The sequence below is a fragment of the Schistocerca piceifrons genome, chromosome 4 (assembly GCF_021461385.2).
Source record: "Schistocerca piceifrons isolate TAMUIC-IGC-003096 chromosome 4, iqSchPice1.1, whole genome shotgun sequence".
Taxonomy (NCBI): Eukaryota; Metazoa; Arthropoda; class Insecta; order Orthoptera; family Acrididae; genus Schistocerca; species Schistocerca piceifrons.
In genome coordinates, this window is record NC_060141.1 from 422,999,931 (window position 1) to 423,125,285 (window position 125,355).

Genomic DNA, 125,355 nt, shown 5'->3' on the forward strand with positions numbered 1-125,355 from the left:
CAATTAATTTATATAAAAGTTCAAAATTTCCAGGTGGTGATAGGTTAACATTTTTTAGCAATAACCAAGCTGAATTTGGTAATTTTTATAGCTGCAGTCTAACAGTCTTTTCTTTACATTAACTTGAGTTAAGTCAGGTAGGTCAGTAAAATTTATATTTTCCTTTACGTAAATCGCTGTCCAATTCTGATTGCTATAATTCTACAATAGCAGGTAGACAAATTGAATTTAATTATTTTTGCATGTTGAATAAATTTTCTCTTTTATTAAGTGTTTGAATATTTGCTCATTTTTATGATACAGTATTTTACAATGAAAAACTCGTTTTTATATTCAGATGAGAAAATACAGTGTTTTATAATTACACTAATAATTAATATTTAGATCTCATTACCATGTAATGGAATGATTTGCAATCATACGATGTTCACTTCCCTTAGCAACTCATTATACATTAGCCTATCAAATCCAAAACGACTCAAATCTATTGTCTTGAATCCACCTTCAAACATCATTTCCATAACAGCACGTCCAACAGCAGGTGCTTGCTGTATACCTGTAGCAAAAGTTGAGAAACACAGTCAAATGAGGATTATGTTTGGATAAGAGTATTCAGTGGTACAAAAAAATTTTCATTGATTTTACAAATTAAAATTAGCCCAAATAACTGAAATCATGTTAGATGTAAATTATGGTTCTGCATATATTTCTCTGTAATAATCAGATAAGACGTAACTGGTTACTGCATTTATAACCACAAATTTAATTAGATAATTTCAGATGGCACAGGTCTAGAACACTGTGAAGTGCCCAGTAGAGGATACTTCTCATTGAACTTGTTGTTAGGGTATTTTCTTGTTCCATTGAAGTATTATGACTTCTTAAACACTTCTGTGCATGCTGTAATAGTCTAATGTTGTCTTTATGATGCCTGTGGGAGCGATGGTAGGGGTCGTAGTATATTACCAGATTTGTGACATTCTTCCATGGGTCAAACAAACCTGTGATCATTTGTGCTGACCTTTTTGTATACATTCAGTATACCCTGTTATTTGTATTTGCTACAGGTACCACATGCTTGAGTAATATTCTAAACCAGGTAGCATGAGTGTTTTGTATGCAATCTCTTCTGGAGACTGATTGCATTTGCTTAGTATTTTACAAATGAACCACAGTCTGCCATCTGAGTTACCCATAAGTGAACCTGTGTGTTCATTTTATTTCACATACTTACAAATTTTTATACCCAGGTGCTTGCATGAGTTCACAAATTCCAACAGCAGCTCACTGATATTTTAGTATGCGATAGTATGTTTTTCGTTTTATGAAGTACACAATTTTATATTTCAAAAACACTTAAATCAACTTGCCAATCTTTACACCACTTTCAAATCTTATCAAGATTTGTCTGAATATTTGTGCTGCTTTTTTAGACAGTCTTCATTATAGACAGCTCCATCATCTGTGAAAAATCTGAGATTACTGTTAATATTGTCTCCAATATATAAACTGAACAGCAAGGGTCCCAATACACTTTTCCAGGGCACACCTGGAGTTATTCCTACATGTCAATGATTCTTCTTCCAACACAATATGCTGTGTCCCCACCAAGAAATTCTCCTTCCAATCACAAATCCCACTTGATAACAATATTATCATACTTTCACTACTAAGCATAAGTGCAGTATGGAGTCAAATGCCTTCAGGACGTTGAGAAACAATGCACCTATGCCTTGATCCATGGCTTTCAGAATATCATTGGAAAAGTGCGAGTTGGGCTCCACATGGTCAATATTTTTGGAATCTCTTCTGATTGGCATAAAGGAGGTCATTCTGTTTGAGATACCTTATTGCATTTGATCTCAGATTTATTCCAAGATTCTAAAACAAATGCGTTTCACAGATACTGGACATTAGTTTTGTGATCACTTCTGCTGCCCTTATAAATGGGTGTGGCCTGTGTTTTCTTCCATCCAATAAGTTTTTTGACCAGAGACCCACTGGCATATTATAGTTAACAGGAGGGCTAACATAATCTGGAAATTCACCATAGAATCTGATAAGGATTCCATCAGACCACAGAGCTAAGTTCGATTTTCATGGTTTTTATGCCACTGACACCAATATCTTTTTCACTCTTCTTTGGAGTGGTACAGGAATTGAACTGTAACGATGCCCATGTTTATTTCCTTCCTAAAACAACATTTGAATACAGATTAAGTATTTCTGCTTTTGCTTTGCTGGTCTTAATTTCAGTTCCTGGACAAAATGCTGCCCAAAAGGCTCTTTAGGTTGTCCTATCTTCTGGGTTGGGTTGTTTGGGGGAAGAGACCGAACAGCGAGGTCATCAGTCTCATCGGATTAGGGAAGGATGGGGAAAGAATTCGGCCGTGCCCTTTCAAAGGAACCATCCCGGCATTTTCCTGGATCGATTTAGGGAAATCACGGAAAACCTAAATCAGGACGCGGGATTGAAACATCGTCCTCCCTATCATCTGGGGTTTAACTATTGAACCCCTCCTGATTCCCCTCAATGAGGAGAGCACTGTTGGTGGAATGGTGGTGTAAGTATACTATGTACTAATGGCAGTATCTGCACACTCTTGGGCGAATCTGGAGGAAAGGGTTAGTGGTGTGCTCCAGTGTGTATGGCAGTGGTGTTCAAATATAAACTATCCATAGCAGCACAAAAAAATTCCTAAATGTTACTCAAAGGGCAATTATCTTAGATTGGAAACCCTACAATTACAGACAGCTGTTGTATGATCCTTTAACGGTACTACCAGTTCCACAATGTTATAATTGCATCTAAATAAAGAAGAATAGCACGTGGGGGAATTAAAAATATAAAAGTATTTATAGAAATAACAAGAATCTAGGGAGGAGATAGTGTAATGTGATATACAAAATATGTAACTGATAAAAGCAAATGAAAAATAGTAGTCTACTTACTTATTTTCAGGTTATTTATGGGAAAAAGTTGTATGTACTGAATGCCTCATCAATCTTACTCAGATTGTAACAACTTTGTCAAGATAGTGATGAAAGTGAAAATTTAAAACTGGTGGAATGAAGAAGACAGCCACAAAGGAAATTCAGCTAAAACAACAATAATTTTGTTAAACATGGAAAAGGGACTTGAAATGAATGGCAATGTTAAATAGTGGTCACAATCAACAGACATGACATAGTGAAAATAAGAACAAAAAGAAGCCACAAAATAAATTAGAATGAGTAAAAGAATGATGAAGGAACACAAAGTAAATAAAACAAGTCTTATTGGAATGGATCTCATGCATTCCTTAAAGCATTTTTTAATGGTTCTGTCAACAGTTGCAGTTATTTATGAGACGACTAGTTTTGAGCCTTTACAGGTTCATTTTCAAGCCTGACCCACTGAGGCTATAGTAACAATACATACATACATAGTTGTCAGTGAACAGTGAAAACAAATGTGGTATTAGAACAAAAAGTTCAAAAGTAACAGAAATTAATTATTTGAATACAAACGTACCAGCACTGATAGTGATTTTAATAACGAACACTGAGTGACAACACATGCTCTATAAATTTTTGAAGGATGAATACCACAATCCACGCATGCCTGTTACCGAGTCAAAATCAAACTGGAAGTCAATATACCCAACAGCACCGGGAAACTTTTGATGGTGCCATATTTTAATTTGATGCGTCTACTGGCCGTGGACGCACACTTGAACATGAAATGCTTGTTTTCTGTTCAAATATTTGACAAGTACACATCACACTAGCATTTGTATGTTGTCATTCTCAGTACTGAGGTCAGCTTCAATAAAGGTGCTTAGACTCCTGCCCATGAAAAGCGCAACATGCCCATTGGCCGCAGACATGCGCTTGTATGTGAGGCGCAACACTAGTGCCATAGAAAGTTTCCTGGTGCTGATGGCTACGTTAACCCTCAGTTTGATTTTCACTTGGTAATGGGCATGTGTCGATTGTGGCATCCAGCCTGCAAACATTTATAGAGCGTGTGTTGCCACTCAAAGTTTATTATTAAGATCAGGCTCTGTCAGTGAAGGTATTTTTATATTCAAATAATTAATTTCTGTTACATTTCAACTTTTTATTGTAATACCACTTTTGTACTCACTGTTCACTGACAACGATGTACTGTTTTTGTAGCCTCAGTGGGCCAGGCTTGAAAATGAACCTGTAAGGGTTAGAAACTATTCACCTAACAAATAACTGCAACTGTTGACAGAACCATTACTAAATGCTTTAAGGAATTTAAATAAAATTGATGTTCCCTGTCAACGAAATGCTGAAACTGAATGATCTGATGCATTTCAGTAAGAACTGACACAGACGGCTGCTAGCACAATACTGAGTTCGTGAGCGAGTGACAGGTAAACAGCAGGTGGAGCTAACTCAGAAGAGACAGACGGTACACAAGACTGTACATAATCTGAATAAGAATTTTAGTAGGTGCCCTTACAAAGTATAACACAGACGACAATCAAATGGCACCACAGACCACTACTCCTAGCTGTTGGGCCATATGCATGTGACAATCAGGTTGGTATCCTACTGGTGGGCGACGCTTCTCCACACACATCCATGGCGTGGAATCTTATTGACTGGAGTATAATTGTCTCTAGTCATGAATCCTGCTTCAAACTGAGCTCCAGCAACCAGTGAAGACGTGTCTGGAGATGCTCCTGACAGTGGTGGGAAGCTAACATAACTGTTGCCCACCATATGGCCTGACAACCAGGACTGAAGATCTGGATTGCCATTTCTTTTCATATCAAGACCCCTTTGGTTGTCATCTGCTGCATCCTTACAGCATAGCAGTACGTTGACAATATTCTATGCCCCATTTTGTTGCCATTCATGACAAATCATTCTGGACTTACTTACATTCCTGCAAGATAATGCATGTCCAGACACTGTGAGAGTTTCTACTGCTTTTCTTCATCCTTGGCAAACCCTATCTTTGCCAGCAAGGTCACCAGATCTCTCCCAAATTGAGAATGTTTGGAGCATTAGGGGCAGGGCCCACCAACCATCCCAAGAGGTTGATGTTCTGACATGCCAATTGGACAGAATTTGGCATGATGTCCCTCAGGAGGATGTCCAACAAATCTATCAATCAAGGCCAATCCGAATAACCATTTACATAATGGCCAGAGGTTGCCCAACGCATCTGAACCTCTTTCTCTTGAATAAATCATCCATATTTTCTGAAATTGTAATCATTTGTTTGTATATACATCTACATCATATCTACCGAGTTTTTCCCCATTTGGATAATTCCTTCATGGTGCATCTTCTTCTTCTTTCTTTCTTTGTTTCCTTCCTTCCTTTTTGAGTGTATTAAGCTATCCATACAAAAAGCAGTGAATATTATGCACAAATGTCTGTGTGAGCCAATACCACCAATTATAAGTAACTGTTGGATGCTCTTAGGGCACACAACAACACTGTCTTCAATGCTATAGTTGGCTTGGCAACCAGTGCATGGACACATCAGCTCTGATTCAAGAACTGCAGATCCACCCTTAGATGAGTACAGAGGGGTGTACTTCTCATGCTAACTGGGGCCTTCAGTACAACACCTGTCAAAGCTATACTGGTAACGCTGGGGATCTGCCGCATCAGTAGTACAGGGTAGCAGGCTACTGGCTGCATTGACACAGACTCTACCAACTGCAAGTGATTACAGGGGTAAATATCAATAACAAAATCCAATTCTGGACCTGAAGAACAGATGAATGGTGGAACGATTGGAACATAGGACCACTGGTATGTATATATGACTTTTTCCCATAAGTTAAAGACAAACTATGAGCATGCCCAGATGACCCAACTACCTATACAGAACAGGGAGACAGGTGACAGCTCTCGATCATTGCAGAGAAACTGGGGTGCCTGAACACATAGGGTTTCACTGTAATTTTCATCAACTAGACAGGATTTAAACTTGGGAAGGAATAGGTCAAACAAAACTTCCCTAAAAATTATACTTAAGGGAAGTTGTACTTCATAATGTCACCATAACTCTGTCTGATGATACAGAATAAAAATACTGTCTATTGCTGTATTGATGTAATGTCCGCCAGCATATGGAAGGTAGAGTATATATCCTGAAACATAATACAAGGTTTGCAAGACTTTACCATGTACCTGTTCTGGTTGTATTTTATAATACTGTATGTTGGAATAATATCTACTGCTTTATTGACGTAATGTGTTCTGGTATATGAACAGTAGAGACAGGTAATGTAAAAATATATTTCTAGGTTTGTAACATTCTCATTACCTGTTCTGTTCGTGAAATGGAATGTAGTTATTGTCAAAAGTTCCAGTCTATTTAATCACTGGATGTAAGATTGTTTATATGAAATTGCACTGGTAGTGCTCTGTATCATGGCATTTTCGTGTAACAAATTTGATAAAATGAACTCGGATCTCATACCCTAAGGGTCTGCGCAACTCATATATTTTAAAGTATTTAACATATTTCTGCATGTCAGGTTGTTTACATACATTTTTGACACTGGTACTACTCCATCCCACGGCATTTTCATACAACAGATTTTGATAAATGAACTTAAATCTCTTACCTTAAATATCTGTGCAGCTTATGTTTTAAGTATTTAAATTTAGGTAACAAGTTCCATTATGTTGTATTATACATGGTTGTGTTTGATATATTGTCTAATGGCTACCAACAGACTTTAGGTAACTGATGTCTTTTATTTAATTTATAGCGGAAAAGCAGTGTTGTAACTTCACATGTTAGATGGGCCATACTGTATTGCCACCTGGTGACAACAGCTATGACTTAAGGCCTAAACAATCTGCAGCAGTTAGTTTGCCTGTTTCTGTCAGTGGACGACTTCAACTGGTTCCTGTGCCATGCAGTATGGTGTGCTATATTGCTTATGGTTATTAACTCAGAAACTGTAAGATCATCATACACATGGGATTCTGCATTGTTCATCTACACAGTGTGAGAGTTCTCAGAACTCTATACAACATCTAATATTTTGGAAGTTTTGTGGTTATGGATAGGTAATGTACATATATCACAATGGTGTAAATGTTCCATAAGTTATTTTATTTTGTGTGTGTGTGTGTGTGTGTGTGTGTGTGTGTGTGTGTGTGTGTGTGTTGAACACAAACATGCAAAAAGATACTTAAGGAGGGTAGGGCGTCAAACTGCGCCAGCTTGGAGCAGGAGAGGTGCTACAGGACATTTTAATTTCCATTGTCTATACATTTACAAATACATTCATAAAACTTTGTCAGCATGACCTGGAAGGATTCAGCATTCACACTCATAACAGTGGAAGTTCAAAAACATAGCAAAATAAACTTTTTTTACAGGTGAAATTTCATCATTTTTGTCACTTACTATTGGCTGCATTTGTTGCTATAGGTACACTCTGCTACATAAGTAAGAGAGATTCTTCGATGAATTTTGTACAGCGTACAAGCCATACTTACAGGTGTATGGAACTCTGAATTTATTTAATTTATGAAAAAATGAATGAGCTGTTACGTTTTAAACTTCATGTTTAGGAAAAACTCAAATTTTATAGTTAATTATCTCATTTTTTTACCACAGTTTTTAATAGATTTGGAACATTCGATGAGTGTGAATCCTGAATCCTTCCTGGTCATTCTGACAAAGTTTTGTGAATTTATTTGTGAAAGTATACACAGTGGAAATTAAAATATCCTGTGGTGCCTTTACTGCTAAAAGTCAGCAAGTTTGTCATCCTACCCCCTTAACAGCGTTGATATTACTGTACAGGTTATATACTCTACTTCATTGTAAACCATTACTCCCGATCTGAAGGTGGCCACCTAATTTCAAGTTACTGGGCATTGTTCACTAGTGCACTGAACAATTTTCACTAATGGCTTCAAACACAATTAAACCTGTTGCTCTGTTTCTTTCTGTATTTTAAGGTGTCCTCTTATTTTTTGTCTTCTAATTAATTATGCAACTAAAAACCTACAAGCAAGTTCACTTAACATTTCCTCTTCTTATTCTTATTCTTCTTTTTCTTCACACAAACAGCATCTCATCCTCACTTACTGAATTACCACATTCATGAAAATCTTGCTGGTTATTTTATGAACTTCCTCTTGAAGCAATCTCTAGAGTTGGAAGATTCTTGCAGTATGCATGAAATTTATTAAATGAAGCATTTCCTTCTCTTTTCATTTGAAACTGACCTCTGACTCTTGTACAGTTGTTCCTGATGGACACTAGCTGATGACTTTAGTTTATTTCCTTTCCTCTTCTTCTTCACAAAATTTATGTCTCTTTAAATGTCATTGTAAAATGCATGCCTCTTTCATACCTTTTAACCAATTTACCTCATAGCTATCAATAGTTTGCTTGTCGTTTGAAATTGCCTCTACTTATTTTTTATTTTTTGTACTTTTCATTACAGTGACTTCAAAATTCAGTGCCTTCCATTTTGCAGATTTTACAATCCTGAACCAATCCTCTGGGGAATAGATGCACTGCCCCACATGCTTTGTAGTCTACAAATTGCTAAGGATTATTGTTAGGCCAGATCTGAGCTGCCTCTACTAACCTCCTCTTTATAAAATCATTCCTAATAACAATCACACTCACACCAGCTACAAAATTATGCTTACATACAGCCAAGAAATCCGCTACATGATATCTGTCCGCTGTCCTAGAAGCTCTGGCATGAAAACCTTGCCCTACAGGATAGCCTGACATTAAACTACCATGTCTTGCTGCTATATTATGTACAGTTTTGTTCAGTATAAACACTGTACAATGCAGACTGGACACTCAACTATGACACTCATCATTGCTCTGAAAGATCACATTACTGTCTCAGAGCACCAGGGAACTACTGAATCCTGAATATCGCACTACTAACTTTGTTCACCATTGCTCTGAATAATTATTGGTATTTTGAATTCAACTGTCATAAAACCAGGAATTTTTTTTTGGTCCACTTTTGCTCTGAGCCCCTCATATATGAATTGTGTGAGAAAAGTAATGAAATTGGTTTTTTTAATCTACCAAAGTTTTAATTTTTTTCGAACAACAATATTGCTCCTCCAAAGTAGTTCCGTTCGGCAGCTATACAATGGCAGAGTTATTGTTCCCAGTCTCATTGTTCAATTCTGGGAAAAGGAAAAAGTCACAAACGCTCAGATCAGGTGAGTGGAGGGGCTGTGGAAACATACAAATGCCTTTTGAGGGCAAAAATTCCATAACGGAAATGGCTGTGTGAAAGGGGCATTGTCATGATGCAGCATCCACTTGTCTGCAATGTCCAGTCTCACTCAATTCACCATTTGCCTAAACATTTCAGGGAAAACTATGTAAAATACTTGGTTGACAGTTTGTTCTGGGGGAATAAATTCTTTATGCATGATACCACTAGTGTCAAAAAAGCAAATCAGCACTGTTTTGATCTTTTATTTGCTCAAACCAAGTGTTTTAGGTTGAGGAGATGTCCCAGTGTGCCACTCCTCACTTTGCCACTTTGTACCATTATTGTCTTCGAAAACCCAAGATTCATCACCTGCAATCATAGAACTGAACCATTTGTGATAATTGGCAGTCTTCTCAAGAAGATCATTGCACATGTTTCTTTGATTGTCCTTGTGAGGTTTTTCAGCACCATCTTGGCACAAATCTTTCACTTCTGCAAAACTTTGATCAAACCTTCACATACAGCAAAAATGTCCACGTTTAATCAGTCACCCATCATCCTTATTGTTAAACATCAGTCTGATCTCACAAGCGCATGCACACGTTCAACGTTTTCATCAGTTTTCAAACTTAATGGTCTCCCTGAGTGAGATTTATCTTCTTCATGTTCTCAGCCTTCCAGAAACGATTTGTGCCTGCAAAAACCTTGTGCTCTTGATAAGGAATGTCCGCCATAGGTCAGTTTCAATTTTTCAAAGACCACACTCCTGGATTCCCTGAGCTTAACACAAAACTTGATGCCATAATGTTGTTCTAAATTCCGTTGTTCCTTTTTTTTTTTTTTTTTTTTAAATACACAACGAAAAAACAACTTCACTGATGGCACTCTCAAAAATCACGTGATGGCTGTACGAGCTGAAACTTGGACTGAGCATCCTTAAGAGATGAACACACCAGACTACACAAGTAAAACAGCACAGTGTTGCCAGATCGCTTGTAGTGTTGTCAGTCTTATTACTTTTCTCACACACCTTGTATATGTTCCATTCAGCCATTCAGGAGTTTCTGTCAATCTAATACTTAAAAATAATTAATTGGATAGATTAAAAAAATATACTCACCAAGCAGCAGCAGGACGACACACACATAAAAGGACATTATACTTATGCAAGCTTTCAGAGACAGTAGTTCCTTCTTCTGACAGAAGGAGTGTAGGTGAAGGAAGACAGTTGAAGGAAAATGACTGGAGAGGTTTAGGAAAAGGAGTACAGTTCAGAAAAATCAACCAGAACTGCAGGTCAGGGGAGACTTACCAGATGGGCTAAAATTGATTGTTGGGGATGACACTGGATGAGATTTGAAAACCTGAGAACTTACACAGCAGAAGATAGGGTAATATGCAAGACAGAGATTACTGCAACAACTTTCTGCATGAGTTAATAAGAGTGAATTGGCTCTAAGCATTATGGGACTTAACATCTGAGGTCATCAGTCCCCTAGACTTAAAACTACTTAAACCTAACTAACCTAAGGACATCACACATATCCATGCCCAAGGCTGGATTCGAACCTGCGACTGTAGCAGCAGCGCGGTTCCGGACTAAACCGCCTAGAACCGCTCGGCCACAGCAGCCGGCTAATAAGAGTGAAAAGCTAAGTGCATTGCACATAACAGATGTGGGAGGTGGACTGTGAAAAACAGACAGGTCAGAAAATGAAAGATGTATAAAACTAAACTGGAGGGAAGAAAGGAGTAGTTACTGTGAAGAAACACTGAGATAGAAGAAATTAATATAAATTATGGCCAAGAGAGTGACAAGAACTAAGGACATCTTATAGCACTAGCTCCCAACTGCAGAGTTCTGAGAAACTGGTGTCGGGGGGGGGGGGGAGGGGGGGGGGGAGGGGGGGGGGGGGAGAATCCAGATGGCACGTGTGATGAAACAGGCACCGATATCGTGACTGTCATGTTGTAGCGCATGCTCTACAACAGGATATTGTGTGTTGCTGGTATACACCCCTGCCCGTGCCCATTCATCCTAACTAATAACTTGATGGTAAGTCATGCCAATGTAAAAAGCAGAACAGTTTCCACATATCAGCTGGTACATGTGTCCTTTTACAGGTGGCTACCCCTTTGATAGTATATGTTTTGCCAGTTACACGGCTGGTATAGGTAGTGGTAGGAGGGTGCACAGGTCAAGTCTTGCAGTGGAGATGGTCACAGCACTAGGAGCCATAGGGTAGGGAGATGGATGCACAAGGAGCATGGGGTCCGACAGGGATATTGCAGAAATTTGGATGGCAACAGAAAGCTATTGTAGGTGTGGCGGGTAAAATCTCAGACAGAATGAATTTTCCTCCAGGGCACAATTTTAAGAAGTCATGGCCTTGTTGAAGTAGCTGATTAATACATTCAAGACCAGGGTAATATTGAATCACAAGTGGTGTACTCTGAAGTTGTTTTTTGGAGGGATCAGCAGTACCAGAATTGGATGTGATGGTCCGGGAAATCTGCTTTTGAAGTAGGCCAGTGGGGTAATTACATCCAGTGAAGGCTGAGGTGAGAATAGTGGTGTACTGCTGTGAAGAGTCTGCATCCAAACAAATACATTTGCCTTGAATCAAGACATTATGCGAGAGAATGTTTGACATGGAAAGAATGGCAACTATCAAAATGTACTTACTGTTGTTTGTTAGTAGGCTTGATGTGGACAGAAGTGTGTAGTTGGCCTTCGACGAGGATGAGATTAACATCAAGGAAAGTGGCATGGGATTCGGAATAGGACCACGTGAAATTAAATTGAGAGAAGGTGTTTAGAGATTCCAGGGATTTTCACAGGTAAGCTTCACCATGAGTACATATGGCAAAGTTATCATCAATGTACCTAACCAAACTAAAGACTGAAGGTTTATGGATCCCAGGAAAAACCCCTCCAAGGAACCCACGAAAAGGTTGGTGTAGGGAGGAGTCATCGTGGTTCCCGTGACCGGGCCACTGATCTGTCTGTATGTCTGCCCTCAAAAGTGAAGTAGTTGTTGATAAGTATAGAGTTGATTAAGGTTAGTAAGATGGATGTTATAGGTTTGGAACCAGTTGGACACTGATTGAGGAAACAGGCCATGTTATGTGGGGAATGTTGGTATAGAGGAATGTGACATCAATGGTGAAAAGCAAGGTGGGAGTGGGACGGGCAGGGATTTCAGATGATCTAGGAAATGGTTTATGTCTTTAATAAAAGAGGGATGTCTTTGTACTGTGGGTTGCAGGTGATGGTCAACTAAGGCAGGTATATGTTTGGAATGTACTTCATAGGACAGCCAGGATGATTGGGTTTGCGGATCTTAGGAAGAAGGTAAAAGGTGTGGGTGCATGGTTTGGGTGGGGTAAGAAGTTCTATGGATTGAGATTTTAGTCCTTACAACGGGCTTAAGGTTTTAAGGAGGGACTGCAGGTCACGTTGAATTAGAGAGATGGAATCTTGATGACAAATGCTGTATATAGAGGTGTCAGACAGCTGATGTAGACCTTCACTTCCTACCAACATGCATCAGAGCCGTTATGGGAAGACTTTTTTTAATCCGCTTTGCATCTCTTTACCACTCTTTTATTCATTCTATTTTATTCTATGTCTTTTGTTTGTGGTACTTTTCACTATGTCCAGTCTTTTGATTGTGAGTACTATTTAATATTGCTATTCATCTTTAAATCTCTTTTCCTGACTTTACAACTTTATTGTTCTTTTAGGGCTAAACTTCTTTTATGGAAATTATTCAGCTTGCATTAAATTTTGACTTTTGTAACTATTTCGATGAATTCATTGTAACCTGACTGGGAATGATGGGATGTCCAATACGCACAACTTTTTTCCCGTAAATGATCTCAAAATAAGTAAGTTGACTATCTTCAAATGTTCTTCTGTGTTTACATATTTTTGTACATCACATTCTGCTATCTTCTCATTTTTAATACCCCCATGTATTCATTATTTATATGTACCTAAAGATGCAACTCTTAACACTGTGAAATCAGTAGTACTATTAAAGGTTCATACAACTGTTGGCTGTTTATTTTTCAAGAATGCATACCTTGAGCTGTGGAAATGTATAGTTTAAAACTTGCTGTAATCGTAGAGTTTCCAGTCCAGTAACATCTACGTAGTTTTTTGGGCTGCTACAGATAGGTTCTAATTTCAACACCACGCCATTTACACTTGAGCACATCACTAACTTTTTTCCTCCAGTTTCGCCCGACAGTATGCAATAACCACCACTGGGATGTATTTCGTGTACACCACTACCCTAGTGACAGTGTCTTCCTCAATGATGAGAAACAGGAGGGTTTCCATAGTTAAGTCGCGGAAGACAGGACCACTTATAGAGTCTTTTGTGCGGCCTTTGGCTACCTTTTAACAAATTTATGATTGCCTGAACACCATTCAACAGTATGTCCATAACAATAATCTTGGAATCTCTTGTACAGATACCTTGGGACTTAAAGATCATTTAGACACTTGAACATTGTGGGCCACCAGAAACTGATGAAAACGCCTGTGATTTGAATTACAATCACTATTATGTACTTACTTTTAGAGTCACCAACAATTTCAGGGGCTCTATTTATTGTGTCATCAATAGATCTGCTTTCTGAAGGCCATATTGGTGCTGGCTCAGCCCCAGGAACTCGCTGTGGGCCTGCAACCCGTCATAGAACAGGCTAGACTGTTCAACAGGAATATCAGTCTGTAGCTAATGGGAACACTTGGGCCCTTATCTGTACCCTGCTTAGTGTTATGACTAGTGGCACTAGCCTGATTGTGGGAATTTCTCCCTGTACTAAAGCTTAATTAAAGAGATAGGATAAGTTCAGCAGTAAGTGATCCAGTTTACTTTATAGCTTCAGGGTATATTCCATCTGGACCGCATCTTATTGTTCTTTAATTTCATGATCACAGCTGCTACCTCCTCCACCACAAGAGGTGTTACTACGGTTAGTTTCTCATAATACAGCTCCAAGGCTTTTCTGAACTTTACATAATAATTATTATCAGTGTTAGAGTTGCCATTATGTAAAAGGTAACCAAAAAGACACACTGCTGAGTCCCTCCAACCCATTGTCATTTTCCCATCTCATCTTCTGAGTGTGGACAAAATTGTTGGACCTCTAACTTTCTCCATAATAAACCTATACAACTGCCCCCATGCATTGCTCTCCTCATTTATTTTTCCCAGTGAGTCCATTTTGTTTTTGGCAACACTGTTTTAAACTCTTGTCTAGCTCTTCTGTACAGGTGTAATATTCTACTTTCCTCCTGTCCTACTTAACACTGGTACATACTCCTTGTGTCGCCAAGCCACAATCTTAAGCACATAAGCTCTATATTCCATGGTGCTTTAGCTAGTTACCAACTCTTTTCTTAGGAATGTAGAGTTCTTCAACCTTTCAAATGTACACTGTAAGTAACTGTGCACCCAAGTTAATGTGCAGAAGTATTGATCTCACATGAGCAGCAACAATGGTACAAACTTCTTCCCGTTCTGCTTTATGAAGATTGAGCTTTATCAATTGAAGATCGAGCTTTATCAATTGCACTCTAATCGATACCCTAATATTATTATTATTGGCACATTCTAGCATACATTCAGTCACACTGTGGTCACTCGAAGTTAAGTACTGAAGCTCCTACCACCCTGTGACTCTCAATGCTGCTGCTCTGGTGGCAGTTGTTACAGCTATATAAGTGGCCACTCCTACTCTTCCTTTGTGTGTAGTGTGCTGTCCACTAACATTCAGAACTTTTAGATTTGTCTCCTCTAGAGCCTCCAGCAGCGACATTCCTCTCTCATAAGAGACAGTACATCGCTATAGGCTTTACTTTGCATTTACATCAGCTGCCAGAATGAGAACTGCATTATTACTGACGTTTACTACTGACTTTACTTTATAAGCATATGCTGTAATACTTTTTTTATGTATGATGAAATAAAAGAAATTATTCAGATAGTGAAGGGAGACGAAAATTTAATAGTCATGGGTGACTGGAATTCGGTAGTTGGAAAAGGGAGAGAAGGAAACGTAGTAGGTGAATATGGATTGGGGGTAAGAAATGAAAGAGGAAGCCGCCTGGTAGAATTTTGCACAGAGCACAACTTAAACATAACTAACACTTGGTTCAAGAATCATAAAAGAAGGTTGCATACATGGAAGAAGCCTGGAGATACTGACAGATTTCAGATAGATTATATAATGGTAAGACAGAGATTTAGGAACCAGGTTTTAAATTGTAAGACATTTCCAGGGGCAGATGTGGACTCTGACCACAATCTATTGGTTATGAACTGTAGATTAAAACTGAAGAAACTGCAAAAAGGTGGGAATTTAAGGAGATGGAACCTGGATAAACTGACTAAACCAGAGGTTGTATAGAGTTTCAGGGAGAGCGTAAGGGAACAAATGGCAGGAATGGGGGAAAGAAATACAGTAGAAGAAGAATGGGTAGCTTTGAGGGATGAAGTAGTGAAGGCAGCAGAGGATCAAGTAGGTAAAAAGACGAGGGCTAGTAGAAATCCTTGGGTAACAGAAGAAATATTGAATTTAATTGATGAAAGGAGAAAATACAGTAAATGAAGCAGGTAAAAAGGAATACAAACATCTCAAAAATGAGATTGACAGGAAGTGCAAAATGGCTAACCAGGAATGGCTGGAGGACAAATGTAAGGATGTAGAGGCTTATCTCACTAGGGGTAAGGTAGATACTGCCTATAGGAAAATTAAAGAGACCTTTGGAGAAAAGAGAACCACTTGTATGAATATCAAGAGCTCAGATCGAAACCCAGTTCTAAGCAAAGAAGGGAAAGCAGAAAGGTGGAAGGAGTATATAGAGGGTCTATACAAGGGCGATGTACTTGAGGACAATATCATGGAAATGGAAGAGGATGTAGATGAAGATGAAATGGGAGATATGATACTGCGTGAAGAGTTTGACAGAGCACTGAAAGACCTGAGTCAAAACAAGGCCCCGGGAGTAGACAACATTCCATTAGAACTACTGACGGCCTTGGGAGAGCCAGTCCTCACAAAACTCTACCATCTGGTGAGCAAGATGTATGAGACAGGCGAAATACCCTCAGACTTCAAGAAGAATATAATAATTCCAATCCCAAAGAAAGCAGGTGTTGACAGATGTGAAAATAACCGAACAATCAGTTTAATAAGTCATGGCTGCAAAATACTAACGCGAATTTTTTACAGACAAATGGAAAAACTAGTAGAAGCGTACCTTGGGGAAGATCAGTTTGGATTCCGTAGAAATATTGGAACATGTGAGGCAATACTGACCCTATGGTTTATCTCAGAAGCTAGATTAAGGAAAGGCAAACCTATGTTTCTAGCATTTGTAGACTTAGAGAAAGCTTTTGACAATCTTGACTGGAATACTCTCTTCCAAATTCTGAAGGTGGCAGGGGTAAAATATAGGGAGCGAAAGGCTATTTACAATTTGTATAGAAACCAAATGGCAGTTGTAAAAAGTTGAGATGCATGAAAGGGAAGCAGTGGTTGGGAAGGGAGTGAGACAGGGTTGTAGCCTCTCACCAATGTTATTCAATCTGTATATTGAGCAAGCAGTAACGCAAACAAAAGAAAAGTTCAGAGTAGATATTAAAATCCATGGAGAAGAAATAAAAACATTGAGGTTCGCCGGTGACATTGTAATTCTGTCAGAGGCAGCAAAGGACTTGGAAGAGCAGTTGAACGGAATGGACAGTGTCTTGAAGGGAGGATATAAGATGAACATCAACAAAAGCAAAAAGAGGATAATGGAATGTAGCCGAATTAAGTTGGGTGATATTAAGGGTATTAGATTAGGAAATGAGACACTTAAAGTAGTAAAGGAGTTTTGCTATTTGGGGAGCAAAATAACTGATGATGGTCAAAGTAGAGAGGATATAAAATGTAGACTGGCAATGGGAAGGAAAGCGTTTCTGAAGAAGAGAAAATTTTTAACATCAAGTATTGATTTAAGTGTTAGGAAGTCGTTTCTGAAAGTATTTGCATGGAGTGTAGCCATGTATGGAAGTGAAACATGGACGATAAATAGTTTAGACAAGAAGAGAGTAGAAGCTTTCGAAATGTGGTGCTACAGATGAATGCTGAAGATTAGATGGGTAGATCACATAACTAATGAGGAGGTGTTGAATAGGATTAGGGAGAAGAGAAGTTTGTGGCTCAACTTGACTAGAAGAAGGGATCAGTTGGTAGGACATGTTCTGAGGCATCAAGGGATCACCAATTTAGTATTGGAGGGCAGTGTGGAGGGTAAAAATCGCAGAGGGAGACCAAGAGATGAATACACCAAGCACATTCAGAAAGATGTAGGTTGCAGTAGGTACTGGGAGATGAAGAAGCTTGCACAGGATAGAGTAGCATGGAGAACTGCATCAAACCAGTCTCAGGACTGAAGACCACAACAACAACAACAACTGCATATAAATACTTGAGATAATCCACACTGCACCCAAAGATATTTTGCTTCAATGGTAACCACATGCTGCTCATTCATCTCAGCTATCTTGGTTACAGTAAAACATCTATTAAGTATGACAATGGCTGATATTGGCCTGTTATCAGCTGTTGTGGCCACAGTTTGTTAAGGGAAAGCTGGTATCCTTCAAATAATAAAGTACGACCCCTGAATGCATAATATATCCAATATCTTTTCTTTAGGGATCTTAGGCATTTTGTTCATTACTAGTGAGCTCATTTTAGCATTCAATTGTGGTAGACATAACATACTAGGCATACATAGTGCATATTAAGCATATCGGTGCCTTTAGGAATGGATGTAAGTGTTCTCTGCCATATGCTTTCACAAAGTCCACAGACATTCTGTCTACACACAAAACTTCACCTCTCCTGGCGAAAACCTGTAGAAGAGATTACACAGCTCTCTTACATCTGTCTACATGACTGACTGATCTTTTGAATGCGCAAATCCTCACTCGAAATCACAGTGCCAACAGCAATGTTGCTGGATCTTCTAGACAACTTAATCTCATCTTAGCCTCAAGTTAACCACAAAAGTCATTTGTCTGTGTATTATCATCTTCAATTATAGTCATTTCCTTCTGAATTTTTTTCTTTACTGTAACCTGGAGCATCTATGCCACTCCTGGAGACACCTACTAAGTTTTTATATCTTGATGACTAGTCACCACTTTCACTCCTGTATTTCAATCCCTCTGGAAGCTCGCAGCCTAACTTTTGCATTGTATGTATATTATGCTCATTACCACACACTGATTCCTTTATAGTACAGGTATCTGCATATTATGCCTGTGATGGTAGGGTTATAACCCCCTGTTACTCTATTCAATACAGTACATAATGTTCCTCAGTATACAAAATTACCATATGTAGGAGCACATTCACTGTTAGCATTACTCAAAGAGACAGTTGTACACTGTAAGGGCTGTGACATCATGTTCCTCCTATCACTTGTGCATCTAGTATCATGTGTGGATCTGATTTATTTACAGTCTTCTTCACTGAGAGCCCATGATTCTATTTCATTTATCCTAATGCACATTAATTCTGGAAAAATCATCCTTATGAACGATGTTTGATTCAATGAGATTAGGGCCTTGAATTCAATTCTTTCTTGGAATAATAGCTTTTCAATGCAGCCAGCTTGCTGTATATATTGGTCTTCAAGTACATCTGTTCTTACACTAAAAGGTATTTCTTCTACTGAATACATATCAGAGAATGGTCCATATAACTTTAATTGTCTGTGTCACTCTATAAAATGGCATCAGCCCCTAGCTACAGTAGGAGATATGTGCTTTTGTTTTTACTCCAACGTACTGGCACATATATCTGAGTACTGAGGGTGTTGCACGTAAGAAATTAATAGTTTCGTTAGCCATGGCCATAGTCAGTTCTTTGAATTACTCATTCAAGCAGAAACATATACACTGCACATCCTTTTCCTAGTCCATTGAAGACTTGAAGTTCATTGAGCATGGAATAACAAACTGAGTGCAATCCTGGTCCCTCGTATGTGATTTAGTTCCACTGCAACACAATGAGTGCAAAGCTGGTGCTTCATATGTGGTTTAGGCTTGTGTCCTTGGTCACAACATTTAAAACATTTGGACCTCTGTAATATTACTTGACATTCGGCAGCCTGAAGCCCACGTAGACATTAGCCGTGGCGAGACTCTGGGAGACACCTCTAACACATGATGTACCGAATCCTTGCCTTTTTGGCACATTTTTAAATCTTAGCTTAGCCTCATGAATAATTTCATTTTTTGTTAGATGCCTAGCTCGATTCAGTTCTTCACTATTGATGTTTGTTGGAACCCTGTATATAATGAGTAGGGATAGGGGCCAGTGCTTTTTCAGAGGCTCAAATTTGATATTTCTGATCTGTTTCACCTTTTCCTGTAATTTCTTGCAGCCCTCTTTGTCTACTGTTTCAACAATGGCATTTCTATTAGTTGTCTTGATTGATTTAAATCTGATTTTGTCCTTTTTGGAGTTTACAGAATCTATTAATTTCTTTTTTTGCATCTCTGGCATCTTTATTGTCCACAGAACTAATGAATACAGTGTTTGGAAAAGATAGATTACTACTCAGCAATGAGCCACAGACAGGAACAATGAAAAAGAATGCTAGAAATTTTTCAGCTTTTGGACAAACTTCTTCATCAGAAATAGAAAGCTGAAATGTTTCTAGCAATTTTTTCAATTGTGCCTACCTGCAACTCAACACCTCCCCTATGTTTAACAAATAAATTTGCTGCACAACCATACAGACTGAGAAGTTATTTTATTTTATTATTGCTACTAGTTTTGGCAATTCAGTGCACCATCTTCAGGCCCCATATGCACCTCTCAAAAATTATCGTTATTATGTACTGGTGCTATCTGTTTCTGGATGTCATGAATTCTTATCTCAAGTGCTTCTTTCGAAGACTTGACTCCCCTATGTCATGTGTAGCAATATATTCTTTCTCTTTTGTCGTTACTTCATCCGAGTCACATTAACAGGCTGCACTGCAGAAGTAAAAGTAACAACAATCTTGAAAATGCCACATCCAGTTAAAACATTCACTGATGTGTCAAAAATGTCTGATCAACCATAAGTAGATATGGCCTTCCTTTATCCAATCGCTGAGATATTCATGCATAATGCTCATATATCAATCTGTCTGAGCACTTTATTGTTTATATCAATATGCAAGGGGTCATCCTTCAAATTGTCCTGTTGATTATGCACTGAACAATATCTTGGTCATATCTAACTTACTGAGGCCAATTGTATAAAGGATCTGATTTTAAATAAGCACAGAAGATAAACACGGATCAAATAGAACTTGGAAATCTGCATTATATAAATGAAAATATGAGATTATTTTGCCATTGTCCAAAATTTCGTTGATCACATCAAGTTCAATTGCAGTCCTTTTACAACCTCATGAGACTACAAAAGAACACATTTCATTGTGGTCATATACAAGCTGAAAAGAAAGAAATAATAAAGAAGTAGTTGTGAACATTCCCACACTGCTAAAGTTCAACATAATTTTTTATATGTAAGGTTACATTAAGGTAGAAGTATTTTGTGCTATCATATGTTTGGTTTGCAATTTGCTGTGCATTGTGCAACTATGTACACTAGAAAGTGGGACTTGTACAATTTGCTCCACATCTTTGTTTATTTACTGTTAACATTTTGCGCTATTGATAGTACCAATTCATGTTCACTGTTTCATCATGCAAAAATGAGAGTGTAATTTCAATGGCAATATAAAACATGGGTTTACTTTTATCACTATCAGTAAAGAAACTGTGGAATGTACAGGGCGATTATAATCAAAGTCAAACTTTCACACTGCTGTATAAATAACACCACTGGTCAGAATGGTGTCAAATTGCAACAGAATATTACTGGAGAAAAGGGAAAACATATGGCAGAAGAAAAATAAATAGTTACAAAATGTAGCAATAAATGGCACTGTAATCATCATAATTTAATTGTGGTGGACTGCAGATGACAAATGAATCATACAACAATGCCTAAGGTGTATGTTCAATGTTAAGCAAATGGCACTACTCAGTGTGCTACTGTTAGTTACAGAAGCCCATCCACCATGGCAAGGTCATATCACATCGGATGGGAAAAATCAGTTTTTAATTGTCCAGAGGCCAAAAACTGCATAAAAAGCACCAATCATATTGGTTTTTAATTGTCCTGAAGCCAAAAACCACATAAAAAGCATCAGTCCAAATAAAATAGGATTATTAATTTCTGTGTGACTGGTGCAAAACATGTTCAATATACTGACCACCATTTCCTGCAACAAATTGAAATAGAGAAACAGCATGTTCCACAACTGATCGAAATGTTTCTGGGGTCACATTCACAATGTGTTGCACAATGCATGCCTTCAATGCAGTTAAGTTTGCAATCAGAACACTGAATACAACATCTTTCAGATAGCCCCACAGCCAGAAGTCACGCGGATTACGATCAGGTGATCGGGACAGCCAGGCTGTAGGTAAATGGCGGCTGATAATTCTAGCATTTCCGAAATGGTGCTTCAGCAGCTGCTTAACTGGATTTGCAATGTGTGGAGGTGCACCATCTTGCATAAAAATGATCCCACCCACACTGTTGGAGAGCTGGAATGACACAGTTGCGCAAAAGACTTACCAGTGACGGTACAGGAAACAGGATCGGAAGCACCTGTATCTTCGAAAAAATATGGTCCTATGATAAACAATGCCGTAAACCCACACCACGCTGTGACCTTTTCAGGATAAAGTGGTACTGGTTGATTTGCGTGCGGATTTTCTGTTGCCCATATTCAACAATTCTGTGTAGTGACATATACTGTCAGATGGAAGTGGGCTTCGTCTGTCCAAAAAATATTCTGTGGCCAATCATTGTCCACTTCCATGCAAGCAAGAAATTCTAAAGCAGAGGTCTCTCTTGCTGGCAGGTCAACACGAAATAATTCATGCACATGTGTAATTTCGGATGGCTAGCAAAGAAGGATGTTTCACAGGATTTTACATGCCATGCTCATGGGTATGTCCAATGTTCAGGCAATTCTCCATGCACTACACATTTGCACACCACCACTCGTCTCTTCCTACACTGCTGTGGCCACTGCTTCCACTGACGTCAAATCAATTTGTTTCCTCCCTCTATGAGGTTGCACACCAAAAGAACCCATCTTTTCAAATTTCCAAATCATTTTCTCCAGTGCCACAGCAGTCATCAGACCAATGCCTTTTTTTAAACCCTTCAGTGTCTGGAACTTCTGCAGAGTGACATTTGCACAGTCATTAGTCTTGTAATACAGCTTTACAAGCAGAGCGCGATCCTGCATTGAGACAGGCATGGCAAACGTCACAGACGTGAAAGGAGGAAAAGCCGTGTACCCGCCGTGTTTATACCAACTTCAATGGGTCGTACGATTGACAGGTGTTTTCATTTATGTATTCTGACACATATAGTGCCATCTATTGATCAATTTTCATGCTATTTTTTTCTTCTGCCATACGTTTTCCCCATTCCCCGATAATATTCCGTTGCAATTTGACCTCATTCTAACCAGTGGTGTTATTGCTACAGCGTTTTGAAAGTTTAACTTTAATTATAATCACCCTGTACATTGTGCAAATCGAAATCCACTATTGGGCATGATGGAAGGTCTGACATTTTGAATCATGTTAAGACAAAAAAAACATTGCATGAGTGGTCAAACAGTAATGCACTTCCTGATAAAATACATAAAAGTGAAAAGAACAGTCACAGTGCAGCAGAATAATTGTAAAAACTCATTTGGGATCACCTGAGTGCATGATGCAAAGTTAAACTTTTATGTCCATTAAATTTTGTCAATACAATTTGTGTCACATTTTTAAAATGTCCCTTTTTTTTAATAATAATGAAATGGGCACTAAGTTAAAGAGAATATTGGGAATGTAAGTAATGATTGCAGGTAGTATTTGCTTCCATATGATATCTAGGAGATAGCTTGTAATTAACATGAAAAACATTCAAAGCATTTCATAGCTACTTCATGGCAGAAGAAGACAGGGAAATTTGAACTACTTACAGTCAACAGTAAAAGTGGGTAAAGTTCGAGAGTAACCATTAGTGAATGAACATTTCTTGCAAAAAGAGTTCTATGTGTTGAATAGCAGAATTTACATGATTCATATGAATTTTTGAAGTACCAAATGTGTGCTTAAACTGATTTGACAACTTCCCATGCATTAATGAACAGAAATATGAAGCACATGTAAGATAATTAGCAGAGTTGTATTTACTGGCCAACTACTAACTGATGTTGTGTCTTAGTGGGTCAGCGGTTATGTGCTGGACTATGGATTCAAAGGTCTGGGCTTCAAATCTATGTCAGTTTCATGTTTTTTTTCCTTCTCATTTATCCTTTTTTTCATCTCTTGTAGTGTTTGTTAAAGTGTAAAATTCTGAGTTGTGTTGTGATACAGAGTATACATTTAAAAATAGGTCCTCAAATATATGGATGGGCAGGTCTGTTGCAACATATGAGGAAAGCAAGATATACCATGTCCCAAAGGACGATGCTCAGTAAATTGCTGTGGTGGTCAAACCAACTTACAAGTTGATGACAAATCTACCTAAGCAGAAAATGCAAATATATACACTGCCACTCTGTGTGTCGATCATTTCTTTAGCACTGAATTACATTGGCTTTATAATATGTGAACTACTAAAACTTTCACCCGTACAGAAAGGTGCCTAAATCCATGGCCAACAATCTTTTATAAGTTTGTTTTCATCATGTTCAACAAACTTATGAGAGAAGTCTCTACAGTTTGCTTGTGTTCAGAGTTAAATTGGCCGCACCACTTAACGACCAATGCCAGATGGCCATAAATTATCAGCAGCTAAATGATTTATTCTCTATGATACTGGTTATAAAAGTATTTACTACAGCACTTTGTTTTGAAACCACACTGCCTCACTACACATCTTGCTGTTCTCCTAGCAGTCTGGGCCGCTGTCGTGGGCAGCATACTGTATTCAGGAGCCATGTGTGCTGGGAATTATTTTGTTTCTTTTCATTTACTTTACAATTACATCCAACTATTTTGAAATTTTTCAGCTGTATAGAAGTTTCTTGAAGAAGCTTGAGAAGTTCCTTCTGCTTATATTTATTTTTACAACACAAAACTTTCAATAATATATACTGTGATATGTTCAATTAATAACTGCAGTGAAGGTGCACTAATCATGTTGAAAACTAATTTAGTGGTGTTGCCAAATGTGTCTCACGTTAATTACGATAAACACTGAACTTCATTCAGTATATTCAAGTTTAGTCTTATACAACACACCAAATTTGTGAACTTGGTTCATATTCTGAACTAAGATCAAAACTGATCTCCAGTCTGTGATGTTTATACAATTGGCCCTAATATGCTGTCAGTTCTTAACACCCCAGCAATATGGAGGGACAACAACAATCATTTAATGAACATAACGCAGAAAGTTGTTAACTAGAGCAGATACAGAAGATATGAACTAGCCAAAAGCTTAATATTTTTCTTGAAACAGTATACATTAATACACATAGTATTTACAGTGTCATATTTCCAAAAATAGAAGTTCTTTTGTTGTCATGAGTTCCTCTCTTGTTCGTCATTAAACTTCAACTGTGGAGTTTCAATAAAGTGACTAAAATACAGCAGAATAGAAAAGCTCATGGCACAAATAGGGATAATGGCTTTTAATACTAAGCTACTGCAGTGTGGGCACACCAGAAATGATGCAACACATCCATATGCTGCCTTTGTCAAGTGTGTGAACTGTTCCATTCTGTTGTGTTTTAATCGCTTCATTGAAATTAACTGTAGAATGATTCTACTGCACCAACATACATTTCACATAAGATAAGAGAAATTAGGAGTCATAAGGAAGTGTACAGACAATTATTTTTCCTTCACTTTATTTGTGAGTGAAACAGAAAACAAAATGACCAGTAGGGGTACAAGGTACCGTCTGCCATGCACCATATGGTGCTCGCAGAGTTTGTATGTAGGTGTTGATGTGCAGGTACACGTACATGTACGTAGTCCACTTTTGCAATTTGATAGTAAATAAGTTAAGAACATACAATACAGAAACTACTATTTTGGGAAATATGACTATGCACTGCATGTGTTAACTTATATACGGTTTCAAACAAGTGTTTAGTTTCTTGCTAATTAAAATCTCATTTATGACTCTAGTGAGTCCCCTGGTCATAAATGTATGTTAGACATATCGTTCCTTCAGAAATTTCTGCTTCTGTAGGTTTTAGATAGATTAACATTCAAACATCGATTAAACAACCAGTTACTGGCTAGCCTTTGACAAATGAGCACACGTATATGGTAGTGACTGGATTGTGTGCGGGCAAAATGGCAGAAAATGTGGAACAATCTTATTGCATCAAATTTTGTTTTAAGCTTGGTGATTCTTGCGTCAAAGATGGCTGCTCATCAGTGAAGAGTGAAGCACATTTAGGTAGGTCCTCGACATCTGCAAATGAGGCTGTCTTTGATCATGTGAGGACCCTGGTGATGCATGACATAAGAATCATGATCAAAGAACTTGCAGATGAGGTTAAAATTAGTATACTACCCATTCCACTTTAACAGAACATTTGAATCTCAGGAGGACCTCAGCAAAATTTGTGCCAAAGCTGCTAACAACTGAGTAGAACAACTTTAATCAGAGATCGCACAGGACATGCTAGATACTGTGGACAGTAATCCCAACTTTCTTAACACAGTGATCGCTGGTGCTAGAATCCTGTTTTTTTTTGGGAGTGGCCCAGAAGCAGAGTTCCAGTCATCACAATGGAAGCATCTATCATCCCCGAGATCCAAAAAAGGGAGACAGGTCCACAGCAATGTGAAAGTCAAGCTGACAATCCTTTCTTACTCCAATGGCGTATCCATCACTAGTATGCCCCATAAGGTACCAATGTCAATAAAGGGTACTACCAAGAGGTTGTATGTCACATTCATGAAGCAGTAAGAGGAAATTGGCAGTGGTAGTAGGCACCTCAATCACAATAACGCACCCACTCATTGTTCTCATTTAATCAGAGGTTTTTGGCCACACACAAGATGGCTGTGGTTTGTCAGCCTCCCTATTCCAGACTTAGCACCAAGTGACATCTGGCTTTTCCATAAACTGAAAAAGACTCTGAAAGGCAGCAGATTTCAGAACAGGGAAGACATTATGCAGAATTCGATAGAGCAGTTGCACACCATACTGAAAGAGGCTTTCCAGCAATTCTTCCAGCAGTGGCAGTAACAATGGGAGAGGTTTGTAGAAGCTGAAGGGGACTGCTCTGAAGGTGATTAGTGTCAAAGAACTGCATCTGAATAGAGATAGATTTTATAAATAAAAGTCGTATACTTTCTGAACAGCCCTCATAGTTAACAGCACACCTGTAATTAACAGCACACTATCCACAGAAGTAGAGACCCAAGTTTTACTCTTGGTCTGCCACAGTTTTAACTTGTCACACACTATCAATAAAATGTATATTTCAGTAACAGTAAAAGAATTTAGTCTCAAGATGTCTTTAGGCTAATTAAATAGCTAGTCTGATGATCTATAAGTTTTTCTTTCTTTACTACTAGGTAGCAGCAAGCTGTATTAAGAGCTTTCTATATAAGTCAAGCAAAATGGCATAAAGGTGAGTTCCAGTTCCTTTTGGTACTCAGAGTTAGAGAGAGAGAGAGAGAGAGAGAGAGAGAGAGAGAGAGAGAGAGAGATAGAATATATATTTGTCCTCTGACCGTTATCAAAAAACTGGTCTAAGTTCTTGAGTTTTTCCAGTTATATAAGACCCACTGCTCTCCTGGAGATTTATGAAAAAATCTGCTTTTACAAGAACACCAATTCTTTCATAAAATATACACTCAGAAAAGCACCCCACCAAGATCAATCAGTAACATTAGTGGCCCTTCAATCCCACCAACACTTATCTCTGTACCTGCAACTTTTTCATGCATACAACAATCAACAGGAGGAACTAGTGTGGTTTTCTTGACCGAAGCAACTTCAGAAGAAAAAATTGTTATTAATGGTTTCACTCCATCATTTTTTGTGTCATAATTAATATGTGAATAGATGGATTAACACTGTAGGATCCATTTTCTTTGCTCTCCACATCACTTTTTGGAGTTTCATGTTTTGTGTGTTTGTCAAGGTTTGTATTATCTAATTATTACAACACAATGTTATTTTATTTATCTGTTACCGAGAATAGTAATGCAAGATTTTTGCATTTATTCTAATTATTTACTTACCATGGCCACTAAATCCAGCTGCTAAATAAAGATTGTGGTAATATGGATGAGGTCCAACAATTCCATTTTCATCTACTACATTGGTGTCATAATACCCAGCCCATGCACTTTTCACCTGTAAATAAACATCAGTTATTATTCTATGTCATAAGTTTCCCTTTCCACGTAATGAAAACAAGCTTCAAGTTGATACTCAAAGTATAATTTTTGACAATAAATTTAAACATTCATCAGATACTCACGTATCTTTCCTATTAACACAATTATTCAACAACTTACTAAAACAGAAATGCTTGAGAAATTTCATTGTTCAGATCTGTGTTTATCTGATCTGTGTGCAACTTAAAGAGTAGACATACAAAGATTTACAGAAATTACAAACACAAAATATGTAAATGCAACAACTCAGCACACAGAAGCATTATGGAGCAGTCAATAGGCATATACTGTGAATTTCAGTTAATTATAATGTTCAGCTTCTTGTTTATTTGGCAATCAACTTCTCAACATTTCCTTACAATGACGAGTGGCTGTGTTTACTAACAGCATTATTTGTCTCCCACCCAGATTTTCAATATTCTATTATTGTACAAATGAAAAATGCCAACTTTATGGCAGTAAATGATGATAAATAAATAAATTAGTCATATGAGTTGGAATTGAGATTATGTAGCACCAACTTGACAACCTACTCAATTAAACCAATACATCCTGTTCTGTATGTTTCACAAATGCTCTGTTTCTAACAAATAAGTGATGCCTACCATCCAATTATTCTGAAACTAAGGTAAATCTTCTTTTGCTCTGTACAAATGCTCACTCTCTTCTATGCTGGGATTTATTGTTTCTCTACTACTCATTCATACATATACATATAAATCTACATCTACATACATACTCCGCAATCCACCATACGGTGCGTGGCAGAGAGTACCTCATACCACAACTAGTATCTTCTCTCCCTGTTCCACTCCCAAACAGAACGAGGGAAAAATGACTGCCTATATGCCTCTGTACGAGCCCTAATCTCTCTTATCTTATCTTTGTGGTTGGTTGGTTTGGGGACGGAGACCAGACAGCGTGGTCATCAGTCTCATCGGATTAGGGAAGGATTGGGAAGGAAGTCGGCCGTGCCCTTTCAGAGGAACCATCCCGGCATTGTCTTTGTGGTCTTTCTGCGAAATGTAAGTTGGCGGCAGTAAAATTGTACTGCTGTCAGCTTCAAATGCTGGATTTCTAAATTTCCTCAGTAGCGATTCATGAAAAGAACGCCTCCTTTCCTCCAGAGACTCCCACCCGAGTTCCTGAAGCATTTCCGTAACACTTGCGTCAGCCCACCTCTGAATTGCTTCTATGTCCTCCCTCAATCCGACCTGATAGGGATCCCAAACGCTCGAGCAGTACTCAAGAATAGGTCATATTAGTGTTTTATAAGCGGTCTCCTTCACAGATGAACCACATCTTCCCAAAATTCTACCAATGAACCGAAGACGACTATCCGCCTTCCCCACAACTGCCATTACATGCTTGTCCCACTTCATATCACTCTGCAATGTTACGCCAAAATATTTAATTGATGTGACTGTGTCAAGCGCTACACTGCTAATGGAGTATTCAAACATTATAGGATTCTTTGTCCTATTCATCTGGATTAATTTACATTTATCTATATTTAGAGTTAGCTGCCATTCTTTACACCAATCACAAATCCTGTCCAAGTCATCTTGTATCCTCCTACAGTCACTCAACGACGACACCCTCCCGTACACCACAGCATCATCAGCAAACAGCCACACATTGCTATCCACCCTGTCCGAAAGATCATTTATGTAGATAGAAAACAACAGTGGACCTATCACACTTCCCTGGGGCACTCCAGATGATACCCTCACCTCCGATGAACACTCACCATCGAGGACAGCATACTGGGTTCTATTACTCAAGAACATTTTTACAACTTTGACACTATTATGAAAAGGATAGATTGCAACTCACCATATGGTGGAGATGCTGAGTTGCAGACAGACACAACAAAATGATTGCTAAAAAAGTAAGCTTTTAGCTAAAACACGTTCTTCTGAATTAGGCAACATACACACATTCATGCATACAACTCATACACAACACCACTGTCTCTAGCTGCAGAGGCCAGACTGCAAATAACAGTGCACGATGAAAGCAGCAGTCTGGGTGATGGGGCTAAGGAGGCTGGTGCGATGAGGGAGAGGGATAGCTGAGTAGGGAAGGTGCACGGTAAAGTGCTACTTGTAGAAGTATGCAGGGATGAGGTGGGAAGAGGGTAGAGCAGCTAGGTGCAGTGGAGAGGTTAGATGGATGGCAGGGAGGGGGGTGGGGGTCAGAGGGAGGAGGAGGGTGGAAAAGGAGAGAAGTAAAAAGACTCTGAGTGCATTGGTGGAATAGAAAGCTGTGTACTGCTAGAATGGGAACAGGGAAGGGGATAGATAGGTGCAGGGCAATGACTAATGAAGGTTGAGAGCAGGAGGGTTACAGAAACATAGGATATATTGCAGGGAGCACCTTGTCCTGGTATGCCCCCATAAGCAGCACGTTACTGTCCCCCACCCCTACCCTGCTATCCCTAGTTCCTCCTCCCTCCCCACCCCAGCCTCCTCCCTAAGCCCACCGCCCAGATTGCTTCTCCCTGTGCTGTTGCTCACAGTCATGTGTGTCTTTTGTCTAATTCAGAAGAAGGTATTTAGGCCAAAAGCTTACTTTTTAAGCAGTCTTTCTGTTTGTGCCTGTCTGTGACTCATCACCACTATGTGGTGAGTAGTAATATATCCTTTTCATAATACTATCAATAATCCATCATGGATTTTCCAGTGTTTATTTTATTTTATTTATTTTGTTTTTACAACTTCTCCAGTTTTTGCATTTTAGCTATATTCTTCCCCTCTTGCTACTTTTTCCTTAGGTTTCTTCTTATTTTACAAGCTCGACTTCATAATTCCTTATCTTTTACTCCATACTCATCCCTTTTCCTATCTTTTTGACCATTCTGTGAAATCAATAAATTCTTGGACAATCACTGTGACGTGGTAGCAACTCCTGTCTCATTTGATGGTTTCCATGCAGTGAATACAGACTAAATTCGTTTATGTGAAGACAGGATGACCTAACATGGTGAAAATGGTGTTTACATTTAAATGTTCCTTCACCATTAAGTTCAAGGCTTTACTAATAATAATGAATGGAAGAAGTTTCAAGTATGTATGGAAAGTATACAGGACAATGATTGTTGCTTTAGGTTCAGGACTGGCAATATTAAACAATTGTTTGAAACCACGAATCACACAAGTGACACCAGAACTTGATGAGAAGTTATTATAATGGCAGCACCATTTCATTTGATCATAAAATGTATATTACAAATAACACAGAGTGAAGAGCACTGCTGGAATAACAGTTACATCTTTATCACAAGCAACACATGTAAGCAAATGGGCCAAATAACTTGGAACTCAGGGTTTATTTCTATCACAAAATTTTCCAGAACCCTACTGCAGTGTTCATTCAGTTTGTACTGTTTATAGATGAGACCTCTTTCAAACATGATAGTGTCTTCAAATGCTGCAACAGCCATGTTCAGAGTGACAGAAGTCCTTTCATCTCAGACCATAAGATAACTCTCTATCAATCTGAAGACTGGAACCGTAGAAGATCTACTAACATGACTTTACTTTCTACTAGCCCACTTGAATGGTGCATGTTATCTAGTGTTCATTTGAGATGTGTTGACACATCTGTTGGAGACTGTACGCCTGATGTCCATGAGAGGATGCAGCTTCAACTTTATGGTGTACCATCACACTTTAATCTTTACACCCATGGGCACCTGAGCAACAGATATCCTTGTCAATGGATTGGAAGGGGAGGTTGTATACCACTGCAAGTGCGATCACTGGATCTCATTCCTATGGATTTTTTCCTATGGGATAATATAAGGCTGTTGGAGTATTAAACACTGGTAAATAACTCATAGTAAAATAAACTTTCACAGCTATGAACAAACATGTATGATTTCCTACCATACACAAGGCAAGTGACATAATACACACGGCCAAGTATCTGCAATTTGATTTCCTGATCTACAAAGTACACATGATACAAATGTATATAACGTGAAAGGGCATGAGTTCTCCTAATGAGCTGACATGTCAGATGTTTAAAAAGGCAAATACTGTAGCAAAATATGTGTAGATTCTCAGTAACACTTGCTGCCATGCAAAACAGATAACAGTCTGCCTATTGGGCATCTTCATTAGGAACTGTTCAGTTTAAAACATTATCTTGGAACATATTATTCTGATATTAATGACATTTTAATAGGTTACAGGCATGTCTATTGCTACAGTAAGTCACAAGTTGCAAAATTTTACTATCACAAACAGAAACATTCTTATTTTTCTACACTAACTTTTTCTCGGCCCAAGATAGACTGCAGCAGTCCTAGGACTGCCGCTCGCCAGCAATGTGCATAAAACTTTTGCCCCCTTTAGTCAGTCAGGCAGGTTGTACGCTCAACCTTAGCAGCCGCAAATGGGTTAAGTTAGCTATAGGAGGTAAACAGAACATATTTAACATAACTACAAAGCAATGGATCACCTCACAATTTAAATTTAGGACCAGAAAAGGCATATAATATATAGCAGTTTACTAACAGTTACAAATTATTTAGGAGCAAAGGAGATGACTCACCAAAAGGCAAAGCGCTGCATCATTGATAGGTACATAAACAAAAGGGACAGAACTTGCCTAGCTTTCGGAATGCACTTCCTTTTTTCAACTGTAGGAAAACACACACACACACACACACACACACACACACACACACAGACAGACACAAGCATGAGCTTGTCTCCCTAAATTGTGCTCAGTCGACCGCCAGCTCTTTACTGGCTCACCGTGGCTGTACTGGACTTAGGGATGGGGATATGGTTCGGGGTGGAGCGAGGTGAGGCATGAAGAGAGGAAGTGGGCAGGGAGGGGGAGGGAGAGGGAGGGAGGAGAGAGAGAGAGAGAGAGAGAGAGAGAGAGAGAGAGAGAGAGAGAGAGAGACTGTTCAACTGGTTGGGGGAGAGGGGGGGGGGAGGCAGATAGTGAGTTACCTCAGTTTCAGGTGTTCCTGCTCACCAACCCCTCACAGCACCCAGACCCTGCCTAGCTGACCTTTCCAACCTATCACATCCACCAAAAAAACCCTACAAACACTCCACAAAATCCAGTGCCAAAACAATAACTGGTTTTTAACCTCTCCACCAAAATTCTCAGCCCCACAGAAGTTTCATTCCTACACAAAGGACTTATATTAGCCTTATTCCCAGGTTTAACCATGCTGGACTGACAGATCTACTCTCCTCCTCCCATCCCCTACAGTGGAAACACTTCTTTGCCACCAACCTGTCCAACAGAAGCCAATCCAATCCCAACATCGAACCCTGCCTGTCCTAGTTCATACTACCATCCAGCCGTGACCCTTCCACACAACCATCCCCTGGTCACCTTCCAGGAAGTCCTAACTTCCAACCTGGCCTCACCATCCTTCCCCCAGGTCCCTCCCTAAGAACAACCACCCATCAACAGAAGAAAGGACTGTCCTACACAACCTAAAAATGGATCCTGACCTGATCATACCCCGGCAGTCAAAGGTTTCACCACTGCTGTGATAAAACAAAGTGACTACCAGGCAGAGGGCCTCCATCAGTTGTCCAACACCTCCATCAATAAGCTCTGCCAGAAGCCCAACATGACCTATAGTCCCTCCTGAAATCCTTAGACCCCTCTCAGAACCTCTCCCCTGAATCCATCTACCTACTCACCCCAACAACAGCCCGCACATCCTTCTTCTACATGCTCCCCAAAATCCATTAACCTAACAGTCCTGGGCATACCATGTGGCTGGTTAAAGTGCACCCATCGAAAGAATCTTGGTCCTTGTTGATCAACATCTCCAAGCAATTGACCAAAACCTAGCCTCCCACATTAAAGATACAAACTACTTCCTGCACTGGCTCTCCACCAACCCCACACACCTACCTCCCAGATCCCTACTCGTCACTGTTGATTCAACCTCTTCATACACCAACATCGCTTATGTCCATGTCCTTGCTGCAATTGAACACTACCTCTCGCTATGCCCTGCAGATTTCAAACCCACCACTTCATTCCTCATACACCTAACCAACTACATCCTAACCCATTACTACTTCACCTCTTCACCTGGTCCTGCTCCATCCATCATGCCACCTTTCCTAGATGTCAATCTCCTGCTCTTGGATGGCTCCATCCACACCTTGGTCCGCATCAAACCCACCAATCACCAACAGTGCCTGCACTTTGACAGCTCACATGCCTTCCACACCATAAAATTCCTCCCGTACAACCTAGCCTCCTGTGGAATATGCAACTGCAGTGACGAGAACTCCCTCACCCAGTATGCTAAAGGCCTTCACAGACAGGCAATACCCTCCAGAACTAATTCACAAACAGATTTCCTGTGTCATATCCTCACACTCACCTGGTCCTCACTTCCATCCCAAGAACCAACCACAAAGAAGCACCCCACTTGTCAGCCAGTACCATCCCAGACTGGAATGACTGAACCACGTCCTGCATCAGTGCTTTGATTATTTATCATCAGGCCCTGAAAGGTGGGACATCTTATCCAAGATACTTCCAACCCCTCTCAAAGTGGTGTTCTGCCACCCGTCCAACCTCCACAACATCCTAGTCCATCTGTATACCACTCCCACACGCAATCCACTGCCACAGGGATCATACCCCTGTGGAAGACTTAGACACAAGACCTGTCCAATCCAGCCAACCAGCACCACCTACTCCAGTCCCATCACCGGCCTATCCTAGCCCATCAGATGATAAGTCACCTGCGAAAGCAGCCCCATGTTATATACCAGCTGTGCTGCAACCACTGCACAGCATTTTACATTGGTATCACAACCAACCAGCTGTCAACTAGAATGAATGGCCACTGTCAAACTGTTGCCAAAAACAAGATGGCTCATCCAGTGGCACAACATGCAGCAGACCACAACATGTGAGATTTATTTCAAAGGCTGCTTCACAACCCATGCCATTTAGATCCTCCCCACCACCATCAACTTTTCTGAGATGCGCAGGTGGGAGTTATCCTTACAGCACATCCTTCACTCCTGTAAGCTTCCTGGCCTACACCTAACTTAACTCGCTCCCCTCCCGACCCGCCATCCAAACAGTGTGATGCAAGCAGTATGATGGATCATCGAATTAAAAGCAAAGGAAGATCGGAGTATAACATATGTTCAATGTTGAGGTCATTAGAGACTGTGCACAAGGCCCACTCAAACAAAGACAAGGAAGGAACTTGGCCATGGGCTTCTCAAGAAAACATCTCTGCATCTGTCTTATAGGATTTAGGAAACTCACGGAAAATCTAAATCTGGATGTCTAGACATGTATTTGAAGCTCACCACATCTGAATAAGAGTACGTCCAGTGTCTTAACCACTGCATCATACATAGTCAAAACTGCTACTTTAATCAGTGAAACACAATGTGAAATATTGTTACACTGTTTTGGACACTGAACACTAATCTTACATATGTATTAATGGGACTCCCTGGACTTGAAGAAGGCAGAACAGAAATCTCAGATTATACATTCTGCAGTATTCATATTTTCATTACTTTTTGAAAAAACACAACAGTGGTCAAATTAATTAATTAATTCATCTGTTCCGTGAACTCCAACAAGAAGGAGAACATAAATGCATGTGGAACACAAGTCAATGTATACATAGTTTTTGGAAAATTAATCTGTACACTGTATTGACGATAAAATAGTGCATAATGTTATTTGTCCTTATTTAAGCTAAATGCAACCTAATAAAACAGAAGGAAAGCTGCTATTTTGAAAAAACTCTATTATTCAGTTATTTATATTAAGTAGGCACTGTTTATCTCCAATAGCAGCTCAATGGATACTTGCCGATATAAATAATAAGGAAAGTTCTGACAGAATTTAAATACATTAAGAAGACTAGCAGAAGCATTGGGTTGTCGACCGGCAAACAGAAATGAGAAAGAAAACTTTCTAGCTTTTGAAATAAATCCTTTGCCAATCTAGAGCACACACACACACACACACACACACACACACACACACACACACACACACACACCTTACCCTTATCCTGTGCCTGATGGACATACAATGCCAGCATTGCATTTCAGCATGTGGGCTAGTCTGGGGTAGGAATTGTGCTGGGGGGCACGGTTGGGACAGTGTTGGTGGATGGAGTGGGGAGGGGAGAGGCACAATGCATAGAGGGACTGGGATGGGTTGCTAGTGGATTGGAGGGGGCAACAGGTTTGCTAGCTAGGAATGTGGAAGGGAAAGGTGGCAGGTACATGGGCTAGGCATATGACATGCACCAGAGCCAGTGGGGAGCAACATCCAATGACCGTGATGTGCATTGGGAGCAGCTAACAGAAAAAAGAAGAGGAAACTGGAGTGTAGGTTGTGGAGATAGAAACATGAGGCCAGGAGGGTTATGGGAGTTAAAGATGTGTTCCAAGGATAAGTCTCATCTGCATAAATCAGAAATGCTGGTGGTGGAGCAAGGATTCAGAGGGTACTAGTTGTGAAGTACAACATATTAGAATTCAATGGCTGCTCCACAACCTGGACCATCTGGACCCTTCCCTCCACCACCAGACTTCTGAACTATACAGACGGGAATTATCTTTCCAACACATCCTTTGCTCTCATAACCCTCCTGGTCTTAACCTCCATTAAGCCACCCTCCTGAGTCCTGTTCTGACAGAATGTAAATACTTAGGAGTAAAGGAGACTACTCACTGAATAGCAGAAGCATTGGGTTGTAAAACTTTCTAGCTTGAAGCAATTTAGGGAAACACTGGAAAGCTAAATCTATATGGTTAGGCAAACTTAGCAAACACACGGCTTTACCTATGAGGGACATAGTGACTGTTGTAATTAATGTATAGGACACAGACAAGTCACATATTATTTTATTTATTTTGATCGGTTTCACCTGCCTGACATGAGCATCTTCAGATATTCATTGCACTAGTGACAAGATATTACAAGTTAAAAAAGCACCATTCAGCACCATCTTGAATATGCTTTGTGTGGTGCCAAGCAATGCTTTTATCTTGTAACATGTTGCCATGGGGATAACGGATCTGAGGATGCTCAAATCTGACGAGTGAAACCAATCAAAATAAATCAGATAATGCATGACTTTTTATTTTATTCTGTATATTAAATAACTTCTGTAATACTGCTTTTTTAAAACTTTGTAGATTGGGGATTAAAACCAGCTACTAATGTGACCTGTCAGTATATAGTGACCTGATTAACTTTTGATGAGCAATATGAACACCCTCTACAGCATCTCGATCGTACGAAAAATAATCATGATTCCAATCAAATATCAGTGTATCAGAATTTTGGAATAGATAAAGTGAAAGTTTTACAGAATAATCTAATGTTTTTTGGGTGCTTACTGGTATTCTTACTACATTTAAAGGGCAATAGGTTAGCATCAGCTTTAATGGTTTCATGCCTGTGGTTGCACTATGTACAGGAGACTTCAAAAGTAAGTTAAACATTACTATGGTCGGCCAAGTAGCTGTTACTGAATGCTGCACTGCACTTTAGGGTGACACTGGTTTACAGTGTATTCACCAAGTCTCTGTAAACAACAGTTAGAACATTATAGCAAATATTCAGTTGATAGAGGACAGAAATCCTAGGTCACTTGGTCGTTCAAGAACTGCTGTATGAATGCCCTTTTTGTTAGAAAATCTCTTTTCATCCTAATGCTCTTTCAGCTTGCTGAAAACAAGGAAATCTGAAGCCAAACTTTGACTGTTTCACAGATGTTTCCAAACCCTCATCGTAAATGTTGAAGCCTGTGTTGTGATTGCTATGGATTGCATTGTGATGCAAGAGAACAATGCCTTTGCTTAGTCAGCCCTGCATCTTGTTCTTTATGGCACTGCACAGTGGTGTTGGTGTTACACAGATTAAATTGGTATTAATGACTGTGCCCTTTGCTATAATCTCTGTGCACACAACTCCTTCACGGATGAAGAAAACTGTGGCCAAGACCTTCCCTGCTGATGGTGCAATTTTGGGTTTCTTCCGCAGAAGCAAGGTCTGTCTCCATTCCAGAAATGCTCTCATAGTTGCACTGCTTGTAATGACTCGGCTTAGGAAATCATTGGTTTCTGTGGAGTACTGTTCAAGAAGTTCTCCAGAGGCACCTTAAAATCTGCACCTCTATGTGCAAGTGACCGTGATTGTTGAACCCAGCATGGGCACAATTTCCATTATTGGAGACGATCTCAGTTGATGAAGTAAGCACTGCCTATTGAGATGCACATCTCCTGAGCCATGTCTGGGATACTTAATCTGTGACTGCTTCAAATCAGTTTCTTGACTGCCTGGACATTGCCGTCTGTGGTCAATGTCAATGGCCCTCCTTACTTACCAGCATCAATCATGGCCTTGGTCAAATTGTTGGCGCTATTTCTTTGGACATGATGTTCATTTGGTCTATATATCCTCAGAATTTCACAGTGAATCTGTGTGCAATTTTGACACTTTGGCCACAAGAACTGTACTGCTCCACATACTTCTACTTTGGAATATGTTTCCAGTATCCACATCATTTTGTTCAAACAGTGGGATGCACATGTTGTACATGCTGCAGCAGAACCATGTATGCGGGAAACCTGGACCATGTACTCTCTTCTGGCAATGTGATACTCCTGTTATGCAATGATGTTAGTGTAGGATGACATTAGCAGCTTACTTTCTGAAGTGCCTATGTAGCAGGTGGATCCATGCTGAAAAATGATCACTAGTCAGACGTAATAAGTTTTTGGTGTCACAATTATCCATAGCAAGTAAGTATATACTTTTCCTCTCTGATGTCTACATTTATTTATGTTCCAGATGTGTTCTGCTTTTTACGTTACGGCATCTTCACTAGATTTAATCTGGAAGAATACAGTTTTTTTATATGTGACACTTAAAGAGATCAGAAAATTGTTCACATTGTAATTTTTATGTAAATAAATTACTGCTTACAGTTATTCATTTTTCTGGCTGAAATCTGCAGCTGAATTAATAAAAGGACTAGTCAGATACCTGTAATCAGCTACCCACTGAGTAATGCAGACAAGGATGAAACGCCTGCAGGTAACTTAATAGCATATTAATCTCCATATTAATTCTGAAATGTATCAGGTGACCCCCGATCAAATTATAAACACTACATTATAATACTGGGTTCTCAGTGAACGGACTCTACATATGATTATTTGATGTACTTGTGGCGTTTCAATACATCAGTCAGTGTGATCTCTCTTTACGATGATCTTTGAACTCACTTAAGGTCTAGCTTTGTTCTGTGTTGTTACATTTGTGATCACAAAGTCAAGAAAGTATATCTTTACAACAAAATGGTGTTAAATGTTATTATTTCACCATAATATCATTACTCACCACATACTTAAGCACTGCCCTTCAACATGAATGGTAAAATAGTCTTTCTACAAATGCAGAACTAATATCACCTGCTATGAGTATCAGTTCAAAAACTGAAACATAAAAAACACTTACCACTGTTCAAAGTTGCTGCCGGAGCCTTCCCCTGTGCCACCCCAACCCAACTCCCTTTTCATTTCCATTCCCTTACCTTCAACCTTGCCTCTCTTGTCATTTTCCTACTAATAAAAATTTTGCAGCTGTTTCTGAAAGCCACCTACACTATGTGATCAAAAGTATCTGGACACCTGGCTGAAAATGACTTTTAAAAGTTTGTGGTGCCCTCCAACGGTAATGCTGGAATTCAATTTGGTGTTGGCCCACCCTTAGCCTTGATGAGAGCTTCTACTTTCGCAGGCATATGTTCTATGAGGTGCTGGAAGGTTTCTTGGGGAATGGCACCCCATTCTTCACGGAATGCTGCACTGAGGAGAGGTATCGATTTCAGGTGGTGAGGCCTGGCACAAAGTCAGCATTCCAAGTCATCCCAAAAGTGTTCTATAGGATTCAGGTCATGACTCTGTAACCACTCCACTACAGGCCGTGCATTATGAACAGATGCTCGATCATGTTGAAAGATGCAATCGCCATCCCCAGATTGTTCTTCAACAGTGGAAAGCAAGAAGGTGCTTAAAACATCAATGTAGGCCTGTGCTGTGATAGTGACATGCAAAACAACAAGGGGTGCAAGCCCCCTCCATGAAAAACACGACCACACCATAACACCACTATCTTCGAATTTTGCTGTTGGCACTACTCATGCTGGCAGAAGACATTTGCCACACCCACACCCTGCCATCGGATCGCTACATTGTGTGCCGTGATTCATCAATGCACACAATGTTTTTCCACTGTTCAATCATCCAACGTTTACTCTCCTTACACCAAGCGAGGCATCATTTGGCATTTATCGGCGTGATGTGTGGCTTATGAGCAGCTGCTCGACCATGAAATCCAAGTGTTCTCATTTCCTGCGTAACTGTCATAGTACTTGCAGTGGATCCTGACGCAGTTTGGAATTCCTGTGTGATGGTCGGGATAGATGTCTGCCTATTACACATTACGACCCTCTTCAACTGTCGGCGGTCTCTGTCAGTCAATAGATGAGGTTGGCCTGTGCATTTTTGTGCAGAAATGTTTATCAGCGTGGAAATCTCGCGTACAGGCATATGACACAAGTGACAACCAATCACCTGATCACATTCGAAGTCCATGAGTTCCAGGGAGCGCCCCATTATGCTTTCTCACGATGTATAATGACTACTGAGGTTGCTGATATGGAGTACCTGGCAGTAGGTGGCAGCTCAATGCACCTAAATTGAAAAACATATGCTTTTGGGCGTGTCCGAATACTTTTGATCACATAATGTATCTACCCTTCTCCTGCCACCCAGTATATACCTACCACCTCCCTGTCCCAAATGTCTTCATCATCCAAGACAACACAATGGTTTTCTCTCTCTTCCCCCTAGTTTGGAGGTAACCAACTTAAACAGTTAGTGCTGTTACAGTCACAAAAGTGTGTACATCAAGTGTATATGTGGAGGGTGGCTGTACATTACAGTAAGAAGGTAAGAGAAAACAGAGTGCAAATTACTTAGCTTTATGTGAACCACACACACCTCGTTCTGTTGTTTATATTCTGGAATTACCACACTGTAATCATAATAGCCAAAAAATTCATCAACACTAAAAGATGCTCTAAGTTTAATACCTTTAACTGTTCAAATGCTGGAATTCTAGCTGCCAGATGGGGCCAAACACTGTTGTCAAAATAACTAGAGTCGACCTCAAGATGTTCTATGCTTGGTTCTCCTTCCTCTTCTGTTGGTGATTTGCCACAGATGAAATTTCCACCAAACCCCTCACGCCTGATAACAGAGAAGAAAGAAATGTGTGATAACTGTGTTCTAGAATATTTTATTATTAGTGTACACATTTGCTAAAACTGAATTAGTCACTTATGTACAAATATGTAACAGCATCCCCCTTCCACACAGAAGGTGGCACTAATGAATTACAGTATCAACTCCAGAAGAAACCAAAAGCTCTGTGTTGTCATCCTGATATATGACCCATGAAACAGCTATCCACATTTCAAGATTTGTTGAAACTGGACCCAGGGTATGCACACCTTGATCAGTGGCACCCTCGATGTGTTCAATATAACTGAGGTTTTGTGACATGGGGACAATGCAGTGTACCCTCATATTCATGAAGCATTCCTCAAATCATTCTAATACAAACAAGTTATGGAAATGCAGCTGTTTGATGTATTCAACAACTGACAATATTTCAATAGGCAAATACCCCACCATTTTCAAGGTGCAAATGCAACAGGAGCACTCTGCACGAAGCACGGCTGTCAGTGCTGTCTGGAAGTAGAGTCTCCTAGTGCCTAAGCTTCGCTGCTGTACACCCTGTGTCGGCTGATTGAATACATCAGACCAGTACCTTGTGTCCCACTGATCTTTGACAGATGGCAAAATACTGGTGCGATTGAGGTGGTAACCCCAAGTTTCCACACATATTATCATCATAATTATTAGAATTACTGACATTATACAGTAGAAGTCCCAATTATGAAAATTGTAATGCCTCGGCTGCCTCCTGTCCACAGGTTCCAGCAATTGTTGACCTCATGTTCTACTTAGTTTCTAATTGTCTTCACTATTTCAGTAACCATTTCTGCCTTGGCTCCATTATCATTATTTTGCAGAACTCTGCAGAAGTTTTTCTAAAGTTATTAAGTGGCTTAGGGGAAAGTATCAAGTAGCACTGCTCTAGTGATGTGTTGCCATTTGGAGGAGAATATACATAACTTGAAGATGTTACACGAAGTGTGTGAGCAAAGATATGAGACTGATTTTTTCATCCACCAAAGTTTTTATTTTTCCCAAAGAACAATATTGTCCCCTTCACAGTAGTTCCCTTGGCAGCTATACACCAGCGGAGTCACTGTTCACAGTCTTGTTAGCAGCACTGACAGGCTTCAACTGGTAGGGCCTTTAACATATCAGTCACATTCTTTTGAATTATCTCCAGAGTCCCAAATTGACACCCTTTTAAGACATTTTTCAATTTTGGGAAAAGAAAAAAAATGAGAATAATTGGGGGGAGGGAGGGGGGGTGCACATGGAACAACAGGATTGCTTCTGAGGTCAAAAATTTCATGATAGAAGAGTCCATGTGACACAGGGCATTGTCATGATGCAGCATCCACTTGTCTGCAATGTCTAGTCTCACATGATCCACCATTTTCCTGAGCCTTTCAAGGACATCTTTGTAAAGCACTTGGTTGGCAGTTTCTTTTGGAGGGACAACTTCTTTATGAACATTACCCCCTACTACCCAGGAGGATGTTGTTATCAGGAGAAAGAAAACTGCTCTTCTACAGATCGGAGGATGGAATGTCAGATCCCTTAATCGTTAAGGTAGGTTACAAAATTTAAAAAGGGAAATGGATAGGTTAAAGCTAGATATAATGGGAATTAGTGAAGCTCAGTGGCAGGAGGAACAAGACTTCCGGTCAGGTGAATACAGGGTTATAAATAGGAATTTGTGGCACACCTTGACTAGAAGAAGGGATCGATTGATAGGACCCGTTCTGAGGCATCAAGGGATCATCAACTTAGTATTGGGTAAAAATCATAGAGCGAGACCACGGCATGAATACGCTAAACAGATTCAGATCAAAAATCATGTGATGGCTGTATGGAGCTAAACTCAGACTGAGCATCTGAGGGATGAACACATTGATCTACCAACATAGAAGAACACAGCATTGCCAGATCGCTTGCAGTGTTGTCAGTTTTATTACTTTTCTCATACACCTTGTATTAAGTTTTGATTATAAAACTAAAATACTGTGGCATTATAAATATTATGAGTAATTTGTATAAGTTTGGGACAGGAATATATTATGGGAGGGGGCATTCAGATTAAATATTTTGTAATTATTTTAAATAAACCTAATATTAGTGAGCAAAATCACACTGGATACGGTTTTAACTGGGACACCAATAAACAGTGATTGCTTACTATTGCGGTATTGCATATCACTCCAAAAGAGTGACCTGTAACCCTATGTTTAGCTTTCTGATGAATGAAACCTGCAAACAGTGAAATGATATAAGAAATCATTTGGTAAGAGGGGGCAATCATTTTGCAATTTTCTTATTTATTTTTCATGAGATGTGTCATACTGAGGAACGATATGTGTCTTCAAGGGGTAACATCAACTGCAGTAACTTTGTGAGAGGAAGTGCCTGCATGGGTGTTTGGACACGATCAATGCATCTCCTTCCCAGACTGGAGTAGTGCATATGCCCTGGGATAAAGGCCCATGCTGAATAATGCTGGTGTCAACTTCAGAAGACAAAGGCAGACAGTGTTAGATATTAATTCTTAATTCTGATATCAAATCATGAGTTTGTTATAATGTCATCAATCCTGTTACAAAGATTAAGGCAACTGTATAGGAGTGTGCATGCTATTTGACTGAAAGAATATATTATCATTCAAAGAGTTGTATTTATTTACAAAAATGGACACTGTACTACATATCTGTAGCCCAGGAGACACTGCATAATTTGAAGAAATAGTACATACACTGACAAAGGCACTGTGAAATGAAGGTGGACAAAATAATATTTACCATTCGCTGCTCAAGATAAAACCTAAACTTCGAAAATAACCAATAACGAGAGCATTACACTGCATTACATGCTGACTATTTGAATTTGCTACTTTATTTCCTCCAATAAGTTCATGTACATAAAGTGTCAACTGCAAAGTCAAAAATGTCTCCAAAACTGGTAACACAGTTCACATAATCATTATTCTAGGAGTAGCCTGAATGTATTTCTAAAAAAGCAGCCAGCCTTCCACTGCACTAATGTTGTTATCTCAAAGTTACTTTTTGTCACCCACAACCTTAGTTAAAACAATAAAAATAAGTATGGGGTGACATTGTTTCTCATAATTCCTCCTGCCTCTAAAATTTGTAAGTAGTTGCAGTGTAAAACGACTGATGAGAGACATCCAGTACTCTTAGAGGGAATTTAAAGGCAACACCCACCTGAACACAAGAAGAGTAAATAGGAACTTGATATGAGTTTGCAGAAATGTCCAAAATTCAAAAGTGAAAATCCTCAAAGTAATAACTCTTCAATCTGTAGATCCTGAACACACTATCACAGTTACCAGAGACTTCCTACATTAGTCTAATAACAGTCTACAGCAGTTTATCACAACAAATACAATTAAAACAAAATCCAATAATTTACTAAATGCAAATGTTAATTAAAAATAGTTCCAGAATTTCTAACTGCACATGTATAGTCTTAAGTTTATATATGACATGCTAACCACTCAGTTACTGTAGTTACCTGAAATATGTACCAGTAGGATCAATGACAAAAGGTGTATTTAGTCCAGGACCCTCTGGACAGTGAACACAATACACATATCTTTTTCTGTAACAAACAGATGGAATTACTTCTCCCGACATGAATACACACAAAGCAAATTAATATGTTGCATACTTGTGCTGTTCTCCATTCATGTTACTCAAAGGATAAAGAAGAAATAAAGTGAAGGAAAATTTTTGCTATAAATGCCAGGCGAAGACAACTGTTAACAGTTACAGAAAGAAGTTTAAAAATTTTTATCTACCCATTCTGGTAATAGGTTCTCTTTCCTCATATACTGTCTTGTATTCCACCCAGGATTTGCTAGTTTCACACAAATTTACACTGTTTGTTCTTTATAGGTCTTTGAATAGTTAGTAGAGTTTTTCAACTATAAATTGTTCACATATATCACACTTCCAGTTTAAAATACGATTTCTTCACTTATTTATATAATCTCTGTAATTTATTTATAACTGGCATTTCTCATGTCATTGTGTCATGAAGTAACTAGGTTATCTAATGAATAATGGAGTAACTAACTGAAAGGAGATAGAAAGTGTTGTGTCTAGACAAGACAGCCTAGACACAATGAGAGGAAGCCGAAAGGCACGCGCTTACACTCACGCAGGCTGGCGTGAGGTCTGAAACAGGATACGTAATGAATGCTATAAAGAAAAGTACGTAGCTTCTGGAATACTTATAATTGTAGAACGTCGCTCTTGATGATACGTGCTTCATATAATAAACATCAATTGAATACGGCGCCTTGCTAGGTCGTAGCAAATGTAGCTGAAGGCTACGCTAACTATCGTCTCGGCAAATGAGAGTGTAGTTGTCAGTGAACCTTTCCTTGCAAAGTCGGCTGTACAACTGGGGCGAGTGCTAGTACGTCTCTCTAGACCTGCCGTGTGGTGGCGCTCGGTCTGCTATCACTGACAGTGGCGACACGCGGGTCCGACGTATACTAATGGACCGCGGCCGATTTAAAAGCTACCACCTAGCAAGTGTGGTGTCTGGCGGTGACACCACAGAAAGGAAGGTCTGGATCAAAATTTGTGGAGAGAACAGGGTGAATGAAGATAACGAAAAGAAGTTAGACAAAATGCAGAAAAAAAATTGGAGTAAGTTAGGAGCAATGATATGGAAAGTTCTGAAAATTAAATTAGATTAGACACACATTTTTTCCACAGATCAATAACGAGGAGATCCTCAAAATTGAAAAACATGCCATAAAACAAGTACACATAATAAATATTTACAAAAAATAACATTAATGTTTCTTACACAGATTCTAAATTAAATTGCCCTTGCAGATGTAGAATAAGTAAAAAAATCTTAAACACATTTTCATTTAAGAGATAACAACAAACTTGTCAGAAACATGTAATGTATAAACAATGAATCTGAATGCAAAATATAAGATTATTACAAGAAAAGAGTACTACTCACCTTGAAGATAAAGAGAATAAAAATAAAATAATAAAATAAAGAGAGAGCACTCACATTTTGAAATAATTACTAGATAAATAATTTAATTAAGAAAATAAAGAAGTATGGGAATTGGAAAAAATATAGGTGCACAAGAGTGTAGATAGAGATAGAGAGAGAGGTGTGTGTGTGTGTGTGTGTGTGTGTGTGTGTGTGTGTGTGTGTGTGTGTGTCCTCTCAACATCTTAACATCTCTGCTATTATTTGGTGAGTGGTTTCCTTTACAAGTAAAAATAGATAAGAAGGTTAAGAACGAAAATATGAAATAGTAAGATCAGAAAAGATGTACAGCGAAACAGAGAAGATTACTGACAGTTCCAGCACATTCTACAGTCTTACAGCCTGCTGTTTGGATCTCTACTAGTCCTCTCTGTCTGTCCCTTTCCTCTCTCCTGCTTTTTTTCTGTTCTGCTCCTATCGTGTTTCCTTCCTAGCTTTTTACCATACTTCTCTCTCATTTGGCCTGTATTTGTAATGATAAATTACTATTATTAATAATTTCAGTAATTTCCATTAGGTTCCTTTATCCCTTGTATCTCTATTTTTCTTCTACTTCTTTCTATTTCCCTCAATTTTTGAAGCCATCACCCTCTGAGCCAACCTCTGCTCTAATCCGTGCAGACTGGCTCTTTCATTCACTTAACCAAGAAAATCATCTCTCAACATCAATATTTCTTTATGAGAACCCCTTTCCTAGGTACGCTCTGTGTAATTTTTTACTTTATTCCTTTTGTCAATCATCTCAGGAGTCACACTTCATCCTCAGATGAGATAATCACTCATGTTAAGTAATACCATGGCCTCAGAATTATATGTGTGATTTTATATGGATTTTATATCGATATAATAGAGGGAAACATTCCACATGGGAAAAATATATCTAAAAACAAAGATGATGTGACTTACCAAACGAAAGCACTGGCAGGTCGATAGACACGCAAACAAACACAAACATACACACAAAATTCAAGCTTTCGCAACCAACGGTTGCTTCATCAGGAAAGAGGGAAGGAGAGGGAAAGACGAAAGGAAGTGGGTTTTAAGGGAGAGGGTAAGGAGTCATTCCAATCCCGGGAGCGGAAAGACTTACCTTAGGGGGAAAAAAGGACAGGTATACACTCGCACACACACCCATATCCAACCGCACATACACAGACCATATATATATATATCTGCTTGTGTCTGTGTATGTGCGGATGGATATATGTGTGAGTGTGCGAGTGTATACCTGTCATTTTTTCCCCTAAGGTAAGTCTTTCCGCTCCCGGGATTGGAATGACTCCTTACCCTCTCCCTTAAAACCCACATCCTTTCGTCTTTCCCTCTCCTTCCCTCTTTCCTGATGAAGCAACTGTTTGTTGCGAAAGCTTGAATTTTGTGTGTATGTTTGTGTTTGTTTGTGTGTCTATTGACCTGCCAGCGCTTTTGTTTGGTAAGTCTCATCATCTTTGTATATATATATATATATGGTTATAATAGAGGGAAACATTCCACGTAGGAAAAATTTCCCCCTAAGGTAAGTCTTTCCGCTCCCGGGATTGGAATGACTCCTTACCCTCTCCCTTAAAACCCACATCCTTTCGTCTTTCCCTCTCCTTCCCTCTTTCCTGATGAGGCAACAGTTTGTTGCGAAAGCTTGAATATATATATAAAATTTAACCTGAAAATCACTGCACTGCAAGAGACAAGATTCATACATGAAGGACACTTTAACACAGAGAATTACAGGATCTACAAGGCCAAACCTGCCATAAAAGTAAGAGACAAACTACCACTTTTCGGAACAGGATTCGCCGTACACACTTGCGTACTCGACTCAGTTATTGACTTCACGTCTCCCAATGAAAGAGTCTCCCTATTATCAGTAAAATCAGCTAATAAAGCATACACTCTGATCAATGTGCACGCCCCCACAAATCACCACAATAAAATCTACCCTGAAACAGTGGACAATTTCTGGGAAACACTAGAAGAAACAACAAATAAAGTACCTAGGCACCAAATGAAAATCTTAGTAGACGATTTTAACACACAATTAGGGAAGGAAAAAAAATTCAGAGATGCCACTGGACCCCACACCAAACACAAACGTACCAACAAGAATGGTGAAAAGCTAATCGACTTCTGCAGGAACTTTGGACTTAAAATAATGAGTACCCAGTTTCAAAAACCCGCACATAAATTAACCACATGGAGTCACCCAGTCTTAGACACGGTGAGTACTAAATAGATAATGTCGCAATTTCCAAAGAAAACATAAAAGAAATTCAAAACATCAGAACCCGCAAAGGTGCCTTTGAATCAGAGCATCATCATCTCCAAATAAAAACAAAATTCCAACCCAACAGAATGCTAAAAAGGCCACCCAAAAGTACCAAACCAGATCCGGAATATCTGCAACTCAACAAAGAAAAAATCATCATGCAAATTAATGAGGAAAAATCAACAGACTGGAAGAAACTAACAGAGAAAATTCAAGAAGCCCTCAAATTAGGACAGCCCCCTCGCAACAGGAAACATCACTGGTGGAATGCAACCTGTGATGAGGCAGTCGACAACCGAATAACTGCATGGAAAAAATTTAGCAGTCACAAAACTGAAGAAAACTGGGAGAACTTTCTTAAAACTCAAAAACAGACCTAAAAAATAATTAGAAAAGAAAAACGGGGACATGACAACAACAGACTCTCTGAAATCCAGCAGGATTTCATCAAAAATAATACAAGAAATTTTTATAAGACTTTCAGAGAAAACTTACAGGGATACCAAGCGCCTAGCTTGTGCTTCAAGAAACTCAATGGCTCTTTGGAAACCAACACGAAAAATAACTGCAAAATCTTAGCCCAATATTTCAGTTCCCTCCTCAACTGCGAACCACCTCAAGAAAAACTTGTCTTCTCTTCTCCAGTATTCACACACCCAGACTCGCATGCCCCGGATCTTCAAGAAATTATGGAGATAGTCAAGCAGTTGAAAAATAACAAAGCACCAGGAGAAGATGGGATCATTGCTGAGTTCTGGAAACTAAACGATCCTATACTTATGCAGAAATTACACCATATAATGTCAGACATATGGATAACAGAGCAGATACCAGAGGACTGGAAATGTGCTCTAATTCACCCGCTACACAAAAAGGGCGACAAGACAGACATAAACAATTACAGAGGAATTTCCCTGCTCCCAGTCACTTACAAAATCCTTTCCAAAGCGCTTTTAAACAGGATAGAATCCCAAGCAGATACACTAATTGGTGAATACCAGGCCGGATTCAGAAAAGGACGCTCATGTGCGGAACAGACCTGGTGCTTAAAGACAGCATTACAAATGAGGAAATGCAGAAACACAGTAGTTACATTCATCGACTTCAGGAAAGCATATGATTCAGTGGACCGTAGAACCCTGTTTAAAATCATGGAAGAACTTGGGATCGACCGAAAGACATGAAAAATCATGGAACAGACACTTATAGGAACAACGGCCAAAGTGAAATTCATGGGCGAAGTATCAGAACCCTTCAAAATCAAATCTGGAGTCCGACAGGGGAACGGACTATCCCCAATCCTTTTCAATATTGTTCTAGAAAAGATAATCAGGGAACGGGAACCTCACGTAAAGGGTATCCAAATTGGTATCAAGAAAGAGAACCGAATTAAAGTCAAGTGCCTTGCTTTCGCTGACGATATTGCAATTATCACCAATAACAGAACAGAAGTGATTCACGCAGTGGAAAAACTACATGAAATTTCACAAAAAAACGGACTACAGATATCTTATGAAAAAACCCAATATATGGAAAGGCATCCAGAAAATAAATCCCCTTTAATAACAAAATATGGTAAAATTGCACAAGTCTGCCATTTTAAATACCTCGGTGAAACTATACAATCCTCAGGATTAAACCAAACTGCCAATGAACAAAGAATCACCAAGCTCCAGAAGGCCTACAAGCTAACATGGACGCATTACAACAAGAAGTGCATTTCGACAGACGCAAAATTAAGGCACTATACAAACAGTGATTCTTCCAGAAGCAATCTATGCAGCTGAAACAATGGTGATTGATGGTCATTCAAAAATTAAGGAAATAGAAAAGGAGGAAAGAAAAATTCTCAGGAAGATTTACGGTCCAATCAACAAAAATGGCATTTGGATGAAGAGACCACAAAACGAACTCTATAGAAAGATCAACATAGTAACAGATGAAATCAGAAAGCGCCGAGCCAAATTTTATACACACATCTACAGGATGGAAGACTCCAGAACTGCAAAGAAATTATTCAATATTATAACAAGGAGTAAATGTGGCACAGAATGGCTGAAAGAAGTCCAGAGGGATCTACAGCAGATCAACATAAAAAATCTCGAAGATCACACTGAGTGCCGGCATAAAATCACAAGTGTGAAGTTTGGGGAAAGAACATCGCATCAGCCTGGTAAAAAATGGACAGAAGAACGGAAGAAGGAGCATTCTGAGAGGATGAGGAGGTTTTGGTAAGCAAAGAAGAAAAACATCCGAAGATGAAATTATGAATTCAAGTTCAATCGCTCTCCTAAAGGGGAACAACCGTTATAATAATAATAATAGTAATAATAATAATAATAATAATAATAATAATAATAATAATAATATATATAAAAAAGGACATCTAATGGCAGAGTTTGATGAATATATAGTATTGTATTACAACAAATGATTTCAAAGTATAGAAATATTTTTACATTAACCAGACTACTTCAATGAACAGAACTATTTTATTGAAACCTATATGGTTATGTGGTTTTTGGGGAAAAATTAAATAAAAGAAACATTATGAGTGAAGAAATGATGATATAAAAATGTATATACTTACCCTGTGTAATCGAAATTTGTAGTTTTTAAAAAGCAAATATAATTAACAAGAAGGATTAAGTAAAAGGACATTTAAGGAAGACAGTTTAAGATTCATCATATTTAAACATTGAATTAGAATTATTTAAGAGATAGTAACAGCCTTACTTATTTATATGGGGCATGAAGTATGGGGTGTGAGAATACAAAATTTATCATAATTAAATTCAGAAATTTTCCCTTTTAGGTCAAAACCCGAAGTTTTCTATACTCTCATCATCTTACAGAAATGAGTAATCATGCATTTTACTGATAAACGTATATGGGCTGACATCCATGTTTTGCAAACGGTGTTATGTATTAGTGCAGGGCTTAACAACTGGCCGGTTTTGAGCGCGAGTACTCGCGTAGGAGAGTAGGGACGGAGGGGTGGGAGGGAGGGGAAATGCGTGCGCACGTTTGAATAGGGCCGCAGCGTGCCTATTGAATTCGCGCCGACTGTGTAACGTTTAAAGTACTACGATCAGCTCTAACAGTCGCTTCGCTGGTTAAGAATCATGCCAAGTCGCCGTTGTGTAACCCCAACCATGCTTTCGCAGTTCAACCCCCATTGCGAGGAATTGTATATGTTTACAGAAAAAGAGGGTGTTGCAAAATGTTTAGTATGTCACAAAACGCTGAATTCTTTTAGGAAATTTAATTTGCAGCGACATTATATGTCGTACCACGCGAAAGACTACGGAAGTGGAAAATGTGATGGACTAGATTGTGCACAGGAAGTTATTAAACTTAAAAGGAAGCTATCCGAAGAAGATCTGGATGACGAAGAAAAATCAACTGAGGCAGAGTGAGTTACAAAATTGCTTTGCTTTTGGCAAAATCTCTGCTCCCCTTCACTGATGGCGATTTAATAAAAGAATGAATGGTAGTTGCAGCGGAACATTTGTGTCCATCTCAAGTTGAACAGTTTCAGATTGTGCCATTATCTAACATGACCATTATGCGTCGCATACAGGACATGGCAGATGACGTCCAGAGCCAGCTTGCAAATATCTGTAAAGATTTTATGGTGTATTCCCTAGCTCTGGATGAAAGTTTTGATATCACTGGAACAGCACAGCTTGCCATATTTATTATTGAGATCTTCAGGTGAGGGAGGAGCTCCTCGATGTAGTAGCCATGAAGAACACTACGACCGGAGGTGATATTTTAAGTAGTGTTGAAAATATCGGATTGTCGTGGAATTCTTTAGTTTCAGTGTCTACAGACAGTGCACCAGCGATGACAGGGAAAAAATCAGATTTCGTTGCGCTGTTGAAGGAGAAAATGCAAAAACTGACCGTGCCGAATGAAATAAGGGGCATTCACTGTGTCATCCACCAGGAATACTTATGTGCAAAGAATATCACTCTAAAAAATGTGATGAGTGTTGTTGTTCGTACAACCAATTATATAAGGAAGCAATTTAAAAGCTTTCTTGAGGATGTAGAAAGCCAGTATGGTAGCCTGCCTTATTACAGCGAGGTCCGCTGGCTTAGTCGTGGCGAATTATTAAATTGATTTTTTTGCCTATTAGATGAGATAAATATGTTCATGGAAATAAATAACGTGTTCCCGAATTGAAAGAGCCTTCGTGGAAATGTGATCTCACATTCTTAGCCGTCTGAATGCTTTGAACATTTCACTACAAGGTAAAGATCTGCTAATTACTCATTTCATAGATCGAATACGAGCTTTTAAAATTAAATTGACACTTTGGGTGAGTCAGCTGGAAACAGGAAATCTAGCTCATTTTCCTAAATTATCATCCATGCAAGATGTTCACAAAGACTGTGAATGTTATTCACATAGTTTAGTTGCCCTTAAGGAAGAATTTGATCAACGCTTTCAAGATCTGACAGCACTAGAGAGTCATTTTTATCTGTTCTCCTCTCCATATTCAGCGAATATTGAAGAGATTCGTCCTGAGCTGCAACTAGAAATTATTGACCTGCAGTGTGACAGAGAATACAGAGACAACTTTCAGAACAAGAAAAAATTTTCGAATTCTACAGACACTTCCCTCAGGATAGATTTCCTCACTTGCACAAACTGGCGGCTACAAGAATATCAAAGTTCGGTTCCACGTATGTTTGTAAACAACTGTTCTCTGCAATGAAATGTAACAAGACGCGCCTGAGAAACGCATTGTCTGATTGAAATTTAAACTGCACGCTGCGCTAACAATGCACAAGAACAATTACTCCGAACATAGACACAATTGTAAAGGGCAAAAAGTACAAGATAACCGAGAATCCCACACTTCAGTGACACCTTTTATTGTATAACAGTTCACAAATTAATAAGAATGTAGAGGCATACAACACTAAGCTAATAAAATTATGTGGCACATGTACATTCTCCTTTATTTGTTTCATTTGTCACAGTAATAATTCGTGAGTGATATCCCTGCAGGTGGCCACGGATTTACATTGACTGGCGGCAGCTGTTGTGTGCCTCACGTGACTCTCCCCACTCTCCGCTCTGGCCCGGTAGTGATATTTATTTAAGATGCTCCTTGTGTGGCATGCAGCATTTGAAGTTAGTCACCAAGCAGCTGTAATGTCACAACAAGCATGGCTCAGAGCTTCCAAACTTGCATGGATGTCATAAGGAGGACCTCTCAGTAACAGGATGAAGACCGTCAAGGAAATATACAGTCACTAACTGTTGCCACCTAGAACAACTCCAAAAGTATGATAGTAGCTGAAAAGTTTGTGGGTCAAATGTTGCATGGGACAATGGGGGCCATAATATGACATTGGTTTTTTGTTGGTAGATGGGGTCACATCCAGAGATATGGAGGTCAACTTTGTTTTTTTTAAATGGGATGCTATAGTTTGGTATTTATTTTCTGATAGCTGCTATCAATACAAATCCAACGATGTGTAACAGTATGGTCTTTGAAGGTCAACGAAGGTCAAGAAGGTGGCATGAATGTCCATTTACACAAGGTGTTCAAAGTGATGACCACTGGTATCAATGCAGTGAGCTGTAAGACACAATATTCTACCAATTTCCTTCAAAAGACAGAAATAATTACATAGCAGAAAAAATAAAGGTCAAAAAGTAGAACTATTCTTTTCCTAAGGAGGACAGCGCAAGGCAACAGATGACTGCATAAATGAAGGCAGTACTTCCATATTGTCTTTCTTATACACTCATAAATATTCATATGGTCTTTCTTATACATTCATAAAGATGTGGTATGCTACACTGAAGTGCCAAAGAAACTGGTATAGGCTTGCATATTCATATACAGAGACATGTAAACAGGCAGAAAATGGCACTGTGGTTGGCAATGCCTACATAATACTACAAGTGTCTGGCACAGTTGTTAAATCTGTAACTGCTGCTACAATGGCAGGTTATCAAGATTTTAGTGAGTTTGAATGTGGTGTTCTAGTCGGCGCACGAATGATGGGTCGCAGTATCTCCAAGGTAGCAATAAAGTGGGGATTTTCCAATACGACCATTTCACTGTACCGTGAACATCAAGAATCCGGTAAAACCGGTAAAACATCAAATCTCTAACATAGCTGCATGAATCTGTGGATCCTGCATGTCAGCAGTGGACTGTTCAAGATGGAGGAGGCTCTGTAAGGGTGTGGGGCGTGTGCAGTTGGTGTCATATGGGACCTCTGACATGTCTATATACAACTCTGACAGGTGACACATACGTAAGCATCCTGTCTGATCATCTGCATCCATTCATGTCCATTGTGCATTCCAATGGACTCGGGCAATTCCAGCAGGACAATGCAACACCTCAAACATCCAGAATTGCTACAGAGTGGCTCCAGGAATGCTTTTCTGAGTTTAAACACTTCTGCAGGCCACCAAACTCCCCAGACGTGAACATTATTGGATGTATCTGGGATGCCTTGCAACATGCTGTTCAGAAGAAATCTCCATCCTCTCGAAATCTTCTGGACACTACTTCAGACATTAGTCTAACCCATGCCATGTCATGTTGTGGCACTTCTGCATGCTTGTGTGGGCCCTTCACGATATTAGGCATGTGTACCAGTTTCTTTGGCTCTTCAGTTTGTTAACAAGTGGGTTCATAGTAAACGACATACCGTGGTTCAATAGGCAAAGGAACTCTAAGGTACCCAGAACCTTTACCTATTCTCGCCATTTCTGCAACTTTTTTTGAATTTGCACCAGCAGCTATCACTGCAATCCCAAACTTAATGGGTCTAACTTCACCATTTTCAGTTTTTACCTGAAAATAGAAACAATAATGTAGTAAGAACAGATAAAAAGACATTTGAGCAATAAAAAACTTCTTACATACCAAAACTCTGTCTATTGTTTCATAGGTTCCAGGCTCAACACCTTCTATCAACATGTCTGGCATTTTTCTAAATTCAAATCCAATAGCCTCTGCTGTTACATATTCTGCCCCTGCTGAAATTGCTTTTTTCTTGAATGCCATTAGTAAAGACCATGGGTCAAACCTGAAGAAGAACCACATACACATCTGAAGATTGTTACAGCAGTTCAAAGAAAAAAATTAAGATACGAATTGTTAATTTAGACCATTCCATAAATTTAACATGGAGTACCAACAACACGCATTTAACCCTGATGAATATGTTCATACACTTACTTGTAACAAAATTCAGAATTTTAAAGTTATCACTATGAGCCACAACAATGACAGTAATTAACATAGCCACAAACATAGCTTTGGACTGAGAGACACTCAATAATGTACAAAATATCTTTGTTCTATTTTTGTTCTCGCTGTATTGCTATCTGCCATTTCCTCCTTAATTAGTATAGGGTACATATTGTCAGATGTAAACATGTTTTCTTTTCTTTTTCTTGATCACCGATTGCTCAGTGGCAAAATTTTAAACAAAGACTCATCTGAGCAGAATAAAAAAGCTGCCTCTGGAGACTCAACTGCCTTTACCCACATCTCATGTGCCTGCTTACCTGGATTCAAAAGAAATATTTTTTCATCCTTTTTTGTATAAAAGAAAAATTCAATTGAGGAAACTAATAAACATGAAATAGAAGTTTTGGACAGTACTTACTTTCAGGAGACAATATGTTAATTAGTACTGCTGACAGATATGTATAAAAGTAAATATGAAGACACTATCCTAGCTTTCAGAGCTATTGGTGCTTTCCTTGGGAGGAGAGAAACATAAGTTGAGGAATGTTGAAAAGGCAAGGCAGGTCACTGAGAGCCCTTTATAAGAGGGCCTCATCTGTAGTGAGAACATGGGTAGAGAAAGGTTAAGGGAAAGGTGTCAAATTCTGTCCTATTCTCTCTGGCACTCATCCTTCATCTTTGCCTACCCATGTCCTCACTGCAGATAAGTTCCTATTATACTGGGCTCTGAGTGACCTGCCTTGCCTTTTGAAACTTCCTCAATTTGCCTCTCACCCTTTCCAGGGAAAATATCATTTCTTAATGTGTAAAGTGGAGCAATGCTTACGAGAAAAGGCTTTTATCTGTGAGGAGTGGAAACCACTTCTTGCAGTCGTTCTGATCTGGGTTTTCCATGACTCCATTAAAACACTTCTCATGTATGCTTGAATGGTTCAGTCAACAAGGATATGACTGGTTTCCACATCTATTCTTGCCCAATCTGAATTTTGTCCATCTACTGATGTCAGAGTCGAAGAGACATTAAATTCTAATCTTCCTGTTAACTTTGTCTTCCTATATACCTTTCTTACCCAATAATACTGCTGCTTATAATCGTTCCAATGGATCGAACTCAACATACTGTTTACTACAAATTATGATCCTTGTTGGTCATTCCATGAAACAAATACTCATATTTTAAGACACACCATGTAGTATCTGTTATACAGAATTAATCTGTCACACCAACACTGGTGCATAAAGATCAGAAACTTAGAAAAGTTTGCTACTGTACAATGAACACAAAATCTTAGTTCATACGTAAAGTTTCACTCTTGTCAAAAAAAGCAAAAAACAAACAGTTTTTCATGTAGAGAATGTGAAAAGTGAGTGATGAAGGGTATTTTGTGTGTCAAGTGTAATTACTGGTTGCACGAAAAGTGCACAAAAGTGAACCTAAAATTCATCATTGAGGATATTCCATGGATATGCTACGTTTGTTTATGAGTTGAAACAGCCGATCTTGTAAGTACAGTTATTACAATGTTGCTGCAGAAGGACATTGAGGCATTAAATATCGAAATAGTGACTATAAAAAAAGAAAAAGAGTGATTAATATGGGAAAAACAGGCATGTGCGTGTGAAATGAAAATAAAAGAAGATACAAAAAAACTAAATTATAAAGCAGCTACACAAGGACATTGAAAACTGAATTACTGACTAAAAAGAAAGAAAATGATGGATTAACTCAAGAAAAACATTTGTGTGTGTGTGTGTGATATCCATGAAACGGAAATAAGTGAAACAGAATCCAAGATTTCTGAAAAACACCAATCAAGTATGAAAGAAAACCTTCAAAATACATATGGTGTGTGAAATGTGATCAAAAACCCACCCACTGGACTATCTGTAAACAAATATAAATGGGAAACAGTGACCTACAAAAAGGCAAACGTGGAAGTGCCACAGCAAAACCGATTGAAAAAAGGGACTTTCTCGTTGTTGGCGACTCCATACTGAAAAATGTTACAGCTCCAAGCTGTGAAATCGATGTTCATCCCAGAATCTGATCGCATCAGATCAGCAGACACTTTCAAAATATTCTAAATAAACAAAGATAAACTGAAAGTGAAAATGAAAAAAAAGGACAAATACGAAAGTGTTTTCATTCATGCCGGAACAAATTCCATCCAGAACAGCAGTAAGGAAGAAATAATCAGTGAAACATGGAACTTGATCCGCTCAGCAAAAAGTGTGTTTGCAAATTCAAATACTGTCATTAGTGCAATTTTATACAGAAGGTCAGTAAGTGATACATACATAAAAAAGATAAACAGTGGAATCAGGGAAGAGAATGACAAGCTGGGTGTAATTTTTGTACACTCAAATAAATTTGTAAGTAGTAAGTGTCTGGGAAATAATGGACTACACTTGAATAGGTTATGTTCAATGACTTTGAGCAAAATGATTGTAGACATTCGCAGAATCATTAAAAGCAACGGAAACTGAAAACTTTCGAAAGGGGTGAGAAAACAGAAGTGGTGATCCAAACTGCAAACTGTAAATATAATGGAACATGTGAGGCTCTTCAAAGTATAAACAACCTCAAAAATTCTATCATGATGCATCTAAATAGAAACAGTTTGGCAGAAAAACATCCAAATCCAGGTTACTCTAAAATTGATGAACTACAAGTTATACTTTCTGAACTGGCAAACATGAAGATAGTCTGCTTAAACAAACTCTAGCTCACAAAAGAATGCATAGACGTTCTGAATAAAATTAGTAATTTCAAACTTTCCAGCAGCTTTTGTAGAAAAAACAAATCTCGTGGGGGCTCCTGTATCTTACTGCATGCCTCCTTAAACTTTAAAGTGAAAGAAGATTTTAGTTATCTAAATGAAGAATGTATTTTTGAAAGCTGTTGTGTATAGTTGTGTGATTTAAATACTGTGATAATACCAATTCGTAGAATTCCTGGGAGTTCTGCTACTAAATTGCTCTTAGAAACATTTCATATTTCTTAGATAAACTTAAAAAAGAAAGCAAGAAAAAGATTGTGATTGTAGGAGACATCAACTTAAATACATTAATTGAAAGCAGTGAGATTGATAAATTTTGCGATTTAATCCAAAAATCTAGTTTCAAGTTAAACTTTACTATGTGCACTAGAAAAAACTTCCACTCAGCACCCTGCATGGATAATATTATTACAAATTATCAGTTTGATGATACAAGGTAGTTTTGCCTAGATCTAGGGACATCTGGTCACTCAGCGTTGTTTATAGAGCTCCCCAAAACGAGAAACTAAAATCTGAATCTTAATTTGAGTTGTTTTGTGATAAGTGTTACAACCTGGCCTTTAGACCACTGTGATTCAAAAATATATATATATATATATTTATTTTATTTATTTATTTATTTATTTGTATCCCATGAAACATTTCCCCCACAATCTTTCCAAAAGAGTGTCAGGAATAAACGAAATTGGATTACACCAGGCATAAACATTTTTTCAAGTGCCAGAAAGAGACAGCTACACAATGAGCTCAAAGTAAATAGAAACCCTAATTTTGTAACACATGTTAAGTGCTATAAGACTATATTCAAAAAAGTGATGCTGGCAGGAAAAAAAGGCAAATAGTATATTCATAAACAAACAAAGAAATAAAACAAAGGCAGTCTGGTCTGTTGTGAAATCAGAGTTGGGAATAAATGTTAAAAGTCAAGACATTTCTCAAATTAGGTTTCAGGGTGATATTATTGTAAATCATGTTCAAATGTCAAACTGCTTCAATGATTTCTTTGTCAATACAGCAAAATCTGACATAGACATGACAGCCCATCAGGACAATATGATTTTCAGGCATAGAGATGACATACAAAACATTTGTTAAAAAAATAAAAATAAAAATCAGAAAAAACACTCAGAATGATGTAAAAAAAAAAATTTCAACTGGATGGGATGGAATACCTTCCATGGTAATCAAAGCAGTACGCCATATTATTTCATACCCAGTGACTATTGTAAACCAGTCCTTTGAACATGGGTCTTTCCCAGATGTCCTAAAGTATGCAGAGATTAAGCCATTATTTAAAAAGAGATCACCAGAAGATATGTTTTTTTTCTAAAATATCTGAAAAACTTGTGGCAAAACAACTGAAAAAATTTCCTTGCACTAAATGACTTTATTTGTAAATATCAGTTTGGTTTTCAATGAGGAAAAAGCACCATAAATACTGTGGTGTCACCGCCAGACACCACACTTGCTAGGTGGTAGCCTTTAAATCGGCCGCGGTCCATTAGTATACGTCGAACCCGCGTGTCGCCACTGTCAGTGATTGCAGACCGAGCCACCACACGGCAGGTCTAGAGAGACTTCCTAGCACTCGCCCCAGTTGTACAGCCGACTTTGCTAGCGATGGTTCACTGACAAATTACGCTCTCATTAGCCGAGACGATAGTTAGCATAGCCTTCAGCTACGTCATTTGCTACGACCTAGCAAGGCGCCATTATCATTTGCTATTTATCTTGTGATGCATGTGCCGTCAGACCGATGTTCGCCAATTATGGATTAAAGTTAAGTATTCCAGAAGCTACGTACTTTTTTTACTAGACTCAACTCCTTTAACTGTTCCAGACCTCACGCCAGCCTGCATGAGCTTAAACGCATGCCTTTCGGCTTCCTCTCATAGTGGTTTGGCTGTCTTGCCAAGTCACAAGAAATACCACCAAAGAATTTACAGAAAAATAAGCTCCTCAGTAGACCATGGCACAAAAGTCTCAGGAATATTCTGTGATCTAACAAAAGCCTTTGACTCGGTGAATCACTCATTATTACTTCACCACCTGAAGAGCTATTGGACTGAAGACTACTGCATTACAGTTGTTCAACTCTTACCTGACAGAGAGGAACCAAAGAGATATTTTAACATCAAATCCAGTTAAGCACCACTCCAAATGGAAAACAATTTCCCAACACCATAGGGTTCAATACTGGGTCCTTACCTATTCTTGTTGTATATATATGATTTACCATTAAATATTGATGCTCATTCAGTCTTGTTCGCAGATGACACCTCAGTCCTGATGGAAAATGATATAACAGAAAAGATTCCAGATGGTATAGAAAACGTTCTTGTGAAACTGGAATCCTAGTTCCATAAAAATGGACTAAAGCTCAATGTCACTAAGACCCAGATAATGCAATTTGTCTCTAAATTGTCAGCAACATGTCCTGTACAAATAGCCATAATAATCAAATGATGACAGAAGTGAGCCATGTGAAATTCCTTGGCCTAAAGCTTGATAAAAGTTTACAAAGGAAGACACATATGGACTTCTTGGCAAATAAATCAAATTCCCTAGCTTTTGCTACGTTTATTTTATCTGGTGCCACTCATATGGACACAAGAAAGACAGTCTACCACAGTTATTGTGAATCTGTTATTTGGTATGGGATAATTTCCTGGGGAAACTCTAGAAGCAGTACAAGGCTACTAATTCTTCAGAAGAAAATAGTTAAAAACATGTGTGCTGCCCACAAAAATGTTTCATGTTGCCTTGTTCAAGAAATTAAAAATACTAACAATTACTCCATTGTACATTTTTGAAATTTTGATTTTTGTGTATGATAATCAACATAATCTTGAAAAGTTCTGTTTTAAGCATAGCTATGGTACTCGTCACAAGCAAAATATCAAATTTCCTTCGCATCACTTAAAAGCTTTATGCTCAGACACCACTGTACATGGGGCTAAGAATATATAAGAAATTAAAAGGAAGAAACATATTAACAATGGACCTTGGTTCACTGAAAAGTTTACTCCACAATATTTTAATAGAGAAATGTTACTACACCATTGAAGAATTCATGGAAGACAGTCTGACACTTTGAATAATAAAAATCTATAGCTAATATTGCAGTGCTGTCTGTGTACAACAAAGGAAATTGGTAATTTATAGTAAATATTTTAGTGTTGTATTTATTGGCATTATTCCTAAAATCTGTGTAAAAAGAATTTCTGTAAATCATTATACATTATATTTTCACTAAACTTGATGTGCCTCCTGTACAACAGATCTTATGATCTGGACAAAGTAAGTAACAAGACTAATAAATCACATTTTACATTTACTTAAAAGTTTTCTGTAATACAGAAGGTGAAATTGCCATTCATTTCAATGAAGATGATGGATATGTATGGCTCTATGTTTGGAAATATCAACTGGGCACTGAGTGCAATATTCTTGGCTCAGAAAGCAGGGGGATGAGAAGTGGAGCTCTGGGGGGCGGGGAAGGGACACACACACACACACACACACACACACACACACACACACACACACACACACACACACACAACATGCTTGTTCATTAACTCATTCTGTGTTTTACACATGACAATCCTGCCCTCTCCTTGAGATGTTGATGTGATAGACCAGCAAAACTACTGCGAAATTAAGGAGGCATGCACAGTTGCAATGGTAGTCACCCATGACAAAGTGACCAACTGCTACTGACAAAGAAGATGATGCTAATTTCTTGAAATATTACATGAAAATTCATAACAGAGTGCTAAGGACAGAGGCCTGTGTATAATGTGGCAAGTAATATACTCTTCAGACGAAGTTTATTCCTATAAAAGGCAATAAGATTCAAGCACAATTAGTTGCAGTGAAGTTAAAAACTGACAATTAACTGAAAGAAAAAAATTCTGGGGCAGTCATTGTATGGGTCTGAAATACTGATCATTAAAAAACTGGAGAAGGAATAGAAACTAAAACGATCTGAAATACTGTGCTATAGAAGGATCTTAAAAACTAAAAGGGGAGTTACACAACATGAAATGAAGACATACTGAAAGAATAGAAGAGAAAATAAGTACGAGGGCGGTTCAGAAAGTAACCTCCGATTGGTCAGAGTGCGGGTTGTGGGGGGAGTAGCGACGCCATCTGTGCGTTCACGCACTCTACAGGTCAGTCGGCATCAAGCCGTGGTCGAGTGAACGTCGTACCTGCGCTAGTTTAGTTTTTGTGGCAGTTTGAAATGTGTGCTGCAATAGAAAACCCCGCCAAATGTGAAGTGCGTGCTTTCATAAGGTTTTTTACAGCCAAAGGATATTCTGCAGCAGCTATTCACCGTGAGCTTTGTGCCGTGTACGGACCAAGAGTTATGAGTGAAGGAGTTGTCAGTGAATGGGTACGTTTATTTAAAAGTGGACGAGAAAACGTTCATGATGAAGAGAGGACTGGTAGACCATCATTGGTGACTGACGAACTCGTTCAGACAGTTGATGCAAAAGTTCGTGAAAATCGACGTTTCTCAATGTCGGAGTTGTCTACTGGTTTTCCACAGATTTCTAAGACTCTCTTGTACGAGATAGTGACAGCAAGATTGGGTTACCGTAAGTTCTGTGCACGATGGGTGCCCAAAATTCTTACCGACCACCACAAAACTCAAAGAATGGCCTCTGCATTAGACTTTCTGTCACGTTATGAGGACGAAGGAGAACCATTGTTAAACAGAATCGTGACCGGTGACGAAACCTGGATTAAGTACGTGAACCCTGAGACAAAAGAACAATCAAAGATGTGGGCACATTCAAATTCGCCTACCAAACCAAGAAAAGCCTCGCAAGATTTTTCTGCCAGAAAACTGATGGCAACAGTGTTTTGGGATGCCAAAGGGGTGTTGTTGGTTGAATTCATGGAACGTGGTACGACCATTAATCAAGACGTGTACTGTGAAACAATAAAAAAGTTACGACGGGCTATACAGAACAAACGCCGTGGTATGCTGACTTCCGGTATCGTTTTTTTGCACGATAACGCCCGTCCACACTCTGCTCGCAGAGTCCTTCAAGTGGGACGTTATCAACCATCCACCTTACAGCCCAGACCTGGTGCCAAGTGATTATCACCTCTTCATGCATTTGAAGAAATGGCTCGGGTCACAGCGGTTTGATGACGACGAAGAGCTCAAAGATGCGGTCACAGGCTGGCTCCAGGCACAAGCGGGTGATTTTTATGCAGAAGGAATTTCAAAGCTTGTGAAGAGATACGATGAGTGCCTCAATCGCTATGGAGACTATGTAGAAAAATAGTGCAAAGATGTAGTTGTAAGATGTATATATTAAAATATTTTCATTTAACTTGGTGTATTTTTTTAAATCAACCGGAGGTTACTTTCTGAACGGCCCTCGTATTTACAAGGAAAAGAAACAAGTTAGCCAGACATGTGTTGCAACATACAGGAATACTTACTGGAAGAAGCATTAAGAGAGGGAAAATGTGTAAAGGCAGACATGCATTAGGTTAAAAAAAATAGTTCCTTATAAATGTGCTTTCAATGTTAAGCTTGTACTTCACTGACAAGTCTGCTTCTGGATTTGGACTGGATTGTGGTTACCGATTGTAATCTCCCCACGGAAAATTACCCTCTACCACGCAATAATTAATAATGGTCAACCAAATCATCCACATGTATTTACGTTTGAAAAGTATCTGATCAGATTTTCTAGTAATATATGCGCCGACAGCTCGTCGACGCCAAGGTATTTTTCTAGTACGTTTATTCTTTGGAACAACAGAGGTACAGAAATGTATGCTCCATGGTTATTATAGAGAGAGAGAGAGAGAGAGAGAGAGAGAGAGAGAGAGAGAGAGAGAGAGGAACAGCTTCGGAAGTATCGGTTGGAAGATTGTCGGATTGCTAAAGGAGATTTATTTACTCTTCTTCGCGCTAAAGCGAGCTAGGAAAGTTTGTGCCGCTAGCGTGATAGATAAAGAAAAAAAAAAAAAACTGTAAAAGAAAATTACATGAGACTTGGAACCAACAGAAAACGGAACATGTACGGAAATGGATTCAATATACAATTTTCCTCAGAAATAAGGTTTGTGACCATTTTATTCTAGAGTGAATGACGAATGAGTTCTCTGTCTGAACCATTGATGATTGTCTGGGCCCTGTAATTAATTGGGAAGTTTCAGCTGTGACGAAGAGAGCCTGCAATCTCTGAGTTTTTTGAAATCGTCCAAAAAGGCTTCGTCCACATCTGAAATTTTAGATCTGTCGTAAACTGAACGAATTGTTCAAACGATCGATTTTCCCAACTGAATGCAGCGCTTAATAATAATAACAAATGCAAAGATCTTTTCTAGCAAGCCAGCCGCTGAATATTAAGACGAAGGGCCCCACCAGAGATTCTACTAGGCTGATTTCACGTAATTAATATATTTAAACTGTACACAGATAAAGGACAGAGAGAGAGAGAGAGAGAGAGAGAGAGAGAGAGAGAGAGAGAGAGAGAGAGTGAATGGAATTCGAGAAATTACTCAGAATCCTCCATTAGCATAATTGTTTGTCTGTCTTTTCACGGATCAGCCTAATAAGAAAACACGAAGCCCTGACTTTATTGTACCGATTTATGTGTGAGGGTGAAAGAGCGATAAAGGCGACAGATACACTTCTGTACAGACAAAACATTACACCAAGTTAGCGGCAAGCTGCATTCATATAGACTTTCATCATTTACAGAGTAGAATTCATTATAATGGCCAATCTGTGACAGGACACGTTTTTGGACGGTGTTAAAATAATTTTGTTCTCTGTTTCATGTGAACTATGACGAGACAACTTAACTTGGAAAAGAGAAGAAATACTCGCAGCCAAATTAAGTACAGCTACAAATAAAAGCAGCACGCTGGGCGCGGAAATATAAAGGCCAGATCTATAATTTTTTATTAAAGCTTGCTAGTATTGAGGAAGTAGACGTAGAGTTGAGCATTTACTAATTGTGTTCATGCCAGATGTATTTTGATTGACCTGCCCTAGTTGCATTTGCCTGTATAAGTACTATAAAAAAGTAAACACAGAAGTATTCTTGTGTGAAGGGAGAGATATATACATATTGACTGTAGGACATTTATATGGTTTTAACTAGGGCAATGTTTAAGATGAGTCAAGCAGAGCAGAGCAACACGCAACAGCCTTCAGCTGTTAGCACTGATGATAATGATGTAGTAAGAAGTGTTGTAGAACCGATCGCTACAGATAGCGCAATAGAACGCCCTGTAGACACAGCTGGAGATGTAACAGCAGGTATGCAACATGGATTAGATCCATTAGTAATTATCATGAGACAGATGCAAATGATAACCGAGAGTATGAATAATATGAAAACCGACATTAACGCGAAATTAGCCTCAGTTACTGAAGGGCAAAATCATTTGAATACAAAATTAGCCTCAGTTACTGAAGGGCAAAACCATTTGAATACAAAATTAGCCTCAGTTACTGAAGGGCAAGAAAATCTGAAAATTGACATTAATTCGAAGTTAGCCTCAGTTACTGAGGGCCAAAATGATTTGAACGCGAAATTAGCCTCAGTTACGGAGGGACAGGAAAATCTGAAAGCTGAGATTAAGCAGCAGTTACACGACAGTTTTTCCGAATTAGAGCAGCGGATAGAGGCGAAGACAAAGGAACTTAAAGATCAGGCCGAAGAGACGGAACGAAAATTAACTGCACAAATAGAATTGGTTAAAGCTCAATGTGAGGAATCTACTCAACGCGTACGTGTAGAAATGAAGGAGTATGTGGCTATTAAGATAGATACCGTACGGGAACAGGTGGAAATGGTTCCGCAATTAGTACAAAAGCAAGATGCCATGTCATGTGCAATTGCGCAACTTCCTGAATTGGCACGTACCCAGACGAACCTAAAGGAAAGTGTGGAACATCTGACAGAACGTCAAGACATTATAGATCACCAGATTAATGTAATAACGGGTAAATTATCCGAAATCACATTAGAAAACAAAAGGCTAATGTGTGAAAACGTTGAGCAAAATGTTAAAGCAGCATTCCAGAGTCTATGTGGCAAACAGGAAGAGAATTTGTTTGCGAAAGGACTTGAGGAAGTGCGACAGCAGTTAGGGGCTGATTTCGAGCATTGGAAACAAATGATAGCAGAGTCGATACGCGTTTCACAAGGCTCAGAACAAATGAATACAGGCCAGCAGCAGAAGTCGGCAGCGACGATAGAGCCAGTTACTGCACATTCGCACACAATACCGACTTGTGTGAGTAACTCGAATATTAAATTGCCACGAGCTAGTTGTTCGCGTGAAGTTTTATCTGACGGAGATTACGAAAGCCTTTGCCATGCCGAAGAAAAAATGATAAAGCATCGGCAATTCCAGATTTTTAACACTGACAAAAGGGGGGTCCATCCGATTGTTTTTATCTGGAGTTTTAGAGGAGTGCTACCCAGAAATTGGTCGGAGTGGCAGAAGATCAGTTTCGTTATGGGGTATATACAAGGTTCGGGGGCGATCTGGGCCTCCGACATGACTTCTGTTTGCTCGACCTATGACGATTTTGAGAAAGCGTTTTTAGCAAAATTCTGGTCAGAAGGGGTACAGGAACGCCTAAGGCAGGAGGTGCTCTACCCAGAGCCTTTCTCTTTTTCAAAAGGAAGCCTTAGGAAGTATTTTGAAAAATATATAAATAAAACTAGATATTGGGACAGACCTATGCCTTTGCCAGATATAATAAACATACTTAAGGCAAGATTACCAACTAACATCCGGAATCAATTAATTTACGGCAACGATAAAGACCTGGAGTCGTTCCTCACGACGTTAGATCATATAGACATTATAGAAGAGAACAACCAGAAAGCCCGTAACAACAGATTCCAATATAGGGAGATAGAACCTCCGCCAAATGGTAGGCAAGGGAACGCACAGAGATCGATAAATAGTGGAGAAACCCCTCAAAATCTCAATAATAATACCGGCAATGGTCTTGCGAGGGGCTATCCAAGGAACGACAGGAATGGGAAAAGATACAATCCCGTATGGGGGAACGAAAGGAATTTCAGACCGCAAGCCTGGAACAATAACGATAATAGAAAGTGGAATCAACCGGGGGGAATAGATTCAAATAACCAACATCAGTGGGGACGGACATCTACGAATCAACCGGTAATTACCGAAGTGACGGACGATGTCAACCACCAGGCGAATCAAAATCCAACAAACTTGTAAGGACCCACTCGTGCCCCGGAGGAGCGGTCAACAATTGGTTGAGGGGCAACAGGATATGTGTACCCATGCTAATGTATAATGATGGACGATTACTGGCAGATGAATTGACCGAGGACTTAGAACTCCAAGATGAGGATAAGGAACAGGTGGCAGTAGCCGAAGTGCAAGTCATTTTGGAGACTGTACCTATAGTGGCGGTTTTAGACACAGCGGCAACCACAAATGTTATTTCGGAGGCTCTATTCAACAAGATCAGAAATATACGACGAGTACCAATTTTTCCAGTTCAAAATTGCAGAATAATAGGCGCCGTTGGGGCTCATTCGGCTAATGTAAAAGTGCAGTCACTACTTAGTGTAGAAGTCGGAAATGTAGCAATATTAAGCACATTCCTTGTTGTAAAAAATTTGGTGGTAGACTGCATTACAGGAGTCGACAGCCTATGTCAATACGGATGCAGAATAGATTTTAAAACAGGAAAAATTTGGTTAAATGTAAATAAACAAGAAATTGAGTTGGACTTGTTGAAAAAGGAAAGCCTTACCAGAAAATATAATAGTGGGATCAGTGTGCAAGTAATCAGGACTGCACAAAATTCTAAGCAGCACGTGAATAATGAGTTCCAAGCAAAAGGAGACTTCGGTCAATTAGTGTATGAGAAGTTAAAGGAATCCGACTGCATTATTGAAGAGCAGAACAAGCAGCTCAAAGAATTATTATTAGTGTATGAAAACGTGTTTGACGAAAGGCCAGGAGTTATTAAGGGATACATATGCCATCTCTACGTTAAGCCACACGAAACGTATTGTAGAACTTTCTATCCTGTTCCCTGGAGGTTAAAGGCTCAAGTTCAAAAAGAAATAGATCGCATGTTGAAATGGGGTTTGATCGAACCCTCTACAAGCCCATACTGCTCCCCATTGTTGGTCGTGCCAAAAGCAAATGGAACTGTGAGACTGGTACTCGACGCCAGGGAAATAAATAAAATCATAATTCCAGTGAGAACACATCCGGAAAACATAGACGAACTGATACAACGGTTCCAGGATGTCCAATATTTGACGAGCATCGATTTGCGGAGCTGGATGAGTTATCAAGGAAATATACAGCTTTCATTTATGCCGGAAGAAGTTACCAATTTACTGTAGTTCCTTTTGGACTCAACATTAGTGCTGGAGTCTTTATAGCAGCTCTAGATTATGCTCTAGGACCAGAACTAAGAAGCAGGATAACAGTATTTGTTGATGATATGCTTATTGCATCGAAGACCTGGGAGGAGCATATTACCTTACTGAGTCGGGTGTTGGACATGTTCAAAACCATGGGAATAACTGCTAACCTACAGAAATCCCATTTTGCACTAAACAGAATCAAGTTCCTGGGACATATAATTGACGCAAAGGGAATTTTACCGACCAAGGAGAAGCTAATTGCGATTAGTAAGTTTCCAACACCGAGAAATAGGAGGCAATTAAAAGGGTTTATGGGTCTTGCCTCATTTTTTAGAAAATTTATAACGAATCAGGCCATGAATGCAGCAGCTCTGAATAGTTTGCTGAAGAAGGATGTGCCCTGGCTCTGGACATTAGAGTGTCAAGAAGCATTTGAAGAGATAAAGAAGCAATTAGTAAATGCACCGCTTTTGTACCATCCGGACATGCAAGAGGAATTCTACTTGTCAACAGATTCGTCAAATGTGGGTCTTGGAGCGTGCCTTTTCCAAGTACGCAAGATAAATGGACAGCTTACCTTTTGTCCTATTGCGTTTGCTAGTCGTGTTTTGTCCAACTGTGAACGAACGTACACGACGACAGAATTAGAGGCTCTTGCGGTCGTCTGGGGATTTAGAAAATTTCATTATTATTTATATGGGTCGAAGACTATCGTATATTGCGATCACCAATCATTAACGTTTTTACAAACGTGTAAACTGTTACACCCCAGACTGGCTAGATGGACTCTTGCTCTGCAACAATACCAGTTTAAGATCGTACATGTCTCAGGGCAGCAAAACGTTATTGCTGGCGCTCTATCAAGGTCACCGCAGGGTTTAACAAAAGAGATTGAAGTAAATAATTCCTCAGAATTCCCTGTATTGCTGCTACAGGAAAATCCATTTAAGACGTACTACGTCAATTTGTGTGTGCATATGGCCCAGTTACAGAAAAAAGATGCTCAATGGGGAAGTGTCATTCAAAGGTTACAACAGCAACCTTCGGATCAGATGGCAAAATATTACAAGCTGGTAAATGGCGTATTATTTTTCCGCTGTGGAAGGCCAAACAAAGTCCGTTGGTGTGTTTGTATACCTGAGGCACAAATAGAGAAACTTGTATGGTTCACTCATTTAACCTGGGGACATTTCGGTGCGACAACATAAAGCGCAGAGTGCATGAGGTCTTAAAGAGATGCATAATATGTCAAAAAACAAAGCCGGATTCGAAAGGGACTAGGCACCCATTATGCTCAATATTAGTACAAGAACCAAAAGAATTAATTTCATGCGATCTGTGTGGACCGTTACCTACTTCAAGAGGTGGTGTTAAATATGTGTTGGCATTTCTCGAAGTGTGTACGAAATACGTAAAGCTATACCCGATAAAGGCGGCTACAGCCAAAGTAATTGTATTAAGATTGATAAGGGATTATCTTCCACATGTTGGTACACCTAAGGCGATCATAACAGACAATGCTAAAATATTCACGGGACTCCGATGGAAGCAGACTTTGTCTCAAATCGGTGTGAAACACATACTAACATCATTTTACCACCCACAAGGCAATTTGGTTGAGAGGATTTTTAGAGAATTCAATCGATTTATGAGGACATATTGCCATAATAAGCAAACTGCGTGGGCAAATTATGTGGAAGAGTTTGAGCAGATATACAATAACATGCCCCACTCCTCAACTGGATATACACCTTGTGAATTGATGTTCGGAGCAAAAGAGGAAAACTTCTGGACTGACCATATCCCCAAAACTCAGGAAACTGAGATGCCTTGGGAAGAAAAAATAAGACAAGCTATCATAAATATGAGGAAAAAGGCTGATCAAAGAAAACAACGATATGACAAATTAATCAAAAGGGTACAGACATACCATGTCGGAGAGAAGGTACTAGTTAAACGACATACCAAATCATCCGTAATAAAGAAAAGTATAAAGCAATGGGAGTTACTATATACTGGACCATACATTATCCTACAAATTCCGAATCCGGGGGCTTATCTGTTAGCATACCCGGGATCGAACAAAATAAAAGGGTTATTTTCTCACAACGACTTAAAAAAGTATAATGAAGATTAGAAGATAGGGAGGAATGGTGTTCCAAGTGACAGAAATGAACGCTCGTAAAAAACATGACAATAAATTGTGTGTGTAGTGATAGAAACCTTGAAATTGAAATAGTTAATCAGTGACATAGAGTATAGAAATAGTGACTAACTATTATTATCGAGTGTTGTAAAGAAGATAGTGGAGATAGGCTTCACCTGTGTTGGGGTGAATATAGAACTTTAGCATTGCTAATGTCATCAAGAATGATTAAGGATCTAACTGACCTTCAAGAAGAATGAAATGTTTCCCGCAAATGACGCTGAATAATCAAAAGAGGTTCCGAGTGAATATTCATATATAATCTCATGTGAATGCTGAGATGTGTAAACGAGTGAAGGGATGTGTTGTGGCAGTGAATTGTGAGTGACGGTTAACGCCGCAAAGATAATTTCCCGCGCAAAACAGTTGACGTCGGCGCGAGAATTAAAATCGATATAGATGACACAGATATGCTTTGTAAGAGACTCGCACCAAAAGCGAGGATAAACTGATTCATGTTGAACTTTAAAAGGAATAGGTGTTACAATTAGAAGTTAAGAGTTTTTAATTTATTAACGAATGATTAAAGAAAGTAATATTCATAGATTCAGTAGTAATTTAATGGTTCGTGTTCGTTTGGGAATTTTGTGTGAAAAATCCATTTCCATATATGAGCATGGATGAACGCCGTATGAATCAGAGAGTAAATGAAAGAAGTGAGTCCGCATTCCTCAATGCTAATAAATTTTACATTTCAGCACTCAAGCGTAAAAATATATGTATTTAGAATAAAAAGTTTTGGGTATAGCTAAATTATATGACTTATCAAGGAAATATGGATGATGTCTTGGTATAAAATGAACTACATTTTCCATTATTCGATGATTTGAATCCAAAATCTATAGTAAGTTACATGAATCCTTTAAATTACGAAGAACAAATCAGTGATAGAAAATGTGTTAGAACTTTTGGACTTATAAGCACAAGTGGGGAGGCAAAGTCAAAAGGAGTATTCAAAAGGGAGTAAATCGGATGATGCTTTTGGCAACATCATTAGTAATGGTTGAATTCCTTGAAGTACGTCGTAACAAAAAGGATCCATGAAGCCATAAGGATTTTGCTTTCAAAAAGGAGAATCTTGGACGGTGCAACCTAATCAGTTCTCTTACAGGAAGAGTTTTCCTTTTGGTCATTGCTAATTCTTTTGGAATGAATGTTGCATGTGAATTCGAGTATCCCTGTTCCTTCTACTCTTCCCATTGTGGGCCGCGTAGAAGATCAACTACAGAGAGGGCCGCGTAGAAGACCGACTACAAATGTGGACGCCGGGGACATGCACGACCCGGGGGAGTTTAGCACCGCAAGATATTGTACCAGGAGCAAGATTGTAAAACGAGAATTCACGTTATTTATTGTAAAACATTTTTTTTTTGCTAGAGGCACAAACCACTCTTCTCCAAATCGTGATACAAATTGGTCCCTGTTTTTCCTTTAGAGATGAATTTCAAAATTATTTTTGTTCTTCTATAGGCTTTCCTATCTTCTATGTACCGTAGGCTGGGGGTCTAGGCTTAAGAGGTTTTCCAAGGTTTCCCTGCTTAAGAAAGTTCCCGAATGGGTAGACCCTGACATCAGTTCATGAAAGATCATCTTCCTTGGTTGTGCACAGCAAATATAACACCTAGATGCACATAAAAGCAATACAGCCGCGGTACCTGTCTCTTCATTTCTTCTGTCTTCAACATTTCTTTTCTTCGTCTGTCTCAAATATAATATTCTTTTTCAGTCGGAGGACTGACAATCATCACTTCCGGGTTATCCACGCTAATAGATAGCTCGCGAAGTGTGTTCGGTGAATCAAAATTGAGCTCACAAACTTCGCTCGCTGCGAGGGGCATTGTAATCTCCCCACGGAAAATTACCCTCTACCACGCAATAATTAATAATGGTCAACCAAATCATCCACATGTATTTACGTTTGAAAAGTATCTGATCAGATTTTCTAGCAATATATGCGCCGACAGCTCGTCGACGCCAAGGTATTTTTCTAGTACGTTTATTCTTTGGAACAACAGAGGTACAGAAATGTATGCTCCATGGTTATTATAGAGAGAGAGAGAGAGAGAGAGAGAGAGAGAGAGAGAGAGAGAGAGAAAGAGGAACAGCTTCGGAAGTATCGGTTGGAAGATTGTCGGATTGCTAAAGGAGATTTATTTACTCTTCTTCGCGCTAAAGCGAGCTAGGAAAGTTTGTGCCGCTAGCGTGATAGATAAAGAAAAAAAAAAAAACCTGTAAAAGAAAATTACATGAGACTTGGAACCAACAGAAAACGGAACATGTACGGAAATGGATTCAATATACAATTTTCCTCAGAAATAAGGTTTGTGACCATTTTATTCTAGAGTGAATGACGAATGAGTTCTCTGTCTGAATCATTGATGATTGTCTGGGCCCTGTAATTAATTGGGAAGTTTCAGCTGTGATGAAGAGAGCCTGCAATCTCTGAGTTTTTTGAAATCGTCCAAAAAGGCTTCGTCCACATCTGAAATTTTAGATCTGTCGTAAACTGAACGAATTGTTCAAACGATCGATTTTCCCAACTGAATGCAGCGCTTAATAATAATAACAAATGCAAAGATCTTTTCTAGCAAGCCAGCCGCTGAATATTAAGACGAAGGGCTCCACCAGAGATTCTACTAGGCTGATTTCACGTAATTAATATATTTAAACTGTACACAGATAAAGGACAGAGAGAGAGAGTGAATGGAATTCGAGAAATTACTCAGAATCCTCCATTAGCATAATTGTTTGTCTGTCTTTTCACGGATCAGCCTAATAAGAAAACACGAAGCCCTGACTTTATTGTACCGATTTATGTGTGAGGGTGAAAGAGCGATAAAGGTGACAGATACACTTCTGTACAGACAAAACATTACACCAAGTTAGCGGCAAGCTGCATTCATATAGACTTTCATCATTTACAGAGTAGAATTCATTATACGATGACACCGTTGCCTCCACAAACACAAACTGGAATACAAGCACTACATAATTCCTAAGGTCCATACATTCAGGTCCCAATAGATTCCAAAATGGCAACAAGTCAGCTACACATCAGGTAGGCATCAATTTTACCAGAGACACAGATCAGGATCCATGATTCTATTGAGTCACCATATAGACTAGGTTGGGTGACATGATGCATTTGGCAAATGTGTACTTTTGCTTGGAGGTCACTGCTCAGCAGTGGTCCAAGGACAAGAAAGAGAAGCTTGATAGCTGGGACAATTTCACAGTTGGACTGAAGAAAACATTTGGTGACAACCAACAGCAAGTCCAATTAGCAGAAATAAAATAAAATAAAGAACAGGGCCTCAGTGTCACGGTGAAACAACAAAATACTACATACAGGAAGCTGACAAAATCTCACACTTGAAAATGGTAGCAGAGAATATGTACCAGGCTGTTCTGGTAAAGGATGTCACAACAACTGAGAAATTCATCAAGTGGTGCCAGTGCATTGAGGAAATGCAACAGAAAAAAAGAGTTGGATGAGGAAGTATAACCGAGCCCCAATGTGCACCCTATGGCAGTTAGGGAAGACCATCACAACCTCACCTCCCTCACAAGCCAGATATAGCATTTTATGATGGTCAGAAATGTTGGACTATAGCAGCCATGAATGTCAATACCATGCCCCAGGAAAAAAGGACTTGGACAACTGGGGCTTATACCACTGACAAGAAACAACAATCCAGCATCTGAAACTTCCTGGCAGATTAAAACTGTGTGCCCGACCGAGACTCGAGCTCGGGACCTTTGCCTTTCGCGGGCAAGTGCTCTACCAACTGAGCTACCGAAGCACGACTCATGCCCGGTACTCACAGCTTTACTTCTGCCAGTACCTCATCTCCTACCTTCCAAACTTTACAGAAGCTCTTCTGCGAACCTTGCAGAACTAGCACTCCTGAAAGAAAGGATACTGCGGAGACATGGCTTAGCCACAGCCTGGGGGATGTTTCCAGAATGAGATTTTCACTCTGCAGCGGAGTGTGCGCTGATATGAAACTTCCTGGCAGATTAAAAGGAGACGAGGTACTGGCAGAAGTAAAGCTGTGAGTACCGGGCGTGAGTCGTGCTTCGGTAGCTCAGTTGGTAGAGCACTTGCCCGCGAAAGGCAAAGGTCCCGAGTTCGAGTCTCGGTCGGGCACACAGTTTTAATCTGCCAGGAAGTTTCATATCAGCGCACACTCCACTGCAGAGTGAAAATCTCATTCTGAATCCAGCATCTGATCAACACAGGTACAACCACATCCTCTACAAGTTAAAGGCTATGCAGAAGAAAGACATTTGGACGACAGAGGAAAATACACCAGTATGTTTCCAATGTGGTCACCCTGGACACACTGTACACTAATGCAGAGAAAGAACACAAGTTTTTGCCAGACATCAAACATCGCAACAGCTGTATTCCCGCCACTCAACTTCATGTGATTATGATCACTCTGTGGATTGAAGCCCACTGCATTACCCTGCATGAGGTCACTCCCCAACATGCTGTAGCCATTTTCTGTTGTCATACAGAGATACCTGCCGCTTGCCTAGCTTCCAAATCCAGAAAAACTTATTGAGGCAACCATTTATGGAGGTGATGCCATCACAGATGAAAATTCTCCATGGACAGTCAACAAGATGTCACGAAATCTCACTGATGTAATCATTGACTGCCAACCTGTCTGGACACTAGTCGCCATAATTGCTTCTTTTTCACTAACATTGAATGCTTATCATCAACGCTAAATAAGATTATGTTTTGAAATACCAGAGTTCTATATTGGCAAAGCTCTTGTAGATGCTCAGTTACATTATTCAGTCAAGTCTTCTAAGGAAGCAATTGAGAATTCATGACATCCAGAAACAGACTGCCCCAGTGTGCCAATATCGATCACTTTTTTAGAGGTGCATATGGGGCCTGAAAATGGCATTTTGAACTGTCAAAACTTGTAGCAAAAACAAAATCAAATGACTTCTCAATTTGCATGGTTGTTTGCCGAGTTTCTTTGTTAAAAACACAAGAATATGTGAGAAATGTTCTGATTTCTCCACCTGGGACTCCATTATCTAGCATCCAAAGCTTCACTCACTATCTCCAAATGACAAAACGATAACATGTAAATTCAAATAGCAACAGTGAACTATAAACAAAAATGACAATTGACAAATACACCCATAGCAACTGGAATATCAACATGCAAAACAAAAATGCTATGAACATATGCACCAAACTAATAAAACATAAGATGCAGTTTGAGGGGAGAGGAATCCTTTGGCAACAACAGAATGGGCTCATCCCTGTTCCTGCAGGTTGGGAGAAAGGAATTAGTACATCCACATAGATGCTGTTCAGATGAGATAGATCAATCCAAAGAGCTGCACTGAGTGAGTATAAGAGTGGGCCACCAATGGCATTAACAAAATTAGTTTCATTATGAATATTATGAAAAATGATGAATCTGACTTCGCAGGCAGAGAAAAGTTTACAAATAAGGGTACAGTCTGTTGTTACACATATAGTCTGTTTTTGCAAGACACACTGGGTACTTACCTTCTGACCAGCCACCCTCTTTCCAGGCCTATCGCTTCATTCAGAGTTTGAGCGTGTGCCACCGGCAGGAGCATAATGTCACAATTTGTGCAGTAAAGGAGGAGGAGGAGGAGATTAGGGTTTAACGTCCCGTCGACAACGAGGTCATTAGAGACGGAGCGCAAGCTCGGGTGAGGGAAGGATGGGGAAGGAAATCGGCCGTGCCCTTTCAAAGGAACCATCCCGGCATTTGCCTGAAGCGATTTTAGGGAAATCATGGAAAACCTAAATCAGGATGGCCGGAGACGGGATTGAACAGTCGTCCTCCCGAATGCGAGTCCAGTGTGCTAACCACTGCGCCACCTCGCTCGGTGCAGTAAAGGTAAAGGAGCTGAATAGATGTAGTAGTACTGTTACCTCTTTGCATAAAAATTATAAGTCTTTAGCAGAAGTAATGGGGATGAGTGTGCAAACTGCTGTAGAGCATTCATTCATGACGATGAGCCAGTAGCCACCAGTGTGATGACGTGGATGTGGATCACAACAACAGACAGACAAGTAGATTGTGGAGCCAGGGCAACCGAGTGCAACAATAACGTGTACCTCACGGCGGTAACTGTGTAGTGCGTAGCCAATAGGGTAATGTCACCACAACAGAGCAGGTCTCTTGTTATGAGCGATATCACTATGTGCTGGTTTTAGTAAAACAAATGCATGCCAGAGGCATATAAATAAGTCTGAATTTTGAGGCGAAGATTGTTTCTCATCACCAGAAGCCAGCAGCATCCCCACAATGTCAATTATGCTGGACGATGAGACGAGTGGGCATCATCGCCAGCAGCAGCAGCAGCAGCCGCCATGGGTTCAAGATTGGACTGCGCCTGCAGCCAGCACAATGTTCTTCACAGGATTTGATGCCACAGCCCTGTCAACCTGCCATCTGTGCCTGCCACAACCAATGCTGAGTTCCCAGTGGGACTCGGCACCACAGCGCCACCTGCCGTCTGACACTTGTTTGAGGACAGCAGGTTGACTCCACACACTGCCACCGTGGAGCCATTTCCTGAGTGGAACACTGTGACAGCACGATACACAGTGCTACTGACATCAATAACTGTGGCCTCCAAAGATTGCTGGCCTTGGCAATGCAGGGTGTTGGCTCAGCAGCTACAGGCAGAAGCCATCACTCATTTATCAGCATCAGCCAGGGGCAGACAAAAGCCTGCCTCACTATGTCATGTATTGAAGTCGATAAAAGTCATTCTTCATTGTCAATAGTGTTTCCACAGGGATTTTGGTTTACCACTCATCCCACTCTCTTCAGGGAGGGGTCAGTCATTCTTCTTGAGTGGTGTCAGGAGCGCCGATGTCACCATAATTGACAGCAGAAGGTGTGCCACCTCTGCAGTGTGACGTCCAAGTTACAGCCTACAAAATCTTCATTTGAGGTGAGTGCACTAATTTTTGTTCTTGTGTGGTGACAATCAGGGGATTGAAGTTTAGCATGTGATTATATGAGGTTTACCATCATGAAACCAGCCACAGAGGGGTAATAGATATGCTGTGGACTACACACGGTTTAATGGAAATGGACCAATGGCAGGGATATTAGGGTAATGGGAGAGGTGGTCTGGGTGATAAGAAGTACCCATTAAACTCAAGAGGGAGCCCCAGAGCTGCTGGAAGGAGTTTCCAGCAAAGGTGACTGCAGTAAAAACGAATGTGAAAGAAGAATGTGCCGTAGTGGGTGTCATAAAAGATAGGGATATAAAGTACTGTTGGACATAGGGGCCCACATGTCGATGGTCTCAAGGGAGTTAGTGGGTAGGAGACTTTGGAATCCACCGTGTTACAGTTTACGGGGGTGATGAATTTTTCATTAGAGACAACCAAGTTTATGTAATGTGTGGAAATGGAGTCTCATGTAAGGAAGGACTACAGCAATATCCTAGGGTTAGACTTTCTGCATCGACATCATGCCATAAATGACCTCTGATGACATAAAGTGGAACTTTGTGGGAAGACATTCCGGCTCGGCAAAACTGGTGTCAATGTTGATCTGCTGCAAGGAATGTCTAACATAATGAGACAATCCAGTGAAACCACGAGCAATGACATTAAGACCTGATTTGATTCCCATGACTGTGTATCAGGAGATGCTGGAAAGTCACTATCGGTGACTGTGGAGCATGACTTACCAGTTGATATGTTATGTGTAGTAGAACTGCTGGAAACCAATGAAGTATTGGACATAAAGTGTTGTTTGGTGAAACACAAAACTCTACGTATATGAGAGAGGGACAGAGGCAAAGCGGCACTCATCGATGTGGATAATTTTGGTAGTGAGGGGGTTAAGTTGTTGAAGGAAACTTTGTTAGCTACCCTATAAATCCTGGATGAGGAAGATTGCCACGCACATTATGTAGGCTGTAAGAGGGCACAGGATGCTGCTAGGACTGCATTTTGTGAAAAATTGAAGCACTTAAAGGGGAAAGGAAGAACTAAGATGGAGGCCTGTTGCTGGAGTTTCAGGATTTGTTTCTTCTGCAAGGGCCTTGCCCGCTATACCTGTAGCATGACACAGGATTCCGACAAGCAATGAAGCATCAGTGTATCGACAGAATACCATGATCACTGCAACCAGTTTTGGAGGACTTTAACCGGTTTTGGAGGACTTTATAGATCAGCAATTGGCTGATGGGAAAAGTAAAGAGCAGCAGCCCCTTGAGGTGGCAACTGTGATTGTACCCAAAGATGGATGGCTCAAAGAAGTGTCGCATTTATTGCGATTACCACCATTTGGATAATAAGACTACAACAGATGCTTAGCCAGTTCCAGACATCACAGAAACTATAGATAACCCACAGCAAAGCCAGTATTCCTAGAAATGGACTTAAGGAGTGGGTACCATCGCTTGGAAATGGCTCTGGATAACAGATAAAAAAAACGGCGTTTTCTGCACCCTGGGGAAACAACCAATATAGAACAATGCCTTTTGGGCTGCAGAATGCAACAAGAAGATTCCAAAACTTGCTGGATGGAGGGCTGAAAGAAGTGAAACTACCTCAGCATGTATTGTATCTTGATTACATAATCGTCTTTTCAAGGGATATGGAAGAGAATAGAGGTCAGAGGGAAGTGTTAAAAAGATTACAAGCAACCTGTTTGACACTCAGCACGGAAAAATGTCACTTTGCACAACAGCAAGTTAACTAGTTGGACCATATCATTAACTGACACTGCCATGTGTGCTCAAGTTACACCTGGTGTTTCATAATTTTTTATGAGCGATGGATTACATATCCAGCGACAGTTGCATCCATTTTCCATTTTATATGGCTTTATGGCAGAAGATTTACATTTCCAACTACTTTTACACAGTTTGATGATGCACCTAAAGGATATAACACATCAGTAATATTAAATATCAAGACTGTTTTTATTCTGGAATAATTCAAAACTGGTTACTGAAGTACCCTGCAATAATGTAATAAAATAATTTTTCATTCTAGATTAATGAAAGCAATACAAGATTTTCTGGTACCAGGAACAATAAAGGAGTTGTAATCCTTTCTGGGTCTCATGAATTATTATAGGAGGTTCATGAGGGGGTTTGCAGATATTGCAAAACCACTTACACGATTGTTGAAAAAGGGTACTAAGTTTGTAAGGTCAGAGGAATGTCAGGGAGCATTTAACATCAAGACCTGTGTTGGTGTTTCCAGACTTTCAAAAGGAGTTCATATTATAATATGATGGATCAAATCATACTCCTGCATGTGTTTTGAGTCAGGCAGGAGGGTCAGGAACATATTATTCCCTTTACATCCTGACAGTTGAGTGCAGCACAGAGGAATTATTCCACAGCAAAGACAGAGATGCTCAGCTTAGTGTACAGAGTAATATACTTCTGTAAGTTACCTGTATGGTAAGAAATTCAAGGCAGTAACAGACCATGCTGCTTTCAAGTGGTTACTAGGTCTCAGAGACCCATCCAGTACATTGCTGAGATGGGCATTGAAACTTAGTGAATTTGAGTATGAAGTAATCCACTAACGTGGGAGGAAATGGAAATGTAGATGGTTTGAGCAGGAAGAAGTACTAGCACTTGAAGGATGTGTGTTTCTCTTTTTCCAATGGAGGCTGTGGCTGAAAGCTTATTTGTAAGTGTCTTAATTGTGCCTGCCTACAACTTAGCATGTCATCTTTTCAATAAGTAGCAATCTATCTTTTCTTACATTGTTGTTTAGATAAGGTTATATGTTTTAGGATAGGGTTTATCATTAGTGTGTTAAGATGTGCTGTTTGGATGCAGTGGGCTTCTGAGGAGAGGGGAGATGATATTGATCCCTGTCCTCAGTTTGAGATACGAGAGAAAGGCCTGAAAAGAAGAATGCTAGTGTTGGCAGTGCTGTATTTCAAATTGGAAAATGCAGTATTTCCAGACAGCTTACAAAAGTAAGGGATAAATTTCACTATGTCTGGACTTTTTTGTGTGTCCAGTGGAGAGCATATTGAACATTTGTGAAAGGTTAATGAAAACTTTGACCCTAAACATAATATTTTATGTGCATGCATGTAAAAGATACAACTTTTGTAAAATCAGATAGCTCTTTTGAAAATAAAAACTTTATAGTTATATGCATAAATTAATTATTGACAAAATTATTTAATCAGATAAATAAAAAATCTGCTCCCTATGTAATGACAGAACACACATAAAAGATGGTTGTAACTGGCAAGCTTTTGGAGCCAGAAGCTCCTTCTTCAGGCAGAAGGGTTGAAGCGGAAGGAAGAGGGGTGAAGGAAAAGAACTAGAGAGGTCTAGGAAAAGAGGTAGATTTTGGGAAAGTCACCCACAACTGCAGGTCAGGGGAGACTTACCATACGGGATGAGAAGTATGGTAACTCTCCCCTGATCCACGGTTCTGGGTGACTTTCCCGAGATCTACCCCTTTTCCTAGACCTCTCCAGAGCTTTTCCATCACCCTTCTTCCTTCCCATTCAACCTTCTGCCTGAAGAAGGAACCACTGGCTCCAAAAGCTTGCCAATTACAACCGTCTTTTACGTGTGTGTTCTCACACCGCTTGGTGAGTAGACTTTTTACCTATCCAATTAAATAATTATGCATAAATTAAAATACACCCCATGTTACTATCTTGATTCATGTAGCAGTATAATCTTGTGCCATAACAAGTATATTTTTGATACAGCCTGTATATAAAGTGGCTTTTTACCTGATTACCTGACCGCAAATAACATAAAAGTAGTTTGGGTTTCTAAATAGCTCCCATAGTGAAAAAGCTCCATCTCTCAGCTGTATTTAAATGAGTCTGGTACCCGATTAAGGTTCAGTTTTATCTCAGTAGTACATCTAACAAAAGATACAAATAAAGAAAAATGCTTAATCTATAATGAAGTCCAGAAAAATGCTTAATCAATAATGGAACTTTTGCCAACAACATTAATCGAGAGAATTGGACCCTAAACTTTCTTAAGCCATTATTCCTGAGTGCAATGTCAGACATTAGGTAGTCCCCCGCCATCCGCCCATCCCCCCCTCCCCACATTATCATCAACTTCCCCCTTATTAAACTGTGGAATGAATTAAAAAAAAAAAAAATTAATGACAAAGGAATTTGCAGTGCATCGCAAGTGCTACCCACAACTCCTTCTCGGAAAAGAAAGTTAACTATCCACATTGAGGGTACACACTTGTTACAAAACATGCTTCCGCGGCATTATTTCTCTCCATTGCGGCACCTGCTTGACCAGCCCAGTGTAACCCCATTTGAAATCAAACAAGTTCAGATTTGTGCACTATACTTACTGTTCATAAATCACTTCATTGCTGCACTCCTTATTTACGAACTGGCAGAAACTGGACAACTCCAGGCTATTGATGCTTTGTGTCTAACCAATCTAATAATAATAATAATAATAATACAAAACTGTTACAATACTATAGTAGCCCTGATGCAGTTACTGCTGTGTCGTGCTGGTAATTAATTCATTTATCTGTTTCAAAGAGAGTAATGAAGCAATTTATTTTGCATTTGCTATGTATACATCTCAGTTTTATCGTCAGTGATGCACAGGACAAAGCACAACATATGTGTGTAGTGAGTGCACAATGCAAGGAACCTGTAACCTCTACCACATTAATACTACTGACTGAAAAAAGTAATTATTGTAAACTTACATAATCAATATTAGAGTCTAATAAAATTGTGATAATAGTAATGATCTTTTGAAAATAATTTAGTTTCATGACTGCTACAGATTCAAATCATTTAGGTTTTATCCCTCAGAAAATTTAATTTTACCCCTCAGGGGGTAATTACCCCCAGGTTGTAAACCACTGACCTGGTGCACATCAGAAACAGTCATAAGAGAAATTATATTATGAGGCATGTCCAGAATGTAAGTACTATTTTGGAAAAAAAACTCATAAAACATTTTTTTCCAAACCAAAATTTATTTTTACAAGAAAGACCATTTCTCAAATCATTTTTCTACACTATTTGCCACCGTTGTTCAGACATTTTTCATAACAAGAAACCAACTTTTCTATGGACTCTTCATAGAAAGATAGTGCCAGTGAAGTCGGTCACCATTGAACACTGTTTTTTGCATCACCATCGCTGCCAAAGTACCTTCTCCCAAACCCATGCTTCAAGTTCAAGAGCAATTGGTAGTCAGAGGGTGCAAGACCAGGGCTGTTTGGTGGGCAATGTAACTGCTCCTAACTGAATTGCTGAATAAGGATTTGAGTGACACTAGTAAAATGGGGGTGTGTGTTATCATAAAGCAACACAGTGCCTTGACTGAGCATTCCACACCTTTTCTTTTGAATTACATGCCAAAGTTTCCTTGGTGTTTTACAATATTGTACTGGATTGACGGTTTCCCCTCTGGGAAAGAATGCCCCATCAATCACAGAACAAAGTGCACAATTTTCTCTGCTGACAACATTGTTCTTGGGGGACTGTGAATGCCTACACTCCATTGACTGTTGTTTTAATTCTGGAGTGACATGACAAAAGTTCATCACCAGTTACAATTCTGTTTAAGAATTCATCTCCCTCATCACTGTAGCACTGCCATGTTCCTTCATTTTGTTGACAACTGTGAGCATTTTTGAAACCCAACAGGAACATAATTTGTGAAAATTTAAGTGCTTTGTGACAGTCTCATGCAAAACAGTTTTTAAAATTTGTAGAAATTCATCACAAAGGATTCTTATTATGAACTGCCTGTTTTCATGAGTTTTCTCATTCATTTTCTCAACCAAACTATCATTGAAAAAAGAAATCATCCACTCCATGTTTCGTCACCTATGCTGGTTTGTCCATCATTGAATTGTCTCACCCATTTTCTCACCATTCCATCACTCATTACATTTTCATTATAAACATCAAAAAGTTGACAATGAATTTCAGCTGGCTACACGCTCTTTGCATTCAAAAACCGTATTACAGAATGCACTTCGCAGTCTTAAACATTTTGATAATATTTACGGAATATTCTGTCGGTTCTTGGAGGAATGTAGACATATTAATTACTTGAATACAACGTATTTATGTTCCACATTAATATCATGTGACATTTTATGACTATAACGATACAAAACATAGGCATGTTGTAATATTTAAAGTGACACTGAACAAATAAATCTTTTATTACAGTACATTCCAATATTAAACCTATGTGAGCGTATAAAACAGAAATGTTCTACAAGTGAGTAATGGCACAGGCTACTATGTCATACATGCAAACTGGTGAATGTGGCGAACAGACCGAATAACGGGAGGGGAAGAAAGACGTCTATGGAATGTGAATGTGGAACAGTTTTAACACGCTTATTAGCTAGTGGCAAGAGGAATAATAACTCGCTGCTACTTTAACAACTGTGAGTGGTGGGACTGTGTTTGGTCATTAACGACAAAGTCAGGATTCTCTGATTGGTGTTTATTAATGGCCACAATTGCAGGTAATATTAGTTTTCTCCCTTTATTTCCTTTATGGAGAATATCACATTTCACATCATATGAATGACATTCGTTAAGAGCACACTCAGAGAAGGTGGAATCTTTCTTTCTCGGTCTCCAACTCCTTTCATGCTCAGCAAGTCTAGTGGTTATAGCCCTACATGATTGAACTGCACACCATTTGCCACACAGATTGCAGGAAATTCCGTAAATTCCACTCTGTTCTAAAGGTGGAATCTTATCTTTACTGCTGAACAGAAGGCAGGCAACAATATTCCTAGTCCAAAAAGCTGGAGTATATTTCCTGGATTTTAGTTTCCTGGCAAGAACCTGTGAAGTCCTACCCACACATAGAATGGGGGCACTTTTGCAATCAGTGTGGTTTTGTGCTGTCTTGAGGTGGATAAAGGAGAGCTGTAATGAATAATAATGAGCGTATGGCATTGGTGGACGGGAGACCCCTCGTGGGGCGGTTCGGCCGCCGCTCCACAAGCTCTTTAACGCCACTACGGCGACTTGCGAGTGAATGAGGATGAAATGATGATGAAAGACACACAACACCCAGTCATCTCGAGGCAGAGAAAATCCCTGACCCCACCCGGAATTGAACCCGGGACCCCATGGGCAGGAAGTGAGAACACTACCGCAAGACCACAAGCCGCGGACAAGGAGAGCTGTTATACTGTAATATAAGATTATTTGTTCAGTGTCTCCTTAGATATTACGTCACACTTGTGTTTCGTATCAACAGAGTCATAAAATGTTGCATGCCTTTGTACAGCATTCTTTTAAGTTATGAATTCTCCCCAAAGTTGTGTGGACTATCTATTACGGATTCTGACGATGGCCTAAGAAACCAAAAGCTGGTTCATAACAAACTAATAAATATTATTGTAGAACATTAATAAGTCGTATTCAAGTTATTAAACATTTTGACTGATCAGTAACAAATGTAAACACAACAAAATCCAGCTGTAAAGGCTTCAGTGGGAAGACAATGAGCCAGAGAGATGAGCGGAACAGCAACACTACTGCTGTGGTGGCGATAGAATGAAATGGTACTTACTTTCTGGACACACCTCGTCTTTACTTCCAGTCTGGGGATGACTCCATTTTTTCTGCATCTAATTCTTTCTGCAGTCTTTTCAGTACTATCCTCCTCAGTTCTTTCCTGCGGACGTAATTAAGTCCCTTATTTCTTCTGACTGTTTTTATCATGTTTTAAATTAATTTAGTTGACAAAGGGTTTTATAACTGAATAATTATGTCACTGCATACTTATATTTTTATTCTCCCAAACCTCCTGACGATGTGCTAAGTCTGAACACATGTCTAATAGTAAAATTATTTAAATACAGCCAAGACGTGTTTCTTCAGAAATACAATGTAATTAATGAAGTTTATGCAAGCTGTGGAGCCCAATCATTCAAAATATTTAATGAGAAAATTATTTACAAATATAGTGAAAAAGCTCTTAATTAGCCAATTACAAGTTACCAATAGATTCTGCAAGTTGTTAAAAATCCTTTTGAATAAATTAGAATATGACAATACCACAAGAAATACTTCAGAGTGGTTCAGATTATATCTCTAACAACAGAACAGTGTTCTGTATTAAACTATCAGCACACATCTGACTGAAAAGTACTTATGTGGTGTCCCACTTGGTTGCATCTAGGGCACTTACATTTTCTTTTGCATATTTATTACCACACCACCAATCTCTCCTTCCTTCCATTGTTGTTGACGGAAATACCTTTGAAAACGAGTTCAAAAATTCAAGTGCCTGGGATCCACACTGACTAATAAAAAGTGAAGTTACAAAAGAAAAGGATCAACGAATAATAAAATACTAGTTACATGTTCTTTAGTCTGAACAATTTATTCAAGTCATGACTAATGTCACAGAAGAATAAGATACAGCTGCACGACGCTAGCAGAGCCAGTACTTTTACATGGTTGTGAAAGCCAGGCGACATCAGTAAAAACCGAAGAAGCAATCTGTGCCCTTGAGAAGAGGTACTTTAAAAGATCTATGGACCTGTCTACAATATCAAGGAAGGTAAACAGGAATGATGATTGGTTGGTTTAAATAGGGGGGGGGGGGGGGGAGGGGGAGGGGGGAGGGGTGCCCAAACTGCTTGGTCAGTGCTCCAAGAACGATGAAAGAGAGAAGATTTGCACCAGAAGTTTGTAAAATCACACATTGGCTAAATATAAGGGCAGAAGAGGCTACAGTAGTTTGTCCACATCCTTGTAGCTGATGGATCTCTCCCATAGCCAGTCCTCCATTGTCATCCTGCTGGAAAATGCCCAAGAAGCTATCAAGGATATGATGGAAGGATCAAATATTAACAATCCTTAAACAAGTCGAGCTGACAGTGGTGGAAGATGAAGCTAATGACTGGCAACGGTAGGATATCGTCTGCAGTAGGTATTTCCTCTGCTGTGACTGACTTCCTCCTTTATTGTGTTTTTGTAATGTGTGCTTTTGTAATTTTTTTTTTACAGTGAGCTGTTTTTTTCTTTTGTAGCGTGGTTATTTCTTTTGTTTTTCTGCTGTAGGCCTTAAAAGCCCACTAATGTTAAAAAGTGGCGGCGGCGATAATGATCTTAATCATCAAAAACATTATCAGATGCTAAGTTTATTTTGTTTTCAGATGATTAAAACATTGTGGTAAATACCAAATCAAGAATAATTTTTAAAAATCTATTAATGAAATTGGCCTTACTCTCTAGTGCCCTGGGTCCAGCCAGTGCCATGTCAGGACTGGTATGGAACTTCTGTGATTACGCGGCAAAACACTCATACCCCTAGATAAGCTTCTATTATGATGGGGTCACAACTCCCCCCATACACATTCTTCAGTTTCCAACAGATGCCTACCGGTGTTTGTCCTTTGGCAGCCAAGAAATGAATAACAGCATGTTGGTCATGTGGTTGGATGCATTAGATAATAACATTGCCCAGTTCACATTTCCATATTTACTGCAAGCACATCAGAAAGACACTGGAGTCATGCTACATTGCAAGTACAATGCAGCAACGCCGTCGAACGGAAACTTTTTGATTGCCCCTTATAATATATGACTTTACATACTTCAGTCTAATGGGCCTAATGGATTAGTGTGAGTTAATTTCATAAACTATTTTCTTTTCCAGGCTATGATAACCTAGGAATCATCTTATCACTGTAGTATATGTAAATTTACAGGCAGAGGGAATCAAATAAGCTGATTGGGGAGCACACTGAATGGAAAATGTAATTATGACCATAATGGCAATGAAGCAGAAGGGACACTTGAAAAACAGCCAGATGAATGGATATGAGATCTACCAAGGCAGTACTTTACTGAAGTCCATGAGATAAGAAAGACAGTCACATGAGGGCCTATGAAGGATAGTAGGTGACATCAGGAAACATGCTGGAGCAGCACTGGTGGATATAGCTGCTGGCCATAATGCACGAGAAGGTTTAGAGGAACCCTTTATCAACAGTTGACGTAAAAATGTATGATGACGGTGATAAATATTTTAGTAACTTGTAAATGATAATATTTTTAAAATATTAGGGTAATTTCACACACTTCGAAACATGTGAGAAGGAACATGAGCACATCAATTCTCTTGTAAACATGTGTTGTGTACTTTTATTTACTAATCCATTTACATCATCAAGGATCTCCTCAATATGAGTTCTCAGAATGAACAATGTGTATAGTATCTAATCTAATGTAACTCTATTCCAACTGTCTCCACATTATTTCCTGAATGTTGTTAAAAACCACCTCAAATGTCAACATCACCACTGTGATAGAGGTATGAAGTGCCAATATTATTTTAACAATATTATGAAAGGGACGGATTGCTACTTTCCATAAAAAGGAGATATTGAGACACAGACCATCACAATGAAAAAACTGCTACATATTTGAGTTCTCGGCCAAAACGCCTTCTTCTGAAGTAGAAAACACAGACATTCACAAAAGCACAACTCTATACATAGAGGGAAACATTCCACATGGGAAAAATATATCTAAAAACAAAGATTATGTAACTTACCAAACGAAAGTGTTGGTATGTTGATAGAGACAATAACAAACACAAACACAATAAATTCTAGCTTTCGCAACCCACGGTTGCTTCAACAGGAAAGAGGGAAGGAGAGGGAAAGACGAAAGGATGTGGGTTTTAAGGGAGAGGGTAAGGAGTCATTCCAATCCCAGGAGTGGAAAGACTTACCTTAGGGGGATTGGAATGACTCCTTACCCTCTCCCTTAAAACCCACATCCTTTTGTTTTTCCCTCTCCTACCCTCTTTCCTGATGAAGCAACCGTGGGTTGCGAAAGCTTGAATTTTGTGTGTGTGTTTGTTATTGTCTCTATCAACATACCAACGCTTTCGTTTGGTAAGTTACACCATCTTTGTTTATATATATACATATATGCTGTGACTTACCAAACGAGAAAGTGCTGGTAGATAGACAAACCATTGTCTGTATATGTGCGGATATATATATATATATAAAATTCAAGCTTTCGCAACAAACTGTTGCCTCATCAGGAAAGAGGGAAGGAGAGGGAAAGACGAAAGGAAATGGGTTTTAAGGGAGAGGGTAAGGAGTCATTGCAATCCCGGGAGCGGAAAGACTTACCCTAGGGGGAAAAAAGGACGGGTATACACTCTCACACACACACACACACATATCCATCCAAACATATACAGACACAAGCAGACATACACACGGGAAAAATATATCTAAAAACAAAGATGATGTGACTTACCGAACGAGAGCGCTGGCAGGTCGATAGACACACAAACAAACACACAAAATTCTAGCTTTCGCAACAAACGGTTGCTTCGTCAGGAAAGAGGGAAGGAGAGATAAAGACGAAAGGAAGTGGGTTTTAAGGGAGAGGGTAAGGAGTCATTCCAATCCCGGGAGCGGAAAGACTTACCTTAGGGGGAAAAAAGGACGGGTATACACTCGCACACACACACACACACACACATCCATCCACACATATACAGACACAAGCAGACATATTTAAAGACCCTCTCCCTTAAAACCCACTTCCTTTCGTCTTTCCTGACGAAGCAACCGTTTGTTGCGAAAGCTAGAATTTTGTGTGATCTTGAGTATAATATCTATGACTCTAAATGAGAAACTTGTATTGTATCGATCAACAGAGAACGATATTCATTATGAGTAATGGAAAGAAGTAAAAAATAGCCTTTGAGTATAAGTAGTAATCCAGCTATTCTATAATGTATCTTACTATTAAGATGGGTGGATGGTTATGGTTTTAAAGCACTGAAACTACTCGGACATTAGCACCTTTTACTGTTAAGGTCCCAGGCACAACTTCTGCAAGCTTCTAGCAACAATGCAACTAAAAGATGTAAATTAAGAGGAAAAATAACAGAATTAGCATTTCTCAGACTTTTGCGCTCTACTGCAACTACAATGTAGTTTAGTCATCTTAAATGTCTAGGTAGCTTACCACCCTTCATTTTCGAGACCGTGGCAACCCAATGCAATTCCAGTTGTGTCCAACCATGGAAATTTTTTCTTCAGCATTGTTGGTGATAGTAATTCATTTTTAACACCCAGCTGACTAGGAATAAATAAGAACTTTATACAGTAACAAGTCTTTGAAATATAATAATTATTACATTTTATTAAAAAGTAATGCATTTGCACATGAATACAAAGCACAATTCTAGATTTATTATTTAAGCATGTCATAAGCATCAAACACTTCATATAACACCAAACAACAGATAACAATTGGAAAGGTGAAAAATTGGAAGATTAAAAACAGTGAGTAAACAAATATATAAGCTAATATATTTTGGACCATGAACTGGGCAAGTCTAGCACATCTGGGGTAGCCTTCATGAGCTCTCCAACAGCGCAAGTGCTGTGACATAGCTTTCACTGCCATAAGCTGGGTACTAGTCTCTTTTTGTCCACAATCACACACCACCCATTCAACTGATAATCCTTATCTATTCATGGTGCTTTTGATTCTTGCAACTCTGGAATGTAATCTCCAAGATCTTGATACTTCCCACTTCTCTGTGTGTCTTGAGGGATAGTGTTCCCTCGATATACACCAATATTGGAGATCGACATTTCTTGTCTTGCCACATTTCTACTCAGATTTGTAGTGGTGTATCAGTGAGAATTTCTGTTGTGTGTGTGAAATTCATCCTTCATTTTAAACGGCAGCTGGCTGTTTGGTTTCCAAAACGGGGGCAGGTCATAGATGTAAATGATTTAGTTTCTTCTTTCTTGGATGCCACTTTTCATCTGATGCTATGGGGAGTGATAGCAGCTAGACAATACAGTTTTTTAGTATTTGTTGGTCTCAAACAGCCTGTGATGATGCGACATGATTCAACTGAGTAGTATTATCACTTATTTGGCATGGTCAGAGTTATATCACACACGATAAGTGTACTACGCAGCTAAGTATCACAAACCTATAGCCATAGTCCTTACCGCCATGGGTTGCGCACAATGCAGTTTCCGTCAGATACTTTATGCTTTGTGTTCATCAGTGCTCCCCGAAAATGACTGCTCCAGCTAATGTGACACCCAAGTATTTTGGGATTGCTATACGATTTTGCCATGAGCTGTGATGCATTCAGTGTGGACTAGTCGTCTGTGTTGCTGGCTGGCCTGCTGCAGGTCGCCAGTTCTAAAGCCGAAGACACAAATTATTTGATATTTAGTATCGTGTAATTGGATGGATAAAAAAATCTTCTCACCAAGCAATGCCAGACACACAGAGAAAAGAAGGTTATAATTAGGCAAGCTTTCAGAGCCAATGTGGCCTCAGTTGCCTGAGTCTGCAGTCATATGTGTGCGAGTTGCATTTGTGTGAGCATGTATGTGTATGTTTGTCGTCTAATTTTAATAAAGGCCTTACTGCGCAAAAGCTATATTTGTGGCAATCTTTTTATTGTGCCTATCTGCGACTCAGCATTTCCGCTGTATGGTGAGTAGCAACTTTCCTTTTCACAATACTGTTTCTTGTCTGGACGAGGATCATAAACTCCATAAATGAATGGAACGAGATTAGGATCTCGGACAACCTCGAACTGTCTGAACCAACAAAGCAAACAAACGGAGTACTCCAAGGAGACCTACTAAGCCCGCTCCTGTTCATTCTGGCAGCAAAGGACATTATGGAAATCGCTCAAGATGAAGATGTCGAAGCATATGCCTACGCAGACGACATTGTGATAGGCTCAAAAAACTTAAAGAAACTACACGAGACTACAGAAGACGAGGAAACATGGTGCACAAAACACAAGTTCGTAATCAACACCGACAAGACGGAAATGATGGTATTCAGGCGGGCAAATCCCAAAAACGACAAGAATTGCACTACCAGGAAAGCAAATATCTATCATAAAAGATTACAAATATCTAGGGATAACACTCCAGTCATCCCCAAAATGCTTCACTAAACACACAACAGAGAAAGCGACACAAGCCATCAGAGCAATAAAAGAAATAAGTTCCATCAGAACACTAAATCTAGACACAGCTATGGCACTCTTCAAATAAAAAATAATACCGATACTGGCTTATGGGATAGAAGTCATATGGATACACCTAAATGAAAAGAACTTAGAAACATTGGAAAGAGTAAAAGCAACCTATATCAAAAGAGCATTAGGGGTAGCAAAAACCACAAGATCAAGATTAGTCTACCTTCCCGCCCAAGAATCTTTCATCATAGAGGATCTAAGGACAAGGTTCTCACTTCCCAACACATCAGCACTGGAGAACCTACTAAGATCACTAATCAAGAAAAGAGAGGAAGTACCAACGGAATTCTATGGATCCGGGGCCATGATTGACCGCACTTGGACAGCAGCAAATTTTGAGATGAGACACGTACTTACAAGAATCGCAGTACACAGATTCCACCATGAAATTTGTGCAAATACAATATACTACGAACTGTCAAACCTTTGCAAGTGTACACTATGTGGACAGTCTTGTGAGAGATACCATATAGAAATACGCAACAAAAGGACCAGATCAATTGAGACTATGCAATAAATGGTTCAAATGATAATCTGTTATAATAGCTGCACTAAATGTAATCTACTATTAAGAATTATGCAGACAATCAATACATCCTTGTAATTCACTCTCAAATGATTGTATTCTAATGTATAACTATAATGGCTATTTTGCTGCAATAAATCGTTTATAATACTGTTTCTTCTTACATAACCATTTTGTTGTTCTAGAAGTAACACATTGTAATAATCTTTAATCCATTATTCAATACAACTGAATATATGATGTAGGCATTGTTTACCATACTGATAGCTACATCATTTGAAGTTTTTCATGATCCCCCTGTTTACACAGTGACCTCACTTTTTCTGTAAGCCAACTTCTGGAATTTTAGTGTTCAGCCAAGAGAAAGATGCAGTAAGAACAACAACTAGAAGTAGTAGTTGGGGTTCACTATAAAGAAATATTTTTAAAACACTGGGTATCTTTAGGGGCACCAATTAGTCACCTACCACCTTGTTGTGCGCGTATCGGGAAAAATGTTACTAAGTATTTCACTAAGAGTTCTATAAGTAATCATGGAACAAGAGGCAGTTTGAACATCAAGGAAAAATACACAAAAAACTCAAAACAGTACTTTCTATCACGAAATGTAAGTGTATAGTAAACTGCCATGGAGATAAAAATGATCACTAAAACACTTTTGTCTGGTACGGCAACTACAATATACTTCATACATACTGGATACTACACATTTAAAAATTAGCGTTATGAGTCAAGGTAGTGATTAATAATGAAAGAAAATAACTAATACGCTCTGTCACATAACAATATGTGATCAAATGTAATACATTTACAAGAAAATCATGTGTCAAGATCTATAGTGCATGATAGTAATGTATTCTCATATGCTCAACATCTCACTCATCATGGGAGGGCCCTGATTCAGTTTTTCGGATGGACTGAAGAGAGGACATGAAAACGTGTGGAGCAGATGTTTATGGCAGTAGTCAAGTTTTCCAAACGCACTGGAGGGAGTGCAAGGGGCATAGTAAGCTGTTCATGGTCCAAGAGTCACCAGTGGATCTCCATAGTGTACACAGTGATAAATTATCTTTTATATTATAAATTCTCTGATGTGAGCTGTGTACAATCAAAGGAACACTGTACAACAAGAATCAACTAAATGAGGCAGCGCAGTTGTTGAGACACTGATCTTATTTTTGTGAGGATGGAGATTGGTTTGTACTGTTGATTCCAGGCTGGTTCCTTCAGCATGGTCACGACCAACCACCTCCACCATTATCTCATAAAAACCCACTTTCATATCCCATGTTTATGCAAATTTTTTGCTATCATTCTCCTTGTTTATGATGAGAAATTATGCACCATCATGAGATGATGCGCGGATGGATGGATGGATAAATAAATGAATGAATATGTCTTAACTTACTGTTGCAGGTGTACGTTTTCCTCCAGTTGTTGGGCAGATCTGTCAGTTGCTAAGAAAAGGTACCCGTAAGGTGTAAAGCACACATCAGGTGGGTTATCTCCCTCTACATGAAGATATCTCTTTATGTTTCGTAGAAATTCTGCACCGAACATTGACATCTGAATGTTCTCAGGCAAGCTGAACTGTTGCCTTATACCGCCACAGGAAAGTGGTGTAGAGGCCTTGGCATACTACAGCAAGAACAGATTACATTTCTTAATTATCTATAACTAACATAATAAACTAACCAATCTTATAAATACAATTCTGATAAGTACCGAAGGATCTTTCTCAATGACAATAACTCTGACGCCATCCCGCACCCTAGTCTGTAGCCAGTATGCTATTGAGGAACCAATGACGCCACCACCGATGACAACAATATCACAATGATCACTAAAGAACTTATTTTCGTAGTGCTGTTTATGTATAAAGGGAATATAATTTTTTATAGTTTTTAAGTCTGCTTTTAATATCCTTAATGTCCTACTCAATGGATGTTCGAACTTTTGGACTGGTGGTCCATCTTTATCAGATGACTTTGTACAATACAGGCGAAAGCGTGCTGAATTTCTTTCAAAAAATTTAAAACTTTTACCACATTTACTCATAAAATTCATGGTTATAATACACATGTTAATGATCTGACCGAAACTTATGGCTTATCAATATTTCAAAGTCCAAGAACACATCGATGCCGTTTCAATGACGACTTTCAGTAAATTCATACGCTTTTAATGTGTGTTCTTTAGGCATGATATAAGTGAGAAATGCAATTTTCCATTTAAAACAATTACAACGTGAAGTTCTATTTATCAACAGCAGACGTAAATACGCTTTCCCGCTGATTTTGTCAAAGTTCATGGACGAAGTAGTTACTATATACAGTATGTAGTTGAAAAAGTGTGTCTATCGATTACACATAGGGATGGCAGCTTCGACCATAGATACTAAAGGCCCGTCCACCCGCAACGATCTGTCTGCGCAAATGTCTGCGCACATCACATCTGCGCAGACAGATCGTTGCGTGTGGACAGGAGATTTGCACCAACCTCAGGTGTGTGCAAACCTGGAAGTTGGAGTTGGAGGTTTGAGCGAAACCTCTCAAATCTGTGGGTTCAAACCACATCTGCGCAGACAAGTTGGAGCGTGTGGACAGGAGATCGCCGCAAATCTGGCGCGAAACAGCTGTTTGCTCAGTCTAGTGTTTGTAATTGTGCGCACAGGGCATTAAAATGGCTGTTACTCGTCAGTCTTCTCGGGAGTTTGTAAGTGAATTCATTGAAATATATAGAAACCACCCATGTCTGTGGAAGATTAAAGTAAAGAATATAGTGACTGAGACAAAAAGACAACAGCATACAATGCTCTAATTGAAAAATTGCGGGTATTATTTCACTGAACTCTTGTTTCGATATTGCAGTTGAAAATTCCAAATCCTTGTAGCTCCTTCCTGTTGCTAGGAATCTTAATGTTACCGCCAGGCGTTCATGAGGAGAAATTGCCCTTCTCTATACAAGTATTTTTTCTCATAAGCAAATAATTTCGCCAGTCGTTAGGTTCGCCCTGCAACTCTCGCAGTAAATTTACGTGAGAAAACTGCTTTCGCTTTAGCAGCCACTGTCTATACCTTTTGACCACTTTCTCTGTTTCCGGCGGTTGGTCTGAATGTTTTTTACAACACAAGTTGCGAACACAGACCACGACAGAACTTCCTCCATTTCTATATTTCAAAATAACGGAATTAAATTTTTGACGTTTACGGGGAGCGTAGTCGCCTGCCACTGATATTTCTTTTCTACACCGACAGATGGCGGGCGAGTAATAGATTGGGGTTTCTGTCGTGTGAACACATCACATTTGCAGCGATCTTTTGCATGTACAGACATCTGCGCCGATGTCTGCGCAGACAGATCGTTGCGTGTGGACCGGGCTTAATAGACTGGGCAAACAGTGCAGCGGCTATACATCTGGCGTGGCTGCAACATGGAATCACGTGACTGTTGGTAGAACGTCGGCGGGAGTTCAAGGCAGCATTCTGATTCCTGATTTCACTTCCAGTATTTCTCAGTGGATTTCCTGCTAACTTCACCACATTAAATGTAGCTTATGTAAACACAGCTAGAAGTGATAAATTATTGCGTAACCACTGTACAAATTTAGTTTTACAGCCATTACTTCACAATGAACTTTGTGAACTGCTGAAACACTTTCGATGTTCGGCAATATATTCGCCGCGAATATTTCAGTGTTACCAATTATGAGATGCATTCTCTACTAACAATACGCGTTATGCACTGCATAAAATGTAAATATTGCGTGTGTGTGTTTTAGTGCCTTGGTTGTAGAAAGTGTTATAGACTTCATAAACTGGCATAAACAACGAAACCTGCAACGTAAACACACGTGTTCACATCGAATGTAACGAACTCAATTGTGTTGTTCACCCACAAAACGTAAAGCAGTTTCATTTGAAAGCTCTTTTTTGGTTTAAATAGTTTGTTTCGTAGATGTATCAAATAAGATATCTACAAAATCAGTACCTACTTACATGAATACTTGTTCCACAGATCATGAATATGATACTTCACAATGATGTGTCAGTTTAATGAAAGGTAGACCTATCATTACATGACAATTCTTCCAATCACTTATTTATACCTAAAAAATCGTCTACTGAGTAGGAGCTGTCATTCATAGATTCTTTTAGTTTGATTTTAAATGCTGGTTGGCTATCTGTCAGGCTTTTAATGCTTTTTGGTAAATGACCAAAAATTTTTGTAGCAGCATATTATTTATCCCATACATTACAGCTTATTATCTGGAAACTAACATAGGCCATACAACTACATTTTTGCAAATGGTATTCAGTATTTGTTTCTGATATTCGTATGTTTTGTAACTGGGAAGTACAAAATAAAACTAAACCCAGATGAGAAATCAAACCCCTAACTTGTTTTTGCAAATTGTTCTTTAAAATAATACCAGCATAATTCACCCCTTTTTGTACCAAAGTCAGATTTAATCCAGGATAATAAAAATCATCCTTTCTTCTTATGTAGTAGCAATGCACAATATATATATATGGGTGTGTGTATGTGCGGATGGATATGTGAGTGTGTGTGCGAGTGTATACCTGTCCTTCTTTCCCCCCTAAGGCCCTAAGGTAAGTCTTTCCGCTCCCGGGATTGGAATGACTCCTTACTCTCTCCCTTAAAACCCATATCCTTTTGTCTTTTCCTCTCTTTGCCTCTTTCGTGACGAAGCAACCGTTGGTTGCGAAAGCTTGATTTTTGTGTGTATGTTTGTGTTTGTCTGTGTGTCTATCGACATGCCAGCGCTTTCGTTTGGTAAGTCACATCATCTTTGTTTATATATATATATATATATATATATATATATATATATATATATATATATATATATATATACGTAAATTGGCGGTTTGAAGTGCTGTGTGTTTTTCCAGGCGCACATTGCAATCGTATATATTTCTTGAAATGGTAAACTGCAAAGCTGCTTTTTCTCTTTCGTATAGGTTTCCAAAGGATGAAGGGTGCAGGCAGATGTGGATACAGCCAGTGAAACGAAAAGATTTCAAGCCTACTGCGCACACACGCATCTGTTCGAAGCACTTTGAAGAATATATATATATATTCTTCAAAGTATATATATATATTCTTCAAAGTGCTTCGAACAGATGCGTGTGTGCGCAGTAGGCTTGAAATCTTTTCGTTTCACTGGCTGTATCCACATCTGCCTGCGCCCTTCATCCTTTGGAAACCTATACGAAAGAGAAAAAGCAGTTTTGTAGCTTACCATTTCAAGAAATATATACGATTGCAATGTGCGCCTGGAAACACACACAGCGCTTCAAACCGCCAATTTACGTAAAGATGATGTGACTTACCAAACGAAAGCGCTGGCATGTCGATAGACACACAAACATACACACAAAATTCAAGCTTTCGCAACCAACGGTTGCTTCGTCACGAAAGAGGGAAAGAGAGGAAAAGACAAAAGGATGTGGGTTTTAAGGGAGAGGGTAAGGAGTCATTCCAATCCCGGGAGCGAAAAGACTTACCTTAGGGCCTTAGGGGGGAAAGAAGGACAGGTATACACTCGCACACACACATATCCATCTGCACACACACACACACACACACACACACACACACACACACACACACATATATATATATATATATATATATATATATATATATATATATATATAGTGTGCATTGCTACTACATAAGAAGAAAGGATGATTTTTACTATCCTGGATTAAATCTGACTTTGGTACAAAAAAGGGTGAATTATGCTGGTATTATTTGAAAGAACAATTTGCAAAAACAAGTTAGGGGTTTGATTTCTCATCTGGTCTTAGTTTTATTTTGTACTTCCCAGTTACAAAACATACGAATATCAGAAACAAATACTGAATACCATTTGCAAAAAGGTAGTTGTATGGCCTATGTTAGTTTCCAGATAATAAGCTGTAATGTATGGGATAAATAATATGCTGCTACAAAAATTTTTGGTCATTTACCAAAAAGCATTAAAAGCCTGACAGATAGCCAACCAGCATTTAAAATCAAACTAAAAGAATCTATGAATGACAGCTCCCACTCAGTAGACGATTTTTTAGGTATAAATAAGTGATTGGAAGAATTGTCATGTAATGATAGGTCTACCTTTCATTAAACTGACACATCATTGTGAAGTATCGTATTCATGATATGTGGAATAAGTATTCATGTAAGTAGGTACTGATTTTGTAGATATCTTATTTGATACATCTACGAAACAAACTATTTAAACCAAAAAAGAGCTTTCAAATGAAACTGCTTTACGTTTTGTGGGTGAACGATACAATTGAGTTCGTTACATTCGATGTGAACACGTGTGTTTACATTACAGGTTTTGTTGTTTATGCCGGTTTATGAAGTCTATAACACTTTCTACAACCAAGGCACTAAAAAACACACACGCAATATTTACATTTTATGCAGTGCATAACGCGTATTGTTAGTAGAGAATGCATCTCATAATTGGTAACACTGTAATATTCGCGGCGAATATATTGCCGAACATCGAAAGTGTTTCAGCAGTTCACAAAGTTCATTGTGAAGTAATGGCTGTAAAACTAAATTTGTACAGTGGTTACGCAATAATTTATCACTTCTAGCTGTGTTTACATAAGTTACATTTAATGTGGTGAAGTTAGCAGGAAATCCACTGAGAAATACTGGAAGTGAAATCAGGAATCAGAATGCTGCCTTGAACTCCCGCCGACGTTCTACCAACAGTCACGTGATTCCATGTTGCAGCCACGCCAGATGTATAGCCGCTGCACTGTTTGCCCAGTCTATTAGTATCTATGGTCGAAGGATGGCAGCTATTGTGTTCCTTAGATTCGACAAGAATTATTTCACACATTGTGGCGTTACTCTTTTGATATGATAGACTATTAGTTAACAATTTGACCATGACCAAATGTCATGTAACCAGAGCGCAAGCAACATCGAATCCTTGAACATTGAAATATTTTTGGGACAGTGACTCGTCTGCTACATAGTTCAGTTGTGCAGTACAAACTCTTCGATTATCCGCGCTGCCACAGCTAAAAACAAAGAATACAGGATGATTCCGTGATGACGTCTTTACACTGTGATGTTACAAACTTTCAGGGATGGTGGAAAAGGGTTAATGTATGAATTCGATGTAAGAGAGACTGGTCAGGAGACGATCGAGGCGAAACATATAAACGACAGTGTTCTGATATCTCTGCCAGTGGAAAACACGAAACGATACTACCGTTGCTAACACTGGTAGGCAATCCGGACGAGCACTTACGTGTAGACAGCGTAGTGTGTACTGACAAGTGCAATCCTGGTGTACAGTGTCTGTATAGTAGTATGCAGCAGTCTGCAATTACAAGTAGAAATACAGTACTAACTTCAGTCAATCCTAACGAAATGGCGTTGTTTCCGGCGATGGAACTTGCAGACACGATTTTCGTGCATGAGCAAAAAATGGAAGCAGCAGAAAAGACGAAAGGCTGTACAAGATAAGTATCCATGCAGAAGACATGCAGCTCATACCACGTTTCCAAAACTGTTCTAACAATTAAGTGAAACAGGGCAATTGGTATCACAGTACAACAACTGAGGAGGACGACAAACATGCTGACGTTGGACCTTGTGTCGCATTCAGCCAATGGTTCTTACAGTGCCTTGAAGTAGATTCTCACTTTTCTGTATATGTAATTTTCGCAGATGCAACCTGTTTCACCAGAGATGGAATGCTAAATAGTCGCAATCGTGATGTTGTGGCTGATGAGAATCAGCACAGATTATCTGTCGATGTATGGGCAGGCATAGCTACTGATTACATACTAGATGTGAAGATCAGTCAGCAAAAATTACCTGCCAATATTTGTAAAGGCATAGTCAATGATCATGTACTAAGCCGGTTTCTTCTTCCTTCACACTTAAATGCACCAGTGCAGACAGTATTTATCAGAGAAAGACTACCTAGGTTCCTGTAACATATCCCACTTATTATTTATCAGTGTATGTTGTGTCAACATGATGGAACCCCGCCTCACTTTCAACTGAGGGTTCATGAGCACCTAGATCAGATATTCCCTCAGAAATGGATAAGGCGAGGAGGCCCTGTTGCATGGCCAGCACGTTTACCTGATAGTACCCTACTTCATTTCTTCCTGCAAGGCCACATAAAAAGTACCGTGGACGAGATAGCTGTCGAGACTGAATAGGGTCTCCTGCCAAGACTTCACGCCACCTGTGACACACGGATATTAGATCGAGTATGACAGAACTTTGTGTGTTAGGAGACGCCATTTTGAAAAACTTTTGTAAATGGAGCAAGTTATGAAACTTGTCTGGGTAAAAGAAAATTCTTTTATTACTGTACTGTAGACGTAGGATTTTTGAGCTCTCTGCGCTGTTTCTAGCTATCAAAAGTGAAAATTATGTGAGGGTATTGGGAGCATTCAACAGAAATTCTGTCATCGTGATCGGATGATGGGTTTCTTAGTGTGAGTGCAGCTCAAGGCTAAGGGGAAAATTTGAGTAGATTTTCGCTTACAACTTTAGCCTCAGCCGTCTCTGGATTAGAGTGCCTTGCCTCAAGTTTATATATTTACTCTTCGCCATATCGCTGAAGGGTTACATCATCATGGAATCACCCAATAAAGACAGATGTTCTTAGCCATCTTCAAATTACGATTATTCTTTGTGATTTAATGTTACTATATATCTTCACACGAAATTTGGTGACCAAAAGTTTCTGAATTACACGTCAGGTGATCACACTGCACAACGGAAAAACTGAATCGCCTGCCACTATTGTAAAACACGTCTTATGTAAGTTCTCGCATCAACCACACCATGCAGAACCACTCGTGAACAACTGCATCTTTTAGTCAATGCCTACCAAGACAAACATACAGAATCATGCAAGCACTGACTTAACACTGGCAAACGTAATATACAGCCCGATTGTGGTGAAACTCCACCCTTCTAGTCTGATAATCCAGTAATGTATCATACCCGACTTGAGACGCAGTTTGTCTTGAGCCACATCACCTCAAACAAAACTATTAGTTTGGTGCATAAGTTAGAAGCATTTTTGTTTTCCATGTTGGTATTCCCTCATTTTTTTACTTGCAGTTCACTATTGCATTTGAGCTTACATATTGTCATTTTGTCATATGGAGATAGGGGGTGGAGTTGTGGACACTAGAGAATGGAGTTCCAAACTAGAAAAATCAGAACATTTCCGACATACTCTTCCCTTTGAGTTCAGTAGACAGATGACAGCAGTGGAGGAAGCCAGTAATATTTGCACCATGTATGGGGATAATCCCATTGCACAGAGCATGGCAAGAAAATTGTGTTCTAGTTTTAAGGAGGATCGTTTTGACATTAGTGACTTACCGTGGTCAGGAAGACGTTTAGGATTTTATGGAAATCGCTTGAACACATCAATCCATAATTACCCATGCACTCAGGAACTGGCAAATGTGATGAACTGTGATCATTCCACCACTTCGTGACATTTGCATGCAATGGGGAAGGTTCAAAAATCGGTTGTATGGGTAATGCATGTTCTAAGCCAAAAGCACAAAAACCAGCAAGTGGCCATATGTTCATCTCTGCTTTCTCATCATCAACTGACTCTTGAACAACACCGGCTGTTCCTACATTGTGTCGTTACTGATGATGAGAAGTGGTGTCTTTATGCTAACATAATGAAAAGAAAGGAACGGTTGAGCCCAAACGAAACAGCAACTCCCCATACAAACACCTGCGCACATACACAAGAGATAATGTTATGCATTTTGTGGAACAGCTATGGTGTAGTGTACTATGAGTTGCTTCCCTGAGATGTAACCATCACTGCTGACATTAATTGTCAGCAATTACGGCGTCTTTCAGACGCAATTCACGAACAATGACCAGGAAATCTGTGTGAAGTGATATCCAGGAGATAATGCCTGCTAACATTCTGCTAGAGTGACAAAAACTGCTATACAGGATTTAGGTAGGTACGTCATTCTGCATCCACACTATTCACCTGATCTCGCACACTCATGTTTTCATCTTTTACTCTCTCTATCGAACAGCCATCAAGGAACTTCCTGCCTGCATAAAATGTGCACTGAATATTGCTTAATGAATTCTTTGGCCGAAAACCAAGTGATTTCTGCAGTCACAGGATCAAAAAGTTACCCCAATGTTGGCAGACTGTTGTAAATTGTGAAGGCGAATATGTTACTAATCACTAAAGTCTGTGTTATGTGTACCTGTTGTGTTTATATAACTTATGTAGTGGCTGCACTTAACGAGCAAATGGCTACAGAAGTACAAGACATCCTGGCTTTGCTGCCAAGCATTACTCTATCAAGCAACCACTTACAACACATTTGTTGCATCAGATGCTACACAATTTGAAAAATTGCTCCACGCTGAAGAACTCATCTACGGCACACCATCACAACTACTTCTTCGACTTTGCACGTTGGCAGGTAATGCAATTAACAACGATACTCTGTGGGATATTTGGCTATCATACTTAGCTGCGAATCCACAGAAAATACAGTTTGCGCTTGTGATTCGATGCTCTTGCTCAAACAGCTGAGCGAATAGTCGAGATGTATCCATCGACAGGCATCACCACTGTCTCCAACAGAAGAGAGAGTTCTCGGGAAGCACTGCAAGACACATAGTTGAACTGTCCAAACAAGCTGTGAGTATACAAATACGGCTCTCTACAAGTGCATCCTGATGGTAATTCTCTTGTAGAAGAAACAGAAAGTCGCTCATCAGAGAGAATATCTGCTGCTATCATAAAAATCTGGAAGCTCACAGAGACGACTACCCTGTGACAAGGGAAATCCTGCTGGAAATCAGTAGCCATGGTTACTGATTTCAAACAGGCAGTGGTCAACTGTTCGTGACAAAGCACTCTTCCAAACCGCAATTTTTCCTTGTCACAGGTGCTGCTCTGTCAGTATACTCTTCTTCTTGACTTCCACAGCGGAATGTCAATGACAGTTATCTGTATATTGCCAGTGGATCTTCCAACAAGAATTACAGCTACATCAACTTACATCTTGAGTTCAATCTTCGACGTGAATTCATGTGGAGATTCATTGTTGCCGACGTGCTGCACCTTATTGTTGGAGCGGACGTCTCATCTTTTTACATTCTCCTCCCAAATCTTCGCAATCGATGCCTGCTTGTACAGTACATTGTATAGTTATGAGCACCTACGCCATACCAACCCTGCTGGCATCAAAGTGATTGAAGGTGATTCACCATACACATACCCACTTCAGCAATTCCCTGAAATCACATGTGCATGACCAACTCCAGCACTGGTAAAACATGCGGTGGTATATCACATTGTGATTACACCAAAACTGCCAGCTCATGGAGTGACACATCGTTTGAATCTGGAAAAACTAAGGACCACAAAGCAAGAGATCTCTTTTACACCCGCACAAGGGTTCTGTCGATCTTCAAATAATAGCTGAGCATCTCCATTCCATATAGCTCCTAAGAAGAATAATGGTTGATGCCCATGTGGTGACCATCGTTAGCTTAACGTCAGAACGATACCTGATCGTTATCCTGCCCAAGTAACAAAGACTTTGCTACACAATTTCATTTTAACACTGTTTCCTCCACAGTCGATCGCATCTGTGCTTTTTAGCATGAATATATACCCAAAATTCTGTTTGCACTCCATCCATTTGGACTTAAGCAATGTGTGTAAATGCTATTCGGACTGTGCAATGTTGTCCAGACTCTCCAACACATCATGGATGAACTAACTAAAGACTTAGAGATTTGTTGCATCTACATAGACGACGTGCTTATAATGTTACCTAGCGAGGCAGAGTATGTAACAGATCTACAGCAACAGCTCACTAGACTACAAGAACATTGTTTAGTCTTTATCCCACATCAAGTAAAAAGAAACAAGATTATCCTTTCCTTTTCAAAAGCTTCAAGACATCACACTCTCACTGATTTGGAAACCTCCAAAGTAACAAAAGATAAGTTTTTGATTAGTCACCATCTGAAAGGAGCGCAAAGGTTCGCGCCGGGAATCAGTCATCAGTTATTGGAAAAAGAGCTGAGTGAACACAGGCAGCCATTAACAGAAGGGAGTGAAATTCAATAATTTCTGAACTATATATTATTGTTCACAGACAAATGTATTTAAAAATAAAAGGTTCACTACTAGTTCAATACTGATAATTTCATGCATACTTCAGTCATTTAACTCAATACAGTAAAAGGCAGGAAAAAGTTATCCATGAAACTCGCGCTGAATGGCTTTTTAGTTAAATCATTTGTTTCTTTCACAATACCACAAAATACGACCATTTTTTGAGATACTTTTTGTTTTGGTTGACAACATCTCAGAAAAAGATCTATTGTACTTACTATACAGATATAAGATGTGTGAGATGATCAGTGGTGTCTCGTGAGTATACATTCTGGGCTTCATAGATTTATAGATTCACATAAATTTGAGAGAGTGAAATTAATAGCATAACAGTTACGTTTATCAACAAGTTTATACAACTACAGCCACTGTCAATAATAATACCAACATTAATAATAATAATCATAAAAATAAGATTCATAACTTATCTGACAAAACAAAGAATTGTTTTTGTAGAATTCTGTTTTTTTGTACAGTTTAGGGTAGTAACGAAATGATGTGTAAGCTTTTGCAACTCTCCGTTTCGCATTTCTGTGTAAGTGGGAGTTTTCATACTTTTCCATTTTTTCAGACAAATGTACAAGATCCCTAACAGATGCATTAGTTCATAAATTTGTTTCTGGGCTAAAAAATCAGATATTCATGTGCTGCACAAGAACTTGTCCTTTTTACACTTCCTTGTTAAATGTTCGCTTGTAGTTGATGTCTTCACTCTCTCAATCAAAGGATCTGTGTATCAGAGGCCATAAATCGTTTGCAGCAAACGTTTTCTGGTAATTTACTTTTCTGTCCTCAGAAAGAGATTTTCACTCTGTAACATAGTGTGTGCTGATATGAAACTTCCTGGCAGATAGAGCCGTGTGCCAGACTTAGACTCAACCCAGGAATTTTGCCTTTCATGGGCAAGTGCTCTATCGACTGAGCTACCCAAGCACGACTCATGATCCGTCCTCACAGCTTTAGTTTTATGTTAGTATTTAAAATAGATTCAATATAGTTCATGTTTACACTGCACACGAATGCCGATAAGCTCAACATATTTCAGAAGCGTGAATAAATGCTATAATCTCACAATTGACGGCGATGTGCTTTGAGCCATTATAATTCTCAGCGCCTCAAATGGATTACTGTATGACAAAATTCATAACTTAATATACTATAACTCATTCAGAAACCCACACAATGGTGGACTGTCAGTACAACTTTAACATATACTGTTATTCGATCTAATTTTACTATATAGTCAGTTAATTAGCAAATCTGAGTAATGTGCTATAATCTAGCAAGATTTATGTCGAGCGAACTGGGATAAAAATCTGCCACAGTGTGCTACCATCTCGTGGCACTCACGTAAACTTCTAGTTCAATGACAAGGGCTAGCTGTACACATCGTGAACCATGCACTTTTTTTATTAAATGCGTATGTATTTGGCTCGTAAGGCAATTACGTCACGCGAATTTCACATGAGCAAAAGCTCCTTAAAACGTGCACAACTAAAGGTGTGTTCGCGCGACTCTGATGCCAAGTTTCACGGCGTCTACAGGAGCAGTAGCGCGATAGATTTAAGTGTCGTTTCTTCCAGACTGCAGCATCTACGTTACGTTTAACAGCATTCAAAGAAAAGTAACCAACAAATCCGCAAGGTGTTGAACTTTAGCTTGTTCATTTGCTCTTACACAGCAGACGCCAATGGAGATGATTACAACGACACCGGTAGTTCTTGAATTACTTGCAAACTGTCTTTTCAAAGAACCATTTCCGTGTTCCAGTGGGATCCAAAATGCAAGATAGGTGCCGAAAGCTTATTATTGAAGAAGGGCATCTGTCGTTTGCAAGAAATTGAGATAAATGCATTTATTACAAATTGTGGAGGTAAAATATTTCTATGCTGCTTTAGGTACCATTAACATTAATACTGCAGGAATGGTTCTGTAAAGCACCCAATATCAATTTAATTAGATAAACCAGTTAAAATTGTCTCTGAAAATACATATATCCATCTTTGAAACTGAAAGTATAGATACCGACTTTTGATGGGAGCATATTTGCAGGTGTCCATTTTTTATGCACAGGGATTTACTTTATAATGCTGTAAATCATTTACAAGAGTATCACCTGGGAAATTGTAAGAATTTGGACATAAAGCGAAAGAAATTGACTATTAAACCCTATTTTATTACAGAAAAACGTAAAAACTACAGTAATCAGAGTGCTACCTACAAAATTAGATTCAGTTTTTAATTATGTTTGAAATTTTTTCTCACTTACAGGATTTTGAGTAGTAATGAAACTTGTTTATATTTTAACGTTCTTGCAGTATGAGAAAATAGTCAGAGAAATTTAAAATGTTAACTTACACTTGAAAATCCAAATCCAAATAGGCATGAATCTGATCTCAAATAGATTTTAAAATGAGATCAGTGCCAAAATAATCCTGCTGTGTTTCACATTCACATCGATAATCAGGCAAATCTCAGTCATGAGTTGGGCTCTGTAGCATGCTTTTGTACCACTGAAGAGTGGGAAGATTCTTCCAGTTTTCTCCAAAATGTTTGACTAGCAGGGTATCAACATATTTAAGTTTTTCTGTCTTAATTGGTGTACCAATGGGAATATTCTGACAGTTTATCTCTTCCAGCTTGCTGTTCACTTTAGAAATTGGTCTCTCTGCTTCCATATCTATGTTGTAAGCAATTTCTCCTTTGACCATCATTTTGCCTGACTTGGTTTAACGAAGAATTATGCGATTGCATGCTGATAGTTTTAAGTGGAGCTCACATGTTGGCTTCATATGCCACTTGGCTTGTGCTTTCCATTCTTGAGATATCCAATCTCCTCCTGTTAGTTTCGGAGTTCCATACTTCTCAAACTATGTGTTACTCACGTTTATTAAAGATGGTGTCTTTTTTCCTCAGATCTCTGTCTATTAGACTGAACACTATATTGGAAGGTAGGAAAGAGTGGCCAATAACCAGGAAGACTATTTCAATCATCATTATGCTTCTGGTGCATAGCTAGCCAGGAACTTGTTCAATATTGGTAACATATTGATAATTTTGTTTTGCCCTGCACATCCATCCGCCACCAGGAAGATAGTGTTATAGCGCGAGAAGTCAACAGCTTTCAACACATTGAATATGATGCAAGCCACCTAATTTGAGAATTTCTTGCCTTGATATTTTTTTCAGCTGTAGCAGAATTCAGACAATCACTTGACAAGCCTTGAGTAACTGAAAGTTTGTAGCAATACAGCTGTCTGGAGGTTCTTTAGACAGTCGAAACTCAAGAGGTAACTGCCTGGTGGTTCTATACGCAAATGATGGAAAAAAGCTTGTGCTTGTTTTTTTCTGTAGCTCCAACTTAATTTCCTTTCCCGACTTTGCAGTCTCATTTTGTTCAATTGAGATTTTATTTCCCAGTTCAGTACATTTGCTACACTTATCTACACTTGGGTAAGAAGCTCCTATGTTAAAGAGTGTGCAGAAAACGTTTCTGAAAACGGCTTGAATGACTTTCTCTTGATCATCTCTTTCTGTATTGAACATTCTCCATAATTTACTGTTTACTGAAACTGAGGTCTGTTAAACGCAGGACTTTATGTCCCCCCCCCCCCCCTTGAATAATGCTGTTCATTGACATTCAGACTACAAATTAACGTCTTCACTGCATATCTTGTTTTGTTGTTGTGGTCTTCAGTCCAGAGACTGATTTGATGCAGCTCTCCATGCTTCCATGCTATTCTATCCTGTAAGAGCTTCTTCATCTCCCACTACCTACTGCAACCTACATCATTCTGAATCTGTTTAGTGTATTCATCTCTTGGTCTCCCTCTACGATTTTTACCCTCCACACTGCCCTCCTATACTAAATTGGTGATCCCTTGATGCCTCAGCATATGTCCTACCCTCCGATCCCTACTTTTAGTCAAGTTGTGCCACAAATTTCTCTTCTCCCCAATTCTGTTCAATACCTCCTCATTAGTTATGTGATCTACCCATCTAATCTCCTGCATTCTTCTGTAGCACCACATTTCGAACGCTTCTATTCTCTTCTTGTCTAAACTATTTATTGTCCACATTCCACTTCCATACATGGCTACACTCCATACAAATACTTTCAGAAACGACTTCCTGACACATAAATCTATACTCGATGTTAGCAAATTTCTCTTCTTCAGAAATGTTTTCCTTGCCATTGCGAGTCTACATTTAATATCCTCTCTACTTCGACCCTCATCAGTTATTTTACACCCCAAATAGCAAAACTCATTTTATACTTTAAATGTCTCATTTCATAATCTAATTCCCTCAGTATCACCCCATATAATTCGACTACATTCCATTATCCTCGTTTTGCTTTTGTTGATGTTCGTCTTATATCCTCCTTTCAAGACACTATCCATTCCGTTCAACTGCTCTTCCAAGTCCTTTGCTGTCTGTGACAGAATTACAATGTCATAGGCAAACCTCAAAGTTTTTATTTCTTCTCCATGGATTTTAATACCTACTTCGAATTTTTCCTTTGTTTCCTTCACTGCTTGCTAAATATACAGATTGAATAACATCGGGGATAGGCTAAAACCCTGTCTCACTCCCTTCCCAACCACTGCTTCCCGTTCGTGCCCCTCGACTCTTATAACTGCCATCTGGTTTTTGTACAAATTGTAAATAGCCTTTTGCTCCCTATATTTTACCCCTGCCACCTTCAGAATTTGAAAGAGAGTATTTCAGTCAACATTGTCAAAAGCTTTCTCTAAGTCTACAAATGCTAGAAATGTAGGTTTGCCTTTCCTTAATCTAGCTTCTAAGATAAGTTGTAGAGTCAGTATTGCCTCATGTGTTCCAATATTTCTACGGAATCCAAACTGATGTTCCCCGAGGTCAGCTTCTACTAGTTTTTCCATTCGTCTGTAAAGAATTCGCATTAGTATTTTGCATCTGTGACTTATTAAACTGATTGTTCGGTAATTTTCACATCTGTCAACACCTGCTTTCTTTGGGATTGGAATTATTATATTCTTCTTGAAGTCTGAGGGTGTTTCGCCTGTCTCATACATCTTGCTCACCAGATGGTAGAGTTTTGTCAGGACTGGCTCTCCCAAGGTTGTTAGTAGTTCTAATGGAATGTGGTCTACTCCCAGGGCTTTGTTTCGACTCAGGTCTTTCAGTGCTCTGTCAAACTCTTCACGCAGTATCATATCTTCCATTTCATCTTCATCTACATCCTCTTCCATAATATTCTCCTCAAGTAAATCGCCCTTGTATAGACCCTCTATATACTCCTTCCACCTTTCTGCTTTCCCTTCTTTGCTTAGAACTGGGTTTCCATCTGAGCTCTTGATATTCATGCAAGTGGTTCTTTTTTTCCAAAGGTCTCTTTAATTTTCCTGTAGGCAAAATCTATCTTACCCCTAGTGATACATGCTTCTACACCCTTACATTTGTCCTCTAGCCAACCCTGCTTAGGCATTTTGCACTTCCTGTCGATCTAATTTTTAGACGTTTGTATTCCTTTTTGCCTGCTTCATTTACTGCATTTTTGTATTTTCTCCTTTCATCAATTAAATTCAATATCTCTTCTGTTAACCCAAGGATTTCTATTAGCCCTCGTCTTTTTACCTACTTGATCCTCTGCTGCTTTCACTATTTCATCTCTCAAAGCTACTCATTCTTCTTGTACTGTATTTCTTTCCCCCATTCCTGTCCATTGTTCCCTTGTCGTCTCCCTGAAACTCTGTACAACCTCTGGTTCTTTCAATTTATCCAGGTCTCTTCTCTTTAAATTTTCACCTTTTTGCAGTTTCTTCAGTTTTAATCTACAGTTCATAGCCAATATATTGTGGTGAGAGTCCACATGTGCACCTGGAAATGTCTTATAATTTAAAACCTGGTTCCTAAATTTCTGTCTTACCATTATATAATCTATCTGCCACCCTCCAGTATCTCCAGGATTCTTCCATGTATACAAACTTCTTTTATGACTCTTGAACCAAGTGTTACCTATGATTATGTTATGCTCTGTGCAAAATTCTACCAGGCGGCTTCCTCTTTCATTCCTTAACCCCATTCCATATTCACCTACTACGTTTCCTTCTCTTCCTTTTCCTACTATCGAATTCTAGTCACCCATGACTATTAAATCTTCGTCTCCCTTCACTATCTGAGTAATTTCTTTTATCTCATCATACATTTCATCAATATCTTTGTCAGCTGCGGAGCTTGTTGGCATATAAACTTGTATTACTGTGGTAGACATGGGCTTCATATCTATCTTGGCCACAATAATGGGTTCACTATGCTGTTTGTAGTAGCTTACCTACATTCCTACTTTTTTATTCAATATTAAACTTACTCCTGCATTATCCCTATTTGATTTTGTATTTATAATCATGTATTCACCTGACCAGAAGTCGTATTCCATCTGCCACCGAACTTCACTATTTCCCACTATATCTAACTTTAACTTATCCATTTCCCTTTAAATTTTCTTGCCTACCTGCCCGATTAAGGGATATGACATTCCACACTAAGACCTGTAGAATGCCAGTTTTCTTTCTCCTGATAACAATGTCCTCCTGAGTAGTCCCCACTCGGAGATCCAATTGGGGACTATTTTACCTCCGGAATATTTTGCCCAAGAGAACGCCATCATCATTTAACCACACAGTGAAGCTTCATGCCCTCGAGAAAAACTATGGCTGTAGTTTCCCCTTGCTTCCAGCCATTCGCAGTACCAGCACAGCAAGGCCGTTTTGGTTAGTGTTACAAGGCCAGATCAGTCAATCATTCAGACTGTTGCCCCTTCAACTACTGAAAAGGCTTCTGCCCCTCTTCAGGAACCACACGTTTTTTCTGGCCTCTCAACGGATACCCCCCCCCCCCCCCCATTGTGGTTGCACCTACAGTACGGCTATCTGTATCGCTGAGGCATGCAAGCCTCCCCACCAATGGCAAGGTCCATGGTTCATGGGGGGGGGGGGGGGGGGGACTGCATATCTAAGTGGGCAAAATTTGATCTCTTGGTGTTTCTACTGGTAAGTGAGAGTTACCTTTCTTGAAGTTTTTGAACACCACTGTGATCCTATGCTTTGCTGTTGGTGTCAACGCCTTGAAGAATATTTCACAACAGAATTGCATATTATTAGCGCATTGATTGAGAATACTGTTTTTAAAAGTGATGGATTTTTATGCAAGTCCTTGGTTCTCCTTCCTTTAAGATCGGGTCCTTCAGTATGACAATATTTGAGAGTGAATGCATCTTGATTACTCTTTTCAGGAATGGCGTAAAATGCATTGTGAATGTCTTTGATGTCAGACATAATTAGAAATAAACACTGATAACCAACTATGTGGTTATATGTCGAATCTGTGGGAGGCCTTTAGCGGAATACCTGGACACACAAAACAATGAAACCACAACAACAACTGTATATTGTCATATAACGATAGCAGGTACATTTAACAGTTGAACCAATTATACAAAAACGGAGACAGAGTCATATAAAAATATCAGTAAACATCTGCATTTATCCATGAACATTGCTAATTATACACCTATATTGACAGTACTGACTCAGGAAACATGTTTGCTTTGTTGTTTCCAAGTTTTGCATTTTAATATTTGTTTTTCTTGTATTTTAGTGTAGATTTTTAAACAGTGAATCTCTCATCCCTTCCCTTACATCCCTTCAACCAACAATTCAACCAACAACATCAGATTTTATCTACAGAATAGCAGAAGCAGTCACTAATGATTAAGAATTTGTCCATCTCTCAGTCAGTAATATGGCCCATACTACTACTTTTCATAGCTTTGTATCTCAGAAATTCTTAGCATAAAGTCAGCTGTGCTCCCCATATACTCTGACAATATTTTGGACATCAAAATTCTTTTCCTCAATTGAAGAGCTGTACCAGAGATAGTCACAAGCCACACTCCAAGCAATTTAGTGTTTTGCCAGTGGTTATATTTTTAACCAATACATGTATCTATCTACAGATCTTTTGTGACATCTGGTGGCTAAAAAAGTAATTATAAAAAGTCAATCTTATTGTCTACTATAGCATATCAGTCATAAAATTCTAGAAAGATAATCACAAGCCATAGTAAAATAGGTTTAGTTTAGAAGAAGCTTTCGCTTACATCTACAGAAAATGAAGATTTAAGCATTAATTATTAATCAACAGAGAGTGATACTGATTTTCCAACAGTGAAAGTTCATGGAATAGTGAAAAAACTGGATTAAATTTAGAATGTGAACCGGTACAGTATATTTTTATTACTTGTTTGAACATAACCTTAAGTGGCCTGTACCTTTGTTTTCAAAAATATGTGTTTCCATCATTCAGATGCAGTAAAATAATAGTGAACAGAGGTAACAGACTAAAATTGTACACGTATGTGTGTATATAGACTGAGACAAGAAATAACTTGAAGTATTAACGTTAATATACTTGAAGTAGACACTTCAAAAATCATACTACTTTTTTGTGAGTTTTGATCAAACATGGCAATGTGGATTTTCTTCTGCAGGTGGCTCCAATAACCATATAAAATGAAGTAACTACATCTAAACGTCCAAAAAGCAGAAAAGAAATGAAAACGTCAAAACTTGTTCTTAGGTGAAATACAAAAAGAGAAGAAATGAAGGAAGAGCTTACGTGCCAGATAAAACCCATAAAAAAGATGGGCAATGTTCTTGGAAAAATCTGCTTATGTTCAAAGAAGTACTTCGAAAATACTGGAGACAAAGACACCATTTTTGATGCATTTTGGGATTTGGTTGATCCTAATTGTCAAAATGCATACCTTATGCATTCTAATGAAAATTTCTGAAGTAAATAGAAGGTAAGAAAGCTGAGCACAGAGAATTTGAATATAATATTATATTTATTGATCACAAAGAGATAATTTAAACAATACAGTTTTCATATGAATAATTAATGCTTTCAGTTTATTTCAGGTACACCAAACAGAGAAAGACTGAAGTTTCTAGCAGGGGAGTTACAATTCAGTACAAAATTTGTAGCAGAAGTGTAGTAATAGATGTTTGCAGATAGGCATTCTTAAACATGCATGGTGTACAGGGTCACATCAGAAGAATTCGGAATCTACATCTACATACATAATCCGCAATCCACCATACGGTGCGTGACGGAGGGTACCTCAGACCACAACTAGCATCTTCTCTCCCTGTTCCACTCCCAAACAGAAAGAGGGAAAAATGACTGCCTATAACCGGCCAGGGTGGCCGAGCGGTTCTAGGCGCTACAGTCTGAAACCGCGCGACCGCTACGGTCGCAGGTTTGAATCCTGCCTCAGGCATAGATGTGTGTGATGTCCTTAGGTTAGTTAGGTTTAATTAGTTCTAAGTTCTAGGGGACTGATGACCACAGATGTTAAGTCCCGTGGTGCTCAGAGGCATTTTTTGACTGCCTATATGCCTCTGTACGAGCCCTAATCTCTCTTATCTTATCTTTGTGGTCTTTCCGCGAAATATAAGTTGGCGGCAGTAAAATTGTACTGCAGTCAGCCTCAAATGCTGGTTCTCTAAATTTCCTCAGTAGCGATTCACGAAAATAACGCCTCCTTTCGTCTAGAGACTCCCTCCCGAGTTCCTGAAGCATTTCCGTAACACTCGCGTGATGATCAAACCTACCAGTAACAAATCTAGCAGCCCGTCCCTGAATTGCTTCTATGTCCCCCCTCAATCCGACCTGACAGGGATTCCAAAAGCTCGAGCAGTGCTCAAGAATAGGTCGTATTAGTGTTTTATAAGCGGTCTCCTTTACAGATGAATCACATCTTCCCACAATTCTACCATTGAACCAAGGACGACTATCTGCCTTCCCCACAACTGCCGTTACATGCTTGTCACACTTCATATCGCTCTGCAATGTTACGCCCAAATATTTAATCGCCGTGACTGTGCCAAGCGCTACACTACTAATGGAGTATTCAAACATTGCAGGATTCTTTTTCCTATTCATCTGCATTAATTTACATTTATCTATATTTAGAGTTAACTGCCATTCTTTACAGCAATCACAAATCCTGTCCAAGTCATCTTGTATCCTCCTACAGTCACTCAACGACGACAACTTCCCATACACCACAGCATCATGAGCAAACAGCCGCACATTGCTATCCACCCTATCCAATAGATCATTTATGTAGATAGAAAACAACAGCGGACCTACCACACTTCCCTGGCGCTCTCCGGATGATACTCTGAACTCCGATGAACACTCGCCATCGAGGACAACGTACTGGGTCCTATTACTTAAGAAGTCTTCGAACCACTCACATATTTGGGAACGAACCCCATATGCTCGTACCTTAGTTAGGAGTCTGCAGTGGGGCACTGAGTCAAATGCTTTCCGGATGTCAAGGAATATGGCATCCGTCTGATACCCTTCATCCATGGTTCGCAAGATATCATGTGAAAAAAGGGCGAGTTGCGTTTCGCAGGAGCAATGCTTTCTAAAGCCGTGCTGATGCATGGGCAGCAACTTCTCTGTCTCAAGGATATTCATTATATTCGAACTGAGAATATGTTCGAGAATCCTGTAGCAAACCGATGTTAAGGATATTGGTCTATAATTTTGAGGATCCGTCCTTGTACCATTCTTATATACAGGCGCCATCTGCGCTTTTTTCCAGTCACTCGGGACTTTACGTTGGGCAAGAGATACGCGATAAATGCAAACTAAGTAAGGACCCAATGCAATAGAGTACTCTCTGTAAAACCGAATTGGAATCCCATCGGGACCTGGCGATTTATTTATTTTCAACCCATTCAGCTGCTTCACAATCCCAGAGAAGCTTATCACTGTGTCCTCCATACGGGAATCTGCACGAGACTCAAATGGCAGTATGTTTGTACAATTCTCCTGCGTGAAAGATTTCTCAAATTCTAAATTTGGAGTTTCAGCTTTCGTTTTGCCGTCTTCCGTTGCCAGGCCAGCCTGATTAGTGAGTGACTGAATGGAAGCCTTCGACCCGCTTACCGATTTTACGTAAGACCAGAATTTCCTTGGGTTTTCAGGAAGATCTTTTGCTAAGGTATGACGGTGGTAGTGGTTGTATGGTTTGCGCATCGCTCTTTTTATAGCAGCACCAATCTCTACTAACTTTTGCCTGTCCCCATTCTTCCGATCTTTCTTGTACCGCGAGTGCAACTTGTCTTTGCTTCCTGAGCGTTCTCCGAATTGCGCTGTTGAACCACGGTGGGTCTTTTCCGTCCGTAACCCACTTTTCGGCATATACGAGGGCGGTTCAGAAAGTAACCTCCGATTGGTCACAGTGCGGGTTGTGGGGGGAGTAGCGACGCCATCTGTGCGTTCACGCACTCAACAGGTCAGTCGGCATCAAGCCGTGGTCGAGTGAACGTCGTACCTGCGCTAGTTTAGTTTTTGCGGTAGTTTGAAATGTGTGCTGCAATAGAAAACCCCGCCAAATGTGAAGTGCGTGCTATCATAAGGTTTTTTACAGCCAAAGGATATTCTGCAGCAGCTATTCATCGTGAGCTTTGTGCCGTGTACGGACCAAGAGTTATGAGTGAAGGAGTTGTCCGTGAATGGGTACGTTTATTTAAAAGTGGACGAGAAAACGTTCATGAAGAAGAGAGGAGTGGGAGACCATGATTGGTGACTGACGAACTCGTTCAGACAGTTGATGCAAAAGTTCGTGAAAATCGACGTTTCTCAATGTCGGAGTTGTCTACTGGTTTTCCACAGATTTCTAAGACTCTCTTGTACGAGATAGTGACAGCAAGATTGGGTTACCGTAAGTTCTGTGCACGATGGGTGCCCAAAATTCTTACCGACCACCACAAAACTCAAAGAATGGCCTCTGCATTAGACTTTCTGTCACGTTATGAGGACGAAGGAGAACCATTGTTAAACAGAATCGTGACCGGTGACGAAACCTGGATTAAGTACGTGAACCCTGAGACAAAAGAACAATCAAAGATGTGGGCACATTCAAATTCGCCTACCAAACCAAGAAAAGCCTCGCAAGATTTTTCTACCAGAAAACTGATGGCAACGGTGTTTTGGGATGCCAAAGGGGTGTTGTTGGTTGAATTCATGGAACGTGGTACGACCATTAATCAAGACGTGTACTGTGAAACAATAAAAAAGTTACGATGGGCTATACAGAACAAACGCTGTGGTATGCTGACTTCCGGTATCGTTTTTTTGCACGATAACGCCCGTCCTCACTCTGCTTGCAGAACAACGGCCCTTCTTGAGTCCTTCAAGTGGGACGTTATCAACCATCCACCTTACAGCCCAGACCTGGCGCCAAGTGATTATCACCTCTTCATGCATTTGAAGAAATGGCTCGGGTCACAGCGGTTTGATGACGACGAAGAGCTCAAAGATGCGGTCACAGGCTGGCTCCAGGCACAAGCGGGTGATTTTTATGCAGAAGGAATTTCAAAGCTTGTGAAGAGATACGATAAGTGCCTCAATCGCTATGGAGACTATGTAGAAAAATAGTGCAAAGATGTAGTTGTAAGATGTATATATTAAAATATTTTTATTTAACTTGGTGTATTTTTTTAAATCAACCGGAGGTTACTTTCTGAATGGCCCTCGTACTTGTCCAATGCGTGATTTACAATGTGTTTAAAATTTGCCCATAATTCTTCCACGTCCATCGTACCGGAAGTAAATGAAGTCGATTCATTTACTAAGTGGAATGCTAACAACTGCTTATCATCTCTTTCTAGTAAGAATACTCTCCTAGCTTTCTTGATCGACTTTTTAACTTTCGTAACCATAGTCATAATGACAACATCATGATCACTAATCCCTGTCTCAACACTGACACCGTTGATGAGGTCTGGTCTGTTCGTGGCTACCAGATCTAAAATATTTCCATTACGTGTTGGCTGTCGATTTAGCTGCTCAAGACAGTTTTCGGATAATGTGTTCAAAAGTAATCCACAAGACGGCTTGTCTGTACCACCTGTAACGAATCCATAGACATCCTAGTCTCTACTAGGTAGGTTGAAGTCACCTCCGACTCATATAGCGTGATCCGGGTACTTCTGCGATAAAGAGTGTAGACTCCCTTTGAATGATTCTAGAACTGTCACGGTGGAACCTGGTGGCCGGTAATAACACCCAACAATTAACTTTATTTCTTCTAGCCCTGTTAAACGTGTCCAGATAACTTCACAATCACACTTTACTTCGACCTCAGTAGAGACAATACTTTTGTCAACTGCAATAAAGACACCACCTGTCTTTCCGATACACGTTCCAACCCTCACTAAATATTTTAGAACTTCCTATCTCAGGGTTCAGCCAGGTCTCAGTCCCAAGAATAATTTGCGCGCTACACGCTTCCTGGAGGGCAGTAAATTCAGGAACTTTATTCCGAACACTCTAAAAATTTACTGCTAATATCTTGATAGCTGAAGTGTCTTTACACTGAGCGCGTACTGATTTCCCGGCCTGCACGCCGACTGGTGAGTGTTCATCAGAACACCTCGCGCTACTGCCTAGCCCAAAAAAAAAAACCACGTGCACGCCACAAGTACTCTGCTACCCGAGTAGCCGCTTCCTTTGTGTAGTGCACCCCTGACCTACAGGGCTATTACAAATGATTGAAGCGATTTCATAAATTCACTGTAGCTCCATTCATTGACATATGGTCATGACACACTACAGATATGTAGAAAAACTCATAAAGTTTTGTTCGGCTGAAGCCGCACTTCAGGTTTCTGCCGCCAGAGCACTCGAGAGCGCAGTGAGACAAAATGGCGACAGGAGCCGAGAAAGCGTATGTCGTGCTTGAAATGCACTCACTGCAGCGACACTTCAGGACGAAGTTCAACAAAGATCCACCAACTCCTAACTCCATTCGGCGATGGTATGCGCAGTTTAGAGCTTCTGGATGCCTCTGTAAGGGGAAATCAACAGGTCGGCCTGCAGTGAGCGAAGAAACGGTTGAATGCGTGCAGGCAAGTTTCACGTGTAGCCCGCGGAAGTCGACGAATAAAGCAAGCAGGGAGCTAAACGTACCACAGGCGACAGTTTGGAAAATCTTACGGAAAAGGCTAAAGCACAAGCCTTACCGTTTACAATTGCTACAAGCCTTGACACCCGATGACAAAGTCAAACGCTTTGAATTGTCGGCGCGGTTGGAACAGCTCACGGAAGAGGATGCGTTCAGTGCGAAACTTGTTTTCAGTGATGAAGCAACATTTTTTCTTAATGGCGAAGTGAACAGACACAGTGTGCGAATCTGGGCGGTACAGAACCCTCATGCATTCATGCAGCAAATTCGCAATTCACCAAAAGTTAACGTGTTTTGTGCAATCTCACGGTTTAAAGTTTACGGGCCCTTTTTCTTCTGCGAAAAAACGTTACAGGACACGTGTATCTGGACATGCTGGAAAATTGGCTCATGCCACAACTGGAGACCGACAGCGCCGACTTCATCTTTCAACAGGATGGTGCTCCACCGCACTTCCATCATGATGTTCGGCATTTCTTAAACAGGAAATTGGAAAACCGATGGATCGGTCGTGGTGGAGATCACGATCAGCAATTCATGTCATGGCCTCCACGCTCTCCTGACTTAACCCCATGCGATTTCTTTCTGTGGGGTTATGTGAAAGATTCAGTTTATAAACCTCCTCTACCAAGAAACGTGCCAGAACTGCGAGCTCGCATCGACGATGCTTTCGAACTCATTGATGGGGACATGCTGCGCCGAGTGTGGGAGGAACTTGATTATCAGCTTGATGTCTGCCGAATCACTAAAGGGGCACATATCGAACATTTGTGAATGCCTAAAAAATCTTTTTGAGTTTTTGTATGTGTGTGCAAAGCATTGTGAAAATATCTCAAATAATAAAGTTATTGTAGAGCTGTGAAATCGCTTCAATCATTTGTAATAACCCTGTATATAGGGGCGTCCTAGATATCTGCAGCCAAGACCGTCACAGAGTCGACGAAGCATCTGGTTAGGCCCTCCACTTGGCTCCAAACCTAAGGACCCTGATCCACTCTGGGAACGATGCTGCAAATAGAGAGCTCTACTTGCACCGCGCATGCGAGGCCAGCGGTCTTCACCAAATCCGCCAGCCACCTGTACAAACTGAGGATCGCCTCAGAACCCAAGTGACAGGCTTCATTGGTTCCGATGTGAGCAACTACTTGCAGACGACTGCACCCGGTACGCTAGATAGCCACAGGCAAGGCCGCCTCCACACCTTGGATGAGGCCCCCCGGCAGACAAACTGAGTGCACGTTGGAATTCTTTCCAGCCCTGTACGCTATTTCCCTAAGGCGCTCCATCACCCGCCTAACGTTGGAGCTCCCAATAACCAGCAAGCTTTTGCCCCCATGTGCCTGCTCGGCCTCTGCTGAAGGAGTGGCCACCTGCCCACTGACAGGATGAACGGGCGAGGCCAACTGGCCAGCCTCCTCATTGGCCCTCCGCCTCGAGCGACGTGAACGCGTTGCAGTCCGCCACTCACCCTGAGGTGAGGGCAGCCCCAACGCACCGGGTACACTAGAAGGGGCCTCGGCGGTTGAGTCAGCGGACGCAGCAAGCGACACCTGGGGTGTCTCAAGCGACGCGCCAGACTCTCCGCCGTCGCTGCACCTCGAGGCATCAGCCTGAAGGCGGCTGACCTTCGCCAACAGCACAGTCAGCTGCTCGCGAACTGTGGCCAGTTCCTCCTGCGCCCGCACACACACCCTATCCATCGTACTGCTAATATCTGGACGTATAGAGTTGCAACAAATAAAACAGAAATATGCGACTGCACAGTTGCGTCACCAGCGCCAGATTGAGCTGCAATATGTGAACAGTTGCTTACGAACTAAGCACTCAAATGACCACGACTACGCTACTATACAGATATTACAATGCGATCCTACCGCTGTCTTAGTACAAATGACAACCGCCTACGCGATGTTACACTCTACTGTTATTAAAATTTGATACTACCCCTTTCTAATTCTAAAATACGCAAAGATCCGAAAAATTTCACCACGCAAGCACAAAAACACACAAAGTAATTTGAATTAAACCTGCGGAACTAATATGAAAAACTGAATATATGACTAGTTTCTGCTACTGCTGCTCGACAACGTCGCTCTGCAAGCAAAGATGAAACTGCATTGGCCTCTGTGTGCTGCTGACTGACTCTACGAAATAAACAGAAAGCATTGGCTGTCCAAAACAAACAACTGACTAATGACTCCACGAATTTATACTTTGCAGCTATCAATAAGCAATATAACTCTCAAATACGAGAATACGCAAGGATTTTATGTAATTAAATATGCAAGGAATTAAGAATCAAACTACAAAACAAATATGAAAGCTAAATCTGCGACTCGCTACTGCACTGCTGCTGCACTATGGAAACAACTGAAAAGTGGCTGCTCTACTCCAATACTAAATCAGAGAGGTGAAGTAAATATTTATAACATTGCAAAGTATGAATACCCTCTGTGTTACTAATTAGTGTCCTATAAATATTGCCTGTTTAGAAAGTGTTATTTTATATTTTGTTATTTCCTTGTCAGTATTTCAAAGTATTCCAGCCACTACAGTAGGTAATAAAATCGCAGAAAGAAGTATTTTGACTGTGACATGAATGTTTCTGTCCTGTACAAAACATTTTACTTTTATTATTGCAAGCAGAAGAACATCAGTGGCGTTCCAGAAGGGATGTTCAGAAAGATCATTGAAGCTGAATTCAATATTGGCTTTAAATTATGAAGGTCAGACACATGTGGTAAGTGTGACTCATAACAGTGCAGTTCATAATAGCATACTTGTCATGTCTATATGGCGCTGCAGATGATGTTCCACATGTGGTGCAGTAGGCTCATTTTCAGTCATGTAGATGATAATGTAGTCTAACTAAAAATTGCCCTCTCTAGTCGTGATGATAAACAGGTCGTTTGCAAGAGTGGGGTTGCAACCCTGCCATACTCACTCTATTGACTGAAGTGAGATAGTGAATGGATGAATATGTGTGTGTGTGTGTGTGTGTGTGTGTGTGTGTGTGTGTGTGTGTGTGTGTGTGTACATGTGTGTGTGTGCAACAGTATGACCCATTTGTGGTACTGTATATACAGATGAGCTAGCTGTTAGATGTATTTTTCAGACAACTGTATGAGTTAGCTGCAAACTGTGTGTGTATGTGTGTGTGTGTGTGGATTAGCTTTTATAAATCAGGATTACTTATTGGTTATTTTCTTTTTTTAGCAACTGTGCTCATTATCAGAATACTTCTGATTGCTGCTGGTGTGTTGTCAACGAAGAAATTTTTGGAAATTTGTGGTAGGGACTATGGGACCAAACTGCTGAGGTCATCGATCCCTAGGCTTACGCACTACTTAATCTATCTTAAACTAACTTATGCTAAGGACAACACACACACCCAGGCCCGAGGGAGGACTCGAACCTTCAATGGGGGGAGCCTTGTGAACCATGACAAGACACCTAAGACCGCATGGGTACACCACACGGCGTCAATGAAGATTTAAAGTGAAGAGCATCATCTGTTAAAATGTTTCATAGAAGAGAAACATATAGTAACATACCGTAACTTTAACAAATTGTTGAAGTGGAAAAATGTACTTGTTACTTTTGTAGTAGTGGTATGATGTGAATTCCTATCTAGCTCCCTGTGTGCCAAGTCTCTGATTACTACAGAAGATAGTTACAAAATCCCCTACAGCAACACTTTCGACTGGAGATACTGCTTCTCTTTTCTGCAAATACTGTAGGTATAACTAAATTTGTCAGTACTGAATCGTATTTAATTATGAAAAATTCACTATGATTGTAGGTCCTCAGAGAATACCATACTTGTAAGATGTAATGTAACAATACATTAGTATTCTTCACCTTTTACTACTAGGAAAGCAATATGTACAAGATCATGATAATTCTCAGTTTTCTTTGATGAAATACTTATGCCTTCAGCTGTTGCAAATTATCTTCAAAATGTTTTCTTGAAATACTGTGTGGTTATAATTAAGATGCAGCTTCTCACAGAGGTGCAGTTTGTGCTGTAATTATCACATGGCAGTGAAACTTGGTTGATATTCTAATATGAAGTGCGGAGCCGATTTATGCAGAAAAAAATTAGTTCCAATTTTTATCACCTGGTCCTAATCTGGCGCTGTAGAGCATCCCCTCGACATCTCCAGTGCTCATTTTGAACAAATTGTGTAAGTAGCATTTAATAATAAAATTAACATTATATCTTTCTCACTTGTTTGACCTTTTCTGCCCATGTCTCACTTCTAATGCACCACAAATGGAAACAGTCCTGTAAGTCTTGCTTGCATTCATAGCGCCAGATTTGCACCTGGTGGTCAGAATTGAACCTAATGTTTTCTAGCATAAATCTATTCCACTTTAATGCATTAGAATGATTACCAAGTTTCCCTGCCATATGATAGTTACAGCCCACACTCTACACCTATGAGTAGCTGCATTTTAAATATAATCACCTGGTACTATCTCGAATATAGATCTGTTGATGATTTTACGCCAAGCTCTTTTTCTTGTTACTCCACATAGCTGTAAGGCAAAAAGCAATATCACTCAATAAACAGAGATGATACATCCTATGATGACTCCCTTTGTATTAGAATATCGTGTTAACTTTTCTCTCTTTCTACACAAAATATTTCCCTTCCATAACTTTCTTTCTTTTATTACCACATGACTGTGACCGATGTTTCTCATCTCTACAATTCTCTTTCAAGTATAATCATTTTGTTATAAATTGAAGTACATAGATAGCTGCTTTTAAATATGGCTGGTGAAGAAACCAATAACGTTTCTACAGGCTCAAACTCCTATCAAAGCAAGGAAGAATTAGACGAATTTCTGGTGTTATAATAGTGAAATGCAGACCTTTATTCTTGGTTAAGTAGTATATTTGTTGTAAATGAATTCAACTTTGTCTCCAAATCTTATCATTTTATCTGCTCTAACAAAACGAATTCTCTAACTGCCACCACCACTTTCTCCATGTCCTGTCATTTATTTATCAGTGCTCGCCCTGTTCATTCACCGGCCTCTACTCTCTGGTTTTTTATGTTGTGGGAACTCGGTCCAGCAAATTGCCAAGTGTCTACAACCACTGTTCTCTGGTTCTCTATGGTTCCCTTCCTTCCTGGTTTGGGGTGTAAAGAGACCAAACTACAGCGTCATCAGTCCCTTTTTCCTCATGCAAACAAGACCCAAGTTGACACAATTCCCAAAAGGAGTCAGGAAAAGGAAATGGGCGGAGAACTAATCGGGAACCACGTGGAAAAAGAAAACGAAAGAAGCTAAGCAAAAGGAGAAAAATGTACAGTAAAGGGAAAAGCAGTGGATGGTACCAAAATAAAAAAAGCAGGTGGCCAAGTCTGTCTGATTACAAGAATAAAAAAGGATGAGGTAGCCATTCTGCAATACACTAATACCTCCGGCTTAAATGAGAAGGCGAGATGAACACTCATAGAGGCAAGAAGAACACTAAGGCGAACCAAAAAAGTGATGAATAGTTCAAATAGAGGGAGGGTCGAGGCCTGGCAGGGAAGGACAGATGCCCATCGTTAGATTATGTGATAAAAACACTCCTTACGAATAAAGTGTAAAACAACATGAGTCACTGGGGTATTGTCATCCAACACTGGAGGCAGGGTGCTGGAAAGGTTAAAAGTACGCCACAGCATGGCTAAAATTGGGCGACAGTCATGTGGGTGCCACAGCGACACTGAGGCGTGTCCCTATGTGGAGGAGGTGACTGTGTATCAGCCAAGTATGGCTGATGTGGTGCCAGCAAAGGGCAATAGAGTCCCTGCTAGTGGCTTGCATGGATGACCGCCACACATTCTTGTCTCCTTGGTAACATGTAGTTTAATTGGTGTATGCAGGGTGCGCCATTCAGTATCGCAGATCTCGGAAACTTTGTGGTGGAAGACCAGTCTAAAATCAGTCACCGACAGGGCAATCTCCAAAGCTGGTTTACTGGTAGCCTGTTTGGCCAGGTGGTCAGCAAGTTCATTGCCCGGGATCCCAAAATGCCCTTGGATCCAAATGATGGTCACTAAACGTCCACTATTGACAAGCATATAAAGAGACTCTTGGATAGTCATTACCAAAGGATGGCGAGGGAAGCACTGGTCGAGAGCTTGTAGGCTGCTTGGGGAGTCACTACAGATGATGAGGGGCTCACCAGCACAGGAGCAGACATGCTCAAGAGCACAATAGATGGCTACCAACTCTACAGTGAAAACACTGCAGCCAGCTGGCAAGGAGCGCTGTTTAGTATGTCCAACGTGAGCATAAGCAAAGCTAACAAGATCGTCGACCATTGATCCATCAGTGTAGACTATTTCCGAACTTAGGAACTCGCCGAGAATAGGGAAAAATTGTCGGTGGAAGGCCTTAGATGCAACTGAGCCTTTTTGGTCTTCCGATAGGTCTTGACGAAGCTGTGACCAAGGCAGAGACCATGTAGGTGTACGTAAGTGGACCCACGGTAAAGGTGGTA

At 39.5% G+C, this 125,355-nt stretch overlaps 1 protein-coding gene across 1 annotated transcript; it reads right to left on the minus strand.

The window, feature by feature from the left end:
- Positions 1 to 245: 245 nt before the first annotated feature.
- LOC124795082 (FAD-dependent oxidoreductase domain-containing protein 1-like) lies at positions 246 to 94,898 on the minus strand. Its single transcript, XM_047258901.1, has 9 exons — positions 94,324 to 94,898; positions 94,007 to 94,236; positions 90,011 to 90,124; positions 55,246 to 55,408; positions 55,028 to 55,173; positions 44,564 to 44,650; positions 40,888 to 41,044; positions 27,576 to 27,690; positions 246 to 556 (listed from the first exon to the last, which is right to left on the minus strand). Exons 1-9 carry the CDS (start codon positions 94,678 to 94,680, stop codon positions 417 to 419), a joined length of 1,509 nt encoding a protein of 502 aa, XP_047114857.1. The 5' UTR covers positions 94,681 to 94,898; the 3' UTR covers positions 246 to 416.
- Between the last annotated feature and the right edge of the window lie 30,457 nt (positions 94,899 to 125,355).

Coding starts and splice junctions, on each gene's coding strand:
- LOC124795082 (XM_047258901.1), bottom strand. CDS start 94,680: ATGTGTATTATAACCATGAATTTTATGAGTAAATGTGGTAAAAGTTTT. Junction 90,125..94,006: donor GAAAACGTACACCTGCAACA/GTAAGTTAAGAC, acceptor ATTTATTCCTAG/TCAGCTGGGTGTTAAAAATG. Junction 55,174..55,245: donor AAACAATAGACAGAGTTTTG/GTATGTAAGAAG, acceptor TTCTATTTTCAG/GTAAAAACTGAAAATGGTGA.